This window comes from Asterias rubens, chromosome 18, assembly GCF_902459465.1.
Source record: "Asterias rubens chromosome 18, eAstRub1.3, whole genome shotgun sequence".
In the NCBI taxonomy this organism is placed as follows: Eukaryota; Metazoa; Echinodermata; class Asteroidea; order Forcipulatida; family Asteriidae; genus Asterias; species Asterias rubens.
Window position 1 is genome coordinate 226,146 of NC_047079.1, and position 121,896 is coordinate 348,041.

A 121,896-nucleotide genomic window follows, 5' to 3' on the forward strand; every position below is an offset into this window, starting at 1 on the left:
ATTCTGGGGAGCCTGAGACCCACTTGGATGCTTTGCATCATGAGAATGTCTGTGAGTTGACTGACTCCTGGATTTGGCTCTGGATTGTCTTTTCTTTTTCTTTGTTGTTTTTTTCTTACGAAGTTTTGAAGAAACAGGATGATCTGTTGATGAGTAAATTGGAAAGATCCTGGTTTTAAATCATAGACACTGGATGAATGTTACAAAGGAAGAGCAATTCAAAGTATCGTTGACCCTGTGAGGGCATGTTTTAACTGTGATGCAAAATGTTTTAAACTAGACAAATATATATGCTTTAGCAATGCAAAGTTATGAGTTTGAATTCCAGCCGAATGATAATTCACAGAACTTGGGAAAGTACAGTGCTTACCTGGTAGTACACATCAGTGCAAGGGTAATAACAAATTATAAATTTTATACTTTATTGTATGGTAATTTTTCAGGGTGAGTGATATTGGTATAAAAGGGATTCTGAAAGTAACGAACGAGGCGAGCCACATCACATCTGAATGGGCAAGAGAAAAACTTACCAATGTGAGATTGTGAGATATAAAAAATGTTGAGCAAAAAGATTAAATAAATGTTTTCACACATTTCTAGTATGAAATTAATGTATGAGGAACATAGTATTTCAGTTATTTTGATACAATTAATACAAATAATAATTATTGTAAACATTTCAAAACAGAGATTTGGTTTACCTGCAACATAAACTTGTATCATTTCATCGGAACGAGCACGATTTTGTTCTTCTCTGTCTCCAACTGAATTCCCTGGCAATATGGAATTAAAACCAGCTGGAACCTGGGTATCCACCAAGCTTTTATTACATGTTATATGATGATCACAGAGTCTTGGTTGGTCATTCTCCACCGAGTGCAATGGAGCAACAAGTTCTCTACTGTTAGTCATTGTACTGCTGGATGATTTACCACTTAAAGTTGCTGGACTTTTTGTCTTACTGCTTTGAGTCAGACCAAATGCCCTGGTCTTTGCACTTCGTGATAATTTATGAAGAGCTCGAAAGTTTGGAAACATGCTGTTCCTCAATGCTTGATGCTGAAAGCTCCCAACAAATGTCTCATCGCTTTGTTTTTCTGCAACTTTCTGTGTTTGCAGGAGTAAAGGAGTGTCAGATGACACAAAGGACCGCTGGCTTGGACTGATTGGTATTTCAGGTAAAGAACATGTGCGGCTGTGGCTGGGTGATGTCTTCCTGCCTTCATTCTGAACTTTCTTGTATATCACAGATGCAGACGTACTGGTATTGTGTCTTGGGATTGAAGCGGATATAAGCCTTGTTGTAGTAGCTTGACGACTGCTTGATGCACTGCCATAACATGCCACAGATTCAATCATCATAGGACGGCTACACAATGTCAGGGACATTGTTAAAGATAATCAAGGAACCTGTCAATTTTAAAGCAAAGACAGAATTACGATAATGAAATTGAAACAAACTACAAATTACAATGTTATGATCACGTGCTACTTCTGCAATTGTTTTGGCCACTGCACTTTGCTGCGGAAAAACTGGATTCTGACCTCACTAGTCATTACTAATTACTTCCTTATAAATAATTTGTTTCAAATAAAATATCTCAACTGATTTTTATAAATGGTGAAATGTGTAACTTTAGTGTAGATTACGGAAAAGTTTCCGTATGGCGCCACCACCTTTTCACTAATTTTTACAAAAAAGGATATCTCATTGAGGTAAATTAGATACTATATTATTTCATATCGAATGAAAAAGTGGTAACGCCATACGGAAACTTTTCCAAATAAATACATACCGCTTTATTATCCGAGTTCTACTCTACTAGACAAGTGATTATCGTATACAGTTTCATGGTTCCATTTGTCATGTTTATCAGTTGTAATCCACACGGTGGTGTAAATGATATCGTTTCATGGACACGCAACACTAGACACACACACGTAACTCAATCATCCCACCCAATCGAAATCTTCACCACACAACAAAAACTAAACTGCAGAAGCGGTATTATTGTTGTTTAGGAAATTTGCATACAGAGGTGTGTGTGTACCATAACTCTATGTGTGTACAAAGCACAGCCTGGCTGCCCCACACCACCACAGACTGCACATACAGAGAGGCCGGCGCTCGACCTGTGATCGTAAACAATCGCGTTACTGTTGCTTAGACACTGACGTCAAAACTACAAAACTTGTCTTATAAAAAACACTATATTGGAAAGAAAATATACTATTAAAATAATTTTAATAAATGTTGATCACTTCAAATTATTTTAATACAATTATAAGCGTTCTTTAGTTTGAAATACACGTTAATTTTATATATTGAGTTGTACAGTAGCTTAAAAGGATCATTTGTTTTGCGCCTGCGCATACATCGACACAGCACATGTGTGAAAATGCCATGCGTGTGTGTAGATACGTAGAACTTACGCTCAATTCAGCAATTGGCAATTGTTACATGCGTGTAGTGTGTAGTATTTACACGAATGTACGACGAAGGAATCGCTGAACAGAAATAACTTACAGAAATAACTTAAACAAGATGAGGCCGCTCACTGAAGAGGAGACCAAATTAGTTTTTGAAAAATTGTCAAAATAGTGAGTAGTTTTTAATCTTGAATTGAATACATAAACATTAATTAGGCAAATTAGGCCTAATAATTATAGTACAATAAAAATAAAAACAGTCAGAGTGTGTTTACTTGTTTGCATGCAGTCAACAATGGCAGCAAGCAGTTAGTGTCGTGAGTAGATTAGGAATAGACAACTCAACCAGTGTCATTGTCAACGGTTTAGACAGCTCGACCGTTCGTAGCCCCACTTCACTTGTGTGGCCAAGGCTAGCCTACCACACAACACAACACAAGTGGGGCTAGACCATTCGGACAACCGGTTACTTCGGCACCTTGCTAACTCGGCACCGGTATTCGGTAAACTCGGCACCTGCAAACTCGGCACTTACCTTGTCAACTCGGCACCTACAACTCGGTGGGGGGGGGGGTTAGGGTTAGGATTAGGATTTACAGGAAATTCTTGTAAACTTGCAGTAACGGAGGTCCGTTCGGTTCAACCTTCGGCTTGTCTTGGCCATCCGTCAAGTTGTCCTTGTTGTCTGAACCGTCGAGTTGTCTGAACATGCTGAACCATCGAGTTGTCCGTCGAACGAGTTATCTGACATCAAACTATTAAGGCTCCCCTGTGAGCCTTATATTAAACGGCGGGGCCTAAAATGTTGCGCTCCTTAATGTTATACGATTTCGACAAAATCCTTGTTGTTAAACAAAAAATTATTGGTGAACATTTTATGGTCGTTTGCCATCAATAACCTCATCAATAACTTTACCCACACACCTATTATACATATGTACATTCATTATAAGCAAGATCACCATTGGAAGCTGTTGTTTTAGGGCCAGTCATAAAGAAGTAAGTTTGTAGAGCGAAGATTGCGAGTTCGCACTAATAGTGAGAGAATTTCTTTGAGATAGGGAGGAGCCCTGCCATTCTGAGTTTTCCAGGCGAGAACAAAATATTTTGGATTTTATTCTTTGCCAGACTGGGAGCCAGTGAAGTTGTTTCAATACAGTTGTGATGTGATCGTACAAATGTGTTTTAGATAATACGCGAGCAGCAGCGTTCTGGACATTAGCACTTTTGTGATAAGATTCTTGTTTAAATACCATAAAGCAATTCGTTTCCATTATCAAGCTTGGATGTAATGAAAGCATGTATAATGGTAGAGGCAGACTTTTCTTTGAGGATATTACGAATGCTGCTAATATTTCTATTATTGTAAAAAGCAGATTAACAAATTTTCGTCACATGGGATTCCATGCACATAGTTTTATCCATCATGATCCCCAGATTGGGGTCCTACTACTTGCCGTCAACTCGCCGTCAACTCACTAGCGCCGTCAACTCGCCGTCAACTCCTCCAATATACATTTAAAATCCACAAAAGAAGCATAGAACTGTAAAGTATCAGCTCAAAGAGAATTCGCGAAAGTTTTAGGTCATATTTCGGAATAAAAATTGAGTTTTTTTGTCGTGAAAAAATTATCTCGAAACAGCAAAACCGTCGGCCGCCATCTTGCTTTTTCACATTGATTAGTCTTGGCCCAAGATGTCAATGATTGGTACTTTTTTTTTATCAACACAAAGTCGTTTTTGTGAATGAATTTTTACCGAAAACCATGAGAAATATGTAGTTTAGCCCAGATTTAACACTTCCGTGTCCCATTTATACATTTTTCATGTAAATTTAATGAGTTGACGGCACGAAAATGAGTTGACGGCAAGTCGGCGAGTTGACGGCAAGTAGTAGGACCGCCAGATTGTGGGCATTTGCAGATGATGTTACAGTAGCAGTGCCAATTTGCATCCTGGTCATGCTGGTGATTGATTATTTTGTCTTGGTACAGGTACTTTTACATGTCAAAAATCTTCACTATATATCGTCATATTGGCGATATTTACCCGACAATATATTGCCAGTCAAAGTTTTCAATATCGTCCAGGGTTACCTATTAATTATAGGAACAGTTATGTAAATAATTGAATTATTCAACTTTCTTGGTTGGATAGACAGATGTAACAATTTATGCATAGTTAAATTTTAAACTTGTTTTAATGTTCTTGTTTTTTGCAGTATTGGAGAGAATGTAAGGATGTTGATTGATAGACCAGATGGAACATATTGCTTTAGGTTTCACAGAGAAAGAGTCTACTATGTCAGGTATGGTAGTAAAGTAACTGAAAGACTCTGTCAACTCCAATTAACTACATTTGTACATGTTTTTCTGCTTCTTTGGTTCCCTTGACCCTCCAAGATCTTCCATGCAGCTGCATGCTCAAACAACAGGTTCTGTCCTCAGGACGAGCGTTTGTATACAATGTCTTAAAGCACCTACTATTGAATGGATTTGTATATGGTTAGGCAAACAAACGTGTATATTTTGGCCAGCAGTATGATATCTTGTGATGAATGCAGGACACAGTGAGCCCTCCTATTGGTTGATTATTATGTTAATGGTTTGTACAATTTTTGTGTTATATGATTGCAAACTTGCAGTACAAGTCAGTGTGGTTCATGCATCTTACTATAATTTGTATTCACCTGTTAAAACTCAGGCAGTTTATCAATTCAACTGATTTGTCAACATTAAAGAGGGGGATACTTATACTTTGAATCAAGCAGAATGACTAGAAGAAAAAGTGAATTTGATATGTGTCTGTTTCTTGTGATCTGACTAGCCAAGACATCATGAAGCGTGCAGCCAGTGTGAGTAGAAAGCAGTTGGTCAGTATGGGGACATGTTTTGGAAAGGTCTCAAAGTCAATGAAGTTTCATCTGAACATTACTGCCCTGGACTTCCTGGCTCCATATGCAAAGGTACATAAATCAAGAAAACATTTTCCTTTTAGACAAAAACAGTGGCTTTCTTAATCCAGTTGGTACTGACTGTTTTATTTCTGATGGAAAAGGCAAACAAAATTTGAAGGTAGAATATTTCTGTTTAAATGAAACCATGACAAAATGGTTTTAAGACACTATTGGTAATTGTCAATGACCAGTCTTCTCACTTGGTGTATCTCAACATATGCATAACAAACCTGTGAAAATTTGAGCTCAGTTGGTGGTTGAAGTTGCGAGATAATAATGAAAGTTTAAACGACCTTCTCTCACTAAGTTGTGTGCTTTCAGATGTTTGATTTCGAGACCTCAAAATCTAATTTTGAGGTCTCAAAATCAAATTCTTGAAAATTACTTCTTTCTCGAAAACTATGTTCTTCAGAGGGAGCCGTTTCTCACAATGTTTTATACTATCAACACCTCCCATTACTAGTTACCAAGTAAGGTTTTATGCCAGTAAAACTGCCTACCTCAAAAATCTTCTCTTCGTTTATCATCGCGACAGCTGACTCCGTAAACTGTACGACGCAACAACACTTACTCCCACCATCTGTAAGAAAGTGGTTGGTCAGGGTGCCTTTGGTTATAGCGGTCCCCACCTATGGAACAAACTCCCTACAGAAATCCACTAGTCTGGCTCAATCATGACATTCAAAAACTGTTGAAGACTGAACTGTTCAGAGCCCGCTAGTTTGTTTTTTGTTAGTTTTCTATTTGTTCAGCACCTTGATCTAGTGCCTAGGATATGTGTGATTTATAAGCACTTTGTATTATTGTATTATTATTAATAAATAGTTAAAGTAACTACCAATAGAGTCCAGTGCCTTTAAATAAAAACAAACAAACATGGTGGTCTTTAAAAATTCAGATTAACAGGCTTTTTGTCTTAAAGAAAACTTGCAATTAAGCCCTCTTTGTTCAGTGTTACTTAGCTGTATTTGTGTATGAGGACACAACCTCCTTAGTCAAGTGATTGAGAAGCAGCATTGGTCATTAAATCAATGCCCTTCATCCCAAAACTATTTGTCTAAAGAGCCACCATTGTAAGGAAAGTGAGGAGGGCAAAATGCCCGAAAAGTTGAATGCCTGATGTACAGTTAACATGCAATTAAAAGATTTTAAACTTTATAAATTGGCATTTACTAACAAATTTGTTCACGGTGACTCAAAGTTTGATGTTTGTTTTTGTTTTATTTCTAGTATAAGGTGTGGGTGAAGCCAGGGTCAGAACAGTCATTTTTGTATGGTAATCATGTATCAAAGGCTGGCCTTGGTCGTATCACAGAGAATGCAGGACGCTATCAAGGAGTTGTGGTTTACTCAATGGCAGATATTCCACTGGTAAGTACATGTAGGTGATCACTACCATCTGGTCATTGACTAGGTTGAATACCATGATTCTAATCAGGGCTTAAGGCCAAGTCACACTGCAGCAATAATGAAAACGATAATGATCACGATGCAAGGAGAACACATTCTAGTGGTTGAAATGCTCCACGCAGAATACACCCATGATCATTCAACCAATCGAGGGCATGCATCCTTAACATTCTCGTTTTCGTTCTCATCATCGAGGCCTGTGTGTGACCGGGCCTTAACTCAGGACCAATCCCACGCTGATTAATGAAGCTAAGAGGAGGTAGAGCTTGAGCTTTACTTAAAGCAGATGTGCAGTCAGTGACTATAATGACAAGATGCTAAAGATACTGTTGCGACTTCACATGGTTTGGGGCAGGCTGTTTGTAGATCACCTATGGACCACCCAAACGAGGCACCATTGTGCTCAACACATTGCTTCATTGGAAAAAATTGTAGATCACAGAACTTGCAGCACTTTGGCTTTACTGTTTGGTTATCTAGGATCTAAGGAATACAAGGAGGCAACTTTTAGCCGAAACATGATTTTCTATGTGCAGTTTTTTTACTTTGCCTGAATTCGGGGGTTAGTAGCCCTTCCCCCTCCAAACTTTCTGCAAGTGTTTCAAATCCAACCCCAGTTGTGATTGATTAAGTCATACAAACCAGTGGTCAATGGTACACATGTATCAAAGGCCTTGGTTCCAAGTTGACATCTTACAATATAAGAGGTAACAATTTGTAGTAATTCTTGCAAGTGAGTCACCTCTTTTGGAAGGAGTCATGGCTCTAAGAATAGCTTTTGGTTTGTTCTTGACATTTCCAACCGTCTACTCTGCTTGTCTTCAGGAGCAGAGGAACAATGTTTGAAATGTCGAGAACAACCCAAACTGGAAGATTGACTAGAAGTAGTCACTTCTTGTAATCATAATTCAAACCATACAACAGTACAAAACGTTTCAAATGTATCCATTTCCATACTTTACATCTTTTCTGAACACTCAATTTTTGCATTACACTGTTGATCTCTCTTTCTCTGAATTTGTTATTCATTTATCAAGGCTTTTTTAATAGAAGTAGCATTTCCATTTCAAATTTTAAATTCAAATGTTGATGCCCACGAGCAACTTTTCACCCTTTGTGATGAATTTTTGTTTTCTTTTTGGGTTTTTTATCTTAATTTTTGTGTTTTGAATGCTTTTCAAATTGTAAATTCCAATCGCAATCGGTCTTTGGATCGCCAATTTTTGAATGGTTTTAAATCAACCAGAAACCATGCAAAACTTCTAATTTCACTTGTCTTCCCAACGTGTTAAAATGTGTACTTTGTCACTTCCAACTGAGTCAACAGTGTGACCAGCCCTCAACCTTGTCATTATCATTCAATGAAGACCGAATCATGCACTGTTTGTTCCTAATAACAATAGTGTGATTTAACTTGTTTCTTTGACTGCAGGGTTTCGGAGTAACAGCCAAATCAACACAGGAATGTAGACATGCAGATCCAATGACAATAGTAGTCTTCCATCAAGCCGATGTTGGACAATATCTCAGAAATGAAGATACATTACTCTGAGCTGAGACAATTCATTATTCATATATCTACACTCAGACCGTGTCCGAATTGGTGAATACAGCTACTGCTGGATCCCTCCATCATCATATATTGAAGTATAGGACATTCTTAGCAACAGAACACCCTCAAAAAACAGTTATATTCAAAGAAGCCAGTTCGGATACAGCCTAGACGTGATGATGTAGAACACCAATCACAGAATGAAATGTGAGAGTCTATTTTATGGGTCCAACGAGAAGTATTGTTACTGGGTGGAGAGCAGTGTTATGTGGCAAGGGATAGTGTCTTCAACTTATGTATAAAGGAAATCAACCAAGAAGAAGCATTACATCGTTATATTGCCGCTGTAAATGAAGGTCAAACACAGAGGAAGTTCATAATAAATCCAACCATCTGTGTTTTATTGTGTATCCTTTAATAAGATAGCCCACTATCATCAGCAACATTGCCCAATAAAACATGCAAAATCTTGTTGCTAGGAATTTTGATTTCTGCTGAAAACACGATGGTTGGCTAGTAGTTCCAATGTTTTTACTAATATTTTGCTAACCAGAATTTGGTTACCAACCAAACTGCTATGTCACATGTACAATTTGTGATCGATATCCTGCTCATTTTTGCTAAGCAGAAAATTCTTAAGCAATATTTTCTGGTTAAGCAGTTTTCTGAAATTGGGTCTTCCCACCTTCAAAGTTACCAGGTTGGTTCCTGTTGCTATTTAATTGATAAGACATTAACAGTAGCAAGCCCTCATCAGAGTTCATCACACTCGTAAACAACTTTTTAGAAAAACAATTCCTTAAAGGACTATTACAGAATTTTTTTGAAAAAAAAATTGGTCTAAAGATAACAGATTTACACAAAACTTATTTGGTCTAATGATGATAGTAGAAAACATCCCTTGGGATTTTTCTGTTTGATGAGAAATAAATAAAACTAATTTTCTGTTTGGAGTTTAGCGCTCAGTGAATTTTTTTTCTTCATTTTATTTGGATCGATGTCATGCACAATGTGTAATCGGTTTTTCTTGTGACCTAGATGGCCGATGGATCTCAAACTGAGGTTTATCAGTGCTTACACTGCCAGGAACTGTTTTGTTAATAGCAAAATCAATTCTGTAAAGTTCCTTTAAAGATATGTAATAAGACTCGATGTATCTACATAAGCAATGTCTTACAAAATTACTTGAATTGAATTTGAGACTTGGCTGAGGTCTCTAATATTCAAGCATCTAAAAGCACACAAGTTGTGTGTCAAGGTTTTTTTTCTTTCTTTTTTTTCTCTCGCAACTTTGATGACAAATTGAGTTCAAATATTTACAGGTTTGTCATTTGATGCTTATGTTGAGATAAACCAAGTTTAAAAGGAACATTATGCCTTGGATCGGTCGAGTTGGTCTTTGAAAAGCGTTTGTAACCGTTTGTTATAAAATGCATATGATTGGAAAGATATTTTAAAAGTAGAATATAATGATGTACACAAGTATCACTCGAAACTGCATGGTTTTCCTTTTACCTCGTCGACAAACACGGTCGGCCATTTTTGGGAGTCAAATTTTTGACTTCCAAAAGTGGCTGACTGTGTTAGTTTGCAAAATACAAGGAAAACCGCGCAATTTCGAGGCAAATGTGTGTGGAACATTGTATTCTACTTTTTAAACATCTTACAAATACTTTTCAAAGACCAACTCGACTTATCTAAGGCAACATGTTCCTTTAAGACTTGTCTTTGTTTCTACCTCCATGGACAAACCAAAGGTGCCCATGCCTGTAACTTAAAACTGATAGTCTACGTATGTGTTCACATTTGCACAAACAATGCGCACATTAACACCATATGATGCTGGTTGAGGGGCCAGTAATTCGTCCTTGCACAAAGCCTGTAATGGGGTGGATCATTATTCAAGGATTCATACAAACTATTTAGTAGTTTATTTTATGCATCAATTGCAATTACTTAAATGTACGTTACAGTAAGAAACAGTTTTGGAAAATGGTTATTGTTAAAATGATAAAATAATAAATAAAAAGTATCAAATGGAAACTTACTAGTCTTTCAGTCTGTTTAATCTAACTAATCTTGGCATATGAACTCCAAACTTGGTTTGTGGATTGCTCTCAGGATCCCCAAGAAGCTTAGTGTTTTTGGACCCCTAGGTCAAATGTAAATGGCATTATGGCTAAAACAAGAGACATGTTGTTTGTTTAGTGATAACTCAAGATGAACGAGTTAAATGTCACCTGGCATTTGGGTTTGGCTAGGCATCTACCTTGCTTAATTGATATATCAGGAATGTTGTTGATTCCATCATTAACTTCCTTCTGTAATGCTATTATTTTCCAAAAACTGAAGATGGAAAGTAACTAGGTGAACTTGGAAGGGGGAGTAATGGATGGAATTCTCGATGTACAACTGTACACCTATCATGTTTATCATTGGTTATGGTGACCCTGTAAATGTCAATTCATGACAATTTGTTGTTGTTTTTTGGGGGGGTCGTCCTTTTTTTTGGGGGGGGGGGGGTCGTCTGAGAAATTCTCAAACGACCCATTGAATTACAGTATGGCAAAGCTTAAACTGTGACACTGGTCAATTACCAAAATTGAAAAATCAAGGGCAGCTTGCAATAAATCAGAGATGTGGCAGTTTCCTTTGCCCCGAAACACTAGTAACAACAGCCCACCTGTCTGGGAAGGAATTTATCAAAAGAAAAAATTGCAAACAGTTCGTCATTTAGTAACTTGTTGAATGAAGTTTTAAAAGCTTACAACAACCACATGGAAAAGAAATTCTTGCTGTGAGACTGCTGCCCTCCAATAATAGTAGTGGCAGGCATTAAACTCTTCCTAACTTGCAAGCTTGATTTCTGATTTATTTTGTTTTGCCCTCAGAAAAACCAGCAAAAAATATTGAAGACTTATACAACCATTAATTAGTCCAGGTTTTAGTTTAGTTTATTATTTTTTAGTAAACAATGGCCATGCTTTTAAACAGTTTGGCTACTGAATTTTCTCACAGATGCAATAATTTGAAAGGGTATTATGGCATGAACAATGACCTGCCATGGAGGAGATCCTCCATGCCTCAACCAACAACAAGATTATTCATCTAGAAACACTAGAAACAATGAGGATTGAAATCCGAAATACAAATTGCACCTATCTGGATAATTTTAGCCTAGGAGGCTGCGTGAATGGGATTTTTTTTAGGGCTACCGTTAAAATGAAGTAGCGCCCTCACTTTAAAGTCACCTGGAAATAGCATTTTTTTTCTTTCAAACATAAGAGTATATGCTTACGAACAATAAAACAATTTTTTTAGTAACTGTTTGTCACGATATATATGTTAAAAAAATATATAAAGTTGTTTGGGGGGCTGACTCCCCCTACCCCTTTTGTGACGTCAATCGAGACTTTGCCTGCAATGCGTATAGTAAACACACGTGCAAAGTACATGTACGTCCAAGTCGTGAGTTGGTACGTTTCAAAAAGAGTTTTTCTGCATTCAGCAGCAATACACCTGGTCGGCATTGCCGGGAAAAAAACAAAAAACTAAACTTTTTTTGAAACGTACAAACTCACGACTTGGTCCGTACATGTACTTTGCAATTGTGTTTACTCTACGCATGACAGGCAAAGTCTGCCTCGATTGACGTCACGAACAGCGCCCTCTCGGGTCGGGGTCTATCATTAGAACTAATTTGTTTAAACCTTAGTTGACTGTTTATTCACATTCCACTCATCAAAACACATAAATTAGTGACAAAAGTTTTATTTTGAAAAAATACCACTTCCAGGTGACTTTAAACAATTGTTGCAAGAACGAAGGAGACGTCTCCGATTTAGCATTGCGATTGTGGACGACACTGAGTCAAATGCCTTTTGTTTTTTTCGAAAAGTTTGTTTGGCAGTAATGTTTTTCAACCTATTTTCAAGATTTGTCACCTCTAAAGTCCTCTATATTCTACTATTGGTCGAAAACTAAACTTTTCTCCATTTTGCCTCGTCCGGTTTTGCCCTCAATCAACCGTTTGTCTCAAGCTTATGAACCAGTTATTATTTTGGGCTGTGTATCTTTTTTGTGTGCAACAAGATTTATGTTGCTAGTTTACATAGGCCTACATAATTTAGCAACCCCCCTTTTCGTAGTTTATTATTTACACAATAAATATTTTATTTAATTTTTTTAACATCTGCTTATAATCCAACTTTTTACATCTTCAGAAGTATGATGGTTTTGTCTTCCGTTTAAAGGAGCAACTTGCTTGAAGACCCGCTTGGACAAAAACAAATTTTGTTTTATGGGGGAGGGGGGGGGAGGGGTGGATATAATCGTCTGTCCGGACGCTCATGTATTCACTGGATAATTATATACCGTGGATTTACTGCTGGTAGGCTAAGATTGTTAGCTAACCCTTTCAGTTTTATGCTTTTGCATCAAATTAACGGGCGGTAACAAAATTAACGATAGATACTTGGTTATGCGGCAACTGTATCTACTTGTCAGGTAGAGTTTGTTCTTGGAGAACTGTCTTGCTTTAAAAAAACAAATTAACGATGTTCTCGCTATTTCAACCTGCCCGCATCAATCATCATGTGAATAATGTATCAAGAATTGTTTGTGTGGACATCTTCCCTGAGATTCGCACATCCTCGACGGTGTGCTCGTGTGTGTGTTGCCAGTGTACAGTGTGTAGCCCTACAGCCTCAAGGCGGGATTACAAACTATGGCCGATTCGTTATTTTGTGTTGCTGTCATTAACTTAAAATAAATGATACAAAAAAGACTGAGGATCGAGGCCAAGGATAACACTGTAAAAGCCTAATAATATATCCAGAACGGAGGTCGCGAGCGTCGGCATACAATTACAAAATTAATTGCACTCGTGGTGTGTGTATTTGGGGAATCTGGTAAAACAAGCTGTACTAGGCCTATTTAGGTAAAATTTGTCATACTCGGACCGTACCGGGCCCGAAGAAAGCAGCAGCAGCAACAACAACAACAACATACACACAAAATAAAGAAAACAAACAACATGATACACACAAAAGAAAAAAACAACACTCAGACACCCAACAACCAAAAATCCCAACATTTTGCCGCTCACTTTGCTGTGGTTTGAGAGGGCACGCCCATTCGTACCCGGGGCTGCTAATTAATTGTTTTCTAAAGAAGAGCCAATTTTGACGAAAGGGGAACAAATATAGCATTGTCGTTTGGGGAAAAAAATCGCCAGGCTACTGTACTAGATAGGCTTGATGATCACATTCCTCAATCCCATCACAGGTGGATCAATGAACAATTTTGGATACCTATTATAATGTGGGGCGGGTCTTTACGACGTCTTTTTTTTTATTGATGGCTGCCTCTGATCGCCGCCTAGCCTGTGCGCTGCATCGTGCAGCATTACATCACACACAACCCGTACACCCGGTACGCGTGCCCCACACCCACCACCACCACACACCACCACAACACAAATAAAGTCATTCAGCACTCACATTCTGAGCACCACACTAACAATACACGGGCCATGGCGTTTCGGGTCGAGCGTTTGAAGTTAGGAAAGACATTCCGGTAATTCACGCAAAACTGTTGTTAAAAGTAACACCTGAGGAATTTCCAACATCTGGAGATTAGCTGTGGTATTGAAGTTGGCTTTGCTTCAATAATTCTAGAACCATGTCATTCAGTAAGGGGAATGAAGGAGCAAATGGTGGTCTCTCCAGTGCAGCCATAAGCATGGACAACTACGGGGCTACAGACGAAACCAACACGTTAACAAGCGATTACTTGGTGAGAATATTATAAACAACCATACAACTCGGGTCTCGTTTAAATTCTTGCGAATACCTAGTCCTAGATTAAACACCACTTCTTGTCAGTAGTTTCTAGTTATTGTCAAACTTACTTCTCAACATTATTACCCTAAATGCTGTCAGTGTCAGTGTGTGTCAGTCTTGTCAGTGTCAGCGGTCAAAAATCAGGAATGAAGAATGCTTGTGTTTTTGTTTTGTTTTTGGTTTTTTTCATGGGGGGGGGGGGGAGGGGGTTCTGAATAAAAATAATGGATAACTTTCCGTATGGCGCCACCACTTTTTCACTCATTTTTACAAAAAGGGATTTATCAATCAGGTAAATTAGATACTATATTATTTTATTGCGAATGAAAAAGTGGTGGCGCCATACGGAAACTTTTCCAAAATAATTGACCACAAATATTTAGTTTATTATTGCTTGCCGATGTTGCTTGTCCTTCCTTTTTTTCTAGGCAAGTGAGAAATTCATACAAAACGTTTAGGGAATCTTTCATTGCATTTGATTGTGTTTCAGTCATTTCAAACTTTCATTCACACTTAATTTAAACTTTAAATCTTGAAGAGGAATTTCAGACTTAAATCTGAATTTGTGGCAAAATTTGGGAAAAGTTTCCGTATGGCGCCACCACTTTTTCATTCGATATAAAATAATATAGGAACTTATTTACCTGATTGATATATCCCTTTTTGTAAAAATGAGTGAAAAAGTGGTGGCGCCATTCGGAAAGTTATCCAAAATTTGTGCTATTTTCAAGTCCTTGTTTGCAATCATCAAACAGAAGAATGAAAATAAATGTTTGTTTGACATAACCCACCAGCAATATGGTTGCGTTGTTTCATAGGATAACAAATATTATAAATATCACTTTAAAAAGTTTACATGAAATCAAATTCTTTTTGTTTCATTTGTATGCCGTATCTATGTATTTAGTGTAATGAGTTTTATAAAATTTTGTTTAATATGGAAATTTTAATGAAATTGATGAAAAACTGGTGAAACTCTATGATAAGAATGGTAGTTTTTCCTTCTAACTTCTGGTTCTGTAGTGTCTGACACTGTCAGAATTATATCGTTTGAAATAAATTGTCAAGAGTTTTCATCATAAAAGCCCCAATAAAATGATACTCTCAGCTTACCAGCACATATAATACAAATTAATTCCGTAATTAATTTCTGTGTGTTATAGGGGGCCTACATAGTACACAGAAGGCCAAAAAGGGGAAACATTTTGTTAACAATTTTTGGATAACTTTCCGTATGGCGCCACCACTTTTTCACTCATTTTTACAAAAAGGGATATATCAATCAGGTAAATTTGATACTATATTATTTTATATACGGAAACTTTTCCCAATTTTTTGTTGTTTCCCAACAAAGGCCTATTATTTAGCAATCTATGGCGCCCCAATAGTCCATAGTAATGCTCACAATTTAATGAATTGTAAAAATAAGATCTTGCTTTTTTTAAAGTACAGTACATTGATCCTATGCATTTTCACCCATTTTAATTGCCTCATAAAACCATCTTTGTGGTTCAGACAATAGAATCATCATCTGCGCCTTGAACACCCAGCAGAGTAAAAATGTGCGCATTACAAGTCTTATTATTATTATTATTATTATTATTATTATTATTATTACAGAAATTTGTAAGAGGTTTGTGAGGATCTTGAATATTGGCCACTTTTCAATGGGTGTACAGTCTTTTAAATTATTCAGTGTCTCTCTTTTGAAATGCCACAAGAAAGTAGCCTTTTTCATGTGCAAATACTATCCAAAGCTGCTGTACTTCTTACTAGGGAAGTTTTTATTGCAATTACTTTTCAGAGTCATACCAAACGTATACAGCAGCCAATTTCACAAAACTCTAGGAATAATCCAATCTCGAGTTAGGACGAGTAACCCGTCTTAACTTAGGATGGGTTTTATGCGTCCTAACGTGAGCTGAACTCGTCGCGAACTGAACTCGTCGTAAGTCCGTAAATCCTAAAATAGGAAGAGTTTGGTGAAATCGAAGGCAGACCCTTTAAATTGCTTTTTCTTGGTTGGTTTCACCATAGAGATAATTAGTTACTGTAAGTCTGTTACATTTCATGCATTGGCATGAAAGCCACTTTGCCTGTGGAGTTGAAACCATAAAATTCAACTTAAGTTTGAGCCGGGCAAACTGCATTCTAATCAACAAAAATGCTGTGATGAAATCCAAAGTTTTGTTCACATTTAAGTTTAACTACACTGTGGGCAGTCGTATCACCTATCCCTGTCAATTAAATCAACAATTGTGAAGTATAGTTTCTGGGAAATTATTTTTTCATTGAGAGGGTCTTGGTGCCCCCTGAAATTTTGACAAAGACAATGCCAAAGTGGCATGCCCCATTTAACCAATTTCTCAGTATGTCCAACCAAAAGCTTCTGCTCATGAAGAAGGCCTTGTAAGTAGCTGGTCCAAAATGCTGGCACTCCCTACTCTCTCATTATTCACACTACAACTTTGTTCTTAAATTCAAATGGGTAAACTCACAACATTTGTTTTATAGTGCGTTGTAGCCTAACATGTAGACCTGTAGGACTCACCTTGTATCTGAAGGTTCCTATTCCTACCCATTGCATAGGCCCTCTCCTGCCATTTTGTTCTCAGTCATCAGTGTCAGTGCATTGCAACCATTAAAAAAAAAGCCTACATGGTTAATGTTCAATGCGTTATTAATACTTTACTAAAATATTACCGAAAGAACAATGTGTAGTAGGCCCTATATATTTCTGTTCATGTTGTTGTACAAAAACAGAATACATTCGTGTCCACTGCGCCATATAAAACTTATATAATATAAATTTTACTGTGTAACTAAATGCTGGCACAGGAGGGTAATGATGCATAATTTCAAGAAAACACATGTACAAATGTAGTCCTACTGTATGCGTTTAACCATGACGTAAGGCCAAAAACAATTACAAAACAGTTGATCTCTATCCTTATTTGAGGCCACACTATTTTTTTATATATTTTTTTTTCCATTTATTTTTTCAAGACAAATTTTCTGTGTATTTTTCATTTAAATTTATTAATCTGTTAAGAACTTGTTGGGACCTTACCAAAAGTAAGTGGTGACTTTAAACTGAAGAACTGGCGGCCAGTTTGAATTAAAATGCTTGCAGCCACCCTTGAAATGAAATACATGTAGAACATAAAAAAGGCCCTCATCCTCTTTTTGGAACTACCTGGACGATCAACTGGTATTTTTGTTTACTTGGCCTAACATGCTGCTTAAGTGATAACCAGTATTGCAGTTGTGCACAATTACATAAACCCATTGAAAGTTAATGAATGCAGATATAAATGCTGGGTCTTCAATAAATATTACTGCAATACTTCATCACTGCGTAGGTATACAAACAAACTAATGGCAGCCTGTACTACATGTAGGCATTTTTGTATCTCTATGCACTGGTATCAATGGTGTAGAAATCAATAGAAAAGGTTGATCATTGCATGGAGTCTATTATTGATCTCCTCTGCTGTGGTGTGAGGGACAATTACAGCCCATCAGATCAGTCTGTAAACAAGGTCTTTAGATGTAGGCCTTTCCAATTTGCATTGTGTTACAAATTGCTTCTGGCTTTGACTTGACACACACAAATACACTGTGTATGATTTATTTTATTAAATAAAATGACTGAACATTGTTGGGTTTCCAAATTAAAAGTTTATGTAGTATTGTATAGTATCAACATCCGAATATAATTATTATCTTTTGCACTGTGCAGTGTATAGAAAGTCCAAATTGTATTAAAGTTTATTACATGTAACTGTGTGGAGAGCCATTCATCACTGGCACATTCACATTATTATAGACCCTATACACACAGCAGAGATGAATGGTAGCACCCGAGTAGAAAACCAGAGAGGGATGGTAGCACCCGAGTGTAAAACAAGAGAGGGATGGTAGCAACTGAGTGTAAGACCAGAGATAAATGGTAGCACCTGAGTGTAAAACCAGAGAGGGATGGTAGCACCCAAGTGTAAATCCAGAGAGGGAGATGGTAGCACCCGAGTGTAACACCAGAGAGGGATGGTAGCACCCGGGTGTAAAACCAGAGAGGGATGGTAGCACCCGAGTGTAAAACCAGAGATGAATGGTAGCACCTGAGTGTAAAACCAGATATGAATGGTAGCCCCCAAGTGTAAATCCAGAGAGGGAGATGGTAGCACCAGAGTGTAAACCATAGAGGGATGGTAGCACCTGAGTGTAACACCAGAGAGGGACCATAGCACTCATGCCTGTGTGATAACTTGTTTACATACTGTATATATTGGTTATTTGACAATACATGTGTAAACAAACTGATATTAAGTTTGATCTCTAATTTTATTAGGATGAAGATGAAGAAGGCGTTCCCATTGAGTTTGGTCCTCGTCTTGTCAATGATGATCCAGGCACATACTTCAATGATGGAAGAAGAAAGATTGGTGAGTCACAAACAATACCAAGTATTGTTAATCAATTGTGTTACGAATATTTATTGACCTACTGGGAAGCAAATTGATAAGTTGTTTTTTCCCATTCAGAATGGTTAAAAAATGTGCATTTATAAATTTCAACTTATGTAGCTAGCATAGAAACGGGCAGTCAGTCAGTAAACAAACAAAGCACCATGATATTAATTTTTGGTTTTACCCATACACTGATGTGTGTTAGGACTGTATACTCATTACTTTCCCGAGCCCTGTGAACAAAATATCCCAGGCATGTTACTCGGGTGGGATTCAAACCTACGACCCTTGAAATTCTAGAGCAGTGTCTTACCATGGAGGAAGGAAGAGAAGGAGCCCGAACGAAGGAACTTCAAAAGTCGAACCTGCGGTACCGCGGTCATTTAACGACACCTCGTAATCACCCACATACCTTATACAGACAATGGGCGACCTGGCGTATGTGAGTTTGTGCGTGCGCACTTGGTTCTTCACTCAACTATGGGGTCGTATGTCGTATGGATATAATACAGACCTGATAAAAATTGTGTACACTTGTGCCCACCAAATCGAAAAACACAATTGAATATCTACCACCCTCATGTGGTAATACCCAAATTTTGAACCACCGCTTGTGACCGGAAAGTCACAAAAAATGTAAAAATATGCCATGATGTTTCCGTGAAACACCACAAACGGTAAATGAAAACGTGTATATTCACAATTCTTGTCTCCAATGATTCAACTTTACAAGCAGGCAAGAGCGCAGACTGGCGGTACCACACGTTCTGTACAAAGAGATTTAATCCTATGTTTCAAGTACCATGATGTTTTGATGTGCATAGTTGTTCAGATTTGTAGCTTAACAGCATGGTGTAGCTTAACAGCATGGTGGGATTGGTCCTGTTCTATTTATAGATTTTGTGATAGTCTATGAGGAAGAGAAACTCTCTGAGAAACAACAGCAGAAGAAGGAGAGAGAAGAACGAGAAAGAGTTGAGAAGAATTTACCACCAGGACCAGAAGAGGATGAAGATGCTCAGCATCGTGAATGGCGGAAAAAATACATCAGTAACCTGCTAAGGTAAATAGTGTAGCAGTACCTCAGTGTCATGGCACGGCTTACCTAAGAATTGACAGTATACTCTATACTGCAGAGTTCTGTGGTAAGGAATGCGACATCCATGAATATGCTATGGGAATAGTTGTAGCAGAGTAGTGTCAAAGGTCACAAAAGGACTTAAGTCTGGAATCGGGATTACACAATGACCATCGGAAAAGGGAGATTACCAGCAGAGTTTCCACTACCTCTGTCCATCTTTGAATGACAAATGGTGCATGCCTGTATTAGCTACACAATGTCCAGGTGGATACAGGTACGACTTGTCTGCCATTCGTTCCGCCAATTTTACTCTGTCAATTTGTGAGTAAAAATGCTTGTAAAGATGTGTTGTGCTGCTAACTGCACGCCCTTTGCCTGAAATGCACTCTGCTCACCTACACATAAGGAAAGTGATTCCAAAAATGGCTCAACAAATATTTGTCAAGTGACATAAAGGTACTATAAATACAAACTCCTGGAGCAGACATTCCCAAAAGCACTTAGAATTAGAACTGAATACAAATGTTTGGTTTTCACCATTCAGAGCTGGTTTAGAGACATTTACACTAATATTCATAACATACACTGAATTCAATGTTGGTTTTCACCATTCAGAGCTGGTTTAGAGACATTTACACTAATATTCATAACATACACTGAATTCAAGTTGGTTTTCATCATTCAGAGCTGGTTTAGAGACATTTACACTAATATTCATAACATACACTGAATACAATGTTTGTTTTCATCATTCAGAGCTGGTTTAGAGACATTTACACTAATATTCATAACATACTCTGAATACAATGTTGGTTTTCATCATTCAGAGCTGGTTTAGAGACATTTACACTAATATTCATAACATACACTGAATACAATGTTTGTTTTCATCATTCAGAGCTGGTTTAGAGACATTTACACTAATATTCATAACATACACTGAATTCAATGTTGGTTTTCACCATTCAGAGCTGGTTTAGAGACATTTACACTAATATTCATAACATACACTGAATTCAATGTTGGTTTTCATCATTCAGAGCTGGTTTAGAGACATTTACACTAATATTCATAACATACACTGAATTCAATGTTGGTTTTCATCATTCAGAGCTGGTTTAGAGACATTTACACTAATATTCATAACATACACTGAATTAAATGTTGGTTTTCATCATTCAGAGCTGGTTTAGAGACATTTACACTAATATTCATAACATACACTGAATTCAATGTTGGTTTTCACCATTCAGAGCTGGTTTAGAGACATTTACACTAATATTCATAACATACACTGAATTCAATGTTGGTTTTCATCATTCAGAGCTGGTTTAGAGACATTTACACTAATATTCATAACATACACTGAATTAAATGTTGGTTTTCATCATTCAGAGCTGGTTTAGAGACATTTACACTAATATTCATAACATACACTGAATACAATGTTGGTTTTCATCATTCAGAGCTGGTTTAGAGACATTTACACTAATATTAATAACATACACTGAATTAAATGTTGGTTTTCATCATTCAGAGCTGGTTTAGAGACATTTACACTAATATTCATAACATACACTGAATACCATGTTTGTTTTCATCATTTAGAGCTGGTTTAGAGACATTTACACTAATATTCATAACATACTCTGAATACAATGTTGGTTTTCATCATTCAGAGCTGGTTTAGAGACATTTACACTAATATTCATAACATACTCTGAATACAATGTTGGTTTTCACCATTCAGAGCTGGTTTAGAGACATTTACACTAATATTCATAACATACACTGAATACAATGTTTGTTTTCATCATTCAGAGCTGGTTTAGAGACATTTACACTAATATTCATAACATACACTGAATACAATGTTGGTTTTCATCATTCAGAGCTGGTTTAGAGACATTTACACTAATATTCATAACATACTCTGAATACAATGTTGGTTTTCACCATTCAGAGCTGGTTTAGAGACATTTACACTAATATTCATAACATACTCTGAATACAATGTTGGTTTTCACCATTCAGAGCTGGTTTAGAGACATTTACACTAATATTCATAACATACACTGAATACCATGTTTGTTTTCATCATTCAGAGCTGGTTTAGAGACATTTACACTAATATTCATAACATACTCTGAATACAATGTTGGTTTTCATCATTCAGAGCTGGTTTAGAGACATTTACACTAATATTCATAACATACACTGAATTAAATGTTGGTTTTCATCATTCAGAGCTGGTTTAGAGATATTTACACTAATATTCATAACATACTCTGAATACAATGTTGGTTTTCATCATTCAGAGCTGGTTTAGAGACATTTACACTAATATTCATAACATACTCTGAATACAATGTTGGTTTTCATCATTCAGAGCTGGTTTAGAGATATTTACACTAATATTCATAACATACACTGAATACAACAATTGTTTGTTTTCATCATTCAGAGCTGGTTTAGAGACATTTACACTAATATTCATAACATACTCTGAATACAATGTTGGTTTTCACCATTCAGAGCTGGTTTAGAGACATTTACACTAATATTCATAACATACACTGAATACCATGTTTGTTTTCATCATTCAGAGCTGGTTTAGAGACATTTACACTAATATTCATAACATACACTGAATTCAATGTTGGTTTTCATCATTCAGAGCTGGTTTAGAGACATTTACACTAATATTCATAACATACACTGAATTAAATGTTGGTTTTCATCATTCAGAGCTGGTTTAGAGACATTTACACTAATATTCATAACATACACTGAATTCAATGTTGGTTTTCACCATTCAGAGCTGGTTTAGAGACATTTACACTAATATTCATAACATACACTGAATTCAATGTTGGTTTTCATCATTCAGAGCTGGTTTAGAGACATTTACACTAATATTCATAACATACACTGAATTAAATGTTGGTTTTCATCATTCAGAGCTGGTTTAGAGACATTTACACTAATATTCATAACATACACTGAATACAATGTTGGTTTTCATCATTCAGAGCTGGTTTAGAGACATTTACACTAATATTAATAACATACACTGAATTAAATGTTGGTTTTCATCATTCAGAGCTGGTTTAGAGACATTTACACTAATATTCATAACATACACTGAATACCATGTTTGTTTTCATCATTTAGAGCTGGTTTAGAGACATTTACACTAATATTCATAACATACTCTGAATACAATGTTGGTTTTCATCATTCAGAGCTGGTTTAGAGACATTTACACTAATATTCATAACATACTCTGAATACAATGTTGGTTTTCACCATTCAGAGCTGGTTTAGAGACATTTACACTAATATTCATAACATACACTGAATACAATGTTTGTTTTCATCATTCAGAGCTGGTTTAGAGACATTTACACTAATATTCATAACATACACTGAATACAATGTTGGTTTTCATCATTCAGAGCTGGTTTAGAGACATTTACACTAATATTCATAACATACTCTGAATACAATGTTGGTTTTCACCATTCAGAGCTGGTTTAGAGACATTTACACTAATATTCATAACATACTCTGAATACAATGTTGGTTTTCACCATTCAGAGCTGGTTTAGAGACATTTACACTAATATTCATAACATACACTGAATACCATGTTTGTTTTCATCATTCAGAGCTGGTTTAGAGACATTTACACTAATATTCATAACATACTCTGAATACAATGTTGGTTTTCATCATTCAGAGCTGGTTTAGAGACATTTACACTAATATTCATAACATACACTGAATTAAATGTTGGTTTTCATCATTCAGAGCTGGTTTAGAGATATTTACACTAATATTCATAACATACTCTGAATACAATGTTGGTTTTCATCATTCAGAGCTGGTTTAGAGACATTTACACTAATATTCATAACATACTCTGAATACAATGTTGGTTTTCATCATTCAGAGCTGGTTTAGAGATATTTACACTAATATTCATAACATACACTGAATACAACAATTGTTTGTTTTCATCATTCAGAGCTGGTTTAGAGACATTTACACTAATATTCATAACATACTCTGAATACAATGTTGGTTTTCACCATTCAGAGCTGGTTTAGAGACATTTACACTAATATTCATAACATACACTGAATACCATGTTTGTTTTCATCATTCAGAGCTGGTTTAGAGACATTTACACTAATATTCATAACATACTCTGAATACAATGTTGGTTTTCATCATTCAGAGCTGGTTTAGAGACATTTACACTAATATTCATAACATACTCTGAATACAATGTTGGTTTTCATCATTCAGAGCTGGTTTAGAGATATTTACACTAATATTCATAACATACACTGAATACAACAATTGTTTGTTTTCATCATTCAGAGCTGGTTTAGAGACATTTACACTAATATTCATAACATACACTGAATACAATGTTTGTTTTCATCGTTCAGAGCTGGTTTAGAGATAGAAGAGGATGTGGCTGAGGGCGATACCAAGATTATTACATATTACAAATTACATGCACCATGGACTGTATTGGCTTTCTATGCTGAAGAACTCAATTTCAGGGCCCCATTACAGGTAAGCATAGAGTTGAGATGTTTAACATCATCGCATGCCAATAACTTTATAAGTGACTTGCCAGCAAAAGCATGTATCCTCCTTCCTACATGTAGTGTACAAGCCAGTCAATATTCATATAAGGGATTCTGTTCAACACTCAATGGGAGACTTTGGGACGCTAGGTGGCAGCAGACTTACCAGGTAAATTGTCATTGTTTACGTAGTTTTGAGCATGGGCGCATTACCAAGAACAACTGATTTTACTTGGTAAGTCTGCTGCTACCAAGCATCCCGAAAGTCACTCATTAACCAGCCGTACCACTTGGATAGACTTTTGACTGTCTTTAGGTGTTTGACCAGAAAACTACCGTAAAGGGAGAATGTTTTTTTATATATAAATAATGTGTGTTTTTCAACGAAAGCCAATCTGGTGTCTCCTCTTCATGTGTGATCTACTTCACGTACTTCTTAGTGTTGCATTCTACAATGTATAAAAAAGGCTCTCTACTTTGCCATCATGACGATTGTGGAATATATATTCTTACATAGGGGATAGTGGTTACATTTTGTACCACACTGTAAGTAGAGCATCTTATGTAACACATTTATTTTGAAGAGGCCCCTAAATGTTAAATTTGCACCGGGGATAAAGAATATTATTTGTATACTAAATTTTGCTTTTGTATTTACTTCACATCTCTGTTAACTTTTACTTCTCTTTTGTTTTCATCTCAAAGCTTTCATCTCTGTGATTGTGATATGTGCTCTACAAAAATGGTTCATTATTATACTATTTGGTTTGAGGTACACACATGGTGTTACCGCAAACCAAATATTTATTGATACCTCACCATGCAATGCCTCAAATCCAGTACTTTCCAGAGTCCTGTGAAACCAAACTTACAGGCATATTACTCGGGTGGGATTTGAACCAACAACCTTTGCCTTTCGAGAGCAGATGTCTTTATACCACTTGCCAGGTCTCTAGAGGCAGATCAAACTGTATATTATAGCTGGGCCTAACAACAATTGTAATGACTGAGGATACATTGTTTAACACACATCGGTAAATGGATAACTGTTTAATTGGCTTAGTAAATGAGATATAAAGGTGGAATGGGCCACCCCTGACAGACTATGTTTAGCCTACATTCAGTTGAGTTGCTTATTAAGCACTTTATAAGTTATTGGTGTTAAATGGTTCAACACCACAGAGCAGCCCCATTCAACAAACTGTGTTGCACATGTGTAAGTCTTGCACATATTTGAATGATTTGAACATTTAGACATATTGATTAAGAGCATGCAATAACTAGCCTTCATTCAGTCAATTTGCTTCAAAAATGACAATATTCATTGAAGTTAAAAATAAGCGAATAAAAGGGTTGCAACAAGTTCTTTAATGGCCTTTTAAAACCGGCAGGGTTGTAGCTTTGTGAACGAGTCACTGCTCTTTTATTCCCATTCATAAATGCCTGTTTGTTAAAAAAAGTTAAAAAAATATAATTGAAGACACTTTGACAATTGAAAATGTGAAGTTTGAAGTATTTTTTTCTAAAACTTTGTGAAGAATCTGTTTGATGCGCGTGGGTTGTGTGTACGCGCGCGCTTAGAATTAGATTACGCATGCACAAGCCCAACACGCGGAAGCACGCCGGTTATAAACAGCTCCAGCTGGTCATTATCAACTGTTTAAACACCTCCACAAGATGCGCTCTCAACCATTAGGAGTAGCGAAACTGTCTGGGGTATTTATGAATTGGAGATTACACAGCCTTGGAGTCATGAGTTGTCAACAAACTATAGATTTATATCTTGTGCTATTTACTCCTCTGCCCAAAGCCCATCTACAATTTCTGCTATATTGGGAAGTTAATTACTTTGCGTAAATGTTGACTTTCAACAGGGGGGGGGGTGTGTATGTGGTTGATGTGTGTTTTTAAATGGGTCACTGAATAGTCAAAGGGAACCTATAGGCCTACCCAGTCAATTTAACAGGTTGCCAACTTGGATTATCAAATTTGATTTGTCTTTGTCTGGGCAAATTTGATCATTTAGTTTACATAACAATCTAATTTAAAAAACAACAACAAAGATTAACTCGTTATGTACACACAGTTTGTACTGATCTGAGTAGAACCTGTTGGATTGAAGACAAAGATTGAAACATGTTTAAATTTGATGAAAATGAATAAACCATGTAGCTGATTGAAAACTTAATTTGCAGGTTAAAAAGTTCCAAAACAAATTTGATCAAATATATAAAAAAGTATCCACAAGTTGTTTGTCAATGTACGTGTGCATGTACACCCTACATGTACATGTGCATGTAGGGTAGGGATTCACCTAGCCCTATATAGGACTCTTTCTCTGTACACAGAAACAGAGTCCTAACTATTGAGGCCCGTTTCTGGGGCGGACAAATTTCACAGCTTCAAAACTTAATTCTTACCTGCAACAAGCCACTAATTTCAACAGATTCACATTCCATGGCGGCATACATTTTTCTGCGGTGGGTTTTGGTCCTCATATTTTCCTCACAAATCCGTCATTTTCATGAAATAATGCAGCTTCCAACGTTAAAAAATTCCAGTTTCGATCGTTTTCTCACAGTGTATCTGTTGTCGTGCGTACGCGTATACATTCGCATGCACGACGCACGATGCAAGCTTAGACGCATGAATTCTTGGTCACCATATCTTGAATGCACAGCGTACCAACACAATTCAAAGTTTGCGCGTCATGCGTCTTGCGTACACACGGCAGACTGTGAGAGAACGAAAAAAAATGGGAATTCCTTAACGTTGGGAGCTGCATTATTTCATGAAAATTACGGATTTGTGAAGAATATATGACAATCAAAACCCACCGCAGAAAAACATATGCTGCCATGGAATGTGAATCTGTTGAAATTGGTGCTTTCTTGCAGGTAAGATTTGAGGTGTGAAGCTGTGAAAATTTTCCGCCCCAGAAATGTACCCTGATGTCCAGGACGCCACTGTAGTACAAAACGAAAGTGTAAGGCCACCAGGGCTAGGATTCACCATACATGTAGAGCAAGGATTCTGGCCCTACCCAGTTTATATTAAAGCATTGAGATAAGGGCATAAAGGTGGGCAACCTTTGTAGATGCTTTACATTGCACATCAATTGGCCCACAATGTGCTGCATAAGAGCTCTGTGCAGACACAGGAAGCACTGAACCAACACACATTCCTACACTGCTTGTAAATGGTCCAGAAAAGTCCTTGCCCTGAATAGATCTAGGCTCAGCATAGAGCTCAGTGTACAATGGGAGGAGAAATTCAGGGTGTCTAATCATTACTCTATGGTCTAATGCATATACATGTACATGTCTAGCAATTCATGTGACATGGTTGATTACATGTTTGAATCTATCTTCCATCCTCCATGATTGCACAAATGTATAACCCTATATGTACACAGTTGTAGTACAAATTAATTTAAACCCATTGAATATTTATTTTTTTAGAAAGCATTGCCGGTAATTAACTATTATAATTTGTTGATTCTAATGACTTATTTGTTGTTTTGTTCACTACATGTATGTGGACATGTCTTACAAAAGCTGTGTCTGAATTGATGTTTTGGGCAGTAGTTACAGCCAAAGAAGACCTCTAGGTTTTGTCTACCAGAGAGGAGTGAGATAGCGCGTTGATTATGCTTTAAATTAATACAATCATGCACAATCCTGGTTTTTATTCCCTGATATCAGCTTAATACAGGACCAGCAGCAGATATACCAGGAGAAGAAGATGTAAGATTAAATAATGCTCTGGGATATCTGGTTAAAAGTACTTTCGTTATTTCTAGAAAACTGATTCTTGGAGGATTTTCAGCTGGGCAACGTTTAGAGGAGTTTGGTTGTGGGTCATTCCTGAAGCTTTTCCTGTTACCCTCTCCAATCACATTTACTTTTGATTTCAATGTGCATCATCTGCGCAGTTTTGGTTGTAGGGTTAGTTCCCAATACATGTACTTTTAAGAAAGAAGTCTCACTTCTCCCTCTCAGTGAGGTATCTACCCTTACTCCTTACCCTTCCAAAGCCTCTTGTACTTTTGTTTGTCTGTGTCTGTCCAGTGTCGTCACCCTTTATCAGGTGGATTGGGTGTAGACAGTGTGAATTGATTCGAGATGAGCACAATGTGATGTATTCAAACTGTGTATTTCATTTGCACTCCATCACATTTTGCATTCCAAACTACATGGTCCATAAGTGGACACAACATTTTATTGTAGAATATGAACGTTAAATTGTGTAATGCACTAGATAAAGTGCAAAATTGATGCATGCTTTCTACAAGTCAATACTGTGTGGGTGTATATTTCCATAATGTGAAGCTGATATTGCGAAATGGAGTCACTACTCTAGTCAGTGATGCTAAGCCTGAATGCATGATTAAATATGCATGCGTGTTATTTGTCATCTACCTCCATGGTCTATCAAACAATATTTGTTACAGCGTTGTATGGTTTATGTTAATGTTCAGCATTTCAAAGACGGAAAATTACAAATAAGCTTGTTTCATGGTTGAAGTGTCATATATTCTTGCTTATTGGACTCAAGTCAAGTTCATGTACATGTTCCTCATTTTATATGAAAGCTAATGTGAACTAACTTTTCACATGACAAACAATCGGTTAGTACATCAACTGTGATGCAAGAAAATAACAATGCTGAAAACATCTTCGCACAATGCGTGTCTACCATTGCCATTTGGAGTAAGTTTTGTACATTTTGACTCCCAAAACAGCAGCCTGGATAGATGCGTCTCAATGTGCTGCTTGTCGTGCTAGGGGTCAGTACACATACCATGTGGACCTACATAACAACTCAACAAGATACAGCTGATGATTTAGGAAAAAATCATTCTCAATGATAACACATTTAAACATTCAGTTGCATTCCAATGCTAGTATTACATCCATGACAGTGTGTCAGCTAATTTCATTTACATCACAATATTGGCCAATTGCAATTAAATAAAAGGGTGCAAAAATATCTCCTTTTGTTGTCATATCCTGGGGTACATTAAATGACTACCCTTTTCTTGAATGACATCACAAACGTGGCATTTTGGTTGGTATGGGTTGTTGAAACCTGAGTGCTCCAACACTGAATGAGATGCATGTCATGTAGAATGATATAGAAAAACATTATACAAACAGTAGGCCTATGGAATGACAACTTACATATTGTTATTTGTGGCAGTATGAGTGACGAGTTAACTGTAATTGATTTATGAATCAAATTGAGCAAGTTTAAATGCAGTTTATATTGCAAATGTGTGAATTGTGTGCTGTCATGTGAATCATTCACCAGTTGAACCCAATAGACCGATCAAGTAGGCTCCGCCCACGACGCACGTGTGAGCAAGAACACGTGGGGCTCTCCAATGCCTTTCTGCACAACTCTGCCGCGCGCTCGCCAAGATACGCGCACGCATGTCGGACCTTATTTGTCGGACCTTCGTTGCGTTGTGATTGGTCAATACACAATGGGGCGTAGCTTAGTGGATCGGTCTATTGCATGAGGTAATGTGGATAATCCAAATATTGTTTACTCAGTGGTACAGGGCCAGGAATGTAAATAGAGTACTAAAATATAGCAAGTGAGCTTACATTGTGTGAGTAAGCTGCATTGCCGGTTTCATGTCGCATTCTAATACTCTCCTGTCTTTATTTCTACAGGCTCATACCAATCCAAGCTCCAACTGGTCTGCTCGCATGCTAAGAAAACTAAGAATACCCAATATCATGAGCAATACTGTACCAAACAAGCCTCTGGACTTCTTCACATGTTCCTTCAAGAGATCCAAGATCAAAAAGTATGTAAAAAACTCAAGCATATTAACCCAAGGCCAGCCCATGTTTGACAGTAAGCACAGTAAAGGGGACAATTTTGTCCAAATGGTTAATACATGTACCTGAAACCTATCAAAAAGGGGTCGAACAAGGGAAAGCAAGCTAGTACCAAAAACAATTTGAGTCCACTCATTTGATGTACCTAGGATGTACAGAAAAACATACCTGCCTTTTTGTTAATTGTTTTTTTTTAATTAAAAAGTAATTAAAAACTATTTCTTATCTAATCATCTCAAATAAAGTTCAGTGTAACTTGACATGTCCATTTACATGTTGAAACCCTTTTAAAGGGTTTCATATACTGAAACTTAGAAAAAGCAGATACTTAGAGTGGTACACTTTATTTGTGTTTCCTGTCACTTGCTATTTGAAACATCTTTCGTCAGTATAAGGTAAAATAATAATAGCAATATATTAGGTATTCTTTGAGAACCAAGTAAACCATTCTCTTAAAAAGAGATTTTGGCTCTAAAAACCCATCTGAAAAATGATGGCCAGGCAGTCTGGAGATGACCAGAGAGCACAGGACTGCAATTGCTGAGAATGACCAACTAACACTTTTAGAGTTGACATCTCTCTTCAAGAGATTTTCATGTTAACAATAATTCTTGCATTAGACTGTTGCAAATGAGGACTACTAAAATAGTTTCTCAAAAGTTGGGATCTGTGTATCACTAAAAACAAAGTTATGAGAAATACATGTACATGTGAACTGTCCGGCTCTTTGATATTTGGCTTTGTATGTTGATCTACAATAGATACATGTTTTATGAAGAGTTTTGTTATGGTGTTATTTAATAGGTTTCTTGGCAGCGACAATAAAGCTACATTCTTCACCAATTCTGACCGAACTCGTGTTGTAAATGAGATCCTACAGTCTAGTACATACGGCAAACGTCGTCGTGCAGAGATTGGTATTGATAGACTACTGGAGGAAGACATCTTCCAGGCTGCTTATCCTCTTCATGATGTAAGTTTAATTCTGTACAATTAAAGACACTGGACACTATTGGTAATTGCCAAAGACTTGTCTTCTCACTTGGTTTATCTCAACATATGCACTAAATAACAAACCTGTGAAAATTTGGACTCAATTGGTCGTCAAAGTTGCGAGATAATAATGGAAGAAAAAACACCCTTGTCACACAAAGTTGTGTGCTCTCAGAAACAACAGTTGTGTGCTCTTCAAATAAATTACTTCTTTCTCAAAAACTACGCTACCTCAGATGGAGAGCCGTCTATACTATCAACATTACTTGTTACCAAGTAAGTTTTTTAGCTAATAATTATTTTGAGTAATCACCAAAAGTGTCCAATGCCTTTAAGTACTCACCTCATTTGTTTTATATGCCTTAGAAGGTATTCAAAAAGCACACAGAAAGTCTACAAAAGCAATAACACATATGTAAACTTTGAACTTTGGTAATGGGAGACTTTCTGGGACGATAGAGGGCAGCAGACTTACCGGGTAAATCCATTGTTCTCAGAATTATGCGCATGTTCAGAACTACGTAAACAATGGAAATTTACCCGGTATGTCTGCTGCCACCTAGCGTTGGAAAGTCTCCTATTCGCTCCTGTCCTCAAGCAAGCATAGAGAGTGGCTGCCTCCTGCAAGGAATAATAACCTTAGGAATTCCGACTCTTTGTCTAGTATTAGGTGCAGAACCAACCGATACAGGTCTAGCCCCATTCCCTACCTCAACAGTATTTTGAACATGTAACACATTTTGGCAGGCCTCAAATTTTTACCATCGATTTTATTCCCAGTTTTTATTTTCTTGTTTGTGTGTTTGTTTTGTCTTTTTTAACCTTTTTGCGCGTGTGTGTTTGGTTTTTTGTTAGTGTGTTTTTAATGTGTTTGTTTGGCTGATGGAGTGTTTGTTTGTCTGGTGGAGTGTTTGTCTGTTTGTTTGTTTGTTTGTTCGTTCGTTTGTTCGTTCGTTCGTTTGTTTGTTTGTTTGTTGGGGTGTTTGATTGGTTGTTTGTTCGTGTGTTTGTTTGTTTGTTTGTTTGCTTGTTGGGGTGTTTGTTGTGGTGTCTGTTGGCGGGGGGGGGGGTATGTTTGTCGGGCTGCTGTTCCTTGGGGTTTGTTTGTATGTCGGGGTGTTTGTTTTTGTTTGTTTGTTAGGTTTTTTCTTTGTTTTTGCTTGTTTGTTTGTTTGGATGTTCGTTTGGTTGTTTGTTTGTTGTGTTTTTTTGGTTGGTCTCAGTTGGGTTTGTTTGTTAAGTGTGCTTGTTAAATATTTATTGTTTTTGTTTTTTCTAATTTTAGTTCTCATAACGTCTCTTTTGACTTTGCTCTTAATTTTTCAATTTTTCTTGTGTATAAATTTTCTCCTCTGCTTTTTAAAATGTTTATATAATTATGTAAATCTGTATTTTAATTTAGTCTCTGCGCTGCGACAAGCAGATGTTTTTACAATAAACCAGTAATAATAATAATAATAAATGTTTATCTGACTACCTTGTTAGACATTTGTGTTCAAGAATATAAATGTGTTTTCGCTATGAAATGACTATTCATGTTGTTATTTGGGGGGGGGGGGGGGGGGGGGCACTAGAAGTAAACATAGCTAAATCACTATTTCTACCACTTGACATGGTCTGGCTGCCTTTGGTTTCCAACACCAATGAGCACATTATGTACACTGGTAAACACATTCTGCCACAAGGTACCATACCTTCAAGGCTACATTGGATGGTTTTTTTTTCTGTTTTGGTGTTACCAGGGAACACCTTGGCTTGTGTAGTGTGGACTTGGTCTCCACAGTCTCTTGTGGTATTCTGTGACACAGGCAAGCTGGGCATGAGAGTATACCCGTATTAACATGGTTTGGAAAGTTTTAACTAAATTTTTTGAACAATTATATTTATTGTTTTAATTTTAAAGTTGCACTGTACTGAATCCAACCTTGGTTGAGGAATGCTATTCACATATTGAAATCAATGATGCATGAAATCAATAAAATAAACATGTAGTATTAGTCAACATAACAGGCTATAGCAATTATGGTACACAGGTTTCAATATGGGCATTTTGATTGATTGATAATTTACTCAAACCTGGGGCAATGCAATGCAAGCGTTTGCTAACAACCGCTATGTTTTTTAAGTAGACCATGTATTGCAGGGTGTCTGCACACATATTTGCAAAGTTGGGCAATCACTCGCTCTAACAAGTGTATGTTCGCCAACTAAAAATAATGGAGGAAAGCAGGGCAAAATCAGTAACAAAGCAATGATGTTAACTACATCTTACCTCAAACAAATCAGATTGGGTTTAGCAAAGTGTCAAATTCAGCCTGTTAAATTGTATGTTCACAAGTAGTGAACAAAAGTTGTAAAGAATTTTTAAAATTTTGTTTTGTTTAATTTAAAGCAGATGACAGAATGGTCCGATCTATAGAGTGAAGTGAATGGGCATACAGCTTTTGAATACAGTGCGTTCTGGTCCAAACTGTTAGCATGATGCACAGTTTGTGAGTGTTGGTGAGCAGAACGCACACTAGATCTAACTGCTACAATGTACATTGTTAAGTAATATTATGTGGGTTATGAATACAAAATATGATTATGTTAAATGCATGCAGAAAGGCATTTGACTACAGGCTGAACCTGTGGTACAGTTTGCACTTGATACAAATCATTTGATACATGAGTGAGCATGAATACATGTAAGCATATGGGTTACATGTAATAGCATAGGACGTTGGTAACAGCTGGTTGCATCTTTCATTAGTATTGCATGAGCTACACAAGCTGCATAATTAATGATACCTGCATGTACACTGTACACTATCATGACTGTCTATACACTGTACACTACATGTACAGCATCAATAAGGTGGTAACATCATGCGTACTTGTTATACCTCAATAATAATACTTTGCAAATTTTATTGGTCAAGAAACAATCACATGACGCAATACAAAGACCCTCTGTTACCTCGGTAACAAATGTTGAAGTTTTATTGCGAACCAATCACATGACTTGATACAAATATGCTTAAAAGTACCTTTGCACATTTGAAGCTATGATGTACGTTGGCCCTTTACAGCATTATTATCCCTGTTCATCAGCCATACTTAGACCAAGCCTCTAACTTTCTCAACTCTCTTTGGCATGTACAGCTTACAACAATTTGGCAAGAATGATATTCTAAACCACCATGCATTTATCTGCTTTCTTAGTCCTATTAGGTTCCCGTTTATACATATAGGTTAAAGGCTCATCACGTACTTCATTTAAGTTGTCAACCTTACATAATACATGTACTTCTTTCCTTTTGTAAGTGAATGGTACAGTGCATAAGACATTGCTGCCTTAAAGGTAAAGGGAGCAAGTCACTTTGTTCATGGAGTAAGAATTTACATTTTTGTAAGTGAAGTTTTTTTAGGGAATGATAATTTCTGTCACACCTGGATCGTTCAAAGGATGCAGAAACAATTTTGTGTTTGTCTTTGTTCCTTGTATCATGTGTAAGCTCTGTACACAAGAATAGATAGTTACCACATGACGTGAATCGGCCATCTTTAAGGGCAACCATACGTTTTGCGCGAGAATGGCGTGCAGGACGGGCACATTTCAAAAAACGGTTGCCTGTATGGTAAACAGCGTGGTTGCCTTAATAAACTGAGCGCTTGATGCGCCTGCAAGCCAAAATTCAATTTGCCTGTAACGATGGCGTCTATTGCAACTTATCTATACTGATTTTCACAAATGTTATGTAACTTTGTCATTTGTGAATGTGTTTATTACTTGCTCAGGGTACAGAGGAGCTTCCAAAGGGTAACCTGGTCAGTGATGAAGATTTGAACAAACGGCAGATTTTGAATAAATACTGGGCTCGCTGGGGTTGTTGGTATAAGTATCAACCTCTTGATCACATCAGAGAGTACTTTGGTGAGAAGATTGGTATCTACTTTGCTTGGCTTGGTAAGTTGTCCTCTGTGATTCGCTCCTCTCCACTAGGTCTATCAGGGATGTGATTTCTTTTCCAATTTTTGGGCCCCCAAAAAAGAAATTATATTTTATTTTATATCCCCCCCCCCCCCCCGAAAAAAACCCATGATCATTATTTGTTTAAATGTTTTATGGATAAGTGTCTTGCTCAAGGACACAAGTGTCACGACCGGGATTCGAACCCACACTGTGCTGAACAGAAACACCAGAGCTTGAGTTCGGTGCTCTTATCCGTTCGGCCACGACACCCCAATAAAAAAAAAACAGATGGTGCAATCTCCATAAACTATCCGATTCTTATTTGGGGGCTAATCATCCTTACTAACAGCTGAGAAACTGAAATGCGAAGTACGCTGCTACATGTTTGAGAAGAATTTTTTCTTCTATTGAGCTGTGTTCAAAATTTCCCTGCAGAAGGTCTAGGCTCTGTGTCTTTTTTGGAAGCATGTGATGTCACCGGTTACATAGTTTTGTCTACTGCAAAGTGATGTAAGATTGAAAACAGTTCTAGTCATTCTTGCATTGTAAGTAAGAATTTATGTCTTTATTTATTGAAATGATTACTTTGTTCTCTTTTTGTTCAGGTTTCTACACTGGTTGGTTGTTACCTGCATCAGTGGTTGGTTTGTTGGTTTTCCTGTATGGATTGGCTACCATGGGAACCAATGTCCCTGCGTAAGTAATAATCAAATGACTGACAGTTAAAGGAACACAATGATTTGGATCGGTCGTTTGTGAAACCGTTTGTTATGAAATGTATGTGGTTGGAAAGATGTTTTAAAGTAGACTATAATGATTCACACAAACATGCCTCACATTGCGTGGTTTTCATTTGACTTTGCAAACTAAACACGGTTTCAAATGCTTTTCATAGACCAACTCGACCGATCCAAGGCAACGTGTCCCTTTAAGAAAGCATTTAGAAACACTGTAGTTACATGTAGGTCTTAATACAATACCTCAAAATACAGTGTTAAATTCAGAAATTCAGAGGCAACACATTTATAGTCAAAATACATTTTGGTGATAAATTACAAGTTATTAAAAGCAGTAATGAAACTTGAGAGTGTATTCAATTACTTAACAAATGTTAAAATAGTCACAAATAATACAATGTATGATACACCCATTCGCTCTCATCACACTCAGAGAATCAGGCTTACCTAAAGGCAGTGGACACTATTGGTAATTGCTCAAAATAATTGTTAGCACATAAACTTCCTTGGTAACAAGCAATGGGCAGCTAAGAGATGTCAAATTTGCATCAGGGATAAATGGAGAGCTGTTGATAGTATAAAACATTGTGAGAAACGGGTCCCTCTGAATGTCTGAAATAATATACTTTTTTTTAAAGAATTGTCCATGAATTTGATTTTGAGACCTCAGAATAAAACATTGTGAGAAACTGGTCCCTCTGAATGTCTGAAATAACATAGTTTTTTAGAAAGAATTTTCCATGAATTTGATTTTGAGACCTCAGATTAAGATTTTGAGGTCCCGAAATCAAGCATCTGAAAGCACACATATTCGTGTGACAAGGGTGTTTTTTCCCCATTATTATCTCGTAACTTCCAACGACCAATTGAGTACAAATTTTCATAGGTTTGTTATTTTGTGCATATGTTTAGATACACCAAGTGAGAAGGCTGGTCTTTGACAACTACCAAAAGTGTGCAGTTTCTTGAAAGTGTCTTAATGTAATTGTTGTGTATTGTGTTTATGCAGTCAAGAGATTTGTAACAGTGGTGGAGAGTTCAAGATGTGCCCTCAATGTGATCCCGATATTGGTTGTCCTTACTGGAATCTCTCAGATACATGTATGCAATCTGAAGTAAGTAATTAACACTATGGTTGACTATTAGTCAAGGTTCTGTTGTCATGTGGTTAGAGTCTCATTAAAGTAACTGTACGTGAAACCGTTTAGCAGGTGTACGTTTAGTCCTGGGCCCAATTTCATAGAGAAGCTAAGCACGATAATTTGCTTAGTATGAAATTTCTTCCTTGATAAAAACAGAATTACCAACCAAATTTCCATTTGTTGAATATTGCTTGTTACTGGTGTTCAACTGTTGTTTGCTTATCCTGAAAATTAAGTGAAAAGTTGGTTGGTAATCCTGTTTTTATCAAGGAAGAAATTTCATACAAAGCAATTTATTTTACTTATCGGCTTTGAAATTGGGCCCAGGTGTGATTCATGCTGGCGAAACTTAGACTAATTGTGAAAAGCATCACAAAGTGCTGTAAAAAGTTATGAAGTCACATCCACTAATATTTGTCATTCTCTACACGTGCCCCAACAAAAACTCTTTATTAAAATGAATATTTTTTCATAGGTACTGTTTACATCACAGATTGTTATCTCAAATTCCAACTTGGTGGAGTTCCTTTTTTCATTATTAACTTTGTCTTTGCCTCTTTCCAGATAGCATATCTCTTTGACAATGCTGGCACCCTTTTCTTTGCTGTATTCATGTCATTTTGGGGTGAGTAATTAAAGACACATTGTGCATGTGTGGTTATTTAAAATTGACAAAGATAATTCATGAGTCAAATAAGAGTAATCAAGAATATTGGTTGAGTTCTTTTTTCTTAATCAACTTTGTACTATGATGCCAATACACAAAAATATTCTGTTTGAGTCATTAATTATTGATCACAGTGGAGGTGACGAGTCCTGGCCAAGCGGTTAAGAGCACTAGGCTCTGATGCTTCTGATCAGCAGAATGTTGGATCGAGTCCTGATTGTGGCACTTGTGGTTGAGTTCCTTTTTATTAAGACCAGGTCTTAGATTCACAAGCAACATGCTCCTTGTTCCCGTCTTGTCTAGCCAGCTACGGGGACAGGGGTTTTTCCATTACAGCATCCAGGCTCTGGAATTGAGAATTCCCTCTTTTCCATCTTGACCGGCACCTTTGAATGGTTTTACACCAGATTTAGTGCGCCTTTATAAATGCTGTGTAATTATTATTATTATTGTTATTATTGTGTCCTTAAGCAAAACTCTTTATTGCTTCATTCTTGGGATAGGATGTAAAGTTGAACCGTGTGTTGTGTTAAGGTGTTACATATTTATTCTCATAATGCAATGGTTAGTTCCTTATTGAATGTAAATAAGCGTTTACGTAGCTCAGTATTTATTGGCTGCCAAATTCTACCCTAACTATAATGCAATATGTAACAAGCAGTCAAGGTCAATGGCTGTATGCAACAGAACAAATGTTCTGTCTTAACACAAAATTTGTCATATTTTGGGGCTATGAGAGTCAATAAACATTAGAAAATGCAATTCCACTACAGAGAATTGTGCATTATTTGTTAACCATAGGCATTTCTCGAGTTGTAAATAATAATAGTCCGTTTTCTAACTATGACAATTGTTTGCTTTTTCTAGCTGTGTCTTTTTTGGAGTATTGGAAACGCAAACAAGCGAGTCTTGCTCATCATTGGGATGTAATGGACTTTGAAGAAGACGAGGTCGGTACAAATCAGAGTCTTATTATCATTACTTAGTATTAATAGGTTATATTTGCAATGGGGATACAGAATAGTTATTCATTTTGGTTTTGACCCATATACACCGATGTTAGCACTGTATACTCAGTACTGGATTCGAACTGCCTCTAGCTACCGGGCAATCTACGTGTTCTAGATGGTATGACACTGCTCTAGAATTGCAAAGGTCGTGGGTTCGAATCCAACCCAAGTAATATGCACTTGGTATTAGTTTAGGAAAAATGCGAACAGGTCTGCCAAAAGGCAAATTAAAACATACAAAATTCACAGTACTACAATAGAAAACACATTTCAAGTATAAACACAAAACAGAAGTTAAAACAATTTAAAAACGGGGGCAGGTTTCTTTGGGGCTGCTTCACAAAGCAATAAAATCATCTCAAGACAAATTGTCAGTATCTCCATAGTGATTTGTATTGTGACATCACACTTTACTTAGCAACTACAGTTGATTTGCAGTTGAGATCAATTCTAGATCTTTGTGAAATCTGCCCCTGGACCAACTGGAACAGCATTGTTGTATTCTTAGCCATGTATGCATTGCTAGTTTAGACTCTAGATTGACCATACATGATTGATGTATTGTTTATTAGGAGAGACCACGCCCACAGTTTGCAGCTAAAGCTCCCATGATGGAGAAGAACCCAATTACTGGCATTATGGAACCTTACTTCCCTGAAGATATCCGTAAGAAAAGATGGCTGACTGGAGTAGGAATTATGTGTGGAATGGTAAGATACTTGTGTCTTTATATTACCTCTTGCAATAGGAGACATTCTGGGATGATAGGTGGCAGCAGACTTACCGGGTAAAGCCATTGTTCTCAGAATTATGCGCATGTTCAGAACTACGTAAACAATGGAAATTTATCCGGTAAGTCTGCTGCCACCTAGCATTTGAAATTCTCTTTTTGCAAAGATTGTTTTCTTCACAGGCTTGATAACCTTAAGGAGCTGTGTAGATTGTACCGCTTGTGCTACTTGCATATTGATGCTTTTGTAGTTAACTTAATAGTGAAAATCTATACACTGAGGTACATACCTATGCATCACTCACTTTATGCAGAATATGTGCTGGCAAGATTATCTGCTGCATTCCAAACATTGTGTGTGAATGTGTGAGGAATCAAGAATGAACACTATATTCAAGATATGATATTCTATTCACTACCCACTCAAGCATGTACACAATGGTCTATGTTCTCAACCTTGGTTAAGTTCTGCAGTGGTACTGATTGATCACCCTAACTTACACTATGTTTTTAGAAAAAATCGTAAAACAAAAATGAAAAAAAAGAACCAGAAAATTAAGAAATGTATTAATGGGATCCTACTAACAGGAATAAAAAAACTGCGATACGGCAAGCCTGCATTAGTTGTTATGTTGCGTCTTGTCCAAGGCTCTTTACGCATGCACCGGCCCGCTCTAAATTTACCAGGTAGCGTTGGATGACAAACTGCATAGATACATGTACTGGCACGGTACTGGTTAATTTTCAACCTCGAACACTACGTATTTGACTTTGTTGTTTGGAAAGATGATATTGATCCTTATTGTCTTTTATGCACAGGTTGTATTGGTTCTGATCTTCATGGTTGGTGTCATCATGTACCGTATTCTGATTGATATTCCGTTATCACAGAATGCAATATTGAAGAGTGAATCTCAGTCTATTGCTAGTATGTCTAGTGCTGTGGTCAATCTAATCCTCATCATGGTCTTAGGGCAGGTCTATCAGACGCTCGCTGGAATCCTCAATGATTGGGGTAAGACATTTTCATTTCATTTGTAGTTTAGTGGCCTATCATGGCCTAGCTGTTAAGAGCACACACTCAAGCTCTGGTGTTCAGCAAAGTGTGAGTTCAAGACTTGGGATAGTAGTAGTAATAGTAGTAGTAGTTTGTCCTTCGGATGGGACGTTGTCCAGTGTGTTGTCTAATACACATAAAAGAACCAAGAGCACCCAAAGAGAAGGGGTTAGCCCCGGTGTTCTTGGTCTGATTGTCAGCAAATTGCGCCACAGCACCTTGTAAAATATTACATGGTGCTATAAAAGGATGAGGTCTCATAATTCAAAACGTAGTCCCACATCTTGCAGGAAATATTGTATGTTACAGTGCTAGGAGCGTCACTGAGTGACGGATATGCTCGCTATATAAGAAGCCACTATCAGGGTTGTAGCTAGACCAATTTTAGTGGTGGGCAATAAATCAATTTTTTTGGAAGACTACCGATGGCAAGGAGATCAGCAAAATTATTCTTAATTATGGGGCCATTATTGCTGAAGTGGGGCCAGGTTCCCAAACTGTTCGTGTTTTGGGGCCATGCAATAATTGAATGGCCTTTTGATTGTGTTCTTTCTCTGCGACATTTGATTCTCCTCATCATTAGCTGTGTCTCAGATCAATGCAAAATGGACAATATTTGAAATCTGTGCTGGGCAGCATAATGTGTTTTTCTCAGAGTGCTGGGCAAAAATTGTGACTCCTGGGCAGGCCCGCCCACGCCCGCCCAGGTGCGCCCAAGACCGCCCACCTTGGCTACAACACTGGCCATTATTATTATACTGGTTGTTGAAGCCAATCACTCTCAGAGTGAACTCAATCACTATACTAGCCAAAAGCCCAAATGGAGAGGAGACTAGGAATAAAGTTAGTGTTTTAGTACGATGTAAACTCTAGAGAAAACACCTGGGTAGAACCCTTCTAGGGCTTGATGAAGTCTTCATCTACATTGTATGTACCTGGGTAGACGCCCCCCCCTAATATGCCTCTATTGTGTATTGGATTTCTCCTTCATGCATAACACATTGTACCCTGACTGCTTGTAATAGCATGTTATACTTATTTTATGGCAGAGATGCATCGTACCCAGACTGAGTATGAGGACAATCTCACCTTCAAGGTGTTCATCTTCCAGTTCATGAATTTCTTCTCTTCTATCTTCTACATTGCGTTCTTCAAGGGCAAGTAAGTCTCAAATTGCAATATCATAAATTATTAACTGTAGCACCAGCACCACAAAAGTAGCAGGCATGTAGATACTAGCATCCCAAGTAAACAGCGTCTAAAAGTTCACAGCATTTGAAAATACCAATATCATTATCAAAAATTTCACTGTGTTGTCATTTATCAATGTGGATGCTTGATGCATTTAACTTGATAATAAAAAAAGCTGTTTGAACTGCTTTACAACCTTTGATTAATAAGGATGACAAAATGAGTGTTTCTTGATGGCAAAACAGACTACATGTACTTTCACAGCGTACTAGCTCACACTAATGTATTATAGCACCACATGTGTGCTACATGTACTAATTGAAACATGAGAGCAGACCAACAGTGCAAATTACATAGATGTTAAATCGCGGTTATTTTATTTTTGCCCCAAAAAATGTTTAACCATTGACAAGTTTTATCTTGATGTTGACATGACAGTATGAGTAATAATAGCAAGTGGACAATCGAGGTTTAACTTTCAGCTGTTTGATAAAAAAATGGTTTCATAGCAACTGGAAGAAAGCTTATTATGGATTGGGTGATTTGAGCTGTAAAAAGCATTTGTTATGAAATTAATTGAAAATAATATGTTTAGAAAGATGTTTTTAAAGTAGACTATTATGATCCATACATGCCTCATAATAGTGTGGTTGTCATTTACTTTGTGAACTAAACGCAGTGTGCCATTTTGTGAAGTCCAAAATTCTGTTCCACAAAATTGGTGACGGTACACAAAGTAAAAGGAAAACCACATATTTTTAAGGCATATTTTTGTGGATCATTATATTCTACTTTTAAAGCATTGTTCATTTGTATTACATTAAATATAAGGGAAAGGTGGCCCTTTTAGAGTAGTGTATGAGAAATACTACCAGGAGATGTGTTATGAAAAGAAAGTATTTGATATTGATTTGAAAGTCCTTTTTTATAACAACACTAAATATTTGTTAAAATTGTAAGGGTTGTTGTCTTTATATGGCATGAGATGTACCAGTAAGGTTTGGGCATGTCAGTGTAACAATGCAAATAAGTCTTCATATCTGAAAAGCTACAAATAAATACTAATATATTTGCTGGTAGTTGTATTTCAGGCAAAATTGATTATACCAGCAACAACAAGCAATAACAACTAGAAATAAAAAGATGGCAATGAGTTTTACATAATGTAGCATCAGTGATACAGCTAAATGTTATGCATGTACATTGTAAGTTTGAAGCAGAGTCTAGTAGATTAAGGGAAATAACAAAATAGCAACTGTTAGAATGAAGTTTGCCATCCAGCTATTGGAAATTCACCAACCGGCTCATTGTACTGGTAAAGCTTAAAGGCAAAACTCAACAATCGTTCTTTTTATGGATTTGCAATAAATGTGGTATTTATAACTTTAGATAAATTAACCACCAGTTCTTTTCAGAACAAACGCTACTCAAAAGATATATTTACATGGTGTTCTCAAATCTCTCTTAGTATTCTTGGGGAGGTTGTCGATGGGATGGGGGAGTTTTCTAGGTGGCTCTGTCATGATTCTCAAGTCAAGTCCTAGAATAAGGATGTCTAGATTTGTTTTGTTTTTCCATATCTATATTTGTTCACACTAACATTCTGACCTTGTTCTTAGCAGGTGACCTTTCTCTCTACGGATGACCTTTGCTCTCTTTGGTGCTATTAAGCCTTGTGTGATTGAACAGCTTTGGTAGTGGCTATGACTAGACATTGTTTGCATCAGCCCATAGCCACACCAAAGTCTGTTGATTCAGACAATGGCCTTATTTCTTGTCTGTAGATGGTAGCCTGGTACTTTACTCTATTTCTCTATATTTTCTTTATATAGCCTGGTTATTTCAACTTCTTGCACACTGTTAATGGGAAGTGAGTACACTGTAGCATGACTATTGACTATAATAGATGCATGCTGATTGTTTTGTTCAACTCAGTTTTATGTAACATTTATTTCATTATGTTGATCTGTCATTAGGTCTATAGTGTAATTGTATGCATGTCTCAAGGCAAATAGTAATATCATTATAAACGTGTACAATACATGTGTACAGTTACCTGAGTAACACATTAGAAGAGCGAATGTATCCAAACAGAAATTCAAAAGTCTCAAGTTTAATTAGAATTTATTTCAATTAAACTAAAGTGTTTCCAGTTGTATACATAAGTCCAGTTTCCACCGAGATACATACAACTCTAGGTACACATGAAACAATACATTTACATCTTAAATCATCTTTAAGAAACAGTGTACAATATTTGTTTTTATATGGCGCTTTATACACCATGTCTCAAAGCGCTTCTAACATTATTACCCTGATCAATGGGCCATTTCATTCCTTAACTCATCTCAGCTCCCTGGGGAGTATACAGCCTGTGCCACCAAATATGTGGCGCACTAAGCTAATCAATCACAAGAACCATCTCTGCCCTCACAGCTACCCATACCCCTGGGTGGAGAGAAGCAATTATAGTAAAGTGTCTTGCTCAGGGACACAAGTGTCATGACCAGGATTCAAACCCACACAGTGTGGGTTTGAATTCCGGTCATGACACTTGAGTCTTTGTTCCACTCTCACAAGTACTTTATCTTCTGGAAAATGAGTAAAGCAGAAAACTGAATTGACTTAAAATATACACGCGGAGCCTCTCTGTAAGATGTGGTTACAATTTGCATAGTAACTATGTTAGTTATGTCATAGTTCCATTACAAAGCATACATGAATAATGACATAACACAGTCATTTAACACATACTTGCCTTGTCAGAAACAAACCATCGTATTTAACGACTCAACATACACACATTCTTTATGTTGAAGGGTGTTATCTCATTATGTACAGTGCAGTATCAATCCGTGACCTTTGACCTGCTTGTAGCTCCAATGAGTGAAGCCAAGCTGTGAGAGCCATACTTGTATCTCAACATTATACCTTCAAAATTATACTTTTTCAGTCAATTAGTAGAACACTTACTGGAAGGGTCATACTGTGGTAATGGCCTTAAACAAATGTTATAATTTGTGTCTGAAAGCCTAGGGCCTACTTGTAGAGCATTCTGTGAAATTCTTTTCTCTGAATTGCACATGTTGGTATCAAGAATCAACAATGTCAATAATTTGAATCTCTAAAGATTGCCTGCAGGGAACTTTTTGAAATTTTTGAAATTGAAACTTTCACAGGTGACTTTTAATGTAGGCATTTTTGCTAAATTTGCCTATAAATTAAGTTGACAAAAAACAACTGATGACCCAACCTTTTAGGGTAAAAGTGTACGTGGTGATTAAAGCACACATACGTTTGAGCTGTACTAAATCAAGAGTGGTTTCGGGTGACGACACATGCATCAATCTTATTTGAGAAGTGAGAAAGAACCAGTGGTCTACAACTGAATCACGACTTCTCAAAAGAGATTTATGCACATGGTGTCACAGCAGACCTCACTTGATTATACTTCCATCATGCAAAGTTTCAAATCCTATTTGTACACAGCAAGTTCTAGTGTTGCTCATAAAGGTAACAATTTGATGAATTAATCAAGATAATAATGAGGTGAGACATTTAGAGTATTGCCAACTACTAACGTTCATTCTACTAATACTTCAACTGTAATATCTCTGTCATACCTGACATTTCCCTTTACATGAGTTGCATGCATATCTGTCATATCTGTGTCTGTTATCTGTGTCTGTTATCTGTGTCTGTTATCTGTGTCTGTTATCTGTGTCTGTTATCTGTGTCTGTTATCTGTGTATGTTATCTGTGTCTGTTATCTGTGTCTGTTATCTGTGTCTGTTATCTGTGTCTGTTATCTGTGTCTGTTATCTGTGTATTTGGAGTGAATGATGGAAGCAGCCTGTAGTTGTCTGTTTGTGATTGTGATATCTGTACCAGTGACTGCTGGTTGCTATAATCCAGTGATGTTATATTCTTTGTACCATTATCATTATATGTGCTAGAGAGGTTTCTTTAGTTGTGTATTTTTCATTATAATGAGAAGTCATCCAGCTACATTATGTCTCTGTCATATTGAGGCAATTATGATTTAATAGGCTTTTATGTGTTACAGCATGTTGGCGCTTTAATTGTTCTATATTTGTTAGGTTTAGGGTCCAACCATTACCTATTGCTACCATGTAAAGCCGTGCAATGTAAACCATACACACTGTGTATCGTTGTGTCGGTGCAAGGTCAGAAAAGGGAACCTAACATCACAAGTACAATGATCGTTTCGCAGAGTGGAGCACATTTCAACTTGAGCAAATTGTTTTCTGCAAATGTTTGGCTTCAACTTCGCCTCACACTTGTGTGAAGTATGCACTGGCCTTTTTTCAATTCTGCAACAAATTGAAATCTTGTGAAAACACTCTGCGTAGCAACTTATTATCTAGGTGTCCAGTGGCTTTGTAGTTTTTTTAGGCAAGAATAAACAAGTTTTCATTTGAAAACTCATGTAAATGCTATTGTAGGAGATACAAGCTTGTTGCAGCGACACAACGGTACATGCTTATGAGCATGTTGCCCTGTCAATGTTATAAAAGACCCTAATGTGACTACATTGGAGTAGGGTGCCCTGGGATAGAGGTTACAAGAAGGTTACTCATTGGCCCATTCTGTGCGCTGCACATACATTGATGTGTATTTTCTATTGTTTCGTCATCATTACAGATTTCTACTGTACTGATGATTAGTAAATCAAAACCATGCAGAGTAAAAGCCAGGGTGTTTATCATTCTTTATGGCCAAATGGTACATTTTAGTTGACACACACTCGGGTCATGTTATTACAATCTTCCTATTTATGAAGCATATTGCCCAATTAATCATAAATCTTGTTTGTGCCATTTTGGGAGTAAGCTTTCCTGCATGTTATTGTACAGTGCACATTTATTGCAACAAGTGCATTGTTGGACCCACACCATAGCCAAATGTAGCAAGATTTTGTGCTGCAAAGATCACCTTACTCGAGACTCAAGACCATGTCTTTGTATGCAGTTTGACTCTCAGTCAAACAGTAGCTGCATGTGAAAGTAAAATGCTTCAGTAAGCGGCAAACAAAGGCCTAAATATACAGGAAATTTAAAAAACAGTGACCAGAGTAGTGCATTTTAGCGACCCCAACCAACACCCAACCGACTCAACAAGTTGGTTACTGGTTGGTCTGAACAGCATCGTCATCGCGCTCAACCGAACACGCAAAAGCGCTCAACCGATGACCAATGTTTCTGGTTGGGGTTGCATAATGGGAAATATTCTGAAATGCATTATTGGAATTATTCCAAAGAGCATTATTGGAAATATTCCATATTGCATCATTGAAAATGTTTACATCCTGTACCATATTCATAGTTCATAAACAAAAATGATGGTTAATGTGCAAGTTGGAGTTCACTTTTAGAAAATAGAGCTTAAGTTTCTTGAATGTTTATCTATGCTGTGGTTTTACATTGTAAGTTGACATTTCCAAGAGTTGTACATCAATGTGATGCTCATGTTTGCATTCCTAATTTGTTTATTATTTGATCAATTCCATGTGATCCAAGATTCTAATACTATATTTTGATACTTACCAGGTACTTGATTCTTATTACTTTGTAGATTCGTTGGTTACCCAGGTAACTATACTATGATATTTGGGTTGCGTAATGAGGAATGCAGCAATGGAGGTTGCCTGGTGGAGTTAGCTCAGCAGCTTTTGGTCATCATGGTTGGTAAACAAATCATCAATAACTGCCAAGAAGTAGCTATCCCGTAAGTCAAGTCTGTCTTCAATGCAGTGTTATTGTCAATAGGTTCTTGGTAGTTTTTATGTATAGTTGGAGTTCCAAGTAGGTATTCTGTAATTCCAGCCAGGGTTTCAAGAAGATCTTGTAAGACTAGTACTGTGTTTCATGTTTCTTAGCCCAAGGTATTATGACTTCAAATTGTTTACCTTCCATTAAAATACATTGTAAATAACACTTTTTGACCTAAATGGTGTTTGAAGCTTTGCCTGAAGACGGGCAGCCATTAAAATACAAACTGGCTCAGAGCCATTACTCCCACAATATAGATTTTACACATGGTTGTACCCCCCCAGTCTACTATTCATATTATATTCATAGTTACTCTTACTTTTAGACCTGATGAGATGTTCCTATGCCTTGTAATGACATCTTCCTTTAGAAGTCCTGCATACAGTTGGTTACATTATTGTGAAGGTTGCATTTATCATTCAAATGCTTTAAAGGGTGTAACATTGTAATAATTGGTTTCAATATTCTCTGTGCATAGAAAACTGTAACATTGTAATAATTGGTTTCAATATTCTCTGTGCATAGAAAACTGTAACATTGTAATAATTGGTTTCAATATTCTCTGTGCATAGAAAACTGTAACATTGTAATAATTGGTTTCAATATTCTCTGTGCATAGAAAACTGAAGCAGTTTATTCTCCGCTGGAAGATGCGTGGCTCCCTTGGTAACCGAGAAAGTAAACGATGGGAAGCGGACTACCAGCTGGTGCCCAATGATGGGCTGTTTGAAGAATACTTGGAGATGGGTAAATTCAGTTAACATCAAGTACATTGTACATGTTCATGTGTGGAACTGGATGGACTTAACTTTACTGAACACAATATAAGAATGGAATACATACTGAACTCTCTCTGCACCAGCCTGATTGATCATGGGTGCATTACATTTATGCTCCGAATTAAAGACACTGGACACCTTTGGTAATTGTCAAAGACCAGTTTTCTCACTTTGTGTGTCTTAACATATGCTTAAAATAACAAACCTGTGAAAATTTGAGCTCAATCGGTCATCAAAGTTGCGAGAGAATAATTGAAGAAAAACATTATTGTCACACGAAGTTGTGTGCTTTCAGATGCTTGATTTCGAGACCTCAAAATCCAATTCTCATGTCTCGAAATCAAATTCATGGAAAATTACTTCTTTCTTAAAAACTACGTTCATTCAGAGGGAGCCATTTCTCACAATGTTTTATATTATCAACAGCTCTCCAGTGATCGTTACCAAGTAAGTTTTCATGCTAACAGTTATTTGAGTAATTACCAATAGTGTCCAGTGCCTTTAAGTTGTGCTGACTGAATACATCTTCTTCTTAGTAAGTTTTTTGCTTATCTGCTTATTGTTAGATTTTCAGAGTGTTTTCTATTTGTATTTTATTAGTTGCCGTTTTATATATTTGTGTAAAGCACTTTGAGGCGTTGCATAAAGCGCTTTATAAATGTTCATTTATTATTATTATTAATTGTGTCGTTTGATGATTATTTGACTGCAGTGATCCAGTTTGGTTTCATCACAGTGTTTGTGGCTGCTTTCCCTTTGGCTCCTCTCTTTGCTTTACTCAATAATTGGATTGAGATACGTCTGGATGGATCTAAGTATGTGAGTGAAGTACGTCGTTCTGTCGCTGATAGAGCTCAAGATATCGGCATTTGGTACGACATCCTGGAGTTTATTGCTAATCTAGCCGTTATGAGTAATGTAAGTATTATTTTAAGTATAACTGTATCTTAGCATTATGTATGAAGTATATGACGTAGCATTAATATGAAATGTGGGTAGAGCAGATGTCCTTAGCTTTCGATCCAAACCGGACTTTCTTCAGAGGCAAAAACGAGTACGAGTAAATACATTTCCATATATAAAAAAAAAAGGGGGGAGGGAGGGATTTAGTGAAGGATCCAATCAAAGTTGCTATTTTAGAATCATTTTGTGGCAATATATATGAAGTGAATAGCCAATCAAAGTTGCTATTTTAGAATCATTTTGTGGCAATATATATGAAGTCAATAGCCAATCAAAGTTGCTATTTTAGAATCATTTTGTAGCAATATATATGAAGTATAAACTGTCTTTATACCTGATGTAGGAGGCTAAAGCGTTGCTCACATTTTCCTTATGTCCAGAACTCCCAAGAGTTCTGGGATCAGTGGTGTTTATTTTATCCTTCAGATGACATTATTTCATATAAAACTACACTCCAACGTATGCCATACCTCAAAAAGGCTTGTTGAAGTCTACTGGTAGCAACCACGATAGAGGGATTAGGTTAATTTGAGTGATGTTCGCCATGCTCATTCATTCGACAGGTGTTTTACGACTGGGACTTGAACCCTTACTCTGCTGATCAGAAACACCAGAGCTTGAGTTTGGTGCTCTTATCCACTCGGTCCGCCACATTCTGTGTAGCAATACTCTTGCCAAAACCAGTGGCTAGAAGTCTCAAAAAATTGTTGCTTCCAATACAGGTTTTACTATCTGTATTTGCTGTGGTTTTTAGTGTAAACAGCATGCCATATTCTGTTATAGAACTGAATCATCCATATCGCTGTAAAAATAACTATTCATAAATACCTCAGACATTTTCGCTATTCCTATTGGTGGAGAGCGCATCACATGAGTGTGTATAAACCTTTGTTTATGACCAGTAAAAAGTGTTGAAACATGGGCGTGACACGCGAGCTTGCACCTGTTTCTTCATTCCTATTGGTCGAGAGCAACGGCTGAAACAGTTGTGCCACATCACGCGATACACGCGACGTGCATAGCATTCCCTTATAAGAGTTGTTTACCCGAGCGCCGTACCATTTCATAGCTGGAGGGGTGTTGTATTGAAAGCAATCATTGAACAATTATAGTTTTTGCATTTATTTTACTTTTTGACCAAAAAGTGTTGATGTTTTTGACCGAAAAGGTATTTATGAATGGGAATCAAAGTGTGTTGAATCTGTTTTCCACTAGTGGTTTAAATCCAGAACCAGTAAGGTTATCAAGAACCCGGCCTCGTTGGGATTAAACCACATTGATTCCCTTATTTAAGAACTGCCCGAAAACCACCATGTAACTGAATTTCTAACAGTATTTACCAATCTTTATCTTCTTATATTAACAAGTTTGTTTTAAAAAAAAAATGTTTTATTTTGTTTTCTTTTAGGCATTTTTGATTGCATTCACTTCTGAGTTTTTGTCTCGTGTGATGTATCAATACAAATATGACTTCCATTTGCATGGCTATACAAACTTCACCTTGTCATATGCACCAAACGGCACCACCTCGGAACCATGCAGGTAAGTTGTCTACATAAAGAGTCTGGGAACTATACTCAATCTACTCACTCAAAACAAGGGCATTAATAAAAATATTTCTTACAATGAAAGTTATGAGTGCACCTTGAAATTAAATATAAATTATGCCATACTTAATATTGACTAATCTGAGAGCTGCAAAACTCATTCCCTATGTATGTCTGATTTGATGGATTCGATGTATCCAGTGAATCCAAGGTACACATGTATATGTGTCCTGACTTGGCCAAGCAGTCAAGTACCCTGGAAACAGTGTTTCTATTCAGCAGAGTTTAGGTTGAAGTCTTGGTCTTGACACTTGTGTCCATAAATTTGTCCAAAATGCTGTTTGGTAGACTTATAAAAAGGTCTTCTCCCAATAAAAACAAAGCTGACATCTTCAATGGTACAGAACTGCAAAATGATTACTTTTTGCAACTGTTTTATTGTGACCTAATTCCGAAACTTTCATGACTTGTTCGGAAATCTATTTGGGAGTGCTTTCATCACGTCTGGGTAACCGGTTTGGTTTAAGGTCTGAATTCAGACTGGACAGGGTCATTATGACTTATATTGTTTACATGTCTCATGCAGATACAAGGATTTCCGTGACGATGAGGGTAATCATACCAAAGTCTACTACCAACTACTGGCTATTAAATTAGCATTTGTCATCCTATTTGAGGTAAGATAAGGTCGTTCTTCGAAACAGATAATATTCCTAGATGTCAAATTTGAAATCAGTTCATCTGACATCAGTGTAAATGGTCCAGTGTCTGTTGAGTGTGTGTGGTGTGGTGTGGTGTCAGGTAGTGTGTGTGGTCTAGTGTCAGGTCAGTGAATGTGGTGTAGTGTCAGGTGAGTTTAAGCTTCAAACCAGGATTGCAAGCTTTCTAAGCTATTGTTTTAAAGGGAATGCAATTTTAACCTTGATATTGCTATAAGTTTATGTTTCTTGTTTCAGCATTTTGTTTTTGGTATTGGTCGATTCATTGATTTTGCTGTACCCGATGTACCTGAAAGCCTAGAGGTGAAGATTAAGAGAGAAAGCTACCTGGCTAAACAAGCTCTACAAGAAATACAGGTAAGTAACTGAAATAACCACTGATCAAATATTAATATTGCTCTTAAATGACACAACTTGATAATCAACTTCATCAATAGGTAGTGTCCAAAATGAAGATTTGATCCCAAATGAGGCATTGGTTCCAAATGAGGTTTTGAACCCAATATATACTTTGATCCCGAGTATATCCCGTAAAGGGAAGGTACACGTTTGGTAATTACTCAAAACAAATATTAACTTAAAAACTGACTTGGTAAACAAGCAATGGAGAGTTGTTGATAGTATAAAATATTGTGAGAAATGACTCCCTCTGAAGTAACGTAGTTTTTGAGAAAGAGGTAATTTCTCACTAAAATATTAAAAGACTTCTAGCTAGAACTCTTTTTATTCCCAACAAGGGTGTTTTTTCTTTCACCATTTTCTCGCAACTTCGATGACCAATTGAGCCCAATTTTCACAGGCTTGTTATTTATGCTTAAATGATGGGATACACCAAGTGAGAACACTGGTCTTTGACAATTACCAAACGTGTACACTGCCTTTGACAAGTGTACCAAATCACAAATGGTTTCAACGTTTGCTTGTCACCAAACTATATTGATTGCACATGTACTAAATGTATAATGCTATAACATGCACCGATGTCACATGCACAATGAATATGAATGTCACCTGCACAATGTATATGAAAACAATCAGCCATAACCCTTGTCAGGTTGTGTTTGAAATGGTGGCTGCGGCTGTTGCTGAGGCTGTTACTAAGAGCAGCTTATGCTTCATTGCATGATGACTGGGTGATAAAGCCGCAGCCACTATGTTAGAAACAGCCTAAGTTCTATACTAGTCTTTTGGTATGTTTGTGTTTGACTATAATTTCTATGTATTTGTATAATAACTTTGCTCTTTATTATTGTGGTTTTAATAAAGCACTGTGTACTCGATTGTTTCCAAGTTCTACAAGTTCCAAACATTTCCTTGTAGATAATAACAGCAGACCTGGGGTGGATTTCACAGAGTTAAGATTAGTCTTATCTTAAGTTTAGGATGATTTACTCGTCCTAGCTTAGGACTAGCCATGTTGTTCTTATACCAGTTCTAAGTTAGGACTAGTCCTAACGCTTTGTGAAATCGACCCCAGGTACCTAATAGTCGCAAAAGATCTAGATTGATTTTTAAGTTCCAACCCAGCTCACTATTATAATTTGTTGAACTTGGAAAACACTGAGTGCAGTGACTCTCTGCATGAAGGCAATTGATATGTTTTTTTGCTTGCTTGGCATAACAGCTTCATATCTAGCACACTGCCAATAGACCCTTCCCATGAAATATGTAAATTGCACGTAGCGCGTGCGCACTAACGTTTTGGTTGGCAAAATGAGGGAACATCGCGCTGTTTTGTACACGGCTAATGGGTGCGTGACGCAGACGCGTCTGCTTAGTGCACAACTCTATGGCGTTTGCCAACCAACATGGTCTGTACGCATGCGTGAATGTAATTAGCATATTTCATGGGAAGGGTCCATTAAAGTAGATATTCACATAAATATTCAAAATAAAGCTGCAAGGTCACTTTACAGAGACTGCCCAGTGACTAGCCGAGTGTAGCAGCTGCGCACCAACTGCTTACCGTCTGCCTAGCGGCTGCCTAGCAGCTGCGCAGCGACTGCTCTGCGACTGCCTAGCAGCTGCGCAGCGACTGCCTAGCGACTTCCTAGCAGCTGCGGAGCGACTGCTCTGCGACTGCCTAGCAGCTGCTCAGCGACTGCTCTGCGACTGCCTAGCAGCTGCTCAGCGACTGCTCTGCGACTGCCTAGCAGCTGCTCAGCGACTGCTCTGCGATTGCTCACCGACTGCTTAATGACTGCTCAGCAACTGACTGCTTAATGACTGCGCAGCGACTGCTCTGCGACTGCCTAGCAGCTGCGCAGGGACTGCCTAGCAGCTGCACAGTGACTGCTCTGCGACTGCCTAGTAGCTGTGCAGCGACTGGTCAGTGACAACCTCGCTGCACAGTGACTGCTACGTGGTACAGACATGCAACTTTTCCTCGGATCAGCTGATTTCCTCTTTTTTTAATCTCAGTTTTACCATTCAAAATTGAAAAATACCATTCAAAATCATTGCAATTTTGTAATTTCCTCTTTTTGTGTGAAGTAATACAGTTGCATACTTGGTGGTACCAAATGTAGTACATCTTAAATTGGTTGATAATATTTGTCTTGTATTGCTGCATGTTGCATGTTGTAGATGTTTGCACGTGAAATATCTTCATGCTCACCTGATGAATAAATTACTAGCAATTTAACAACAGACGAGTGAGGGATTTAAATGTTAATAGTAATAACAAATATAGGTTTTCTCGGTCAATTTCGGAAAAAGAGCAGCCAATTTAACCACCAAGCTATTCTATTTTGCGCAAAATCGAATGCTACTCAAAAGCGTCATTCGATTTCGTTTTGGGATTAGTCAAATGTAATGTTGCGTCATTCGTATTAACAAAATAATCATTCAATTTAACAATTCATCAAAGCAGCTTTCAAATTAGCAGACGCTTCTTGAGGCGTGTGTGTCACGAAAAAGAATGACGCTACGCTAAATTGAACAGAGTGCTTAAGGAATTTGACTCGACTCAAAACGAAATTGAATGGCCGAATTCTGAATTTGAAACGCAGTACAACTGGAAAAGCAAAACAGCTTTAATTCGAACGCATGAAAATTAAATTGACTGCTCATTTGCCGAATTTGACCGAGAAAACCTATAGTAGTAGCAATACTGACTGGATGCCTATAATCATCAATAAAAACATCCAAGATGAATCTCAAAGAAGATTAAACATTTGATTTTCTTTTTTAATAATATAAGAATGTGGTTGCAATATAACATTAAAATTTATGTTGGTGGCTGATGCTACATGCTGTGGTTCTATGGGAACATTAATCTTTGTCTTTGTTTTGTGTTTTGTTACCTTTCTTGTTTTCCAGGCTGATAAACTCTGACAACACACACTGACTATAGGTATAACTGTGTACACAACTAACCCAATTAGCAAACCCTTGAGGGCGCTGTTGAATTGATCACTGACTCTGATTTCATTTCAAGTAATGCTGTAAGGACCAAAGGATGACTGATGGATAAAGAACTCTACTCTTCTAAGATGCATGACAAACATTGATGTATTCATTAATTAGGCTTTAAGGCTACTCCAATTTGGGTAGATTTATTGTCATTTGGAAAGGCTAGTATCTCCAGTAGTTTCCATTCACATAACATGTAAATATTTCAATTGTCATTTGGAATAGCAAGTATCTTCTATAGTAGAGAGGTTTTGCAAGTCTACTGATACACATACAGATACCGATACGTCGACACTTTGTGTGTTCACGTGACACGTATCTGCGTCTATTGTATTTTGCACACACAACAGCAACGGATACAGGAGGGTGTCTATCGGTCATGCTTGACGGAAAACACTTATGATGAACGTGAGCGCTTCAAGTAACACATATTTTGCGAAACAAAATCCAACACGTGGCTGACATGAACGAACATCATATCTGTATCTGTATCCTCCGTTTGGGAAACCTCTCTAATTTCTCTGATAACTATTTGGATACAAATCCTGAATGGGATAGTTTGGTTGTAAGAGACACTGAGCTTATCTTTTAGATGTTCACAATTTATATTGCTTTGAAATTTGTCTCTGTCAAATTGATTTAGACCAATATTTTGAAGCTGTGGAGAATAAAAATCGTGTAAATTTGAATAATATATGCAAAGTGTACCCTTAGTGTGAATTGACAGCATTTGCAATTAAATAAATGAATGGAACTAATTATTTAGATCTCAGGATTTGGTTGTAGATTGTAATCATAACACCAAGATGTCAAATCTTATTTCAAATCATCATTTGATTATAAGTCAAAAGAGATATGTGGTTTGCCTGTGATTGAGAGTCGGATGGAATTATGTTATTTCTATTTGTTGGCTTTTTGTTTACCATTCTTTTATGTTGTGGTTTATTATTGAGGTTTACTATTTGATATGTTATACTTTAGACACAAGGTCTTTCAAGGTTTGTGACTGACATGTTTTCTTATTAACACTCAAAAGTTTTTATGATACTTGGTTTGCCACAAAAACTCTCTAAAGTCTCCATTCCCCATATTAATAAGTGACTCCACAAAAAAACACTGTTATTCTAATTTCATAATCTTGGTATTATATTTGACTCTAATTCCAAGACAATTTGTTTGCATATTTCTGGTATTGCTTGTTCTATGACTTCACAACCGTAATACATGTATAGGCAAAGTTAGGAAATATTTGATAGAAAATATTTGAGACTCATCTTTTCAATCAAGTTTTTGAATAATTGGTTTGTTTTAACCCACGCCCCTCGATGTGTTTTTTACATTTTATTTTGTATTTATTTCTTTACCACTTTGTATTGTATTCTGGACTTCTTCTTAACTTTCTTCTTACATTTCAGGTAAGGCTGATGTTACATAAAACCATGACAAGTTTATGTTGGATTTGATAAATTATTTTCTGTACTAACTAAAGACAAGGTAAAAGATACATGTAGAAGTTTGTATTTACATGTTCATGGATTTACTAATGTATAATGTGTAATATATGTTTTATTTATTATGAACCATATGCATAGATCCTTGTCATTTGATTGGTGGAACATGCATCAAGCGCCATCCTATATTTTCTGTAGGAGTTCTATATGGATAGTTGTAGGACATTTCTGATGTAAACAATCTGCTCTTTTGTCCAAAAGGTCAAAACCAGGCAAGTTTTGCACAATGGCTGACATTGTTGGCATGTACATTTTGTTTTATAGAGTTTTCAAAGTGTGGAATGGACGACTTCATGGTTTTTTTTTTGGTGTTTTTTGTGACTTTTTCTTCTTCAAATGACAAGGGTTTATGCATGAGTTAGGGCCTATATCAACAATTATTGAATGCATGTTAGCATTGTCACTGAATATAATCACCTGGTGAAATCTTGCTTTTCATTTTCACTTGACTAGTCGTTTCACCTCATGATTATATTCTGCCAAAATGCACTCATATTGCATGCAATATTTGTATACTATTTAGTATAATGTATCAAGGTATACTAATTATTGGAGATTTGCATTGTTTTGTGTTGAAGGTGTTACCAATACTTGATGTCACATTAGCAAATGTATTTAAAGAAATGTTTATTGTGGGAGAAGAGTGTAGACAAGTTTCTTAAGGTGTAGGGTTTGCATGTTATTTATATACAACAAATATTTATCTATAATTATTGGATTTACTGATCAAAAATGTTTGCTTGAAAATATTATTGGTAAAATCTTCCACTTCATAAAAGATTGTTTCAGTATTTAGATAATGACAACAATAAATGTCAGTGATTGCATTACAAGTTTGATTAGCAAGGTAATGTTGTTCGGCATACATGTAGCTACCAGTACTTACCCGTGTTTCCATTGCAAGCTTCATAGGGATCCATATAGAACTAAGATGTATACAACATTTCACATGATTGTAGAAACTTAGTTCCAAGTTTGGAGTATGTTTGGGTTCTATATAGATATTTAAATCTCTATTTCTATACTTGACATCATGGAGATATGAAATCTGCATGTAAACTGCACGTAGGTTTGATTGTATGAGAGGTGTACATGCAGTGTACATGATACTTGGGTCCATTCCTTTTTTTCAACTTTTAACATGTTAGACGCATCCATATCTTGTTTTGACACATGGTACACTATGTATGGGATTGACAGTGCGATAGGATGAGTGGTGGATATTGGAGGCCTACCTGTATTTTGCATGACATAATAATCCTAGAGGTAGGACACTGATGCTGGGATGAAGAATTGCCTAGACCAATATTGCGATTGAGAAGTGCAAAAGTACCGACAATACCTTGCAGGAATGTGTGGCTGTTGAAATGACTCAATAAGCGTACAGTACTTAAAGCCCGGTTCATACTTTACTGCGAATGCGAATGCCCAACCAATTTGAGGTGACAACTCTCAGTGAGTTACCCAGAGTTTAAAGGCTGCAATTTATTCTTGTGACGCCATTATTTGCTTTGCATTCACAGGAGGTATGAACCAGGCTTTAGTCACCTCGTGAGACCTCATCAGAAAGCAATGTATGGGTCAGGTAGAATACCTTCTTTTGATGTTTCAGGCAGAATACTTCACCGTCTTTTTGTACACATTTTTTGGCATATTTTTACTAACTTCTTATCTTTTTACATAAATAGCTTGTGGAGTTTGTATAATATTGAATAATAGTAATATTGAAACCTTATATAGCGCATACAGCAGCCACAGCCAGGAACACCGGGGCGAACCCCTTCTTTTTTTGATAAGTGCACTGGGTTCTTTTACATGCGTTACACAACACATGGGAGCAACGGCTGTATGTGGTTGAGTAACTCCCATTAAAATGTGTTGATAATAACAAGTTGTTAAAACTTGTCTACCTTTAGATGTACGGTATGTCCATGGAGTAGGAAATAGATAAAGGTACATGGTGTTTCTTTGTCTGTAATAATCAATCCTTGTATTGATGCATCATACTTTGATAAAAATCTCCTCTTGAAGTAAAATTATGTCCTCAAGTTCATTTGGTGCGTTCGATCAGCTTCCCCATGTTGACCCTGCGGTGCTCATTCGGGTGAGCCCCTGACAAGAGCTTTTTAAATGATCACACTCGCCCTCTGGTGACGCCATGCACCTCGGGTCACCCCCAAGTGACCCACTCCACAAGCAGGGCACTAGGGGCTGACCCGGGTGAGCCCCTGGAATGATGTCAAAGCTATTCGAATGTACCAGGGGCAGACTGGGGTCGACCCAGGGAAGCTAAACAAACGCACCCATTTACAGCCCAAATTATATCTAATTCAAGCTCTATAAATGTAAACACTGTCGGGATATGGTAAACTTGAAAACTAAATACTTAATATTGAGATTTAAAAACTTAACAACAGCTGACACTCAAACACTCAAAACCCCACTTAAGCACATAGAAACAGGCATTCTTTCTTGCTTAATCTGAAAAAGGGAATGAAACTCATAGATCATTTTTAAGAGAAGTTATGTCCGTTTTACTGAAAGCACTCATGTTTGTAGCCGTCCATGGAATCATAATGCTTTACTGAATCTAACTTTTAGTCCACAGCTGAAATGATTACTTCATTCTTTTTCTTTCTAACTAGCAGGAGAGAGTGCTTGTTAAAATGCTTTACTGAACTTTTCAGTGTAATGTTTGTTTTGAAAAACAGAACCAATCCTGGTCGACTCGCCCTGTATTATAATAATAAAGACCTCAGAATTAGATTTTGAGGTCCCGAAATGAAGCATCTGAAAGCACACAATTTGTTCAACAAGGGCGTTTTTTGTTCCAGTGTTATCTCGTAATTTCGACAACCAATTGAGCTAAAATCTGACATGTTTGTTATTTTATGCATATGTTGAGAAACACCAAGTGAAAACTGTTCTTTGACAATGACCAACAGTGTCTTTAATAATAAGGAAACACTGTACTTTTAAATCTTTTACTGGTGATAATGATCAGCTGTTTGCAAGTATTCCATCAATAAAACAGGTCCGTCAAGTTTATTAACAGGAAATATTTGCCTCTGCCGTCAATTTATCAATGTTGTATAAGACAATGTACTTTTCCTTCAATCTAAATGCTACTTTATCAATGACTTGTTTACAACATCCCCCCAACTTCCCTGGGACAACATATTAAACAAATTAAGAACTAAAAACTCAGTATTGTATTTATTTAGAATATATTGAATTGTTTATTATTTCTCAATATTGTTGCAATTTATTGATTCTGAACTTCACAGTTCCCCAACATGGCACGTCTTAATCTTAATCTTAATATACAAACCTAGTACATTAATCCAACCTTCTTGGCTGGCTTTAGTTTCATTTCTTTTACATAATATCGTTAGATAGAGAATGATGTTCTGGTGAATACACTGCGTAGTTAACCTTATAACTGGTTAATTAATACTCGCAAGGACTTCCAATTTGGGCAGTGTATAATAAATCGTTCAAACAAAAACACAATTCTCTGAAAATAAACAGCACAGTTCCATATCAACTCCAGTTTCATATTAAATAAACCACATAATTAAAGTGATCAATGCTACAATTGTTCCCCCAAATTGCAGTCGAGTAATGACCAAAAATAAAAAGAGTCTGTTAATGATTAAGTTATTAAACAAATACTGCATTAATATTAATATTATATTTGATAAAGTTTCATCTGCCATAACTAGATTTGTTTGACTTATAAACCAACCTCAGTCTCTCATCACCTCCAAACTCTAATAAACTACTGCTTAATTCAAGAAATGAAAAGAAACCAGATGAAGTTTATGAAAAATAACCATGTACAATATATGTTCAATTTGTTTTTATATTACTGATCTAAAAATTAAACAGAAAATAATCCTGACCTCTGAATACCAAAAATAGTCCTGCTAACAGTAATCAACAGACGGCTCTAAACATAAACAAAGCTAATTAATGAAACGGAAGGAAAACAAAAATTTAAAAGTAACTTATTTTAACTACACCTCTACAATGAAATGAAATGTGTATTTAGAGTTGAGTATTGGAGTACTTTACTTTATTTAAACACAATTCTGGATTGCTGGATTAGTCACTAGTTCATTTGTATCATTGCAATTGTAAAAACCTACTACACTGAGTATTGATGAGGAATAATAGAAAATCAATTTTTGACAAAGGTGCCGTATGAGATCATATTTAAAAGATATTAAGACCACTCTTATTATCACACCGTGATGAAATCCTCCCACTACTAGCTGCACATTCATAGGAATGTTAATACATAACTATTGACTTATGATTCCAGTTGGAATAAATTAACCTGATCATTCCAGTTGGGTCATAAGTTAACCTGACGCACAGTTAGAGCATGCAGGGTGTGATATGGGCCGTGCAATACAGGTTTATATCGACCAATCAGAATGAAGTATTCCAGCCTACTTGAAGAGAATACAGCTTATATCTACATTATATTTCTACATACAATGCTAGCTATATTGGCTCATTCTATGTTTGTGCTGTTTGCAAGATGACTTTATGTTATTACTTTACACCAAGATGAACATGTGAGGAGAACGTGGTATCACGTTGATTACTATATCAACATTTAACATCTCCTCGATATGTACTGTTAATTGTCAAGCTGGTCATAGCGAGGAGTTGTATCAATCAAAAGGCAAACAAGTGGACAAATAATTAAATAAAGTAGCAAGATTTTCAATCTTGGTCAAGCAAGAAATTTTGCAGTATTAATATTAATATTACTACAAATAAAAAACTATTAGTCACACAATTTTTAAAACAAACTTGGATGTGGAATGTTTCTCAATAGAAAACTATTAAGATGATACTTATTGATTGATAAGAAACTAATTGCTTTGTATTAATTGACATACAATGCAAACCATCAACTACATGTACTGCTCTGGTACCTAATGGTCAACTATATACATTAGTGCATAGAGAATAGTAAGTAAGAAATAGCAATGCAGTGATTGATCAACTTGATCAACAAAATATACCGGTATTCATCAAATACATTTTTTTTTTTTTTTTTAATGAAACATAAAATGACTACAAAGAATAGTTGTAACATTAAAAACGCTATCGAGGTTTTCAAATAGTTTGAAATAACCTCCATGAATCCTTTGCAGCATGCCTCAAAATCACTTTGCATTGCGTTGACTAAGAACCAGAATAACGTCCACATGGTAACATTAAAGATAAGTGTCTTGAAGTATATTAGAAGGCTAAGATGGTGTAGAGAGGATGTACACCTTTGCTAGAAACCAACTGCATCACAAAATCAAGGTTTGTTCTTCAATCGTTTCAATAAGTGCAGACTCATTCTGATATTCCAACACAAATCTTCAAACATGGAAATGAATTTGGTAGCAAACTTGAGAGAGATAACAAACCAATATTTAATGTCATATATTAAGATGAGAAAGCATGTATCCATGGACAAGGCAAAATGGTATTCAAGATGCATAAATAAAGATAATAGGATCCGTCCCATTCAGCATTAAGAGTTTAATATTAATTGTTTCATTTGAAAAGATAAAAGGTTACATCTGCAAAGAATAAAAAGATTGCAGCATAAAGCTTCTGATGTATGCTGAAAATGAAACCAATAAAGAATAACGCAGGATGTAAGTACGAATTTAATAGCATGGGTCTAGTGATTAGCACTTATACCAGGCTCTCCATGTAAATGATGAGCATCTACATGTATGAGCTACCCCGTAAGTCTAGTGACTAGCGTTTAGACCATGCTCCCAATGTAAATGATGATCATCTATGATTAGCGTTTAGACCATGCTCCCAATGTAAATGATGATCATCTATGATTAGCGTTTAGACCATGCTCCCAATGTAAATGATGATCATCTATGATTAGCGTTTAGACCGTGGTCCCCATGTAAATGATGATCATCTATGATTAGCGTTTAGACCGTGGTCCCCATGATGATGACCATCATCTATGATTAGCGTTTAGACCGTGGTCCCCATGATGATGACCATCATCTATGATTAGCGCTTAGACCGTGGTCCCCATGATGATGATCATCATCTCTTAGCTGGGTCTAGTGATTAGCGTTTAGACCATGCTCCCCATGATGATCATCATTATCTCTTAGCATGATGATCATCATCATCTATGATTAGCGTTTAGACCATGCTCCCCATGATGATGATGATCCAGTAACTACAGCTGGTGTAGGGTTTTCTGCAACACCAATACTAGGGAAGTCCATAGTATTAGATGTATCAGGAGGTTTATTCCATGGGGCACCACGTACAACAAAGCCAGGATTATCAGCTTTAGGTTGTTGATCTTCATGACGGCTTGGAGGTTTAGTATACTGCTGTAACTCCACTGACTCGTCCATCTCTTGTAACTAAACACATACAAATACATCCAAATATAAACCATCAGTAAAGGCAAAGTAGACTTTTTTATCTTTTATAACAATCCAATGTAAATATAGATATAAAGCTATCCAGTGAAAATTTCAAAAGGTGGTAAATCTGGAGGGGTTGCGTCCATGCAGGAAAAATATTTCAAGAGAAGTCTTCACCATTACTTTCTGTAAACCTTGTAGGATAGTTGTAAATCTGTGAGCTTTTTTTTTGTTCCGAAAGTGTCCGATGGCTTTAGAGGTGACCAGACTTTTGACTACATTCAAATACGAAGCAGTATAGACTTGCAATCAAATGCCTAGTTTGAAGAAATTGAAAGTTTGTTGGTGCTTAGATTTGAATTACAAGTTACGACAATAATCAGTCATGCCATATGAGGTGAATACAAACTCTTCCTAAACACAAACATTGATGTAGGGACAATTCTTATAGATCATATTGTTCTTTTGTAGTAAATTTTAAAACATATTTTCATAAGATCACCTAACATCACAAGGCTGGATGGCCCTTTCAAGGTGAGTACTACACTTAACAGATTTGGGCTATCAACCCAGATAAACTGCCACCAGGGGCATGTTGCCACATACTCATGGGGCTGAAACAGTATTACTGCCTTCACACAGTCCATAAGGATGTAGGGAAACATCCAGCAGGAGCCTGGCTGGTAGAGCCGAAAGCAACTATGATCGAGTGCCTAGCTTTTAAGGGAGTCTCATGACCGGGATTCAAACCCACCCTCTGCTGCTAACACCAGAGCTTTGCTCGGGTGAATAAGACTTCTCGGCATTTTTTATTTTTTATGCAATTCACCAAACACACAAGACTTCAAGGTGTGGGCTACAATTATTTTATTCCAGAGGCCGTTGCCACCTACTCCTAGGGCTGAAACAGGGTTACCCCTTTAACCAGTCCCTACGGATGTAGGCTTGGGTATCATCAAGGCTTGGGTATCATTAGTTCAATATGATATTGGATGTAACCTATTGATGATCTTGTACTTACATATTCCTCCTGTCGATTGAGCAGATATTCCTGGCACTCATCTATATTCTCATCTAGACCAGTAATGGTTACTAGATTAGGATTAGCATCAGTACCACGAGGGAATCGGATATCCACTTTGTATAACTCCATGACTTTATTGATAGCTCTGCCCTTACCACCAATCAGTCTGCTATGTATACGATGATCTATCTCAATCTCTACAGTGTGTTGGTCCTCCTGTTGGTTCATTCAAATTCAAATCACTTTATTCAACATTGCTCAGGAGAAACGCAAATCCAATATGACATCTTTATAAATAAGAGGTGGGGGTGAAGCACGTGGTTTGTGTTCCAAATCAGTAGTTTTCGGAAATTCAACTTACTGTTTGAACAGGGGGTGAAGAAAAATGGTAAGTAGCTAGGAGGAGATGTGTGGATATTTGACATTAAATCTTCAAATAAGGTTCCGTTTATAAAACCAACGAGTCAAACTTGTCTTAAATTTGATAATACAATTTAAAGATACCACATCTGGACTTGCACTTTGTCCATATCCAATAAAACATTCCCATCGGAATATCATTCGAGGGAAATTGGTTCTTTTACTCTAGATTGTGAGATAACCAATTCCGGAATATATTACTATAGGGTACTATTTCATAGAACAGGCCCAACAAAATTATGCTTGAGAAAAGGCTACCAATATACTATGTCACATATACAATCTATGATAGGGATCATGCTCATTCTAGCCGAACATAAAATTATGAATCAGTGTTTTTTGACTAAGCATCTCCATGATATTGGGCCAATATCATCAACTTAGTGAGGTGGTCTTAGTTTGTGCAAATAAATAGAGTTTAATGATTGTACATACCAAGTTATGAACAATATCCAAAATGGCCTCCTTGGCTGCTTGAACACTCTTCTCATATCCAATGATAGTAATGATGTTAGGATTGGCAGCATTACGATCAGCAAACTGGATATTCTTCACCTTATGCTCCTCTTTGATCTTAGTAATAACTTGTCCTTTACGTCCAATGATCTTAGGGTGATACTTTACGTCAACAGCAACCTCCTCACTGTAGTTCTGAAGACGCTGTGTTAGAGACATGGTATAATAAGACATGTTAGGAATTCATCATTAAATCATCCAGTACATTGTGAAAGATGCATCAATCTAGAATAACTATTCAAATAAGTCATTAAGTATGAATTGGAATTTAAAAAAATGCCAATCTGGGGTCCATTTCACAAAAAGTTAAGATTGATCTCAACTGCAAATCAATCGCAGTTGCTAAGCAAAGTGTTATGTCACAATACAAATCAATATGGATATACTGACAATTTGTCTTGCGATGAATTTTATTACTTTGTGAAATCGAGCCATGATCAAGATATCTAAATGCATTTGGAACTGGTTCGTAAGATAAGCATTACCCGCTGCAGGATTCGAACTGCCTCTAGCTACTGGGCAATCTCAATGGTATAGTTGGTATGAAACTGCTCTAGAATTGTTTTTCTTTCTGAAACACTCAAGGAAGCTAAATCAATTACTAGGATCACTTCTATGACTAGTATTGAGAGCTGTGTTAAGATTTACGTGATAAACACACATCTAAGTCAAGATAAACTTACTCTATCTTCTTCAGATTGATGTAATTCTTCCACTCTAGCCTTCAATGCTTGTACAGCATTCTCTACATTAGGTGCTGGTCCACTCACTTTAACCTGGTTCGATTTCTGCAAAGCTGGTGGTATGGCAATGTTTACCTACAAACAAAATAACGATATTCATATTCTTTATATTCATGTTTTTTAGACCAAACTTGCAGCTGGACGCTGAATTACATTGGTTATTACACGGGAATAAAAATACATATCCTAACACTATTAACAAATTGACTTTCAAGGTACTGTCCCACTGAAATAGTTTTAACTTAACCTTTAGGCTTGAAATATTGAAAAATTATCCCAAGATGCTACAAGGTGCACCTTGATTGTTAGCCTGAACAGCTGACGTCACACTTCGAGGCTTGTGAATAACGCCAGAGACCTGCCTCCAAAAGCTGTGTGTAGATTCACCTTTGACCTCATTCATTTCACATTGAGATACGCAGTCATATTCTATTGCGGACTTGAGAGCAGTGTACTGTTTGGGCAGCTAGCTCATGTCACTGCACGTTTATCAAAATGACGTCATTGTATCCAATGGAATCACTGGATCTGGGTGGCACGGTTGGCTTGTGCGTAAAGCGCTCGCCTCTCACCAAGGTGACCCCGGTTCGATTCGTGGTCAGGGCCATGTGAGTTGAGTTGTGCGTTGGTTCTCTGCTGTGCCACGACGGTTTTCCAGACTATCCGGTTTTCCTCCCTCAGGAAAAAATCAAACACTTTCGATCTTGGCTGTGCTAGTGGTCATAATGGGTTGATGTGGCTGGCAGCTGAATGCGCTCTTGCATGCCTGCTTCTCGAACACGTTGTAGCCGCGTCCTTCGCAATTCAGCTCTTAGCTGCGAGTATTAGGACGATTAGCCCCCCAAATTATTATTATCTAGCGGCAGGGACCTGTCTTAAAGACAGGGGCCCAGTCTACTTGATTGTATCTTAATTCCCAACAATCCCTTCACTGTTTGAACAATATTTTTAACACTGTCTTATAGCATACTAGTATTTGCTTCCCAGTAAAAGCAAATTCTAAGTTTTTACTCATACAGGTTAAAGAAAGCAAATTATAGTCAATGCAAATGATAGTTTTAATACTAACAACCAATTGTGTATACTCAAAACATAAGGTACCAAGCTGACATGACAAAATGATATTTGATCAAATTACTTCATTGAAAAAAACAATCATTTGACCACTTAAAAACTGAATATTTTGTCAATTGTTTCTGTAAACAAAACATGAAATTTTAGTTGTGAAGAAAATGTTTAGCAAAAAGAATAAGCAAATGGGAAAAGAGAGGATACCCTTACCTCATAGGTGTCCATCAAATGTTTAATACCAGCTCCTTTCTGACCAATGACAAAACGATGGAAGTCAAATGGTACATCCACCTCTTCAGTAACTGGCACCAGTTTCTAGCAAGTCAAATAGCATCAGATTATATACAAGTTAACTTGATGTCAATGCTTACACAATAAGTGAGATTAACTGATGCTAATCAGGCATTGAAAGTAAACATTACTTCAGACCTGTAAAGTCTTGATTTTAAGAGTCAGACCTGTAAAGTCTTGATTTTAAAAGTCAGACCTGTAAAGTCTTGATTTTAAAAGTCAGACCTGTAAAGTCTTGATTTTAAGAGTCAGACCTGTAAAATCTTGATTTTAAGAGTCAGACCTGTAAAGTCTTGAATTTAAGAGTCAGACCTGTAAAGTCTTGAATTTAAGAGTCAGACCTGTAAAGTCTTGATTTTAAGAGTCAGACCTGTAAAGTCTTGATTTTAAGAGTCACACCTGTAAAGTCTTGATTTTAAGAGTTAGACCTGTAAAGTCTTGATTTTAAGAGTCAAACCTGTAAAGTCTTGATTGGACAAGGATTTTAAGAGTCAGACCTGTAAAGTCTTGATTTTAAGAGTCAGACCTTGTAAATATAATTAAGTTCTGTTGAGTATCAAAGTATATTTATCTATGACACTAATTAGGTAATTAGTGCTTGTTTATACAAATTTCGCATTCTGATTCTGGTCTTGAAAAAAACAAATTACGGTCCATATCAAAGCTGAGCTACATGTACAAGCATTGCAATATTGTGGGTTTCCCTTCCCCCAAAGTCAAGCCCTGCTCATCTCTTTAACAAGTTTCCACAAAAATTAGCAACAAGACACATTTTGGGAGCATAGCCAGACAGGATGGATGGCTATTTCACATCATTGTGGGTACAGCATTATTATAAACTTAACTAACCTCCAATGCTTCCTTGGCTTGCTCGCAGTTCTCCTTCTTTCCCGTGATCAGAATAGTGTCACATTTCTTGGGTTTATCCTCTTCATGAGCGTCGCCATTAGTATCACCATTCAGTACCACCTCACCCTCTACAATAAGAAAACCAAATATATTCATTATTGTATCAATTTAGGATACGTGAAAACATAATATTAATGTGAAATAATGAAGCATAGATATTTAACAAGTGGAAAAGTACTTAGACAATTAACAACATTTTAATCAAGTTCAAAATGTTCCTAATGGTTCCTATTTTGGGCTCTGACTCATATTTTTTTATTTCTGTTAATGTATTTCTCACAACATTTGTATTAACATCAGATTATTCAAGTTACAGACCTGCCAGCCTTGTAATTTTTTGTTGAGTACCACATTAACACAGCGGCATAAACCAGTTCGGCCAGTGCACGTCGGCATATGGCACAATGCTTACGGTCAGTCAGCAAAAACCATGGACCACTTCATTTAGACGAACCATTCATTTAATGTAATTATACATCATATTCACACAAAATACAGGCTACTTCATAATAAAACAAAGTTGTATCATATCAGTGTTTATCTTAGGGCTTGTTGATGTGGCCTTTTCTGACTTTTTGTGCTCGTGACCTTAACAGTCTGAAAAAAAATAATAAAAAAATAACCAGTTGACTGCTTTTTTTTTTTTTTAATATCACAAAAAAAAATTGCCAGGGGTTTCTCTCCGGGCGGTGAGCCCATTTTGACACATTTCTGATCCATAACATATATTAATTTCATTGACAAGCTCTGTTGAACAATGTTCCTAAATTATTAGTAACTTGAACTCGGAATGCAAATATAACTTGGTATCCATATTTGGTTGCCCAGTAAACGGACAAACGAAAGCCCACCGTAGAGTTTTCCAGTTCCACTTCAATTCAGGCATGCTTCAATTCATCATTTGTTTCCCTTATCAGGCTTATACAAAGATTACAGGCCATTAAATTCCCATTATTCTCCCCAAATTCTCGGGAGTTGGGGAAAATCGTGACGTAAATAATAACATGACTACCTCCTGACCTAAACTGCTGCCGCTCTTTGAGTGAGATGGCTAAATCAAATGAAGTGTGTGCACTGCCGACTGCACACATGCACTGTATTTTCCACGTTGAGGAAGAAACTTCTTCGGAGCATGCACTCTCTTTTTTCCGGGTGGAGGAGTACTTTTTCCCCCCATCACTGACACTTCGCCTTCGATCGGCGTCCATGGAGCATAGTATAAACACACGGCGACGCCGAACGAATTCGAGCCGAACACGTGCGTTGTGTGCATGTACATGTACATGTACATCCATGCATAAGGCTGTACACGTACTATACCAGGTTGACCGAACTGGTATGCGCCAATCCCACCCCCTCTGTTACGCATTGGTTTATTAGTTTTCCAGCGGGAGTAAGAATTTTAAAAATAATTCTAAGCACAACCTCTTTTTTATCAAAGCGCATAATGATCACTCAGATGTGGGGTGTTTTTGATCTGTTGTTTTTGCACTTGGGGTCGAACGAATAACAGTTGATGGGGTCGAACGAATAACAGTTGATTAAATTGAGAACAAAATTGTCCGTTCGTGCTGCAGTTTTAAAACACCGCGATATAGAGTTAGCTTTATGTACGTTCTGCAGAATACCTCATACCACGGTACTCAGGGGTGAAAATGCGTGCATGGTACGCAAAATGCGTACAGGTTGGCAGGTCTGAAGTTAGTTTCCACTCATCCCAAGCTCAAATATGTACAAACAATTACATCAACAGAAATGGTTGCATTAGTCATGCACACTAATGATGATTAAGGATAACTAGTGCTTACCTTCAGCTTGGTCAGCATTAGGATTGCGATCAGGAAACTTAATTCCTACTTCATACTGACTTGTGACAAGTTGAACCCGAGATCCTTTAGCACCCATGATGGTACGATGATGCTTCTGAGGTATTATACACTCAATGGTCACTTGAGCTTCCTGTAATACAATAATATCTATGGTTAGGACTCCTTCAGTTGACATCAATACAGTCATTGCTATTTAAAGGCAGTGGACACTATTGGTAATTGCTCAAAATAATTATTAGCTAAAAAACCTTACTTGGTAACGAGTAATGGGGAGAGGTTGATGGTATACAACATTGTGAGAAACAGCTCCCTCTGAAGTGACGTAGTTTTCGAGAAAGAAGTAATTTTCCACGAATTTGATTTCGAGACCTCAAGTTCAGAATTTGAGGTCTCGAAATCAAGCATCAGAAAGCACACAACTTCGTGTGACAAGGGTGTTTTTTTCTTTCATTATTATCTCGCAAGTTTGATGACCGATTGAGCCAAAAATTTCACAGGTTTGTTATTTTATGCACATGTTGAGATACACCAACTGTGAAGACTAGTCTTTGACAATTACCAATAGTGTCCACTGCCTTTACAGGAACACATTACCTTGGATCGGACGAGCTGGTCTTTGAAAAGCTTTTGAAAGCGTTTGTTAAGAAATGCATATGGTTAGAAAGATATTTTAAAAGTAGAATATAAAGATTCACACAAGTATCACTCCAAATTGCACGGTTTTCCTTTTACATCGCGAACTAACAAGGTCGAACATTTTATGGAGTCATAATGTTGACTTAAAAAAATGGCCTTTTTTTGCGACGTAAAGGAAAACCGTGTAATTTCGATGCATTTTTGTGTTGATAATTAAATTCTACTTTCAATTTGCATTTTACAACAAACGGTTTCAATTGCTTTTCAACTACCAACTCGACCGATCCATGGCAACATGTTCAATTAATAACAAGGATAATATTCCAATCACACTACTCAAATGTTTATACTTAAATCTATGCTGTGGTATTGCAGAACTCAAGAAAAAAGCACGACAAATTATTCTACAACTTCAACAGATTTTTTTTACATTTATCTGAATTCATTCAGAAAGTTAATGCTTCATTTGAATATACATGACAAACAACATTATTATTAGACTATTACAATAAGTTGGATGGTTGTAAAGGGTACGTTCATGATGACTAGAAGTCCAGACTACTATTCTTACCAAGTCAGCAACAATCTCAGCAATACGTGCAGTAGCTGCTTCCACACAGTTCTTAGCTCCTTTAACCATGACTCTATCACTCTTAGAACCATTACGAGGGAAACTCACGGTCACATTACCATTCTCATCTGCAATCTCTCTCAAAACCTGACCACGACGAGCTACAAAATGACGATGGTACTTTGGATCAACCGTGATTTCACATTCTGTGATGTTTTCCTGCAAACAAAATAATTCAAACTTAAAATAAGTGAATTGTTACTAAAGAAAGCTTTATACAATCAACAAATTACAAAAACATGGTTTAATTCAATGAAACAAAAATACCACAATTAACCCAGGCTCATACTTCCTGCAAATATTAAGCGAATTTTGATGTCACAAATTCGCAACGAATAATTTACCATAGTTGAGCACAGCGAAAACATAGTTGTGACGTTAATATTCGCTTCGTATTCCCATCAAGTATAAACCAGGCTTTAGGGTTTAAGAGAACTATCAGGCGGTGGTGTATACTAACCAGATCTTTGATGAGTTCTAGGAGTTTGTCCTTAGCCTTGCCAGTATTTTCCTTAGTTCCGATGATAGTTATCAGTGTTTTGTCCTCATCCCTAGTGGTTGGAAATACTACACGAGCTCCTGTTTCCTCACGTACTTGGCGAATATTAGCTCCTCCTCGTCCAATCAGGAACTTATGATATTCTGGTTTAGCATGAACCTCAATGGAATGGTTGGCTTGCTCCTACAAAACAGCAAATGACTTGTCAACTTTATGTAACAAACAATTTTGTAATAAATGGAATGCAATACTGCACGAGTGTTGTTTAGCTACCATTGGCTACTAATAACTTACAGACACTGTACACTATTGGTAATTGTCACAGACTAGTCTTCTCACTTGGTGTACCTAAACATAATATGTTTATAAAGAAAAGATAATATGCATAAAGAAACAAACCTGTGAAAATTTGAGCTCAATTGGTCACATAAGTTGCGAGAGAATAATGGAAGAAAACATTTCGAGACCTCAAGATCTAATTCTGAGGTCTCAAAAATCAAATTCAAATATTTCAGTGAGAAATTACTTCTTTCTCAAAAACTACGTTACTTCAGAGGGAGTCAGTTCTCACAATGTTTTATACTATCAACAGCTCTCCATTGATCAGCAAGTAAGTTTTCATGCTAACAATTAGTTTGAATATTTACCAACAGCGTCCAGTGCCTTTAACTGTACATACCTTTTCATTGGCCAGTTCAGTCAGTTTTTCTTTGGCTCTATCTACTTCCTCTTTAGGTCCTCTGATAGTGACCTTATCACTCTTAGATCCCTCACTAGGGAAATGTATATGTACACCTCCACATTCATCCATGATAGCACGTACCAGACGTCCCTTAGCACCAATAAGGGATTGATGAAACTTAGCTGGGATGCTCACCTCAGTCTCAGTGATATTGGCCTAGTAGTTCATAACAATAACAAATATGGCATGGTCAACAAAGCATATTCAAACAAACATCTTCAACTTGTATGCAATCAAGCTTTATGCCAAGGAGCTCTTCATGATTTCTAACATCCATCTCAGGATTGGATTGGACTTTCTCTTGGTCTTGGTCTTTCAATTTGGTTTTTATAATGGTTTTCACAGCCAATTTCAGCAAACATTTACTCAATTTTATCACGGTTCAAAATTCATGCATTTCCCCCTAATCCTCTTAAACTCGGATTTCTTTTTTAGGTAATAATGTATTCCATTTTTGTTTTTTGGGGGGCACACATAATTTCAATCTTCTGATTTAGATTAATTTCAGTCATTCTTTTTCATATCAGCATTCACAACTATACATTGACCATTGTTAGGTTGAATTTCTACTACCACACTTGATCAAATTGAATGTCTGACCAGCTGTTGCTGCCGCCACTTGCGCCTTTATGAAGTTCAAACAGGTGAAATTGCCTAGCTCCTTTCGACTGTTGAATGCCAATTAAACAGAGCATTTATTTATATAAAAAACCTGAATGAGCCGGATGTTAAAATAAATGGATTTTTGTTGAAATAGGCTGGGAAAACTTATTATTTGATTGTTTCAACCCTATCTTCTTTACATCTTCATTCTTTCTTTGTTAAAACCAATTTATATAAGAATTTGGTTTTAATGAACAAGTCATATGTTAAAGCATTTTGCACCTGATGTGACGTATGCATTATCCTTATGTGCTTTTTATCTGGCACTTTTTGCAACAAAACTATTCAAGAACGTGGCAATATCTAAGTTGCTCAAACTGACTGTTTTGACACAGTTCCTTGTTAATCCACTGATTTACTAAATGAATTTGAGCACTAAACAGATGACATTTCTTACCAGTTCATTTTGAATGGCAATGATTTGTGCCTTAGCTTTCTCTACATTCTTCTTCTTGCCAGTAATCTGTATGAGATCACTATCACTGCTCTCTGTAGGTATCTCAATACGTGTCTCTGTGTCTTCTTTGATCTATCAAATAAACAATAGTTCAATCATCAGTAAAACAAAGATTGTGTGTTACCTGCCTGTCATATGGCCAACAATCAACATTCATAAATACCTAAGACAGTTTCGCTATTCCTATTGGTGGAAAGCGTGTCACGTTGGGGTGTTTAAGCGGTTGATAATGACCAGCCGGAGCTGTTTATAACTAGTTGTTTTCAGGATGTTTGTACAGGTTGGCCCACAACCTCGCTCCCTTGATACCGTCTCATACAAATGCACCACACATACAAAGCTAGCAGCGTTCTTTATCAATTTAAAAACCTGTCGGGTTGTGGCAGTGCGATAAAGGCACTCGCCTAGGGCTCGGGCCTTTATCGCACGGCCACAACCCTGCCGGCTTTACACGGCCAATTAAGAACTCGTTGCTACCCTTTTGTTCCCTCAATCAAGAATATTGCTCTTACCTTATTAATGGTAGAACCACCTTTTCCAATGATATTCTTATGGAACTTCTTAAAGATGGGCACGCTCATCATAAAGTTATTGGTCACCAACTCTTGGGCTAGTTGCTGAAGAAACTTGTAGCATTTATCCACATCTTGCTTAGGTCCTCTCAATGTGACGACATCAGACTTCATGCCAGAATCAGGGAATGTAATCTGGACCTAAGGGGTCAAAGGTCAAAGTCATGACACATTAATTTTACTTATTATACAGGTACACAGCATCTATACCCAAGGTGTTTAATTTGGTTTACATACCTCATATATCAAATCCTCTAATCTGATTGGTTAAAAATGGAGTCGAAGTAATAGCAGGGTCCCCTTTTGTTTGTCAAGATGACGTCATTGTTAACTGTGCTTTCCCCCTTTGAAAACATGACTCACCTAGCCACACTATCCCATGCAAACAATGGTCAACAAGACTCATTATAGTCAGTTTGAAGAGCTCTATTTCTCAATCACTTCAATCACTCGGCTTTTCCTCAAACAGAATACAATGTAATATTTAGCTCAATGAAATCAATAGTGTTGATATTTCCTACCTGGTTGTATTTGTCACGGATATCTCTGATGTTTTCTCCCTTAGTACCAATGATGGAACGATGGAATCGATGCTCAATTAAGATGTCTTTACTTTTCTCATTCTCCTGATAAAGAGAATCAAATCAAATATGTTACACCTGTACTTGGGTAAACACTACCGAAAAGGATTCACACATCAACAAAAAACTATTCAGCGGTTTGTAAAGAGGCAGTTGAAGTTAATGATTGCATGACTGAACTACAATTATCATTAACTACACGTTTATTCATCATTGAAACAGGAATGAGGCACTACACAGTGATTAAGCTTAAAATCTGGTTTCCAGGTGATTGACAACAAGTTAATATCATAACAACATTTCGTTCACCAGTTGACACAAACTTTTGAAAGTGGAGATTATATTTAAAAAGATTTCACCTAATTGTACATTTAAGGCTGCGAGCGGTTTAAAAGCATTCCATATTTTTAACATATTATTTAGATCCAAAATGGAGTGTGGTAGACAGTAGCCACAAATACGCCTCTCTTAATATTTATGTATGAGGGTCTCACAATTCAAACCCAAAATGAGGCTACAGGCGCAGCCACTGCAAGTGGTGGGGGACGTGCGCCTATAGCTTTTTGGGGTAAGAATTATGACGTCATGCATGAATATTAAGAGAGACATATATCTTGCTGTATATAGGGTTCAAGGTCAACATGTTTATCCAAAACCAGGTTCAGAACGAAATTATCTTCACACATCCAACTTTGTATTACATCCAACTTTGTATTACATCCAACTTTGTTTACAAAATTGCAAGACAGTGGGTAACTTTATTATGTGTTAGGGGCAACTAGCTGCAACAAGTGACATTGGAAGTTACTTTGCATGACATTGGCAAGACTAACTATGAATTGATAAAGCATCCTACCATACGGGTGGCCAGTTCCACGAGTTGAGTCTTAGCTTGACGCACACCTTCAGGACTACCTTCAACACGAATCTCATTACTCTTCTCACTATCCGCAGGGATACGGATTGATACTCCAGTTTCCTTCTTGATGCGATTGACTGTAAAACAAACAACACATCATTACCATTAACTACTTACTTTATCCCCTTTATATAACTTGACCTAATAAGAAAATCACCTCATATATTTCAAGAAGTGTCTTTTTCAATTTCCTTTGGAACCCTGTAAAAGGGTCAAGGTACTTTTTGTAGGACAAAAAAAAACCACAATGTCCACAGATTTACATTAAACTTGCACGGTTTGACGAAAATGATGGTAGCAAGTTTCCCTGAAAAATACTACTTTGAGAAATGAGTAAAACAATGTCATGAAAATCATGAGACAAAATTATTTTAGCATGTTAAAACGTATTTTCATGACATTGTTTTACTCAAGAACTACAGCACCTCACATCCCTCAGTAACTAATATTTTACGTTACGCTTTCTACTATCGTTATCTTCAAAGGTTGTAAAGTTTAATGTAAATATGTGGACATTGTGATATGTGTTGCAAAAAGTACCAAAATCCTTTAAATGACATGAGAGAAAGAATAATGTTGAATGTGCGTCAATCAGAGGCAACACAGAGATGCCAACATTGAATTGTAAAAAAGAGTAGCATCTCCCAAAAGTTAAGGGCGAGCACAGCTTGGGCTCCCTAAACCGATCTTTCTATTACTCTCTACAATGCTAATTAGCTCATTTTCAGGCAGTGTTGTGAAATAACAATTACCTCTGTATACACTAACAGAACAGCTACAAATGTTTATAATGGCCAGTGAAAAAAAAATGGGGGAAAAAAAAAATTCACTCATCTTCTGACTTTGTTTAAAAAATAAATGTAACATAACAAAGGGTAGCCTTACTTAAATGTTTTTGTTTTAATGATCAGAAATGCAACAACAAACAATTGGGAGAGAGAAAAAAAAAAAAAATATTATAAAAAATTATATTGGCCGGCTTGTTTAGCGTGTTTTATTGAGTATTATTGTAGCGTCGTAGTCAAGGCTCGAAATCGTATTTGCTACGCCCAAATCGTGTATGTTGGTATCTCTGTTATCCCATTCTGTACTGCAGTCATTACCATTAGCACCACCCTTGCCAATAATGTGCTTGTGGAACTTGGGATCTATCTTGACAACAGCAAAATCCAATCGACTCTGTAGATCTCGTGAGATTTCTTCAAGAGCCCGACGTGCCTCTTCCACCTGTTCTGGAGGTCCCTCCAATGTGATCTTATCACGCCCTTCCTCAAACTCCACATGAACCTGGATCAAAAAGAAAAGACATTCCTTAATGAAAGGGCTTCAAACAGTCGCACTCAAATTTGAAATGTAATTTCAGAACATTATATTTCTTGTCTCATATCTATTTACTTTCTGCCTCTCTTGGTAAAATTTTCCAGCAAATGAGGGACCACTTTAAACCATTCAACCACAAGAAGTCTGAAGGCAACTGTGCAAAGAACGCAAACGTTTTTGTTCGCACAATGCGTAATATATGCACTCACAACATGATAACTTATTGTAGGCTCACCGATTTTTTCATTAAAAACCATTGTTAATGATATTGAACAATTAGTTATGAGGGTTCATTGTGATTGGGCCCTGATTCTACAATAAACATTGCACCAGTCTGAGTTACACAAACAGTTATTGTCAGCACACACTCATTCCTTTAAACATGGGATTTGGACAGATTTAATACATAAGCATGTGCAACGACTTACATTAGACAGGTTCTGTGTAATGCTGCGGATGTTCTTTCCTTGCCGTCCTATGATGAAGCGATGCAACCAAGCTGGGGCACCAACCTCACTGATGACAACACTATTAGCCTGTTACAAATCACAAACAACTCACATTATTCCATACTCAAATAGTAGACACGTTTGATGTTGAATAGAGGAGTCAGCAATATTGCTGTTTTGCAATAGACCCTTTGCAATACGCGCAGCGTACTTGCTTGTGCCTATCCTGGGTGTCATTTTGGGTGTCAAAATTGTATACAAACATGCTCAAAAGAGAGTTGACACCCAAAATTACGTGCTATGCTCGGAAGCACATTCTGTATACAGGTTACGCTGAGTTCACGCGCATGTTGTACGCACAGAGAACAGCTATTGTCCAATGATGTGCTTCCTTTTTGAGAGTGTGACAGCAAATGTAACGGTCTATATGTTTGCATTCATACCTTGTCATACACCATGGTAATGGCTTGTCCAAGTTGATGTTGTTCACCACGCAGTGTAATAGTCTCAGACACTGTATCCAGGCTTGGCATCTCCACAGATACACCTGTCTTTTCCAGAATCTCTGTTATATTACTGCCTCTTGGTCCAATCACATACTTATGCTGACACTTACGCACCTCAAGAGATACAGTAGTAGTCTTCAACTTCTGTACAAATTCAACAAGAAAATTTATAATTAAGTCTCACATTTAATCCTGTACATAAGCAAATCAAAATTTTAAATGAGTTTATCTCACAACAAATTCATACAATGTTGTAACCTTACAGAGTCCACATTGTAAACATAAACATGTTTTTTTCTTCTTTTCCGAACATAAAACTAAACCATACTACTGTTTAAAGCTTCTCTCAAGCTGAATACGTGTTATGCTATTACACTGATTAGAAAGATAGCACATGAGGGACAAAAACGTATGATAAACTGATGTCCTTCCGTTAAAACTGATATCAAACCTAATTTCTACTTGAACATCAAATAGGACACAAAGGCAGTAAATTCAGAGGTGGCATGAGGGCTGTTGGCTCACTTGCTCCTATTAATTCATGTCCCTGCCTACGGCACCCAGAGCTACCAGCCAATAAAGTTATCACGTGGGAGCCCACTTTGGAGCCCACTCACAGCAGGTGCGGCCCCAGATTTGATTGAGGATGCAGGAGTTAATAACAAGGAGAAGCTAATCAGCAGAGATGCCAACATTGAATTTTAAAAAAGAGTAGCATCTCCCAAATGTTAAGGGCGAGCGCAGCTTGGGCTCCCTAAACCGATCTTTCAATTACTCTCTACAATGCTAATTAGCTTATTTTCAGGCATTGTTGTGAAATAACAATTACCTGTATGCATCAACAGAACAGCTACAAATGTTTATAATGGCCAGTGAAAAAAAACTTGAAAAAAAAACCGGATTTCCCTCATCTTCTGACTGGGTTTCAAAAATAAATGTAACATAACAAAGGGTGGCCTTACTTAAATGTAACATAAAAAAGGGTGGCCTTACTTAAATGTTTTTGTTTTAATGATCAGAAACGCAACAACAAGCTATTGGGAGAGAGAGGAAAAAAAAAAGAAAAAAAAAACGTGTCCGGATTTTGGGCAAAAAATACGTGTCCGTATTTTGGGCATTGTCTGGACATCGGCGCTACAAAATTACTGGTAGGAAAACATGGAAACTGTTTAGCTTAGACCTCACAGGCTACTCAGTTGAAGGTATTTTTGTTCAGAAGGTCTCCTTTTTTTGTCGCCATTATTTCGTACTTTTTTTGTCAAGCTTCGATGAAGTACATCTACAGCCAGCGTGGGCACAATAATAGTGGATACATGAGGAATGAGGTTACTGTGACACGTTAGCTCACACACACAACCTCATTCCCCACGCACGTGTGCACTATTCCCCACGCACGTGTGCACTATTCCCCACGCACGTGTGCACTATTCCCCATCGTGTAATGGAGATCAATGGGTACGATCTTGCAGAAATGCACTAGCGTAAAAAAATGCACACTCAGTCGGCCAGCCAGCGGGGGAGGGCACGCAACAATCATTACGTCGAGACACGTACATTGTTCGAGTGAATTCGCCGCTATTATTCAACACTGCGTTCTAAAATTAAAAGTGTTTTTTCTTTTCTTTTACAATTGTTTTGATATTTTTCTTAATTTTTATTTCCACTTAATAGTTCATTAGTTGTTTGCATGTATTGTACGATTTAATAAAATTATATTGGGTGGCTTGTTTAGCGTGTTTTATCGAGTATTATCGTAGCGTCGTAGTCACGGATCGAAATCGTATTTGCTACGCCCAAATGGTGTATGTTGGTATCTCTGAATCAGATTCAGTTGTACATGTATGCAGGATAGAGTTGTGTGGCATGTCAGACATCGAGCCCAACTCAAACATGCGGCAATGCGACAAATTGGTTCGACTGAGTGAGTGAGTGAGTGAGTGAGTGAGTGTCAGTGATGTTGTTGGCAAGTTATGGTAGGCCTGTTGACCATACACTAACCAGAGGGGGCATCTGGATGTGATTTGAGTATGGCCACTTAACTTGTGTATGAAAGTACAAGTAGACAGCAATTTCTAACTGTCTGCTAAAACCCTGCAAAAGGTTTATCGTGATTCAGAACCCCAATGCTTATGGGTAGGCAGATGGGGCATTTACTACCGCGGTGTATGTTGTCATGCACGACGTGCGCACGCATCGCCTATATCTTTATGTGAGTTCAACAGTGCCCTCTCTTGATATTTTGCTATTTGCGATAAACCTTATGCAGCAGGATACTTGAGACAAATGCTTACCTTCTCATTGTAAGTAGCATTGATCCAATCTATAGCATCTTTCACACCTTCCTTCTCTCCAGATACAACAATCTCATCAGTGAGTGCACTGGGTGGTGGCACATGGATCTTGGCACCTGTCTTGGCTTTCACTTCCTTGATATAATTCTTATCAGGTCCTTCAATGAATGGATGGTACACACGAGGAATGCTAAGACGCTCAAAAGCTAGCTTGGCCTGTAATAAGACAAATAATCATCATACTTATTATACGACCAATATGCAAGAACTAAACAGCACAATACTCAATTCAACTTTGGTTTGGGTATTTATCTAGACTAAAGGACTGTCAACTAATGATTACTCTACTCCGTCAGTAAGCCAATACATTATACAACCACTGGTCTTAACACAATCTGGCTTCAATGCCATTGTACTGCCATTAAAAGGTTCCCACAGAAGTAAGGTTTAAAATGAAGTTTCAAACCTAAGCAAAGTTCAAATCTCAATAGTTGCTTGAATAAAATGTATGCAAAAAACTTGATTAATAATGCATTTCCAGTGGACTTCCGGTTGGTGTAAGTACACCGCATGAAATGGGTGTGGTTTATGGTTGAATAACATAAATTTGAGCTGATTAATGTTATTGAGATACATGTACCATGAGACAAGTGACATCATATAAGAAGATGGTGTTACATAAGACCATGTAGTGCATAGATCGGTCGTGCGTACATACATGCCATAAGGCGTACACAACATTTTCTGGTTCTTCATTGACAGGATAAAAGTCACGTGCTGGTGGCAACGCACAAAAAATGAACATGGAAGATAGGCCTTAAACCACTATGGATGCGCTAAAGTCACACGCCGGTAGAAGATAAGCGTTGGAGATAGGCTAATAGCTGCGCCCAAGCCAGAACCCACGTATGTACGCCAGGCTGCTCTAGGTATTATACTCAATATCTTTGCATTAGATATGACAAGATTGTTTCATTGAATATGTTGCTAATGTAAGACTATTACCTGTTCCTCAGAGATGAGTTGTATCTCATGACGAGCTCTCTCTATACCTTCCTTAGGTCCCACAATATGAATCAGATCAGAGGTGTCATTAGGAGTTGGGATGTTGATCTTAGTAGCAGTAATATTCTCCAGCTCTTTCATCTTACTTCCTCCTTTACCAATGATGAAACGATGGTGCTCCTTAGGGATCGGGATACTGATGTTGGCCTGCAACACAAATGCATATTAGTTTAAGATTTTCTGGCATGTTAATCCGGAGGTCGTTGGTTCGAGTCCCACTCTAGTAAATTCTTTGTTCAAACCCCAAAATCATTTAAATATTTACCCTAAGCAATCCACCTCCAATTCAATTCAATGAGAAGGAATAACTTTGTACAACTGTAGATGGTTCCCACTTGATACCCACTGTGTAAAGTCAGCCACAGTGTAAAGTCGGCATGTTGTATGCTCATACAGCATGCAGGAATTTTCAAATTATTGTTCATGATTGGTTGGTGAACCAATTGGCTGCCTAGAAAGGTTAGAATGTTTGACAAAGCTCAAAGCCATAACCCAAATCGCATACGATGGCGTCTATTGGGAACTGGCAATATGAGAAGCAGTTTTTTGTGAATTTGAATGTTATTACAAACTAGAAAAATATAGGTTTGGTTATTAAAGCATAGTCAACTTACAAGAAAAATAAAACGCATTTGACCTATTCAAGAGAGTTAAACTCTTCCAAAAAGACTAGGAAACCTTGCACATATAGTTGCTGCATTGTACATACCTGTGTTTGCAGTCTATTGAGGACTTCCCTACGTGCTGCCATGACTGATAAGGGTTTCCCAGTCACAACAATTGTCAGGCTTTGGTCCCTTGCCAAACTCATTTCAATTGAAGCTCCTAAATTAAGTATATAAAAAAGAAATAATTTAGTTGACAAGTTTCTTAAATCCAACAGAAACAGCTGACGACCTCTTATCTCCGAAATGATTGTACATTTTCTCTCCCTTTTTCCAATTTGGATTTATAAACATTAAACTTTTTTTATATTTATTCAAACCATAGATTACCAAGGTAAAATGTGTGAAACTACTTGATTTGATGTGTGATTCCATGTAGTTTACAAAAACACTACAACTATTTGTATTTGGTTTTAAAATTCACCTGTTGACTTCATGATCTCTGCACAGATTCTGCCGGATTGTGAATCACTTTCTCCAAAGCCTTGATTCATCTCCTTGTATCGACGTTCCTCCAAAGGCACATAGAAAACCTGGCCAGGTAAAAACATCATCAAACCATAAAGACAAATAAGAAATCAACTGCATGATATTTAAAAAAGGAAAGAGGTTGATTTGTTTACTGTAGGATTAACTAATTTAAAGTCATTAACATAAAAATTATAAGGTTTCTAAATACAATGTCCTTTTATACAAACATTCCTGACCTACCATTCCTATTTTGTAATAAGCACATAATCTTTACTACATGTACAACCAATTTCTTTTAGAGGGTCTTAAACACATGTAGGCTTAATACCTTATTGTATACTTAACAAACCACATTTTTTTTATATAATTAGTTTATCTAATATGTTTCTATTTTATTGTTACTAAATTTGTTGTTTGTTTGTGGGTTGTTGTTTTGTTTTCTTAAGGTTAGAGGAAGTAATTTTATGTGAGAAGATTAATCACCCTTAATTGCTAAGTGTACCTGAGTAATAGTGGAAGACTTGACAGCCATTCTGGCATAGGATGCCATCCGTGGCAACATGGCACCAGGAACCCCCTCACTACTCTGATCATTTGCAGCTCCAACTGCTGTTGCCAATGGGGGAAACACTTCATCATAGGTTGGTGGTTCATAAGCTTCATCATCTAGACTGATTACTGTGGGGTTACTATCTCCCATTGGTCCAGGTATTGGCCCAAATCCTGGAGGGGGACGGGTGGATGCTACTGCTGCTGTGTCCGTATTCATGGTCTTGGCCGTTATCAAGTCAAACAGATCCACTGGAAATACACAAGAAAACAACAAATGGCAGTTTTATATCAACCATCCTTACCTTCAGAATAAATCAACCATTCATTAGTTTTTGACTTTAAAGACCTGCTTGAACGAAAATGTCAAGTCGTGAACTTTGCTGAATTCCACTTAAAATGTTTTCGATGAATAAGGAAATCGAGTCATATGATTATGAATAGGTTTCAATTGTGTAAAAAAACAATCTTTTTGTATGCCCTTGTCCAGAGCTTTTCTGCGAGATTTCGAAAAGCCCCGTTACGTAATCACTCTCAAAACGTCATAAGTAGATAAAGCCGCTTTGTTGCAGCGTGGATGTATAACAAAGCAAACTCCCACAAATGAACTCAGCGGCATTGTCCTTTGGCGCCCGCTCTCAACGGCAGAAGTGTGTTTAGTTTTTCAAAAAACCTTTAGGTAGGGGCCTGATTTTTTAGTCGATAATTACGAAAAGTTCAGAAGTGTACACATATCAAAATTACATTAAAATGGTAAACAAGTGCATTATAAACAAGTAAAAATACAATTTCTGTTGAAAACATTCCGCTCAGGTAGCTGTTTAAGAATCACAAAATCACAAATTTGCTAAGGGTAAAAAATTAAGATAATTTATAACTATTCATTAAAATAAATTCACTTTCAAATGAGTGAACATCTGAACATTGTGCCTTTTTGTATGGGGCTGATGATAGTCTGACGCATACTTTTGCCTAGTACACATCTGAATGGTATTTGCCAATGAAAGTATGGTATATTGCCAATGTGATTGGATAAATCCTTTTGCCTAGTACACATCTGAATGGTATTTGCCAATGAAAGTACGGTATATTGCCAATGTGATTGGATAAATCCTTTTGCCTAGTACACATATGAATGGTATTTGCCAATGAAAGTACGGTATATTGCCAATGTGATTGGATAAATCCTTTTTCAGTGGTAGGTCTAATTGAAGTCCCAACTTTGATCATCTCTGCTTTGAGGTGGAGGGGGGGGGGGGGGTGGGTCTGGAAGTGGTTCATGTAGATTATAAACATGGTCGCAACACGGTTTAATACACAAACATCGCCTTTAACAGAGGCATAAACAATCATTTGAAATAACCTTAATAAAATGTGAGGCACAAGGAAAGGTTTGGTAAAATTTGTGAAGAATACTTATGGACATATCACTGGTTTTGTTAAAAAAATTAACTTGGAAACATTAGGCCGGGCGAAGCACATACCGTCGGCGTACGTAGCTCAATGAACATCTGTTGTGCAATATCGAGACTGAGCAGCGCAATTAACAGATTGCTACCTTTACGAACTCGCAGCCGGGTACATTACTACACGTACACACACACGCTATTGTATACGTCGTCCGTGCAATACTAGAACTACTATCAACACTGGATAAACGATGTATTTTCTCATAAGAAAATGTGTATTTTCTAATGCTTTATATCAAATGTGAAAACATTTTTGAAAAAAAGGAAACATAAAACCTTATTTTGTCACACGGGAGTGGGATCGGGGTTGTTTTATTTTATTTTGTCTGTAAACTTTATTTGTGTACGTCCGATCCAACCTGACCATTTTAGTAATCATAAACTGAGTATGCTAGTCAAACAAATTGAGCTCCTGGACAATCTAAGAAGAGTGTTGTTTTAGGAGCTCAAATTGAGCTCCTGAGTATTCTCAGGAGAGCGATTAAAAGAGCTCCTTCTATTTCTATAAACGAAGGTCTGAACAATTACTTTAAAAAATTGTTTTATTAATAATAATAATAATAATAACCAAATTTATAAAGCGCCTTTTCCAAAGGATGCAAAGCGCTAGGGATAATGCAACCAAAAACCAAAAAGAGAAAATGACTAGAATCAAAAACACATTAGATGGAACGATTAAACAGATGTGTTTTTAAAAGTCCTTTAAACTGTTCTACAGAAGAAGCGTTGCGGATGTTTGTTGGGAGTGAGTTCCAGTTGCGGGGACCAGTGATGGAGAATGCACGGTCTCCAAACTTCCTTGGATTCGAGGTACTACTAGATTGGATTGAGATCGAAGACCTTCACGTTTGGGTTTGCTGAGATCTAGTGTGTCTGAAATGTAGGATGGGAAAGTATTGGATACAGTTTTGAACATGTTCAGTGCCGTCTTAAAATTGATCCGCTGGTCAACCGGAAGCCAATGGAGATCCGTGAGCAGAGGTGTGGCATGGGAATACTTTGGCTTCTTATGGATCAGTCGAGCGGCCTTGTTTTGGAGTTTTTGTAAGCGGTTGAGATCGTGTTGCTTCAGTCCAGTGAGAAGGGAGTTACAGTAGTCCAGGCGTGAGAGTACCAGTGCACGAACAACAGAATGACAGGTGTCATAATCCAGGTATTTGCGTATCATTGTGATGTTGGGTATGTGATAGTTAACGGACCTGCAGAGACCAGTGACATGTTAACTCATTGACATGGAGTTGTCAAAAGTTACTCCCAGGTTCCGAACGGATGAGACAGGATTGATGGTTGCCATTCCTATGGTGAGGGTTAGTAGCTCAAGACGTTTGTAGTGATATGGTGACGATGCTATGAAAAACTCTGTTTTGTTTTCATTCAGCATGAGTTTGTTTGCGAGCATCCAGGTTTGGACCTCCTGGATACAGTTGGATAGCCTAAACAAGCAGCCCTCGGCATCACACGGGATGGTAGGATCAAAACCTAGGTAAATTTAAATGTCATCAGCATACATGTGGTAGTTGACTCCATGCCGATGAAGGATGTCCCCGATAGGAGTAACGTACATGGTGAATGCACGTGGACCGATAACAGAACCTTGAGGGACACCAAACTCAAGGTGATGGACATCAGAGTTGGCACCTGCGGCATGGACCCAATGTGTTCTTCTTGTAAAGTAGGACGAGAACCACTGAAGAGCAGTTCGTAGTAGGATATCGTGGTCAAGGGTATCAAAAGCAGCAGAGAGGTCGAGCATTACTAAGAAAACGGCTCTGCTGCCGTCCATTATGCGGAGGATGTCGTTGTGTACCCTGAGAAGAGCTGTCTCGGTGCTGTGACCAACTCTGTATGCTGACTGCAATGGGTCGAGTAGCTTGTGGTCGTCCAGGTATTGAGTGAGTTGGGAGCAGACTACCGTTTCAATGACTTTGGACAGGTAGCGGATGTTGGAAACTGGGCGATAGTTCTTGAGTTCTTCTTTATCCATTGAAGGCTTTTTCAAGATTTCTGTTACTATTGCATCCCCCAGACTCTTTGGAAAGACACCTGACTGTAGGGATGCATTTACAATCTCAGTCAGCTTGGGAAGGAATGTCATGATGTGACGCTTGAGTACTGATGTGGGAATTGGATCCAGCTGGCATGATTTGTTGGTGGATCGCTGAACAATCTTCAAGAGTTTTTCCGAAGTAACAGGATGAAAATCCGACAACTGGCAATCTGAAGACCGACAATTGCTCATCGACGTGTTGATCAGCAATAAACAAACGAATGTTCTTTACCTTACGACGTCCACCTCGACGACTTCGGTAGTGAAATATACCCAAGGTTTTAAGACTATTGGTGACATCCAACGGAAGCCGTGTTGTTTTGCCATGGTTCAGTGCAAGTAGCTCACTCTTTGTATACTGTTTACGGTTATTTATTGTGAGTTGATCAGCGAAAGCACTTCCATTCAAATTGTTTGAAGAGAATCCATTGTCATTGTATTGAGTCATTGTCATGCAATTGGTAGGGTAGCCAGTGCAGTAGCTATAGCAAAGCCACAATAGCGTAACACTTACAGTTTGAAGACCAACATGAGTCACAAACATCTTGGAAATTCTCCTTGAAGACTCAAGTGTAGCAATTCAGAGTCTGACCAGTATGGGGACATCATAGTAGATGTTGAATGATCTCAAAAAGGATGCCAAATCAAACTTGAAAATGTCACAAAAATTGAAAAATAGGGCGAACTTTTTGGAGCAAAATCCCTGAGGTGGCAGCAGCATGAACAGCGCCCTCTATTGTTACTAAACATATACTCTTTATGTTCAGGGTTCGAAATTAGCAGTCGCCCGGTCGCCAAACGCGAGTGAAAATAGCGGCGGGCGAGTGAAAACCCTTTCTCACTAGCCCGTCGGGCGAGTCAAATAATTATTCCTTTTCACATATAAATGAGGGTTCAGTGGCAAAATCCCACAGAAAACTTTTACTAAAGCTTTTAAACTAGTAAGTTTGACAATTCTAGATACTTGCTAGATTTAATTTTGCCGTGATCAGGACCGGAATTGCTGTCGGTCGTTTCAGAAAACACGTACAATCAATTGAAAACACGATGCACAAACCACATGGTGACGAGTATCCTTACAGTACATGTACATGTCCACGGTCGCCCACTGCCAGTCCATGTCCATGCAGTATGCACAGCACATACACAACACACACACAGTCGTCCAAAGTCCATTCTGACCAACACTCTGCACGACACTCTGGCCGTTGATGGCTGTTGATAATTCCATATTCATGATGTTCTTGACTAGACTTCAATGCAGTACACGTTCGCGAACGGAGTAAATAATTGCCGCACGTTGTGCATAATGCCTGCACACTGTGCACAATGTACAGACTTGGAGGAATTCCAATAACATGGACAACTTTTGCCAACAGAGGGCGTTGCGAGGCAAAGTTCATTGAATTATTTCTCGATTGTACGTTGTTGACTGATCGTTGATTCATGAAGATTTTGTTGCAAACGGAGTTCTAAAAATTCAGATATAAAATCCTCCAAAAAAGCAATTTTAACTTCATTTTCATTTTTACTTTTTTTTTGAAAATTTTGTGTATAAATACATGCGGGCTAGTGAAAAAACCTGCAGGCGATCGAGAATTGTGGTTGACTCGCCCGGCGGGCGATTGACAAAAAAAGTTAAGGGAACCCCTGATGTTTGAAAAAATAAAAACTCTATTTCCAGGTGCTTTTAAAGGCTTAAAATAATGATCAGTGTTGTAACTAGGAAATTTTTAGTGGTGGGCAGCTGAATTTAAATTTGGTCAGAGATTGCGAGCAGTGCGCACGTACTCTGTTATAAGGATTGTTTTCAGGGCTAAATATTAACATTCCAATCACTTATTTTGCACAATGTGCAAAATGCACATCATGTAAGATTCAAGAACCACAATTTTAAAATATAATACAACTATTACAAAAATGTACCTATACGAAATAATTGTGATGCATTTGTAAACAGACTGTGATATAGAGCAGATAATAAATTCAGCACTAACTGAAGCTGTACCACCAGAGATACTGCTATCATCTTCCAATCTTTTCCATTTTCCAAAGAAATCGTCCAGTTTATGTTGCGAGGCCATCTTAAAATTTACACGGATCAATTTAAAACCCAGCGCGCTGTCAACACAAGCATGACAACAGGTGGACGAACGAACGTGTTTACATGCCTACATCCGGGATACGCGATCTGGTACACTATACTTTACACACCCCTTGCACTGTTGTGTGGCGATACTGTTTGTGTGTACAAGTAATGCGTGAAATCCCCGCGAAAAACTCACAACTAGACTTGTAATGCACTCTACGGTCCACCACAGCGACATACATCATGTACATGTACATGGTACCAGCACACGGAATTCCCAGCACACTGTGCGTCTGTATGTCAGACTGTAGACGGTACGCCTTCTACATTGTATGTTCAATAAAAACGTCTGGGCACATTTCACAAAGAAAACTGATGCAAAAGAGGCAAGTTACGTGTGGAACACGTTAGAGGTTTTTATTGCTCGAAATTCCGGGTCAAAAAAATTACAAACTGCATTTAAAATTACAAAACATTACATTTTAGTCTTGTAATGTGATGAATATCGGCAGAACTTTTCATTTTTTATTAATTTTGGGGGAAATTTTGTGGTGGGCGGCAGTCTGTTTTTCAGCTGAAGTGCCGGGTGGAAATCGTCAGTGATGGGCAGGCCCGCCCACCGCCGCTCACCGTGGCTACAACACTGATAATGATAACAGAAAGCTTCCCTTATTAGAGCAATCGCACAACATCGGTAAACAGTATTGTCCAAAGGCCCACACTCTTCGTGTATCACAACTTATATGTAAAACAACAAACCTGTGCAAATTTAGGCTGGAAAATAACGAGAAAACCCACCCTTGTTTCCAAAAGATTCACGGTGTCATGACATGTGTTTTAAATAAATCTGTTTTTCTCGATATCGAGAATTGATACTTGTAATGTTTTCTCAAAAAGTAAAGCATATCACGGAATATTATTTCAAGGGAAGTCTTTCATCATTACCTTCTGTAAACCCTGTAATTTATTTGAAAATCTGTGAACTTTTATTTTTTTTTCTGTCCAGAAAGTGTCCAATGGCTTTAAAATATTATTTTGGGGAGTTGCTCAGGTTCTGTAGTTTTTAACCAGGAAAATATTTTTCGAAATTTATGTTAACCCTATACCATAGCTGTTTACGTTTTACATGCTGAAACTAAGATGAAAATTAATTACTTATTTCTCAAAAACTACAGCACCTCTTCAAGTACTATCCGAAGCTTTCTTCTATCATTATCTTCAAACGGTGTAAGTTTAGTGTATATCTGTGGACATTGTGTTTTGTGTCACACGACACCTCGACTTAGGACCAAGACAAATTGACAGTAGTATGGCCATGACGGGGGCCTCAGCACAGGGCTGCAACAGGGGGGGGGGGGTAGGTTCGGAGTTCGGTTCAACCATCAACTTTTCTTGGCCATCCGTCGAGCTGTCCCGCAGTCGAGTTTATGAATCGTTGAGTTGTCCGAACGGTCGAGTTGTCCGAACCAACATGGGAGAACTTTTCGAATGGCACCACCACTTTTTCACTCATTTTTATATAGGCCTTAAGGAATATCTCATTTTAGGTAAATTAGATACCATATTAATATTTCATATCGAATGAAAAAGTTGTGGCACCATACATTAACATAGGGAAACTTTTTCCGACTGGATTCTCACTGGAATGGAAGGAGGAGAAGCTAGGATATGGAGTCACAGCGGCTACGCCTAATTAATCTACCTATAAACCGTTAGTACTAGCAGTAAAGTCATAAGTATTCAATCAAGTCTCTATCTTCATCCATGGGATGGGCAACTTGAAGGCCCTCCCCTCCCCGACTTGTTGTAAAATGTGAGGCTACATACGTACACGTCGTACGGACATTTTGGTAATATTTGACAAGAATTTTAATGTTTACTTACACAAGTGGATGCTGTCTTCCGGAAAATCCGTCCAAAAATTAAACTTTACGTCGCTTTCGCTCCACTGTGTCTGTTTTTACAGTCCACGGCGGAGTAAAATTGTGAAAATATTGTCTGAAATAGTTTTGATAACCGCTTGTCGCAGTTACTCCGGAAAGAGTCTAAAGATGCACACCCACACGTACACATGTGTACCTGCGCGCATTACCACGTAGGTCAATTTCTGATTTTTCTGTACGTGGCAAGAAAAATATCACTCCGCTTCATCGTCAACATCTTACGATCTCACTGATTGGTTAAACTCACAATCAAACAAAATATGGTCGAATCAAAACAGCCAATTTATTGAACTTTGTAAAGATTAAAAACCCAGTATTTATCTTTATAACATACATCATACCGTTTGTATCAGGGTTTGTATCATAACTATGAATGTAATATCATCCTTGGTATTCGTATGTCAAAATGTGGCTTGAATTGCCCCCTCTCATACCTCCATGCATACATACTCGCTCAGCAACCACACAGGTGAGCTGATGACAGGCGTACACGTGGTAGCCTGAGCCAAATAATTAGCGCGGGGGGCACTGTGTCGTTCATTCGTTGCTCTTTTCGCACTATGTAACATCTACATGGCTATTTCATTTGCAGTCTTTTGAGACTTTGCGTAAAAATGTCTGGATGAACTGTCGGCTCACACGCGAGTGTTATCAGGGGGCGTGTGTCGTACTCCCTTCTATGGTCGAGTCGTACACGGACGTCGGACGGCGACTACCCGAACACGAAACAAATTCCTGATGAAACTCTCTGCACTCGACTGTCCGAGGAGCAGCATGCAGCATGCAAAAAACGGCTGTCAGTGTCAGCATGGAGCAATAAATTATTCCTCCATGGTATCATGGTGTCAGTCAGAAACAGTTTGTGTCATAGCTAATTTCTACCTCCATGATTTGATGAACATGATGACAAGTAGTCTTTAAAATGTTTTCAACATTAATTATTTGATTGGTAAAGGTTGTTTTAATTTTTAAAAGAATTCAAAAACATTATTTGTAAATCCCATCTTAAAACCAAACGTTACAGAGCCCCCACCCGTAATCGGCGCGTAAAATCCGGAGGTTGCCGAGGTTCAAAACAGCCTTTACAATTTATTTTCGCTCAACCCCAGATAAATACGGTCATTACTACTCTTTTGAACGGTGTTCTCGGCTGACGATGAAGAATTTGCTATGAGGATAATTGTAATTGGAATGATTGATAATTGGCTTGGGGTGGGGGGGGGGGGGGGTCACCTGCAATGGATATTTTGGTATTTGGGAAAACCCGTGTTACTTGTCGCTTCAGTTGAAACACTGTGACAGTCAATTCCAAAGGCGGTATTTTCAATAAAACTTCAAAAGGCATTATTTAGCAATGCGATATCAGAATCAATATGCAGTTATGGGGAGTGGTTTTTGCAAAAACTAAGCTGTTGCGATTTGAATTCTCAAATCGCACCTGACCAGGAGCTTTTAATATTCGCCACGTTTGCCGAAACCGGTTAACATATTGTAGCAACGGGGAAACATAGGTCTAGGTTTTCCAAGCCAACTTCTGTAAAGTAATTCAATTAACACACGTTCAAAACTCATCGTTTCCCGAAATCCACTGTAACTATGGGTGTGTTTTTAGCTCTGCACCGATTTCGTTTTCGTCTGAATATTCGTTTATTCCTAGATTCGTTTAAGACATTATATTTCATTTATTTTTAGGCATTCAAGACTGCACTTTTACGTTGTACATATCATATCATGGAGGTAGAAATAGAAATATTTCTACCTACATGGTCATATTATTTAGGTCTACACTTATCATTTTGGTGCTGCCTTTTACGAAATTGGATGCGGCCAATTAAATTGAATAACTTGATCAGTGAATGCTAAAACCCCTGTTGACTGTTGATTCAACAGAGCGTTCATTTTCGTGTTAAAATTGCTTGATTTTGTTTCAATTTGGCCGGGAAACGGTTGCCTAGTAGGCCTATAGTTAATCTGTTTATCGAATGTCTTTATCGTTGGCCTACTTGTTAACTGAATTCTCATTTAGCGAAATTGTTGTCTCTTTACGTAACTGAAAACAATGGAATGATGAATCTGCATCACAAAAGAGAATGACAAATTGAACACAGTGCTTAAGGGAATTTACATGCCTCAAAATGAAATTGAATGCCCAAATTCTGAATTTGAAGTGCAGTCAACGACTGCTCATTTGCCGAATTTGACCAAAAAGACAACCTCGTACTGTACAAGAATTTCAAGCAGTTAGAGAATTTCAAGCAGAAAATACAATTATGAGATGTTTTATTAACAATTGTGTACCTGATCAGATTAAAAAAATTAACAGTGGTATACTTGCAACATGTTTTCAACATTGTGACTTAAAGATTAAAAACTATGTGAATGGAATGGAACGGGAAATGAATTAGACACATGGTGAACATAGCATAAGGTTTATTTATATACAGTCTTATCGAAATATTTGGATTTAAATAGTTGTTATACAATTTTGCAATAAAAATATTGACATAAAACCAACTTGTAGTTTAAGGGCAATCACTTGCTGACAGAGCATAGCAAATAAATGGACAACAATCAAGGCATAGTTGAAACAGTCATTAAACAGTCATCATTTCTTAATTTTACAAATAACATCATAACATCCCCTTTATCTGCTATCACAGAATTTGCAAAACTTCATTTACAGTAATAAATTTAAAGTCAGTGACAAACCAAAGTCTATGCCTTAATGATAAAGTAGAATGCGCTCCCCCCCCCCCCCCCCCCCCCCGCACCAGTTATGTCACTGCCAGGAATGTCAGAAGTTTCAAATTCCATACCTATGTTTCATGTGAAGGAAAATAAAGCCAGTTGTTGATGTTTTAGAACCATTACTTGACAAGAACCAACAACCTTTGCCAGTTGGGGCAGATGTAGGCTAACCCAGTTTCTCTACTGGGTCAGTCCTTGGTCAATAAGTTGAATCATGTGTGTACACGGGACTTCATGTAGATTTAAGTGTGCATTTACATGCTCCCATATCTTTATATTTGTATATATCTGTAAACTGTAACCTTATTTGTGTTGTCTATTGTTGTAAAACCAAATATATATTGATAACTTACCATGCATTGCCTCAAATCATATACTGTCTAGTGTCTATTGATGTTATGCCTTTCTTGTATGTAATGTAGTAGTCTTTTTTACACTGGGAAGACACATTTCATTTGTTATTATTATGACAATAAATATTTATAATTTTAATCTTTAATCTTAATCAATGGTCATCCAATGAAATCACACACGATTCTCGTCTTGCCTTCTCTGCCTGGAAGACCAACAAGTGACTGGTCAGTATTTCTTCTGGAGAAGTAGATATGATAGAAGGGTCTTTCCTCTGGAAAATAGAAAAGGATGTAAAATGAAACCAAGGTGTAGCTCTGTACAGAGTGCAGTTTCATCTTTCTATTACTGATCCTAGTCCAATAATTCTTAAACAATGGCTATTTATTTGTCTTTAGTTTGGGCACACAAGAATGCAACACAAAATCAACTTCGCAAGTATTGTCAACTTCTGCCAAACTGTAATGTTCAATCTAGTAAAAATAATCCTCATAATAGTATACATATAATGCCAATATCTGTTGATTGTGTCACTCGGGACCATTAACCGTATTCTTAGAACATCTCAGCTCCATTGGGAATATACTGCATGTGGTGTCAAGTATTTAGTGCATCAAACTAAAGCAATCATAAGAGCCATTTCCGCCATCATCCAGAGGTACCCATTTGACCCTGGGTGAAGCATTGAAGCATTACAGTTCCTTGCTCAATGAAACAATTGTCATGACTAAGTATCGAAAACACACCCTGATGACTGAGGCACCTGAGCATAAATTTGAAGCACTAGATCAATTGACTATGACTCACTGTGAAAAACAACACAAAATTTTCTTGATGACCTTAAGCATCAATAGAAATTGCACTGTAAACCTAAACGCAATCTGCAAGAAAATCCTGATGTGTGAATACAATACAAGATGGGTAACTCAAGAGTGTTGTGACACTCTAGTATAGCGTTATGCTCAAATAAACACACTGTGGAGTTAATTTCTGTTTGCAATTATTTTTTATGTTGATCACAATCTTGCCACAACAGGTTTCTTGTTGCAATAGTCAAAACTCACACTGTCAGCCACAATGTACCTCTTTCATAATATACCAACAAATGTTAATCGATGTTTTCTGTAATTCATTTATATTTGTGTGAATAAATCAGAATAAAGATTAAAAAGAAGTCCTTTGTATGTCTTGAAGACTTTGACTGTAGTACAAAAGATTTGGATCCAAATCCAACTTGTATAAACAAAAAGTTTATAGAGATGGAGTATTGACCTACCGCTACAGCTTCAACAAAGTTATCCATTAGAAGATAATCTGCAATAGCATGACTGGACAAGCTTTTCTGAACTTCAGATAACACAATAGGAGTCTCCACTTGAACCTCCACTGTCTGTTGCCTCAGGAAATCATAGAGTTGAAGTTGACCATCAGCATTTAGATTCAATTCACCCTATCCAGAAATACAGCAATGTTAAAACATGGTACATTCATCTCCACTGTCGTCACTATCTTGTAAGCAAATTCTTTATATTCAAATTCTAGCTAAATCTAAAAATCATAAATCTCAGCCTATTGGTTGTATAATTATGTTTTTTCTTAAACTCAAAGCAAGTGAACATTCCAACAATTTGTTGTGCGTTTATATCACCAAATAATGTCACAAAGCGTTTTTAATACAAACTGTCATTTATTTGACCATTTCGGGACAGACGCTGCGTTTAGATGCACAAATTTAAGCACACAATTTGGGACCATGACAACATGCATTTGACTTTGTGAGAATTTGGATGACAAGGCAACTATCTCAATCTATGTGGGGTGAGTTCAACAGTGGATGACTCATTTACTCGCTGAGGAGGCTCATTATGTAGCTGACCATGCACACACTATGGAGGATGGTTCATGTATACACTATGGGTGTCATAGACCTTATGCACATGACATCATTTCAGTAGGGCGCCCTCACCCAGAGGTTAAAAGGAGGTTGTTCATTGGTCAATCCTGTGCGCCGCACGTACAAATCTGTATGTTTCAATTGTTTCGTCACTGTTTTACCTCTAAGAATGGCATCATACAATGCATAAGGTCTCTAAAGAGGCACAAACATGAATGAGAGGTGCTGGAAGCAAAGACCAAACTCTTTCTTTACCTTGGAAATTTGTGTGCCATGGGTGATTACCAGATGGCTTATGGCCTGGGTGATAGCCAAATTACGCCAAACTAAGATGGCTTTCATGCAAACTTTCTCCAATGAAACTGTACATCCGAGTCAGTGCCAAAGACAGCCATGTTTGTCTTCATTTATAGTCATAGTTTCAGGGTTTCTTTAACAAAACATTAAACAGTTCAGTTCCTCCCTCCAATGTACAGTGTATATAATGTTCAATTTGTCTGGTCTTCACTTTTATTGCACCACAGCACATCATCCCGGTTTAGCTTTTACCAGCTGTAAAGGGATTACTTCATCAAGTATGTACAGCCTTCATAATGTCTCATTTTTTTCACAAAATTATAATCACGGATTATTTACAATCTTGTTAGTACCTTAGTTCCAAAGACTCTTACGACTCTCTGGCATAAACTCTCTGTGAAGGCAACCATTGTGAGTGTAGCTGTTTGACCTCCACTGAAACTCAGATTTACAACCTTCAATATAAACAAATACAATAATCATTCAATGGTAAATGCAAAAAATAAATATATACATAAATATAATAACAATAAGCCATCCTCGATGTAGTGGCAGATGTTCTCCACAGATAAACGAAGTCATTAGGGTTAAAAGTGGCTGCATTGATGACTCAAAAGTCTGATCTGTGAGCCACATACTCGCAAGCAGTTGTCACAGGTTGTATTGTAGTTATAGGGAGGGTTAAATGGACCATGAAAGGAGATGTTTTCACGTTCCCTCTCCTTTCTTAGCTGTCGCTTGGCAGTTGCCTGAGCTAGACGACATATTTCAATATAAGCAGTGCCTCTATTATACGTGAGGCTAGAAATGAACAGAAAAATTGACCTAGTTAAATGAAGCCAAATCTTCTGAGTGGTATCTTGCACCTCAATGGACCCTGCTTAAATCCAGGTTGGTTATGTTTCAATCCCTACCTGTTTTCATCTCACATCTAACAACTTAAACTTCTTCATCATCTTCTCCACACATGTATCTTCAGGCTTAAGGGGTACCAGCTAGTCACTTTTGTGGATTTCTTTATTTCATTACCAGAAAGACAAATAAGTTACGTACCTGATTATCACATACATCATTATCACTATCATATACACAGCGTCCATATGGGCCATGCTGTAGAGAGTCAGTAATTGACTTGACTGATGGTGTATCACAAATAACAGATACTGGCCAGCCAGAAATCCCCTATCAAATAAACCACACAACAATCATTAGCTACAGGTCAACAAGATATTTACCATTTAAGTTTTCATAAAGGACCATTCATAATTACCTACAAATGTGGAGTGGTGGGTCAAAGAAAATAACTGAAGATCTAAATTGAGTTTTTAAATGTTAAAAAACAATTTAAAAAACATAATAGACAAATGTGTAATATTGAATCCTAGGTGCCATCATGTTGTCAGTTAACCTTGTTTCCATACTCCACCTTGTTCAAACTGTAGATCTAGAATTGCAAGTAACCATTCAAGTGCATAGGGACAAGGTTGATTTACTAGACTTGATGTCAAGTCAGTTTTTGGTAGGGTTACATTGGTCATAGCTACACTCACTTGAGAGTGCTTAATGCTATTTTTGACTTCCTGCACATCATGTACAAGTTTCTGTGAGATCTGCACTATTTAAGATGCAGCAAAACCCAATAGAACATTTAGCCCATAGATTCTTGCAGAGTGTAAGAAAGGTTCAAATTGATCTTAAAAGTTCTTAAATTTCTTTTGGGAGTTTGTTTGTATGGATGTATTTTGATAGTAGCCCTAAATGGTAATGAAAAAATGCAAACAGTTTCAATATTTTATGTCACTTTCTTGATGCAGACAAATCTAAATCTGAAAAAACTAAACATCTGGTCCCTTTTTTAGAATAAATGAAGTCATACTGTATGATGTTGAGTCTTCTGTACCATGTATGTTTACGTACATGTACATGGTACAGAAGACACAACACAGAATGACTTCATTTATTCAACGCAAACTTTATTACACTAGTCAGTTCCCCATACCAGAAAATCAGAATGGGCAACCATGGGTAACCGGCATAACTTAGAAGTGGAACCAGTACAGCCCAGCTTAAACCAAATCCCCCTCTATTAAATTTGTCTTTGTTTAATGCAAAATTAATTATAATAATGTTTTCAATCTCCTACCCTTTTGTGCATGTCCAGGTATATTTTCTTGGCAGAGTAGCAGCAGTCTTGTTCAATCTTACAGTCAAGACACCTTGAAGATGCTCCATTGGGCTACAACAACATCAAGTCAAAACAACACAGTCATTACTTTACGGATATGACACATTGCCCTAGTTGGAGGTACTTGGAGGTATTCCCAATGGACTTAAAATTGCTAACTTACCAATATTAAGTCCAAGTGCGAACACTCGGTAACTTACCGGGCTGGTAAGTTACCGCCACGGAGCCGTTAACTTAACAGACCAATTTGAGCCGTGGTAACTTAACCCCAAAAATCATTTCAAAATTTACCCAGTCAGTTTCCCTTGTGGTTTATACTGGTAACTTAACAATGTTAACTTAACAGGGACAAGAAGTTCAATGCGAACGCCCCACTCCGGTACTTAACAAAACTGTCACATGACTTACTTCTAAAAGGTCTGATGATGTTCGAACTACTGCGTGCAATACGGCTGCTCAAAAAATTTCAGGTTAAAAGCATAGCTGCGTTTTCATTGTGTACGCAGCATGCGGAGCCCAAGTCTGAGCCGGAGCCCAAGCCAAGGTTTGAGAAAGGCCCCTATTAAGTTACTGGGGACAAATTAATCCAAGTGCGAACAACTGTTTACTTACCAGGCCAGTAAGATAACTTACCGGGCCGATAAGTTACTAGACCCAAAAGTCCAATGCGAACGCAGCTTTACACCTCACCCTTTCCATCAACCCTTGAGTATTTATATTACTATTATAATAGTGCGTGGAATGGCAATACAGTGAATGTGATATACACAGTAAAATAAAATAATCATTGCTTATAATACTTTATTTCATTGCAATAAACAGCTTGAAGGCACTGGACCCTATTGGTAATTACTCAAAATAATTGTTAGCTAAAAAACTTATTTGGTAATGAGTAATGGAGAGCTGTTGTTAGTATAAAACATTTTGAGAAGCGGCTCCCTTTGAAGTAATGTAGTTTTTGAAAAGAAGTAATTTATTTAAATAAAATATTTTAATTGAACATGAGACCTCAGCTAAGGTCTTGAATTCAAAAAGCATCTGAAAGTAACCAAGTTGTGTTACAAGGGTGTGTGTTCTTCAAGTATTATCTCACAACTTTGACAACATTAAGTCCACATTTTTACAGGTTATTCTACGCATTATGTTGACATACACCAAGTGAGAATACCGGTCTTGACAATTAACAATAGTGTCCAGTACGTTTAAAAATGGCAAGTTATGAAGGTAACTTACTTACTTTGTTTTCCTTTCTGAAGTGGCTTAGAGATCCAAAAGATGACACCTTTGTGCATCTGCCAGGAAGTGTCATCAAAATAGGAAAAAATGCATGTAAATGTGTGTGATAAAAAGATAGATGAAGTACAATTGTTGAGTTAATTGATAACAGAGGTGAGAATCAATAATGACAAAAAGGTCTGAAACTAAAGGGTTAAAATTTCAGGATTTTTTTATATTTTTTTATATATTTTTTTATGCGAGTCGCCTGACACAAAATGCCTGAAGGCCACCTCAAGGTGTGGGCAACAATTATTTTTTTCCAGAGGCCATTGCCACAATTCCACTATTATGAGTTCTATAACCAATCAAAGGAAAGTTTCCTGACCATATCATGGTGGTAATAAAGACATCAAATGAATGAGTTATTGACTAACCTATATTTGTTCATCCACCATGATAAAAGGTCCACATCATGACAACATTTAGCAAGAAGAGAAAATGTGGATTTCTCCTCACAGCACCAATTACCACGAACAAAGGAATGGGCAAAGTGCCAATACCCAACCTGTTGGGAGGATTAGAGAAACGGACAAATTGTTGTTCACTAAGTATTGACTGTAATTCAGTTTCAGTTTTAGTTTTTATTTCCACTCAATCATTTCAGATGACAAGATATAACATAGAGTAGTAAAGATACACAATAGATTAAGTGGTGGAGGACTCCCAAAAGCAAGCTTGTAGGGTGGAGTCCCCCAGGAATGTGGAGTCCCCCAGGGATGTGAGTAAATACAAATGTAACTAGCAATTACATAAATTATCTTCAAGTATGCACTAATCCTCAATCAGATTCGCAGAATGGAGTGGTGATAAAAACCTATATTGCGCGGCTAATATCACTACCATGCATATTGTGTTCTATGTCACGCGCCAAGTTTGCTTGAAGATAAATACGTTATCACACGCGCGTTCGTGGAAATACGGAAAATATAGCGCGTCTGCGTCCCATATACAACTCGGCCTTTGGCCTCGTTGGATATGGGACGCAGAAGCACTATATTTTTCCGTATTCCACTCGTGCTTGTGTGATAACTTATGATATCAATCATCAGCAGAAGCTGTTAACATACACAACTTTCTCCTTGATTCACTCCTTTATTAGTTGTAACATGGTTGGTTGTAATAGTTACTCTTTACTATGAGAAGCTTCACCAGCTAAACAGACAAATATTACCGGTATTCAAACAGTTTGAATAAACAAAATCACTCACTTTAAAGGGTACCGACATGACTGTGGACATGCCAGACTTTTTGGGCTCCTCAACTGTTAATATTTATAAATCAGTTTAAAAGTAGAATATGAAACTTTGCATGGTTGGAATGCATTAAATAAAGAGGACCATAAATCAATTTGTAGTTATTACAAACCAAAAGTAGACTCACCTGCTCAATGTGCTGAATATTAATGACCTCTCCAACTGCTCCACTGTCAATCATTTCCTTTATCTTACGCATTGGAGGATAATGGCGTAGCACATGACATACTGATAACATGACACCATTATGCAGACAAGCCTCTGTAATGTCACGACAACCCTGCTCTGTAGTCTAGACAATGATGGGATAAAACCAGAGAAGTTTGTAAGCCCTCACTTCACCAATATATTTGAATACGATGCCCTAAAGTTATCATTAAAACTTTAAGTATCCAAGTATCGGATGACAACTTATGCATGAATTGTACTTACAGCCATTGGTTTCTCTAGTAAGATATGGTAGCCTTCATTTGCAAAAGCCACTGCAATATCCTGTAAACACAAAAAGGTTTGCAAAACAAATCTCAAGTAAATGCCATGTAAGTCTGTTTACTAAGTACTATCCCATTTTCAACTTGTCACTTCCTGAAAGTGTTTTGACTCGTCCACCACTTTTTTCCCGCACGCATTTGGGAAGCAGGCAACAAGGAAAGTCAAGCTCTGGGTGACTTCACAGAAATAGCAATATGCTTTGTTGAATTAGAGGAGTGCATCCAGTTTGGATCATTTTCCAGGCCATGAATGAAACAGTGCTATTTAAATACCAGACTATTTTGGTATTTAAATATCAGGTCTTTTTCATGCAAGTCATGCGAGCTACACGTACAGGATGGTTCTCAAAAGTACTGCTTTTCATATTAACTGTGAATAAAAACAATTATTGCAGTGCAGTGTTACATTGTGTATGCATTGGCTCCGTGCATTAAAGCACCACTCTCAAGGTTGGCACTATTTACATGCTCAATTGTGTGATTTGACTCTTATGGAATACATATAGCTGCATCTATACAGATTCATGTGTACACATGCTTCTACTGCTCCATCCAGCTCAGAATTGATACATATGATAGAATAGTTTCCTTACCCTGTGAAACTTGTCAGGGGTTGTGATTATCACAGCATCAGCAAACTTCCCATAGGAAATCACCTTAGACCAATCTGAAATATCAAATGAACCAATTATTGCATTGATAAAACTGTTACTAACAATAATCTAATGATATTTTATTATTGTGCGACCCTGTTCAAGAACTTTGACCTGTTGTTTACAAATATGGCATAAAGAATGGACAGGCAACCACTAACATTTCCCTCAATGGGAGGAAAGTCTAAGTGTTCCGAGATTCCAGCATACCATGGAAGACTTTTGGCTGTGGTTCTGCGAATCAGGGCGAGTGCCTACTAAATTAAATCCAATGACATCAACCTCATCAAATCCTAAACTACTTTTGAGCATCTTTGCAATGTTGTATTCCCTTGCAAAGTGAAGGGTTTCATATGGCAATGATATTTTACTCAAGAAGCTCCACAAATGTTTGGATAATATTACCACAGGTCGGCATGGAAAAGTTTTTAAAAGACAAACGTGAAGTGGTTAATACACACTTTGTTTCTAAATTTCCATCAAAATGTTTCCGCCAAATATTGAAAAAGTAATGTGATCGCACTTGAGTCAATAGAATTGTTGTTGCTGATTGATCATGGGTGAATTGAGCATGTTTTTTTCGGCATGATGTTTGTGCAAAAACATTTCTTAGTTATAGTGATTCTGATGGCTCAAGAAGATAAAGGTGATGGCAATCAACTCAGTGGACAGACCATCAAGACACGAAATGGCGCTCCCTAGATGTCATTGGGAGAGTTTAAATACCTGGGCGCCCTCATAGAATTAACTGAGAGCGAGATAAGAGTGAGGAGAGCCCTGACATGGTAGACCCTACATGGCATGAGATGAGTGTGGAGAGCTGGTCTCAACGATGACCAAGAGATGTCTGTTCATTGCTACAGTTGAGTCTGTACTACGTACTGTATAGAGCCGAGACATGGATTCTGACAGCCAATCAAGAAGGCGCACTAGACGGAGTCTATACATGAATGCTACGAAGGCCCTTGATGTGCACTGGAAAGACCAAATGCCCAACTCCCAGCTCTACGCTGCCTTACAAAGACTATCTGTCAAGATCAGGGAACGAAAGGATGAGGCTTGCTGGCCACTGTGTCCGCCATCCAGAGTCAGCTGTGAGCCCCCTAGTTCTCTGGGAACCCATAGATGGAAACAGGAGCAAGGGCAGGAGGAGACTAATAACATTCGTAGATCAGTTGAAGAAGGACGCAAGACAACAAGAAACAACTGAGCGAAGGACACTGATGCTAGACCAGGATGCGTGGAAGACGACCATCAGAGTTTCCCGAGAAGGCGTCGGCTGAAGACACCCTCTCGCTCAACTGATGGCTCCATTGCAGATCAAGCAAATCGGGCTGACCTGCTTCATTCTCAACATTTTAACTTCATTGATCTAGCTGTCAGCTCGAGACTTCTGAAAGACTGCATGTGTGATGTTTGAGATAAGGAAACAAATGTCTCATTTGATAGGTCTGTATATCTATACACAGTATTAAGCAATCATAATGATTAAGACTGCTCTGTGGGATTAGTTTTAATTTAGGGCTCAATGTATAATAAGTTGACTGAATATGGACATAATTCACGCACAGAAGACAATAGTGAATTGGTCAGTAACTACTTTCATTCATTGAGTAGAGTGAGCAATAATTCCTATTGGTGGAGAGTGCGTCACGTGGGCGTGTATAAACCTTTGTTTATGACCAATAAAAAGTGTTGAAACAGGGGCGTGACTCGCGAGCTTGCACCTGTGCTTATGAGACAGTTTCTTCATTCCTATTGGTCGAGAGCAACGGCCGAGACAGTTGTGCCACATCACGCACTTCGTGCGACGTGCACAGCATTCCCTTATAAGGAGTTGTTTACCCTAGGGCCTTACCATTTCATAGCTGGAGGGGTGTTGTGTTGAAAGAAATCATTGAACAATTATAAGTTTTACATTTATTTTACTTTTTGACCAAAATGGTTGATGTTTTTTGACCGAAAATGTATTTATGAATGGGAATTAAAGTGTGTTGAATCGGTTTTCAACTAGTGGTTTAAACCCGCTGAGGCCTGGTTCTTGATAATTTACCTCAACTTCGTCTCGGTAAAATTATCAACACATTGATTCCCTTGTTAAATTACCTCAGTCAAATAAAAGTAGATATTAATCATTATCTTCAAGTACGCGCTAATCCTCCAATCAGATTCGCAGAATGGAGTGGTGATAAAAACCTATATTGCACAGGTAATATCACTACCATGCATATTGTGTGTTCTATGTCATGCACCAAGTTTGCTTGGAGATAAGTACGTTATCACACGCGCGCTCATGGAAATACGGAAAATATAGCGCTTCTGCGCCCCATATCCAACTCGACCTTCGGCCTCGTTGGATATGGGACGCAGAAGGGCTATATTTTTCCGTATTCCACTCGTGCTTGTGTGGTAACTTATAATATGTCTCACCATCAAACACTTTATCTTCTGGAATATTGTGAAGTTTCTGCAGATGATTCCGAGAGAACTCTTTAGGATCTGCAACTCCTACAACCTGAAACCCAAATTATATTAAAATTGTTTTATTTATTAGAATGTTCACTGTTTATCAGTCATCAAGGAGACCAAGAAGTTAGTATTAACAAGGATGTGTAGACGTCATAAAACAATTTTGGGTTGAAATAAAAGGGAGCAGGATTTGAACCTGAGAAATTCGGGTTCACGTGTCAATTATGCTCAACCAAATCTGGCCCGATAACGGCAGTATCGCTATTTTGTCAATTGTTCAGTGGGCGCCAGTGAAATAACTTTACATTTAAAGAAGCAGTTGTTCAGGTGACTCCTAACAATGCTGCTTCCCAGGTTCAGGTGACTCTCTTACAATGCTGCTTCCAAGGTTCAGGTGACTCTCTTACAATGCTGCTTCCCAGGTTCAGGTAACTCCCTTACAATTCTGCTTCCCAGGTTCAGGTGACTCCTTACAATGCTGCTTCCCAGGTTCAGGTGACTCCCTTACAATGCTGCTTCCCAGGTTCAGTGACTCTCTTACAATGCTGCTTCCCAGGTTCAGGTGACTCCTTACAATGCTGCTTCCCAGTTTCAGGTGACTCATTACAATGCTGCTTCCCAGGTTCAGGTGACTCTCTTACAATGCTGCTTCCCAGGTTCAGGTGACTCCTTACAATGCTGCTTCCCAGGTTCAGGTGACTCTCTTACAATGCTGCTTCCCAGGTTCAGGTGACTCCCTTACAATGCTGCTTCCCAGGTTCAGGTGACTCTCTTACAATGCTGCTTCCCAGGTTCAGGTGACTCTCTTACAATGCTGCTTCCCAGGCTCAGGTGACTCCCTTACAATGCTGCTTCCCAGGTTCAGGTGACTCCTTACAATGCTGCTTCCCAGGTTCAGGTGACTCCCTTACAATGCTGCTTCCCAGGTTCAGGTGACTCTCTTACAATGCTGCTTCCCAGGTTCAGGTGACTCCTTACAATGCTGCTTCCCAGTTTCAGGTGACTCATTACAATGCTGCTTCCCAGGTTCAGGTGACTCTCTTACAATGCTGCTTCCCAGGTTCAGGTGACTCCTTACAATGCTGCTTCCCAGGTTCAGGTGACTCCTTACAATGCTGCTTCCCAGCTTCAGGTGACTCCCTTACAATGCTGCTTCCTAGGTTCAGGTGACTCTCTTACAATGCTGCTTCCACGGTTCAGGTGACTCCTTACAATGCTGCTTCCCAGGTTCAGGTGATTCCCTTACAATGCTGCTTCCCAGGTTCAGGTGACTCCTTACAATGCTGCTTCCCAGGTTCAGGTGACTCTCTTACAATGCTGCTTCCCAGGTTCAGGTGTCTCTCTTACAATGCTGCTTCCCAGGTTCAGGTGACTCTCTTACAATGCTGCTTCCCAGGTTCAGGTGACTCCTTACAATGCTGCTTCCCAGGTTCAGGTGACTCCTTACAATGCTGCTTCCCAGGTTCAGGTGACTCCTTACAATGCTGCTTCCCAGGTTCAGGTGACTCCTTACAATGCTGCTTCCACGGTTCAGGTGACTCCTTACAATGCTGCTTCCCAGGTTCAGGTGATTCCCTTACAATGCTGCTTCCCAGGTTCAGGTGATTCCCTTACATTGCTGCTTCCCAGGTTCAGGTGACTCCTTACAATGCTGCTTCCCAGGTTCAGGTGACTCCTTACAATGCTGCTTCCACGGTTCAGGTGACTCCTTACAATGCTGCTTCCCAGGTTCAGGTGATTCCCTTACAATGCTGCTTCCCAGGTTCAGGTGACTCCTTACAATGCTGCTTCCCAGGTTCAGGTGACTCCTTACAATGCTGCTTCCACGGTTCAGGTGACTCCTTACAATGCTGCTTCCCAGGTTCAGGTGATTCCCTTACAATGCTGCTTCCACGGTTCAGGTGACTCCTTACAATGCTGCTTCCCAGGTTCAGGTGACTCCTTACAATGCTGCTTCCCAGGTTCAGGTGACTCCTTACAATGCTGCTTCCCAGGTTCAGGTGACTCCTTACAATGCTGCTTCCCAGGTTCAGGTGATTCCCTTACAATGCTGCTTCCCAGGTTCAGGTGACTCCTTACAATGCTGCTTCCGAAGTTCAGGTAACTCCTATACAAGGCTGCTTCCCAGGTTCAGGTGACTCTCTACAATGCTGCTTCCCAGGTTCAGGTGACTCCCTTACAATGCTGCTTCCCAGGTTCAGGTAACTCCCTTACAATGCTGCTGCCCAGGTTCAGGTGACTCCCTTACAATGCTGCTTCCCAGATTCAGGTGACTCCCACACAATGCTGCTTCCCAGGTTCAGGTAACTCCCTTACAATGCTTTCCAGGTTCAGGTGACTCCCTTACAATGCTGCTTCCCAGGTTCAGGTGACTCCTATACAAGGCTGCTCCCAAGGTTCAGGCGACTCCTTTACAGTGCTGCTTCCCAGGTTCCCAGGTCCCATCCGAAGGATGAGGCAGATGGTAAGTGGCTTGCTAAATGAATACAACAATTACAGGGGTGTCACGACTGGGACTCAAACCTACACTCTGCAGAAACATCAGAGTTTGAATCTGGAGCTTTTAACCGCTAAGCCATGACACACCACAAAAATGGTGGATTAACCCAAACAATTTGAAAAAATGGTAGAGGACTAATTCATGGGTGTGTTCAACACATGCAATGGGGTCAATACATGACTTGTGACAGACGCTCTCAAAGTGAGAGATATTGACAAACAAGAAGACTGCCAACAGGTACATGTATGTAAGACTGCCAACATGTATGTATACTATACATACCTGTTGGCAGTCTTCTTGTTTGTCAATAGGCCTAGATAGCTAGCTCAGCACATAAACCAAGAGTTCAAATTAATATATGATGTTGTTGCTCATTATCCTAATTACCTTCAACCGTTCTGGTAATTCCAATGCATACTGACAATACAGTTGTCCTCTTTCACCAGCTCCAATCACAATGACTGTAACTTGTGTCTCCGCATTCTGCGATCTCACTGAACTCATTGTTGAATTGGTTCAAAAGCTATATGCAGTAGTTCGCAAGTAAAACTGAGTATATAAATAAGGGAAACAAACAAAATGAATTAAAAGGAATGTAGACGATACCTTTGGTTCTAATCAAGTTTAAGTTCAATTGTTTAAATCCTGTATTAGGTAGGCCTAGGTCAATAAAATCACTTGTGAAAATTTCATTTCAAAACCTAGGCCTAGTCTTTTTGAGATATTGCCGATAATCCAGAGCGGTTTATGTCCAGACAATTGGAATACACAATCAGGGAAACGTTTCTGATAGAAACGTTTCTCAGTCAGATTCTAAATGTTTTGGATACAAACTGTCCAGACCATTATTTTCAACTGGTGTTACGTTATTTTTCCTCTCTCTTTTCTCTGGATGTATGTAACCCTTCTTCTTATTTAGAGAAAAAAATCAGTGTAATTTGAGGTAAATTGGTGGCGAGGAGCGGGAAATTATCCTGGCTCTCCATCGCTGTTTGTAAATGCTAATACAGACACCACACCTGAGTCTTCCATTATAAGTCATACTTTCCCAATACAAAGACTGGAATTCACTCCCCTACTTAATCACTAGCCCCACTAAGTTTCGGTGTACACTCATCCTGCTCATATAGGTACGCATAAAATCGACTAGTTTAGGAGTTCCTACCTCCTGACCTATTGAGTGTTGTTCCTATAATGAGCCAATCAATAATAAATAATAACCAAATTTATAAAGCGCCTTTTCCAAAGGATGCAAAGCGCTAGGGATAATGCAACCAAAAACCCAAAAACACATTAGATGGAACAATTAAACAGATGTGTTTTTAAAAGTCCTTTAAACTGTTCTACAGAAGAAGCGTTCCGGATGATATCAATATCAAGATCAGTGAGTGACACATGCAAGTGTTACATTATTATTGACCCGGACACTAAACTGAGTGACACATGACGACACCAATGGTCAGTCAACCATTGCTTCATCCATGGCCCTGAATGGTATGGCTGGTCTCATGTCTAATTTTTAACTCTACTTCCATGGTCGACGTATGTATATTTATATATACACGTTATACACACTTACAACCTGTTATACCATGGTTATACACGCAGGGGGTAGTGACAATGGCCCCCCACCTCTCCACACTCACACCACAGAGCAAGGACCATCACCTACCTACCATAGCTGCAGCTGGCTAAACCGAAAGCGACGTTTTTAAAGGGACACACCGGCTCACCGTTTACGCAATTTAGGGCTGTAGAATCATCAATAATGTTTTTATAGATGGTTGCTGTAAAATAAAATCATCAAAATGTCACGTAATTAGCGAAAAATGATTAAAAACCCAAAAGCGGCAAAAGGCCAGCGTGTACGTGTTTCAAGCCGTTGCAACTGTCAAATCTTCGTGACATTGTCGCACAATGTTGTAAGTAGACTGGTGCTTTGTTTATAGCAACGTTTTACTACGACGCAGCATAAGGATCCAGTCTATCCATAAATTATAAACAAACCAGGCAAATCCTTCGACGGTGGAGGTAGTCGTGCTTCGACGTACATCCAAAGATCGTCACGAAGAACACAAAAAACTAACCCAGAAAATGATGGGACAGTGACAAGTAAATAAAGCATTCCTGGCACAAACTAGGCATACTACTGCAGTGCATAGGCTAGCCCACCTTGTTGACATCACTGTCACCATTATTACAGCCCACCTTCGATACATGTCTTAAACGCTAAGTTTTCAAAGGTCGCAAAATGCGAGGTAGTTTGATTGCAAATTTCTCCCATTTAAAAAAGTCCAATACTACTCCAACATACCTCATTTTATTCCTTACATTTGTGGAATTACTATGACACATCACAGGGCTTAATAAATGATGACTTTGTCCAGATGTGATGATTTGAAAATTGGTCCCAAAAAATGTGTACAAAATTACATTTAACGTGACATGTTCTTAGGCGCCGCCAGGTTTTAATGATTCTACTCTTGTTGGACGTGAGAAGTCAGGGTACCAGGCAAATCTTGCAAGTCATGAATATCCAAGAGTCATGTCACGTGACGCGGTATGGCTACGCTGATTTATCAATTTGCGCGGTGTACAAAGTAAATATGAATATGTATGAGGTGACGTTGCGCAGTGGTAGTTTCCAGATACAGCGCAGCGCTACGTCACCTTATACATATTCAGTTTTTACTGTACATGCACATAAGCCTAGCGGTCATGACGTCACCTTATGGATATTCATGACTGCAAGATTTGCCGGGCGCCCACGATCAACAGGACTCTTTGAATGCGAATCTTACGTTAGATTTTTCACCATTATTTACATTTTGTAGCGATAACTTGAATACATGATCTTTTTCGTCAATTACTCGTTAATAATTTTGTAACAAAAAAGATTTAAATTTGGTTTGGTAAGTTACTTTTTGACGGCTGGAAGTAAAACTAGCCCGGAAGGTCACGTGATTTGTTGTACCACTTTTTGGTTAGAACAATCACGCGACCTAAGTTTTTGTTTTAAAATGCTCAAAAACGGCAAAATTTGATGATTTTTTTTATGGACTGTTCTTCTTCATTCCTGGAAGACTGCTGAATTCATTTCTTAATAGCCCAATTCGGCCGGTGTGTCCCTTTTAGCATAAGCCTTAAGAACTAGAGGGCGCACGAGTGATGCTTCGTGCACAAACGCCACGGGACCGCAAGATGACAAGCGCGTCATCCTGCACGCGCGTTGAATATGAAATACACGTTTGAGCTTTTTTTTATTTAACGCTCACGCGATGCTGTTTGTTCAACTTACAAAATGGCCGCACAAACACACGCTGTGAGATGCCAGTTTTGTCAACTTAGAAAATGGCCGCCTGCGCGTATATAGGCCAGTGCGCCCTCTAGTTCTTATATATAACTCTATGGCCTAGCCTGGCTTTCGCTCGTCCCCATCGCCTTGCTTTAATTGGCCGTTGGGGCCGAGCGAAAGCCTGGCTATGATGCTAGCGCCCCCACTCCACCACCCCCCCCCCCCCCCCCATCTCTGCAAATGTTTTGAAGATCAAGTTGCACGATCGAGTGATGACGTCATGGCCATATTTTGTATCAGTCTTATCATCATCAAAGATTACGATCTTTGATTATCATATCCATGTTTTTTGGGGAGACTTGACATCGCCAGAAAACCATCACGCCAGGGAAACTTGACATCGCTAGCGCTCATGTCATGCAAGTTCTGCTGCACTTCCACAACCTGTCGTCACACTCGACCCTCCTTGCTCTTTACCACTCCGACGGGACGGAGCCTATGTTCAAACCATGTTCAAACTAATTCTTTTCCTAGTAAATTTTCAGATAATTTTATTAAATTTACTCATTATTTTTAACACAATAGGTGTTTAGGCACATAATTCGCCGCCACTTCCTCGCCAGTGTCATGTGACATTCTACGTCCGCGAACCTCCTTAAATTATTTTACAGGCCCACTTGATACAATAGTACACGTCTTCGAATAAAATGTGTTTTACTGATCACAAAGTTGCTGTTTAACTAGCGAAATATTCCCCCACTAAAGTTCGTCGTCGGTGGGCCCTCATGCCTTCCCTGGGGGACACAATCTCAGTTGGGGCATGTCCTTACTCTATGATTGGGGGACACAATAATTGGAGACACAAGCGACAGTTTTTCCTAGGAGACACTGTCTCGAGGGACGTTGTAGACGACAAGCCAGGTAAGTGGTCCGGGGGGGGGGGACACAGATTCACCGGGGACAGAATCTCCTTCTACACCAGATATCGATAATGTAGACCAATAAGAAATATAAACAAATTGTTTGTTTAGTGTCGATTTGCAGAGTTCACGGTGCAATTGAACCACACTTTGCTGAGGTAAAATAATACAACACTGCTCCAATCCCGGAAATAAATGGGTGGGGGGGGGGTGGTGATGGATCGGGAACTGAAACAGATCTAGTTTATTCAACCTTTATTCAACCTTTACTTCCTCCCCATTAGCTTTGCTCAAGGCAGTCGCATTAGGCCAAATAAAATTAAAAAAACCAGGTAATCGTCCCATCACCATCCTTTTTTGAGGTCGCACCCCTATTTAAAATATTTGTTATTTTACATTTTTTTGTTTTTCGGTGTATTTCTCTCATTAAACTTACTAATCTTTTAAGAACTTGTAAACAAAGTAAGCGCTGACTTTAAACTGAAGAATTGGTGGCCAGTTTGAATTAAAATACTTGGTGGTTTTAACTTTGAAAGAAATAAAGAATAACAAACAAAAAGACCCTCATCCTCCTCCTTTTGGAATATATTTTCCGTATCATTGGAAAAACCCGGACGATCAACTGGAGTTTTTCCTTATTCCATGGAGGTGGACTCCGAAAAAGACCGCCGTTGTTAGCCCACTCATAAGCTGTGCGTATGGGGATTGTGTGGTATTACATCGCACGTAGACTTGTGGACAAGTCGTTAAATCGGCCCCACGCGCTGAGATAGTGCTCCCCCGACAACACTGCTCTCGCGCGAACTCACTGCTCTCGCGCGAACTGATGGCTCCCCGATTTCGACTCCTCATTGAGTCGAAATCGAGGAGCCATCAGTTCGCGCGAGAGCAGTGAGTTCGCGCGAGAGCAGTGTTGTTGGGGGAGCACTATCTCAGCGCGTGGGGCCGATTTAACGACTTGTCCACAAGTCTACATCGCACGCGGAGAGTGGTACGATTGCGGATGACTTGCGCACAGTAGTCGTACAGCGGGCGTGACAGTGTTTAAATCATGGCGATGTGATTGCACTACACACAGTGTATACACATGCGGGTCCCTGAATAATGCGACCGTCTTGAGCAAGGCTACCTCCACCTATAGACAAAACATTATGGTGCATCGCTTGTGTGTGCGTGTGGTGAGCTGTGCCGTCCCGTGTGGTCACCCGGTTTCATGGTTTCAAAGCGCTCACCAATTTTCTTTGTATATAGACCGTGCCTCATGTGAGCCACACAACTCAAATTTCTTTACACAGATTTATGAAACTATAATGGGGTTTTTGGTTCTGGAGGTCAAATCCGTGAAAAAAAAGACCACGAGTGAAGTAACCATGAATTCATATCGCATACAAATTACAATGTACAAAAATCTCAGCTGTGACATAAAATTCGACCCCTATACCTATATTGTTTATGGCAGAATCACACGAACGGTTTTATTTTATTAGTCAACATTAAGTTGTGATTTCACAAGTTCTACTTTACAATTCCATGATGTGTGAGTTTCCATCGTTTTGGAAAATTTATTTCAAAAATTATTAATTTGTTGTTTTGTTTTAGCTATATAAATAATTAGGCCTGAGGCTGTGTGGCAAAGTTATATTTTTAAGTTTTCCGTAAGTAAAAATAAAAAACCTTGTAACGGTAACACAAACCTAACACAACCTATTCGTGTATTATTGTGTATACAAAACATCAGTGTGTTACTACACGTGTGCGTGTTGACCACAAGTTGTCACTTGTCAGCGTAAAAATTCAGCAATCAATTAGAAAATCAACCTGCTAAAGCCCGCCAACGGATACCTATCAAGTTTCACCACTGACCAATGAATGTTCAGCATCAAGGGATGTTGACCAATGAGGATACGTAGATTATATGACGTCTCAGTAATATTTACATACAGCTGTGACCTGTGTGCCACATTGTTACCTTCTACACATCATACACACACTTGTACTTCCTTCTTTGTGATTCAGCGTGCACTAGTTCGTTCCGTTGAGCTTCTTCTTCTTTTCATTTTATCATCATTTCATCAATTTTTACCACAAAACACGTCGAAAAATGGCCGACAGTGCACCACAGCTTGTTAGGGACAACACAATGACCGTCACAGCAAAGGTTAGTTGCGTTAAAAATTGGTTTTCGTAGTATAAGAAAAACAATTCCCCAACGAAATAACGTTTGGACTGTATGTATGTATTTTCTCTTTGTTCCACATGACTTTGTGCTTTTGAAAAAGTATGGCCGCAGCAGCGTAGCGTTGTTCAATGGTGTTAACCCATTTTGTACATTGAGTGCGAAGTCGTGTGCAAAATAATGGAACTATACAAAGTAAGTGTCATGTTAAGTGCAGAAACGCTGTGGCTGTTTGGCACTTTTTGACGGGGGTTGGAAATGTTTAGTTGATCCTGCCTGTTTGTTCGGTCTTATCTTTAGTTAGCCGAAAGATTTGTTCACAGAGACTACCATAGCTCCGCTGCTGCTTGAGCGTAGTACCATGGTGTACATATCACTGTACGGTAACGGTTGATGTGATCGTGATCATATCCATTATGAAAACCGTTTCCTTTGTGATTGACTACACAACATTATTATACATTATGATTAACATTAGCTGCCTGCATTGTACTCGAATACACATTTTCAATTTAATATTATGTCAAACAGTCATAGTGTAGAACAACAAAGTGCGTGGTCAACCTCATGATGGGAGTTTTGTCCTTAATGTTTGGCTGAACTGATACTGATATGACATGGTTTGGCTGCTGCCACTGTCACTGTGAATTAATTAATACAAGGGCTGTGTTTCAGGCAAACTTGGCTATCCAGCCTCCTTTATATCATCAATATACTTACTTTGTTTGTTGATGTGATAAGTCAATACATTCAGTACCAACTCAAGAGGATTACAAAAAGAAAAATTAAAGTCCAACATTGATGAAGGAGGTGAATGTCACAAGAAACCTCGTGGAGGTCAGACACTGCAAATTGTTTTCTGTTTTTAGTCATAGTCACCCACATTCATTATTTCCTTGGGGACTTACTGAAGTGTGAATGTGTAGCCCTGACCCTGAGGTCAATGCCAGCTGATATGACAGCTGAACCTTCGGTGATTCTGCAAACCTTTAACTAATCAGGAATGCAACTTCAGCGGTTCATCTGATTTTAAGAAATCCTGGATAAATCAAGTATTGTTAATTCTTGGTAATTGACTTTCATGGGTTTTTATTTTGTTTTGTTTATTTTTCTTGAAGAAATATTTTTGTATTTACAACCATCTTTGTCTTACACCTTGATGTTATTTATCACAGTAACCTTTTTGAGAAAGAAAAGTGTTGCAATTTGTTAAAGGCAGTGGACTGACTATTGGTAGTTACTCAAAATATTTGTTAGCATAAAAACTTACTTGGTAACAAGCAATGGTGAGCTGTTGATAGTATAAAACATTTTGAAAAACAACTCCCTCTGAAGTAACGTAGTTTTCGAGAGAGAAGCATTCCACGGATTTGATTTCGAGACCTCAGAATTGGATTTTGAGGTCCCAAAATCAAGCACCTGAAAGCACACAACTTTGTGTGACAAGGGTTATTTTATGCATGGTGAGATACACCAAGTGAGAAGACTGGTCTTTGACAATTACCAATAGTGTCCAGTGTGCCTGATCTTGACAGTGTATAGTGAGCTGTGTTTATGTGGTGGAGTATTACAATGACTCAGAATGGTATTGAAGCTGAAGATGATTAAGGAAGCCTGCCTAATCTGGATTGCTGGTCATATCAATCAAGCTGGCAACTCAACTACATCCTAGGAAATTAGTTCAAGAGTCAACGTTATTTTTTTGTAGAGTATTTTGCTTATCATTTACCAAATCCTCATCTCCTCTAATGAGATGTTATCAGCAGCAATAAACTGGTTTATTGCTCCATGTTATCAGTTAGCTCAGTGCAGTGAAACTCCCTGCCCAAAGATTACACATGACGCTAAAAATTCAATAATGCTAAAAAAAAAACATTAGTTTTTTTTTTTACTCAGAAGTTAGTATTGTGTGCAAACGTTCAAAGACAAGATACCAAAACTGTTAGTAAGTTAACAAATCACATCTACCGGTACATAATAACTCCATACATACATTTCATTATACGATTGTTTTCCATTTGTTAGCTGTCACACAAGGGATACTATCCCCAAGAAAGTACTATAAGGTACTGGTGCACCAAGGATATTATTAGGGGTGTGGTGTAAACTACTACAAACTTATCTCCCGGGAATAGTGTAAACCCAGAAGAAAAATTTGTAGCGATTTAATATGTGTAAGTGCCGTTAGTGGTAATAAGTGGTAATGTCGTTAGCTTGGCACCCTCCCACCTCCTTTAACTGCCTAAAAACACTAATCATTGGGGATTTATAATTTGTTTCTGTCTTTTTATTGAAATATATTGGGGTGGGGAATGGTAGCTGAAGGAGTGCTCAGCATTATTTAAAGAGGAGTGAAGATTGAGAGTTAGGACAATTGCTGAGTGACGACTGAGTGCAATCTTGACAATGCCATTATGCTTACAATAGTTTTTTTCACTTCGGGTTTCAACCCAAAAGAGCTGTCTTACTTTTACTATAATTTAATGCAACTATCATTTAGGCCTACACTGTGAGTTGCTCACCGTGACAATTATTCACTGTGACAATTATTCACTGTGATAATAATTATTCACTGTGAATTTTTCACTTTTTCTATCGTTCACTGTTTCTATTGTTCACTGTGACACTTTTTACTATTCACTATGAATATTTTTCACTGAGCATTTCTATTATTCACTGTGACTATTTTTCACTGCACGATCCTATTATTCACTGTTTCTATTATTGCATTTGTTTATGCAGGAGGGTGTTGAGTTCTTGAAGTCCCAAGGAGCTGACCACCTTGTTCCAGAAGACCCTGACAAGCCTCAAGTCCAGAGAGACAGTACAATTCAAGCAACAGTCAAGGTAGTTAACAATAAACAAATCTATTTGGATAGCTTGTCATACTCTATAGTTACCTGTAAAACACAATGACTGCCTCGCACTGGATACACAATGGCAGTGTTCCATTATTGTTATTCAACTCACTGTACATGAGTGTCATACATTAATTTGGTAATTGTGCAGTGCTTTATTTTCTTTATTCATAAATACCTCAGACAGTTTCCCTATTCCTATTGGTGTAGAGGGCGTCACGTGGGGGTGTTTAAACGGTTGAAAATGACCAGCTGGAGCTGTTTATAAATTTTACAGAGTTTCGTACTTTATTACGCCTCTTAACGAAAAAGGCAAATGGGAATAAAAGAGTAGTGACTCGTTCACTGCTGTTTAAAACCTTACAGGTTCGTGGCCGTGTTATAAAGGCGCCACCCTCCTCGTCGCTACCCCTTTTAGTCCGTCATTCATAAACATTTAAATTTGTCTGATGCTTTTTATTTATTTAGAGTATTGGCGTATATAATGAAGACTAAAAGTTGATTTTTCTATCCTCAGGATAGTGAAGCAATCCTGAAGGATGCAAATATTGATCAGGATATCAGGACAAGAGGAGAACAGCAACGTCTTCAAGATATAACTGAGGAAGGTAAAGATGATGAACCACCCAGGGTGCCACGTGACCTCACCATCAAGGAAACAACAAAGGTGAACTTCTTACCATTTTTGTATCATGATAAAAACTCATTCAAAATTTGAAAATGAATCGGTGGTTCATCTTTTAAAATGCAATCTTTTAAAGGCAGTGGACACTATTGGTAATTACTCAAAAACATTATCCGCTTAAAACCTTACTTGGTTACGAGTAATGGGGAGAGGTTGATAGTATAGAACATTGTGAGAAACGGCTCCCTCTGAAGTGACGTAGTTTTCGAGAAAGGAGTAACTTTCCAAGAATTTTATTTCGAGACCTTAGAATTAGATTTTGAGGTCTCAAAATCAAGCATCTGAAAGCACACAACTTCATGTGACAAGGGTGTTTTTTCTTTCATTATTATCTTGCAACTTCAGCGACCAATAATGAGCTCAAATTTTCACAGGTTTGTTGTTTTATATTTTATGCATATGATGAGATACACCACAAGTGAGAAGACTTGCATATGACAATTACCAACAGTGTCCAGTGTCTATAATCAAGTATCTGTTCAGTGCTTGCAATAAACAATGAAACAAATATATTTGACTGTGTACTTTTCCAGTCAGAACTAGTTTGGTGAGGCCTTCATGGATCTATAATACTATACCTATCTAGCTATATTCAATTGAGTTATGTACCACTGTTGTTCATTATTCAATAGTCAATTTGTTCCCATTCTATTGGATCAATCAATGAGTAGGACAGACACATTTGATATAAGGTTGACCTTGAGGTACATTGTGTCATCTTTGATAATTCAGCTTCCTCATAATAAAAAAACACACAATCAATTATTTTACGTTACCTTTGCCTGCGTGCATGTACAACCCTGGGACAACTGTTTGAACATCAAACTTCTCACAGATGTTATTTTATGAGGTTGCTGATTTGTGATGGAATCAGTTCAACTGAAAGATTATTTTTTCATTGAAGTGCTACTGCTTCTGTTTTGTTTTGTTTTGTTATTCAATATTGACCAAAAGGTTTGTATGCAGTCACTTAACTCTTGTTAGTACAAGGTCCACTGAACCAACCCATTTCCCTAAAATATTGACAAAGCTAACACAGGTAGTGCACACACTGCACAGTTCATTCATTACATGCACCCAGTTACATGGACACACTTGCTGCAATGAACAGCAATAACCCTCTCAATGCGCTTTACTTTAGTGCCCTGGTGATCGGGCCAATAACATCCCTCTATTGTTTCTAAGCTCCCTTGGGCGAGTATTTACCTGTGACAATATACTAAATGCAGTAAGATTAAGAACATCAAGTTAAAGGGTGTATGTACTTTTTGTAGGACAAAAAACACAATTTCAACAGATTTACACTAAACTTACACAGTTTGAAGATAATGATAGTAGAAAGTTTCCCTGAAAATATTACGTGCTGAGGTGCTGTAGTTTTTTGGGAAATGAGTAAAACAATGTCTCATGAGACGAAAATTATAAGCATTTACAAACGTATTTTTATGACATTGTTTTACCCATTTCTCAAAAACTACAGCACCTTAGTACGTAATATTTGAAGGGAAGCCTTCCCCTATCATTATCTTCAAACCCTGGAAGTTTAATGTAAATCTATGGACATTTTGAAAAAGTTCCCAAATCCTTTAAGCAACAAGTATTGTTTTATATTCCACTTAAAGGAAGCTCAGGGTTTTCTTGGGGATACTCCAATTGGTGAAACTCGCTCCCAGACACAACAGATGGTGAAGACAACAGAGGAGGAAGAGGATGATGAAGAAGAAGAGGAGGATGAGGATGATGATGGAGTTGAAGATGACTTGGTAGATGAGGTCGGCAATGGAGATGAAGAAGATGATGATGTGCCAAACTTAAAGAGAACTCATACCATGGCTGAGACACTTGAGGTAAGCTCTCTTCTCATCTAGGTCACTTTTCAACATTGTTTTGAATCTTCAGTTTTAAACTTACGTGTATTCCAACATTGGAACTTGTACAGTCTATTACAGATTATACATTATATAAATAGTAAAATGTCTTAAGATCAACATACTACCTTTTTTGAGAGGGCAAGGCTATTATCCTAATTGGCATTTTAATTGGACAACCTTAAAGTATGTAGAAAACTTTTGAAAGGACACCAAGGCCAACAGACCTGGGTTACCATGGTTGCAGTTATTATTGACTAAGATATAAAGTCTTTACCAACCCGATTCATTGTCAGTCTGTTACGTGTTCTTTGTTCTATTTTGTTGTTTACAAAAAGCATGAGACAATGTTTTGATAGTAAACAATTGTTATTGATTGATATCTTTGTAGGAAGGAGAGGACTTTTTGAAGAGACAGAAGACCAATGGAGATGTAGTGGAGAAGGAAACCACAGGTGATGCTTAATCTAGAAACTCATCTTATTGACAAATCAAGATGAATCTGTAGAAAGACATTTTGTTGGTATTTGGAATTCCTGTTTGTTGTTTGTAGATGTAATCTATAGGTTATAACTTAAAAAAGCTTCTAGAATTTTTTAGAATTTGTTGACTTACTGCATATTTTCTGCTCTTGCGCTCAACATAGATTCACTACATGTTACTGTGTTTTGGTTATTGTGGCTTGTGTTATCCAAAGAAACTATTAATGTTTTAGTTTAATAAAATAAAAACCAGTTTTCATGTTTATCATGCACACCTTATACTTGCTTGCCAAAACTCAAAAGCTTTAACTTGACTGTGTTTTTAACCATACTCAAGACAATATTTTTTCTATATAAAGAAATTGCTTTTGATAAATAAAAAACCTGAACATAAAAAACAAATGTTTTCAGAATTTGAAGCAAAAGAGTTGGTTCAATTGGAAAGTGCATATTAAACGTTACAATGTATGCAAACTGGACAAGTTACCATATTGTACAGGAAGCAGTGATGTTTATAATATATCTGTGGTCCTATTTCAACCACATTTTTTCCGAATGCCATTTTTTTACTGTTAATACGCTGATTATAGTACAGAGTTCATGATTTGTTGAAGTGCATGAAATATAAGCTCAGTAATATTTGTGCAAGGTTGGACCGGTGGACTCGTTTGGAACTCCTGTATAGTGACATTTCAATACCTTTACACTCGCCCACTTATACATTGACAGTAATCACTGGGCCTCATTGTGTTCAATCAGATAAGTTATGCCTTGAAAAATAACCACTGACCCTTTGTCCTACATTTACACATAATTCCCTTTATTTCATATATGGCATCTTTTTCAAATACTATATAATTTGAAATTAATCATGTGATAAGGTCACAATTGTTTTTACATTTTATAATATCTATATTTGTATAATTTGTAAACAAACATTTTTAGTAATTATTTCAAAATTCCCCCCTCTAAGTTATAAATCCCTTTTATGTGTATATAAAAAGTAAAATCACTTTTTCATAAAAACGAAAAGTGGTGAGGTAAATGCTGCTGCCTTATTGAGAATGAACCTGATTAGATTGAAGTTATGTGAGTATGTGGTTTGAGAATTGTTAATAACTCTCCAACTGGAATACAAAATGGTAATTGTATTGAAATGAATTTGTGCTGGACGCAATTAATGGTGAAGCAGATATGATAGTGTGATAGTTGTTTGGAATGATTGTTGGAAGATGAAATGCAGCATTAGTGGTGTGTCAGTATATGAAGATTAACCAAGTATTATCAACAATATAAAACTTTCATCCCATTCAGTAGATCCAAGTGAAAAACTCTGTATTTATCCACTTTGTAAGGATGAATGTGTGGATCAAATGTCATTGTTGCATGCATGATATGGAATCATAACAGTTTCTAAGTGTGATGCAACATCCAGAATTTCATGTATTGTTAAATATTAATGTTTTTAATATTGAGACACTTCAATTTGGCAATTAATGCAAGTAAATTTTCCAGTTAACTATGGATTTGTTCACTGGCTTATATTATTTACACACATCTCATTCAAAGTATACTTAACTGCTCTGAAGAAGCTTTCAATTGAAAATGTTTTCCTATTCTGGCCGTAATTTTTTGTTGTAACTTAACAGTACACGTGCTGCACTTGTTCCTATAATCGACACAGGGTAAAAGGCCAGTGGTTACACCCAGTGCGAATATGTAAGATTTAAATGTTGATCAGTTTAGCAGGTAACTCAATTATATCCAAGTCCATAGTTGAACAAATCACTGCTTCGCTTCTCCTAATTAAACAAAATTACACTATGCTACATTTCTTCTGTATAAAAGAGCTCATATTTTAACTGTTAAAAAAGCAAGTCCATCAACGAAATGTGAATAAGTAGGAACTTGTAACTCTTTTAGGTGCTATATACTGTTTTGTAGTTTATGAAAGTCGCTTCAAATTAATGGTACATTCATGTTGTAACTTGTTATAAAGTTGTTCAGTTGGCAGCGTTCTTTATCATGAGTAATATATTTATGTACAAATATTCAAAATCAGTTGTTTTAATGAACCATTTATTTCAAGCAAATTCTCAAACAATTTATACATGTATTATGAAATAAACATCGGGTAATATTTATACTTTAAACAACTTTCACATTTTTTTAAAGATCAAGGCTTTTAAAGAAATATGTGCTGAAATGTGTTGAACTACATGTTATTTGAAATCCATTTGTAATTGTTTAATTATTAAGAAACAGTTGAAATAAAAGTGTTGATGCTTTTCTTACCCTTGAAGAATTTGATCTCTTTATGGTATATTGAAGGTCTTGGGGTTATAGGGCAAATTGGAAATGTTTAGTTTTCAGAATTAAGTTTAACCAAAAGTATTCAGCAGTGAAATGTAACTGTTCCACCATCACCCTATCAGTCGCATGACCCGACTCTTTGGTAACAAAAACAGATTTTCGAAAAGGTAGCCTGATGGAGAATGGGTTATTATAGTCCGAATTGTACTTGCATTTAGTTCGTACACCAACAACCACAGATACCTATACGTGCTTGTGTGTAGAAATTTTGTTTTTATTATTTAGTTCATGACATTCTTTCCAGTGTTATAAATAAGTTGTCGTTTTGATATTTGATAGCCTACCTGGAAAGTAATATCCAAGTCGCAGGGCTCAATTTTCACCGAAAAAGTAATTTTAATGAATTTGTTTCTCAGAACGAATTTTGACAGATGATGTTTCAACGAACAACCAAAACGTACAATAACATTCAACCACGGACAATGCATAGAATACAAATGACGAGTCAATGTTTGCATAATTATGGCTGTAAACAAAAAATCTTTGTCATTGCCCTTTTGGCTCAAAAATTGGGAGGGTCGGTGAGTCGCTTCTTTAATTTTTGCTAAGAGATAAATGGTGCGTTTTGACAGTCGTATTCAATAACTGTTTCGGTCATCGGCCAGTGAGGATGAGCAATGAGCAAGCACCTCAACAGAGAGAGGCATTGTGGTAGACCGCCAAAACGCACCCAATGTCTATGTTATAGAATGGTAATAAACGCCCTCTATTGACAAAATATTACAATGCGAAGTCATGTCATTCGCGAAGTCATGGCTGCAGCCTGTATTGAGGACGCGTTGTTTTGATCGACCATGGGGATCGGGAGCCTTCTTCCCTGTATATACAACACAAATTTACTACCTTGATTACTCAAAATGAACTGTATCAGTTTTGAATCCTTATAATGTCGTTGATTGGTCACTTGGATTTCCGATTTTTGGG

The 121,896-nt window shown here is 37.7% G+C and overlaps 6 protein-coding genes across 10 annotated transcripts in view; 3 read left to right on the top strand and 3 right to left on the bottom strand.

Moving 5' to 3' along the window:
• LOC117302165 overlaps window positions 1-2,084 on the bottom strand; it is a 4,314-nt gene extending 2,230 nt beyond the window's left edge. Inside the window, exons 1-3 of the mRNA XM_033785975.1 lie at window positions 1,797-2,084; window positions 702-1,410; window positions 1-143 (exon numbers count right to left, since the gene is read on the bottom strand). The exon at window positions 1-143 is cut by the window's left edge and continues 477 nt beyond it. Coding sequence (XP_033641866.1) covers window positions 1-143; window positions 702-1,389 — 831 coding nt within the window. The 5' untranslated portion in view covers window positions 1,390-1,410; window positions 1,797-2,084. The remainder of the gene's footprint in view (window positions 144-701; window positions 1,411-1,796) is intronic.
• A 291-nt stretch (window positions 2,085-2,375) lies between these two features.
• Window positions 2,376-9,644, top strand: LOC117302166 (60S ribosome subunit biogenesis protein NIP7 homolog). Its single transcript, XM_033785976.1, has 5 exons — window positions 2,376-2,601; window positions 4,652-4,738; window positions 5,257-5,395; window positions 6,617-6,757; window positions 8,229-9,644. The coding sequence occupies exons 1-5, from the start codon at window positions 2,546-2,548 to the stop codon at window positions 8,346-8,348; spliced, it is 543 nt and encodes a 180-aa protein (XP_033641867.1). The 5' UTR covers window positions 2,376-2,545; the 3' UTR covers window positions 8,349-9,644.
• A 4,194-nt stretch (window positions 9,645-13,838) lies between these two features.
• On the top strand, window positions 13,839-58,562 carry LOC117302167 (anoctamin-7-like). Of its 3 annotated transcripts, none has more exons than XM_033785977.1 (22): window positions 13,839-14,144; window positions 18,543-18,636; window positions 19,558-19,723; window positions 24,202-24,331; window positions 28,050-28,091; window positions 30,027-30,163; window positions 31,002-31,170; window positions 34,971-35,139; window positions 35,751-35,841; window positions 36,892-36,997; window positions 37,589-37,649; window positions 38,559-38,641; window positions 39,274-39,411; window positions 40,251-40,446; window positions 41,538-41,649; window positions 47,275-47,427; window positions 48,091-48,218; window positions 48,963-49,168; window positions 50,622-50,755; window positions 51,347-51,437; window positions 51,717-51,836; window positions 54,801-58,562. In XM_033785977.1, the coding sequence occupies exons 1-22, from the start codon at window positions 14,031-14,033 to the stop codon at window positions 54,813-54,815; spliced, it is 2,655 nt and encodes an 884-aa protein (XP_033641868.1). In that variant the 5' UTR covers window positions 13,839-14,030; the 3' UTR covers window positions 54,816-58,562. The 3 variants fall into 3 exon arrangements, with proteins under 3 accessions (XP_033641868.1, XP_033641869.1, XP_033641870.1); XM_033785978.1 differs by having other exon boundaries at window positions 54,919-58,562; XM_033785979.1 differs by lacking the exon at window positions 28,050-28,091.
• Window positions 58,563-59,614: 1,052 nt separating this feature from the next.
• LOC117302153 (vigilin-like) lies at window positions 59,615-90,319 on the bottom strand. Its single transcript, XM_033785957.1, has 23 exons — window positions 90,138-90,319; window positions 82,602-82,900; window positions 82,053-82,161; window positions 81,673-81,788; window positions 80,904-81,110; window positions 79,899-80,114; window positions 77,545-77,751; window positions 77,081-77,188; window positions 76,436-76,619; window positions 75,270-75,409; window positions 74,354-74,458; window positions 73,773-73,973; window positions 73,201-73,332; window positions 72,078-72,296; window positions 71,360-71,581; window positions 70,840-71,058; window positions 69,612-69,762; window positions 67,744-67,871; window positions 66,814-66,918; window positions 65,473-65,607; window positions 64,709-64,933; window positions 63,851-64,069; window positions 59,615-62,826 (listed from the first exon to the last, which is right to left on the bottom strand). Exons 2-23 carry the CDS (start codon window positions 82,866-82,868, stop codon window positions 62,590-62,592), a joined length of 3,852 nt encoding a protein of 1,283 aa, XP_033641848.1. The 5' UTR covers window positions 82,869-82,900; window positions 90,138-90,319; the 3' UTR covers window positions 59,615-62,589.
• A 2,632-nt stretch (window positions 90,320-92,951) lies between these two features.
• LOC117302735 (putative oxidoreductase YteT) lies at window positions 92,952-108,666 on the bottom strand. 3 transcript variants are annotated; one of them, XM_033786742.1, is made up of 13 exons: window positions 108,630-108,666; window positions 106,703-106,864; window positions 103,777-103,861; window positions 101,287-101,360; window positions 100,635-100,694; window positions 100,330-100,494; window positions 99,324-99,454; window positions 98,909-98,963; window positions 97,630-97,722; window positions 96,540-96,668; window positions 95,840-95,941; window positions 94,572-94,745; window positions 92,952-93,569 (listed from the first exon to the last, which is right to left on the bottom strand). In XM_033786742.1, exons 2-13 carry the CDS (start codon window positions 106,817-106,819, stop codon window positions 93,450-93,452), a joined length of 1,305 nt encoding a protein of 434 aa, XP_033642633.1. In that variant the 5' UTR covers window positions 106,820-106,864; window positions 108,630-108,666; the 3' UTR covers window positions 92,952-93,449. The 3 variants fall into 3 exon arrangements, with proteins under 3 accessions (XP_033642633.1, XP_033642634.1, XP_033642632.1); XM_033786743.1 differs by lacking the exon at window positions 108,630-108,666 and adding an exon at window positions 107,992-108,099; XM_033786741.1 differs by lacking the exon at window positions 108,630-108,666 and adding an exon at window positions 107,988-108,099.
• A 3,847-nt stretch (window positions 108,667-112,513) lies between these two features.
• LOC117302464 (glutamic acid-rich protein-like) lies at window positions 112,514-120,901 on the top strand. Its single transcript, XM_033786419.1, has 5 exons — window positions 112,514-112,688; window positions 115,449-115,553; window positions 116,082-116,231; window positions 117,872-118,096; window positions 118,509-120,901. Exons 1-5 carry the CDS (start codon window positions 112,632-112,634, stop codon window positions 118,581-118,583), a joined length of 612 nt encoding a protein of 203 aa, XP_033642310.1. The 5' UTR covers window positions 112,514-112,631; the 3' UTR covers window positions 118,584-120,901.
• Window positions 120,902-121,896: the final 995 nt, after the last annotated feature.

What these genes read in the sequence shown, in the direction of transcription:
- LOC117302153 (XM_033785957.1), bottom strand. Translation starts at nt 82,868, where the DNA reads ATGAATACGGACACAGCAGCAGTAGCATCCACCCGTCCCCCTCCAGGA. An exon ending in TCAATAGACTGCAAACACAG is followed by an intron (nt 81,111 to 81,672) that starts GTATGTACAATG and finishes TTTGTGTTGCAG; the next exon opens with GCCAACATCAGTATCCCGAT. An exon ending in CTGAGATTGTTGCTGACTTG is followed by an intron (nt 69,763 to 70,839) that starts GTAAGAATAGTA and finishes ATTGTATTACAG; the next exon opens with GAAGCTCAAGTGACCATTGA.
- LOC117302167 (XM_033785977.1), top strand. Translation starts at nt 14,031, where the DNA reads ATGTCATTCAGTAAGGGGAATGAAGGAGCAAATGGTGGTCTCTCCAGT. An exon ending in ACCACCTCGGAACCATGCAG is followed by an intron (nt 50,756 to 51,346) that starts GTAAGTTGTCTA and finishes TGTCTCATGCAG; the next exon opens with ATACAAGGATTTCCGTGACG. An exon ending in CATTTGTCATCCTATTTGAG is followed by an intron (nt 51,438 to 51,716) that starts GTAAGATAAGGT and finishes TTCTTGTTTCAG; the next exon opens with CATTTTGTTTTTGGTATTGG.
- LOC117302735 (XM_033786742.1), bottom strand. Translation starts at nt 106,819, where the DNA reads ATGAGTTCAGTGAGATCGCAGAATGCGGAGACACAAGTTACAGTCATT. An exon ending in TACTAGAGAAACCAATGGCT is followed by an intron (nt 100,495 to 100,634) that starts GTAAGTACAATT and finishes ATCATTGTCTAG; the next exon opens with ACTACAGAGCAGGGTTGTCG. An exon ending in TGGTGGATGAACAAATATAG is followed by an intron (nt 98,964 to 99,323) that starts GTTAGTCAATAA and finishes ACTTCCTGGCAG; the next exon opens with ATGCACAAAGGTGTCATCTT.
- LOC117302464 (XM_033786419.1), top strand. Translation starts at nt 112,632, where the DNA reads ATGGCCGACAGTGCACCACAGCTTGTTAGGGACAACACAATGACCGTC. An exon ending in CAATGACCGTCACAGCAAAG is followed by an intron (nt 112,689 to 115,448) that starts GTTAGTTGCGTT and finishes TTGTTTATGCAG; the next exon opens with GAGGGTGTTGAGTTCTTGAA. An exon ending in CCATCAAGGAAACAACAAAG is followed by an intron (nt 116,232 to 117,871) that starts GTGAACTTCTTA and finishes TTCCACTTAAAG; the next exon opens with GAAGCTCAGGGTTTTCTTGG.
- LOC117302166 (XM_033785976.1), top strand. Translation starts at nt 2,546, where the DNA reads ATGAGGCCGCTCACTGAAGAGGAGACCAAATTAGTTTTTGAAAAATTG. An exon ending in TTTGAAAAATTGTCAAAATA is followed by an intron (nt 2,602 to 4,651) that starts GTGAGTAGTTTT and finishes TGTTTTTTGCAG; the next exon opens with TATTGGAGAGAATGTAAGGA. An exon ending in CAATGGCAGATATTCCACTG is followed by an intron (nt 6,758 to 8,228) that starts GTAAGTACATGT and finishes CTTTGACTGCAG; the next exon opens with GGTTTCGGAGTAACAGCCAA.